The 121,941-nt window shown below is 41.9% G+C and overlaps 1 protein-coding gene and 1 long non-coding RNA gene across 3 annotated transcripts; one reads left to right on the forward strand and one right to left on the reverse strand.

The window, feature by feature from the left end:
- Positions 1-19,084: 19,084 nt before the first annotated feature.
- On the reverse strand, positions 19,085-97,782 carry LOC126210028 (zinc finger protein ZFP2-like). Its single transcript, XM_049939131.1, has 6 exons — positions 97,671-97,782; positions 92,959-93,030; positions 75,930-75,998; positions 75,058-75,116; positions 36,774-37,418; positions 19,085-19,871 (listed from the first exon to the last, which is right to left on the reverse strand). Exons 1-6 carry the CDS (start codon positions 97,722-97,724, stop codon positions 19,085-19,087), a joined length of 1,686 nt encoding a protein of 561 aa, XP_049795088.1. The 5' UTR covers positions 97,725-97,782.
- A 2,352-nt stretch (positions 97,783-100,134) lies between these two features.
- On the forward strand, positions 100,135-105,401 carry LOC126210557 (uncharacterized). 2 transcript variants are annotated; one of them, XR_007540699.1, is made up of 7 exons: positions 100,135-101,632; positions 102,545-102,661; positions 102,834-102,904; positions 103,026-103,107; positions 103,203-103,325; positions 103,422-103,586; positions 104,944-105,401. It is a non-coding gene; the product is annotated as an uncharacterized LOC126210557 (long non-coding RNA). The 2 variants fall into 2 exon arrangements; XR_007540698.1 differs by having other exon boundaries at positions 103,422-105,401.
- Positions 105,402-121,941: the final 16,540 nt, after the last annotated feature.

Consider the following 121,941-nt stretch of genomic DNA (forward strand, 5'->3'; position numbering starts at 1 on the left):
TACAACACGGTAGAGACTGTGTAAACTTTCCACCCTTGGAAAACAGATTTGTCCTTGAGCATGTTGATGCTACAGGAAAGAACATTAAAGTAGACTCAAGTCAAGGTGCTTAACACAAGTAAGGTTAATGAAAGTGAAGTGTGTAATAGGTGAAGCAACAATATTACATCAACTGTCAATAGAAGTGAAGTGAATAATGGGTGCAGTAACAATATTACATCAACTGTCAATAGAAGTAATGAAACCAAAACCCCAAGAAAGCGAGTTGCAACTGCAGACCTAGGCCTGTAAAAATACATTTATATGCAGACAGTCAAGGAAGGAAATTAAAGGATATAGTTGAGAACACTTTAAGCCACCATATCTCAGCCACAATAAAACCTAGTGCAAAATTTAAAGATGTTGTAGCAGGTTCTTCACCAGCAGAAGCTATGGAATTGGCAGTTTTTCTGGCTGGATCAAATGATGTAGCGAGAAATGAAGGAAAAGACTTCTTGTTATCATTAAAGAAGAAACTGCAGGAACTACAAAATACCATTTTGGCATGATCTTCCATACTGGTCTTGTGTGAATGCTGAACTGAGAGGAGTAAATGAAGAAATGAAGAAAATTTGTAAATACTTTAAAAATGTCTGTTTTGTAAACATAACTAACTTAGGTACAAGATTCCACACTACCCATGGTCTCCATCTGAATCAACTCGGAAAGAAGTATGTGAATAATTAAATCATAAAAGTAGCCATTGAGTTTGGCATTGCAAAAATCGATAGCTCGTGAGTCAATACCACTTAGATTAAGGGAAAACTTTTTTTTTTTTTTAAAGGTAGCAAAGAAGGGCCGAGACTAACAGATTTGCCCAGATTCACACTGGATGACCAGATTAAAGATGAGAATAATATAATAAATGTCGGTAACACTAGAGAGAAATATAGGAGTAATGACGATTGCCCCCATAAAAAAAATTATTCACCAACTTTGTCTTTCAAGATAGGTTATCTCAATATTGAAAGTGGAAAACACGTAATTTTAAACGAATTTCCAAATGAGAACTTATTTGATGCATTATGCTTTAGTGAGCACTGGTGTAAAGGAAATGAAATATCTTTTCATGTACTAGATGATTTCCACTTAGCAAACAGCTATAGCAGAGAGCAGGATATTCTTGCGGGTGTATCAATTTACATTAAGAAAGGATTAATTAATTGTAGTAATGAACTAGATCTAGGATTTCTGTGCAGTGAGATACATTTTGAAGCCACAGGTGTATATCTGGGTCATTTAAAAATTCTTATTGTATCTCTTTATAGATCACCAGATGGAAGTCCACTAATATTTTTAGAAAAACTTGAGACTTTAATGAATTTCTTTCTTAGTCCTCAGTGGAAGAAATATAGTATAGTGATTGGGGTGACATCAATGCCACATTTGATGTAAACAAAGACGTGCACACCATAAATGGATTTAAAAACCTGTTACGACAATTCAACTTCATTTTCACGAACTGCAAACCAACAAGACAGTCTACTTGTCTCGACAACATACTTACAAATGTCAATAGACAGTTACTGTCTTCGGATGTAGCTGTCTTTGATTTCTCGGACAATGACTCAGTTTGTGTAAAAATAGGTACAGATAGGCCTAATATGGACTATAATGAGTTTAAAGAGCCTAAAATAGTCATCACAAGACCAATAATGCAAGAAAAATTGTCTAATTTCATGGTCTCACTCGGTAATTATGATTGGTCATATATGTTTAACAATAATGCTCAGGGCTCTGCCAATACATTACATCCCACACTAAAGACCGCACAGGCGCTGCACCAAACGAACTTTAAAATAAATGACCAATGGAAAGAGTAATGGGAGAGTGGAATAGCAGTAAACTGCCACAATATGCCATGCATCTTTAGTAAATCAAAAGGATTTGATTGCCCTTGCCCCCGCAAAGTTTGGTCAACTCTTAATCGCATCAGAATCAACTGTGGGAGATGCGCCGACTCCTTACACAGATGGGGTAAACTTCCTTTGGCCACTTGCGACTGTGGCGCTGAGAGGCAGATGGTAAAACACATCGTGCAGGAATGCCCACTAAGGGCATATGAGGGTGACCCCACAGGATTTGCTAATGGCGACCCAAGAGGTAATCGACTATATATTGTCTAAGCTGGACGTTTGTTTGTGATTGCTCTTCTGTGAGTGTAAATTTACAATTGGTGGTGTCCTTATATACAAATTGTTATTTATTGTTCTGTTTATACATATATGATTTTTTTTAAATTGTGTTGTTTCTGTAATTTTTACTGTGATGTTATGAGCCATACGCTAAATAAATAAATAAATAAATATTATTGTTATACATTGTTTAACTATGGTATCTACAAAGTCACAGAGAAAGCATCGTGGTTTTGGGAGGGAAAAGCCACATTTGTTATGACCTGCACAGCAGACAGAAGCAAGAAGCAAACCTTAAGGAAATCGCAAGCAAGTAAGTTTCATTCAGTGTGTCTCAACTTCTTTCTGTATATGTTAGATTAATTTTAATTCTTTTGTGTTACTGAGAAGACTTTATTATTGCCTTTGTTTTGTTGAGTATGGGATAAAATTAGTACTTTATGCATTCACATGTATGTAAACTACTGGTTCTTTTAAATTAGCAAAATATTAAATATGACAGGGGTGTCAACTTTTGGTTTCATATTACAACTTGAGTTTTAGACTGTATCTGAAAGTAACTTTAATGCTGTTCATAATGATATCAGTTTTATTAAGCTATGTCACTTAGAACCCATAATTGACATAGGGTGTCAGCTTTAGGTATTCGAGTGTCTAATTTAGGAGTGTTATCTGATAATTTTAAATCTTTTATTTTCTAGTATCAGCATTCTAAATAATTGTTATTTTTAACTGTTTTTCCAGAAACATGGGTCCAAATAAGTATCAACAATACTCACAAGAGTCTTTGATAGAGGCCATTGATGCAGTGAACCATGGAATGAGCTATTCCAACGATGAACTACATGTCATGTCACTCGTGAATTAAATGAGGTAGTCCTTTGTTGCACTTTTTTCTGACAGTATAGATCTGTGTTTACCAAAACAAGTGGCTTCCATCTTCCATAATTCAAGAAGCATGGCGTCCGGTACAGTTGTTTATAGTGAGAAAGTGAACAAAAGTTATAGTTGTGTGGTGAAAAACGGAACATACGTAAATTATAACAGTGAAATAGTGGAGCTAAATTACGCATTTACAAAATGAAAATGCCGAACTGAAAAAGGCGCGTAATAACCCGATCGCCAAAGCAAGTAAAACACTGAACTGGGAGCACAGGACTAGCATGATCACGGAAGAAAGAAGCGAAAAGGTGATAAATACAACGAATGGAATGAACCGCGGCAATAAAAGCAGTTTCAGTGTCCTACCTACAATAAACGAGTGCTCTGAAGTGGATATAGGCCTAAAGGCAGAAACAACAAGGCAACATATGTTTACTAGGCCAAAAAGGGTTGGTCGTGTGAAACCCAGTGACTGTAGAATTCCTGCGGTAACAAAAAACCGTTTTCATGCACTAGATTCAGACATAAATGTGGAATCCACGGAAAACTGTGACGACAACAACATGCCGAATCTATATAGTGACAAGCACATGAGCAGAAACTTCCGCAATAAACGTGAAGACAAACTCAAAGTGAAAATATTCTCTGACAGCCATGGACGTGAGATCGCAAAAATACTACGTTACAGTCATTGTATACAAGCAACTAGTATTGTCAAACCAGGTGCACCCATCCAAGAACTCATTAGAAACATAGAAACTGGAAATGATCGTCATATTGTCATCATAGCTGGAGCCAATAATGTATATAAAAACGACCTCCATAGTGCAACACGAAACCTTAAGGCAATACTAAATTCAACAGAAGACAAATCAGTTTTTGTAGTCGGAATTCCACATAGGCATGACCTTTCGGAATGGTCATGTGTGAACGTGGAAATCATAAAAGCAAACAGGCAATACTCAAAGATTTGCAGGGCCTACCAAAACGCATATTTTATAAGTATGGACTCCTTGCAAAGAGACTGTTACACGAGACATGGCATGCACCTTAATAACAGAGGCAAGAAGATTCTGTGCCAAAACATCAGCATGATACTGAAAGCATCTGACAACCAAGAAGTAATTGCTGCTCTTCCAGTTCCTTGCTTGACGCAAGCAGAGCCTGAAGAAATGGTTACTTCTATAGCAGCAATAGAGGTGGAAGCAGCAATTGTACCTACACACATAACAAACGCTGCAGCAGCAGTACCTACCACACTTCATCTACAGGATTCAACAGCAGCAGAAGAAGAAGAAGCAACCACCTTATCTCCTCAGTCACCAGATGCCACAACAGTGCCTCCACACACCATAACAGCAGTTCCATCAATTCCTGTAGTAGCAGCCTCATCTACAATATCATCACAAGGAGGGAAGAGTAGGCATACAACAGTAGATGTTCTACCACTCGAAGTGAACAATTTTTTAGTAAAAGGCAACAAGAGGCAGAAATCCAAAAGATAAGCCCTGAAAAAGGTTTGAAAACCAATCACCATAGTGTTCAGTGTGTAAGCAATAAGAGCATGGATCTTAAAATATGTTACCTTGCCAAATTTGACAATTTTAGTATAGTAAATAGCTACTGTAGGAAAGAGCACATTAGAGGTGGTGTGGCAATTTATTCCAACCAGTCACTCAATTGTACAATAACCAAACTAGACCTAAATTCCTTGTGTGATGAACAGCACTTTGAAGTTACAGGTATAATCATTAATAGTCATAAGCTAATAGTAGTATCCATGTACAGATCACCAAAGGGAAGCATTAACATAGTTTTAGAAAAAATGGACATGCTATTGAGTGAATTAAGTAATATTAAATGGCTACACTATGATATTGCAATAGGAGGTGATTTGAATGCTGATTTTGATGTTACTAAATGTAAGGGTAGTGTTGCAGATCTGGAAAACTTACTAAGACAATACAATTTACATCATGTTAATAACAGGACCACAAGAAACAAAGCATGTTTAGATAACATCTTTGTAAACTTCAAGACCACTGAAAACACATGCAAAGTTGTAGTGTTCCCATTCTCTGACCATGACTCCGTATCTCTAAATTATGCAACTAAAATTCCCTTCAATAGGAGCAATGCAAACAGACCTGTCCCAACAGTTGGGATTACCAGACCCGTAACTGAGGATAAAATTAACACATTTCGTAATTCCCTTGCTGACAGGGACTGGTTTGGCCATTGTAGTGTCGATGGACATTACACATCAAGTAATGACCTGCCAGCCAAAATAATATTTGATAGATTTTTTAATGCATTCTTGACCCTATTTAACCACAGTATTCCCATAAAGAAAATCAAAATAATGGACAGCAGCCACAAATCCAGATCTCAAAACAGACAAAATATATGGTACACTAAACAGCTGACAGATCTAAAAAAACAAGTTTTGTTAATGTACAACATATACAATAGTATGAAGTCTGGCTGTGCCAAATCATCCTATGTGGAATGCAGAAATGAATACAAAAAAGCCATCCTGCAAGCCAAAAAACCTACAATGCCAACAGCATACATAATTCCACCAATAAAATGCAAAACCGCTTGGAAAGTAATTAACAGTGCTGCCACAGATACTAAAAAAGACAAAATTAATATCCCACCACAAACACTCAATGAGTTTTTTATTAATTCAGTGAAAGAAATAGGAGACACAATTATCAAACCAGACATTAGTCCATCAGAGTTACTCTCCCAAAATTGGGGTAGACAGTCACTAAATACAAGCATGCTAACCTTCACCGAAGTATCGCCTAGATATCTACAAGGGGTCATAAAACTACTGAAATCATCTGATAGCTTAGATATATATGACATATCATGCAACCTGCTAAAAAAAAGTGTGTAATTGCATTCTGTACCCTTTAACCCATTGCATAAACAAGTGCTTACTTGAGGGATATTTTCCTGACGAGTTAAAACTGTCTAGGATCGTCCCAGTATACAAAAAGGGAGATAAAGACTCTCCATCTAGTTACAGGCCTATTTCAATAGTACCCGCGTTCTCCAAGGTAATAGAATGCATCATGTACCAACAATTATCATCTCACTTTGAGAATCTAAGAATAATTAATGCTACACAATACGGGTTTAGGAAGAATCTGTCGACCATTGATGCAATCGACACGGTAGTCAGTTACATCCTCAAAGTTTTTGAGAACAAAGGCTTTGCTCAGGTCTCATTCTGTGACCTAAGCAAGGCCTTCGACTGTGTTGAGCACACGCCACTACTAGAGAAACTAGAATTCTACGGCATCAAAGGAAACAGTCTCAGACTATTAAAAGCTTATCTCAACAACCGTAAACAGGCAGTTTGTGTTGGTAAGGAAATGTCAAACATAGAAAATGTTAAAGTAGATGTGCCTCAGGGATCTGTACTGGGGCCCTTCATGTTTCTGATAATGATCAATGACCTCCCCTCATTTATTAGATCCACCACTGTATTGTATGCAGATGATACGACCTTTCTTCATAGCAGTAACAATCTTAATGATCTTAAAACCTGTGCTGAAAATACACTCACTCATGCAGCATATTGGTTCAGAGCAAATGGTTTCCTGCTAAATGAAAATAAAACTCAGCAGATAATCTTCACTCTAAGAGACAAGCCACTATCTGATGAGCCTAGTTCTGTTAAATTCCTGGGAGTTTATTTAGACGAAAAGTTATTCTGGGGCCAACATGTAAACTATATTAGTAGTAAGCTATCTAGAGTAATTTATTTATTAAGACACCTCAGAAATTGTGTACCTGAAACATACATCAGATCACCTTATTTTGCATTTTTCCAAAGTATAATATCCCATGGCATTATCTTGTGGGGTAACTGTAGTCATATACATGACATCCTATTATTGCAGAAGAAAGCCATTAGGATAATTACAAATTCTTCACATAAGGCTCACTGCAAACCCTTATTTACTAAACAAAAAATTATGACAGTAACAAACCTCTATATATACAATGTCTTAATCTTTATGAAGGAGAACCTACAAGGTGTGAAACGTAGAGAAAATGTACATTGTTACAACACAAGATGCATCAAACACATATACACGCCTTACCACAGACTATCAAAATCAATAAATAGCTATGAAGTCACAGGGCACAAACTATTTAATAAGCTGCCACATGCTATACAGGATCTTCCTGAACATACATTCAAAGAAAGACTGCATGAATGGTTTATTGCCCACCCGTTCTATGATATCAATGAATTCTTCAACTGTAAATAAAATGCAGCAATCCAACAGATGACCCACTGTACATTTATTGTAATATAAGCCAAAATATTTCAGTAGTCAATACCTTATCACACTGTATTATAAACTGTAACTTCATTTGACGTTGTCAATTGCTGTAATGGCATAAAGATAATAAAATCTTTATTATTATTATTCTGCTTCGAAACAATTTGGGATTCCAAGGATAACTTTGATGGGGAAACATAAGGGGCAGGCCCCATTACAAATGAAAATGGGAGTTTGTACAGATTTTCAGCAGATCAGGAAAATTTGCTAGCTGAATGGGTAATAATGATGGGGGAAAGAGGGTTCCCAGTTTCAAAACAGACATTATTGTATTCTACTAGAAAGTTGGCTGAAGAATTAAAGCTTAAAGTAAAAGAGTCTTGTCACAGTAAGAAATGGTACAATGGTTTTATGCAAAGACATCACAATTTAAGCTCAAGAATTTGCCAAAATTTAACAACAAACCGAAGAAATGTCACTCAAGATAACATTAAATTTTGGATTATTTTGAGGAGAGGGGGCTAATTTCAGTGTTTGAGGACCCAAGTAGAATTTTTAATGGAGACAAAACTTCCTTCTTCCTCAATCTAAAGGGTGGAAAGGTTCTGGCTGAATGAGGATCGAAGACAGTGTATCAAGGGGCTGGAAATGATGAAAAGGAGAACATCACAACACTCATTATGGGAAATTCTGTTGCGGAACTTGTTCCACCAATGATTGTATTTAGGTAAATAGTTTTACCTGGTGATTAAATTTTGTATCTGTATTCTCTAGCAAGCCTAGTGTACATTCTGAACATTTTCTTTCAGGTACACCAAAATACCAGCAGCTGTAGCAGCATTCAGAAAGTGGGTGAATGAACCACAAAAACTTCTGTGAGTATATTGCCAAAATTTTCTACCCATGGTTGGTAAAGAAAGGATTTCAGTTCCCAATTGTTTTGTTTCTGGATGGTCATACATCACACATGTCAATGCCCCTGAGTCAGTTTTGTTCAGAGAAGGGCATTGAAATAGTGGCCCTATATCCAAATGTAGCACATTTTGCAACTTATGGATGTTGCTGTGTTCCGTACTAAAAAATGTCTTGGAAGCAAAAAGTGCAAGAATGGCGCATGGAGCACAGACACTTAAATAAACAAAACTTTGCACACGTGCTCAGTTAAGTTCTAGATGGTATAATGCCCGAGATCCTTCGGAATGGATTCCGTAAAGTTCCAGAATTAAATGTAACTGAGCCACAAGTGGCAACAACAACAACAGCAATACCAGAGTCCCAGTTGAAAAAGCACATATACGAACTTTTGTGGAAAATAAGGGAGACTGGGCAGGTTGTGCTGAAGATTTGTCTGTTTACAACATTTGGAAGAAAGTAAGTCAACAAGCTATACATGATCTGTCTCAGCAAGCAACCTCACCAGCACCATAATCTGCACCACAGGATGTCTTGCTGGGCTTGCCTCAGGTTTCATCACCAAAACAATCTTCTCAACTTCAAGAAGTGGGAAACACAACACAGTCAGTGACACTTATAGAACTTAACACTCCACAAAAAGCCATAATGACAACACACGAGCCAAAACCATCCATTAGTGCAGGATTTGTACCAACACCCTTTAAAAGAACTTTGTTTTGGCCTAGTCATACTGCTTCGACTAGAGTAAGGAGAAAGAGAGAAAAAATGCCAGCTATTGTCACATCTCCTCAAATCATAGATTACTTCCCAAAAAAAAAAAAAAAAAGAAAAGGAGGAAATGAGAAAAGAAACTAGAAATGGAGAAACAAGAAAGGGAGAAGGCTAGAGAGGACAAGAAAATTATTCAGCAAAAGAAGAGGGAAGAAAAACTAGCCAAGAAAGGGAAAAAAAAAGTGGGTGTGTCCGATTCAGATACTTCATATGAGAGTGAAGTTCCATTAATGGACAGTGACTCAGAATTATATGAACAAGATTCTGACGAAATGTCATTAGAAAGTACCAGTGAAAAGAACGTGAAACAAGGGGATTTTATCATTGCAAAATTTGTTGGAGGAAAACAAAAACTTCAATCTTCAGTTACCTCTGTGTTGTTAAAGAGGTGTCAAAAGAGCTGATAAAAGTTATGGGACTGAAAAGTATTGATATAAGTAAGAGTTTGTAGCACATGAAAGTGATATTTCCTTAATCTCACACAATCGAATAATTGATGTTGTAGAGATGCCTGAACTGACTGCAACGGGGGGGAAGGATCAAATATGTTTTCAAAAAGTCGCTTAATGTAAAAGAACAGTAGGTCGTAGATTGGTTTCTGACATTCTTTTGTAAACATTAATTTTCAGCAGTAAGCTCCTCTCTGAATTTTCAGTTGCTTTTACTTGTCTGTTTAAAGATAATCAATAATTTGGTAAGGAATGTTAATTTTTAAGGACTATAGTTACATGTATTTCAGGAGATTTACACCTACTTTAATGTTTGCAGTTAAACTTAAATAATAATAAAAAAAGTGCTACAAAGCCATTGAAACCAACTGTTTTGCCTTCACTGACGATCTCGCCTGTTAAGCTTACACACAAAAAGACACAATAAAACAAATAGAATTACTTAAAGAAACTGCTGAAAAAGCAGGCTTGCAAATTTCATTTGAAAAGACAGAAATCATTACAAATATCAAAAATCCATCAAAGAAAATAACTACGAAATACGGGAAAATACAGGTATCTAAACATTTTAAATATCTTGGTGAACTAATTCAGCCTGTGGCAAAAGGTCATCCAGCCTGCAGGGCTAGAATACAAAAACTAGAGACAGCAACTCACTACTGCAGACAAATGTATTCAAAAAAATGTATATCCAAAAACATTAGACTCAGACACTACCAGACTGTCATTAGACTGCAGATACTATATGCATCAGAAACACTGGCAAATTTTACATACGCAGAACAGATAGAAAATCGTGAAAGAAGAATTGTGAGGACAATTCTTGGACACAGGAAAATAACAGATGATCAAGGCAAGCCTGTATACAGACTAAAAAGCAACAAAGAAGTGTATACGAAGTGCAGCAAAATTACAGACGAAATTAGAAAAAGAAGATGCTCCTTTTATGCTCACATCATGAGGATGAACCCGAATAGGCTTACAAAACAAATATTTTCGTACATCGCAAATCTAAAAAATAAAAATGTATGGTTTATCAACACAGAAAGAGATCTAAAAGAAATGGACATAGATCAGGAAACAATATTTAACAGAAACCTTTTTAGAAAAAAACTGAATTCATTCACGGGTTTCGGTGTGAAAATTAAGAAGACTTGTGGAACTAAATGGTCTGAAGAAAGAAAAGCCACCTTCAGCGCAAGAATGAAAGAAGTGTGGACTGAGAGAAAGAAGACTTCCCAGAAGCGCAAGAAATAACTGTTTTCACGGTCTTTAACGGCCAAATTTGTATAATAATAATAATAAAAAAAATATTTGGTGTGACTAGCATTGCAGTTTTCTTTCCATCCTTGTCTAATTTTTGGGGATATGGGAATTATGTCAACTATAGGTGCCAAAATTGTCAACTTTAGGAGCACGGCCACTATAGAGAGTCTATTTTAGGTGCAGTTCAAGGGTCCACATTCCACTTTTTTTTTATAAAAACATACAATTTCATTTTTACAAGACATGATATTTTAGGTGAAAGCTGAGACTCTGAAGTTCCAGAAAATAATTTTAGAACCCATAATTATTTAATAGCATGGCCGTAATATTAAAAAGTAGGAAAAAATTCTCTTAATGTGTCGACTATAGGTGCTCTTACCTAACTGGATGTTATGAAAGTAAATACTGAATATGCTCTAACGAAAGACACCACTACAAAATATATAGTTGCCAATGCACTAAAGAATGAAACCAAATTCATGTGTAACATCCCATGGTCTATTGACTTTCACACCCTCAATTCCTTAAAACAGAAATTACAACACCAAGCTATTATTGCCACAAAATCTGATAAAGGCAACAGTATTGTGCTTTTGAACAGATGTGATTATGTGGATAAATTTAATGATTTCCTGAATACCACAGGCTTCCAAGTCCTTCCTAAAGACACTACTAAATTGTTCAAAGAGGATGTTAAATATGCAAACAATTCATGCAAAAGCACATTCACTGAGTTTGAAGCAAAACTGTGAACTAATATGAACACAGTGCCTCCTAGAATGTATGGGCTTCCTAAACTGCATAAACAAGGTGTTCCTATTCGTCCAGTTGTATCATCATTCACTGCTCCATCTTACAAACTAGCTAGTAAACTGGATGTCCTAATTAATAGCAAGACTAAATTCAAACCAAAGCATGCTATTTCAAACTCCGTGGACCTAGTCAATAAGTCAAAAGGTATATCTGTCTCATACAGTGATAAATTAGTATCCTTTGATGTCAGCAGTTGTGTTTTCTAACATACCAGTGGTAGAATGCATTGATATTCTGACAGAGCTGATGCACAAGTCTAATGTCAATCTTGTGGAATTGAATGACTTGAGACTGACCACGCAGACATGCCTGGCACAGAACTATTTCCAGTTCCAAGGGCTGTGTGTGGAGTGCATAATATAAAAACGTTAAGTTTCTTTTAACAGACAGACATTGCTTCATTAAGTTGGTTACACAGTATTCACTATGAAGTTTCTAAATTTAGCCTTTCTGTTTGTTTTCTTGGCCAACTGTGAACAAAGGAGAAAAAATTTGCAGGTCACTTTAGTGCGGAACATGAAACCACCTAAAAGCGGCTCATGAAGCCACCTAAAAGTGGCTACGAAGCTAAAAAAACGGCTTACTACTTAACAGAAGCTATGAAACTTACCATGCCTTACATTAAGGCACTAGTAGCGCCTTCCAAAAAATTACCCAGTCTGCCACAACATGAAGGAGATCCTGGCCAGTTAGAGGGGCATGACAGTAACAAATCTAAAATGCAAGAAAACACGTTCTCCATGCCAGTTTCTGAGATTTTGTGACCCTTCTCAGCTGATTCTTCTCAAGAGTTAAAGTTAGTGTCAAGGTTGACATTTTCAGAACTGAAGCAGTGATTGGTAGGTGTCATCATTTGCTATTCTCCAGTTTGTAGATGTGCCCACCGGCCAACTACAAGAAGTACAGGACCCAAATAGGTACTATGAAATAGTGGAAGAGACGTTTAATATATTAATCTTGGTAAAAATTAAAACATACCACAACATTTATTTTAAAGAATTTGTATTAAAAAAAATTATAACCTAAGTGTGATTAAAATTCAATCCACTGGATCGACGCATTGTCTCATACACATATTTTGTCTGTGCTTTGCAGGAGTAATCAACTGCACTAATTTCAAATAACTGCTTTTGGGTGATAAAAATGCTTGCATTTGAAATTTGGAGTTCTTTTGCTGCAACGATAATCGTCAGTTAAAATTTCTTCCCAATACATGGATAAGCCAAAAAACTACTTCATATTGTTTCTTCTATGATGATAATAACAATATAGTAAAATAATTTCATCACAGATATTGTAGTGTAACATGGCATTTCATTAGGAAATACCATGGTACATTCTCAGCTCTTCGAGAAATGGGAGATATTCATGTGAACAGAGAGCGAAAAACTGTCGTTTTAACTGAGCTAGAGTGGAGCAAAACAGGGTCGCTAAGCTTCTGTTTATGCAGAGCCAAGAATCTATGCAGCAGTTGCGCCTCCCTTGGGCAAGAGAGGTGAATGGACGTCATCACTTACTGTGGTGGACGTGTTATTCCATGCAGCCTCTGATGTAAGGTGTTACAGTGGCCTGCCAAGAAATAACCAGAGAGCCTGTGTTACCAATGAACTTTGTGTAAAGTATTGAACTAACTCTCTCATATACGGATCTGAGAAGAGCAGCAGCCTGGTGCTCATGGTAAAGTAGATTGTATTAATGGTTAATTTGACAATATATGGTTGAAATGATGGTACTCTGGTTACGAATGCTTTGCACCGAGGGGAAAAATAAGTTCGTTTTCAGCTAATTCACAAAATCTTTGGGGTAGAGGACCTGAGCACGGTGAAGAACATAATCAGTTGGGACTGAAAAGCAAGACCTGCTGTACACGATAAATTTATAAGCGACTGTAGTATCCAGAACATATTAGCAAACAAGTTGAATCTACAAAACACTCTTGCTATTGCGGTAGGACGTTTGTAACTGGCCAGTTTGACACCTCCCTACGAGCAATAGGCACATGACCATATCAGCACTCTAAACTTTGTCCACAGTTGTTACACAGCAATTATGATATGCCATGAACACTGCTGCATTCAGCAATTCGGGTATCTATACGTGATCAAGTTTGCGAGCTCCCTAAAGCAGGATCACACACATCACCACATTTATGCTGCAATCTGTGCACTGCAAGCCACAAATGCACCTCTAAGGGCCTCCTAAGATTACGTGGCACCAATAAGTTTCTTTGAATTCAGAATAAAAGTGACAACATGTCTACCAGAGGACCACTTGCGTGTCGTCGTCATCAACTGATGCCCACATCCTGCGATCCAGCTCCTATTTATCATATATGCTATCTAAGCCATACTTTTTTCTGGTTTTAGGGATAAAAAAAAAACACCTGCAGCTTAGAATCAAGTGCAAAGTAAACAGACGTTCTGAGAAATGGCGTTAGGAGCTGCCACAGCTAACTTTTGTCGCCTAATATAAGCAGTGCTACACAGGCACGTTTTGCACGTGCAAAAGTAAGTACTGGTGTCAAAACTTCTGCAGTAGCATAAAAAAAGGGGGAGGTGGGAGCGGTAGAAGATGAGCCCACTTTTTTAAAGTTTAGATCACTAAATGCATCATCCAACAAAGGAAACAAAAATTCAGTACTGCTCATCTTTGAATGTAACAGCCTTTCAAATATTCGTAGCAAAAAATAAATAAATAAATTTTCTATATATAAATACCCACAAGGCATAAAGCTTTAGGATTCTTGAACGAGTTGGTAAGCTGCAGCTTATTCAGATTCGATATATTGCTTCACTGAATTTTGTGAAGTGCAGGTGTTAGTGAACCACAATGAAGTGCTTTCATTATATTGCCAAATTCAAGAAAGAAGTTATGTCTCTCACGGGAAAAAGTTCTATTAGTGCTGCATGTCTGCGATACGGGATTGACGAGAGCAACAACAGACGATGGTGATCGCAAAGAGGGAAATTATTTGACTGTTTCAGTAGCAGGAAAGCTTTTAGTGGGCCAAAATGTGGCCAATACCATGCTCTTGAAGTAATTTTAAATGAGTTTGTTAAGGAGCAGCTGAAATTCTAAAAATTAAGGCACATGAAATTTCTCGGGTGCAAAAAAGTCAGAACTTTTGAGACTAACTGCAACTAGTTTAGTCTTTTTTATGAAGACCTGGGGTTTAAGGACAAGCTTAAATGCATGTATATGGACTGGCTTTCAAACAATGACAGACAACTGACACCAGCAGGATGTGTAAAACATAAAAGTTTGTGGCAAGTGTGCCAATGGAAACAGATGATGCACAGAAGTCTGTTCCAAATCAGATTGTGCAACAGGCACAAAAAAAAATGTTTGATAATGAACTAGATGGTGCTGAGGATGGTATGCAGAACTGAGCAACAAGGAATCAAGTGATTGTGGTTCATAATTATCTAATTGATATTTTAAACATTTCATACAATTTGTATCAAAAGCTAATAGTTTTTTTTATATTCTTGCTTTTAATTTTCTAAGTTATTTTCATTCCTATTTTGTTAGTCACACATTTGAAGTTTGCACTAAAAGTCTACTACCAAAAGCTGACTGGCAAGCCTTTGTTTACCATTTATGTCAATATGGCTGACTATACATCTTGGATGTTTTCCCACATGAACTGTGAATCATGCACTGTCTTCACCTTAAGAATAATACAAATGTAGACATTACACCATGTTATTTTTCCATGTTAACTGATACCTCATTCCAATCCTGACTGCCTAACAAACTCTAGTGAGACAACAGCAACTGCAAAACAATATACATATCGTGTAATTTTTATATTTGTATTATTCTTATGCTGAACAGTGATACAGTCAGAAAGTAAGCACAGCAACTGACTTCTAGTATTGATTATTAAATCTTCTGCGAGTGCAGACAAGTTACATCGTTTTAAATATTTGACAGAGTAACTTGATCTACAAAACAATCTTGCTTAAGCTTGACTGCTAAGCTTATGATGCGAATCCAACTACTGTAGCTGTATCATCAGCCATTAAACCTAATTCATATCTCAAGTCAGAGTGAACCAACTTTGTTTCGATTTTGAAGTTTGAAGTGCGGCCTACACCTTTTCCCCCTTGAAATGAGTCTCATTTTCCATGTGCGGCTTACATTCATTACCTCCTCCCCATCAACCCTCTAATTCTGAGTGTCACTGTTTTGAGTGCACCTCAGATTTGGGTAAATATGGTATATGATGGCATTGCAACAGACTTTGCGAGGTTTACTGTACCATCCAAATTTTCACCGAAAGTTCACAGATGACTACAAATGGACTTGGTTTTGAGTACTGTACTTGTTTTCCATGCAGTGTAGTGTAGTATAATGAACTGAGCTTAATACATGAGCCATGCACCACAACTCTACGGACTCATGTGGTATACTTCAAGAAGACAAAGAGTGTAAAAGTTCACAAGTCACAGCTGATAAATACTTTTGTAAAGAGTAATTAATACAGAACCAAATTACTGGAGATACTTGCATGCAAAGCCTAAACTTAGCTTAAACTGCTGGAGCACCAGGTTGTTTCACCCTTCCAATGACTCAGTATCCACAGATGTGACAGTTATCCAAGAGCAATTTTAACCATGAAATGCCTAAAATCTGCTAGTAGAAATACAGTATGTTCCAGACTGGCCACTTTGACAGTAATGCTATATAAACACGAAGCAGATAGATACCGTCACATGCTTTCATTAAGACTGAAGCATACAGTCAGTGAAGCTTCATCTTGAGCATGTGATATTCAAACGAATAACTGTCTCTCCTGGAATGAGATATGCTGCAAATCAATATTCTAATATTATCCCTACAAATAATGGTGTAACCATTATGGCAAACAATTTATAAAGAGCAGCTTTCAGTTTCAGTTACGTCAGCATCAGCGAGTGAAATAAGGCACACACTGTCAGTGGAAGAGTTGAGCCACAGTAGGAGAGCAACCTTCAAGCATAGTTGGCCGTCATCTGCACTGAATCACCTAACTGTATTCAATGTATTTGAGGTATTCGATAAAAAGGAAAGTTACAGTGGAAAACTGTTTCCAAAATTCAGTTTCCATCTTCCAGAAGTTGTGTCACATGTAAACGTAGCAAATGGTAGCTCCAAGTGTAAACCAGATACCTTGAATTATATGGAAGAATCCCAGAATGAGATTTTCACTCTGCAGCAGAGTGTGCACTGATATGAAACTTCCTGGCAGATTAAAATTGTGTGCCGGACCGAGACCCGAATTCGGGACCATTGCCTTTCAGGGGCGAGTGCTCTACCGACTGAGCTACCCAAGCACAACTCACGCCCTGTCCTCACAGCTTTACTTCTGCCAGTACCTCGTCTCCTATCTTCCAAACTTTACAGAAGCTCTCCTCCAAGATCGAGTCTCAGTCTGGAACACAGTTTTAATCTGCCAGGAAGTTTTATATGGAAGAAGTTTAAATATTCTGCAGGAAGGATAATCTACCAGAGTTTCAACGAATGCAGAAAAATATGCATTGCATTCATGTTGGGCTTACACTAAACATGTTGTACCCAGCCATGTCGAGAGGCGAGTGTTCCATAAACCCTACGTGGCTCATCTCTCTACACAGGTACATTTCCTGCACAAAAATTATGGTCACTTTTTCTGGTTGCCTGATCTTAGCAGAACAAAATTAAATCAGTATGGTTAAAACAAACAAAAGAGAGAGAAACAAAGTAGTGGTCACGACAGGTACGTTACCCTCACTGGTGTTTTGTTACAAGACATTCCCGGACCACCCGTCGAATGCAGTGACCGATGCACTCCTCGTTTCCGCTCCCAGTCCTGACGTCGTTGCTGTCGACACCGCTGCAAAATGCACCAGCGGATGCACTCCCCGCTCCTGCTCCCCGTCCTTACGTCACTGCTGCTGTGAACACTGCTGTCGAATACGGTGACTGATGCACTCCCTACGGCTCCCACTGCCGATACTGCTGGTGCCACTGCTGTCGACACCGCTTGTCCTCGGCAGTTCGGTGGTACGGACAGAATGGAGAATAACTCGTTACTCTTCTTTGTGGAGAAAGCAACCAGAAGCCTGTCCCTGCAGCTGATGCTGCTCGGGGCTACCGCCTCGTGTTCAGCATTTGCTCTACTGTTGCTCGTATTGCCGACTTCTGAGATCACTCGCAGACTGACCTGTCTGGACCAGGTCAGTAACAATTCCCTTTTTTGCTATTACGAATGCAGCTGCAGTATTAAAAACACTCCATTAGCTGCCAAGTCAGGTATGTCGCCTTCCCAATGTACCTCAACATTTAACATAATCACATATGTTTGCCACTGAGAGCATAGTGAACTTCTCATTACTCCATTTATGAGTAATATGTCTCCTAAGTTGCTGACACCATGCACGTGATCATTTTAAGCATCTATAAAACACAAACGCTACTGTCTCAGTCTCACTGGGCTGTGATGACAGTGGAACTTTCATCTCTGACCACCCTTTCTTTTCAATAGAAGTGACTGATAATGTCTCCCTTTTGCTGGAAGCAAAATATTTATTGCCACAAATTTATGCAATACACTAAAGCCCTTCAAGTACACTGTGCAAGAAAAATGATCACTGGTTCAGATAATGCACTGCTTTCTCTTGTGTTTCCTCTATGGCACAGCCACAGTCTAGTTTCCATTGCATATTGCTCTGCCTTACAAAACTGTCCGACACTGTATCTCAAAAACGGCAGGTCGCATCTGTATTTAGTCACTGCCAGACCGCTGTCATCCGAACACTGAACGTGGCGGCACAGAGGTGTAAGATGCTGCACTCACTTTGAGGAGGACAGCAGTTCAAGTCCCCGTGTCCCATCCACATTTAGTTTTCTTGTAATTTTCCTAAACCACTCAAAGTAAAGAGTGAGCTAGTTCCTTTGAAAAGGACACAGCCAATTCCTTTACCATTCTTCTCTAGCGCGAGATTGCTGGTGAGAGGGTATTAAACCCGAATCTTTCTGCTTTCCAAACCCGTGATTTATTTTCTTCATTCCAGCCTCTCCAACTGTGTATCTATAAGCTGATGCCATATAACGCTAGTGGTCTAGTTGAGGTGAACCGACATTTGAGAGAAAGGTATCCATTCTGAATTTCTGCTGGCAGTAGACACATGCCCTTTGTAAAAGCAAATGCACTGGCGATTGCTTAATCAAAGGACACTGCACTAATTTCGATTGTCATCACATATATATCCTCACTAATGACTTTGTCGGTGACAGAACATTAAATCCGGACCTTCTTTCCTTACCGAGCCATCTCTTAGCATATTCAGCTCAGCATCTCCAAATGTCTGTGTGTGTATATATAAGCTGGTGCTGATGATATACTGGTGGTCTGGTGGAGATGCCCTTGAGTTTGAGAAAAACCTATCCTTTCTCAAAACTGCTGGCAGCACAAATAAGCCTTTTGCAAAAGCAATTGCATAATTAGAGGATACTACATTAACACAAATGATTATTCTAAATCTCAAGTACAGTCACCATTGCGTTCGTGCATGAGGCGGTGCTTCCTGAAGTTACTGGCAGCAGCGAAGGTCTTCGAGCAGATTCCACAGACGAGTGGGCGGTCCCCAGTGTGGGAGCGCCGGTGCTCCGCCAAGCTGCCAGCCTGCTTGTACGCATTACCGCAGTCCGGGCACACGAACGGCCTCGCCCCCGAGTGGACGCGCTCGTGTTGGCGGAGTCCCCCGGACGTGGCGAAGGCGGCACCGCACGAGGAGCACGAGTAAGGCCGCTCTCCGGTGTGCGAGCGCTGGTGGGCGCGCAGGTAGCTGGCGGAGGAGTACGACGCGGGACAGCGGTCGCAGGCGTAGGGCCGCAGGTGCTCGTGCACGGCGCGGGTGTGGGAGCGCAGATTGCTTATCTGGGAAAACCGGCGGCCGCAGCCGGGCTGCGGACAAGCGTGGGGCCGCTCGCCGGCGTGCACGGCACGCGTGTGCGACAGCAGGTTGTGCGCCGTGTTGAAGGCCCGCCCGCAGCCCGGGTGCGTGCAGGCGTGCGGTCGCTCGCCCGTGTGCGTACGCCGGTGCACCGTCAGGTTGCTGGCAGTGGTGAAGGCGGCCGGGCATTCGCTGCACGCGTACGGCCGATCGCCCGTATGCTGCCGCCGGTGGATGGCCAGTGTACCCACAGTTCCGAACGCCGCTCCGCACTCCTCACAGGCGAACGGCCGCTCTCCCGTGTGCGTACGCAGGTGTGCTCTCAGATGTGCCGACTGCCGGAACAGCTTCTCACACAGGCCGCACACGTATGGCCTGCAATGTGCCTGCACTTTAGTTTCTGCACTTAGCATTATGAACTGCATTAACTGGTCTTACCAGAGAAGCCAGAAATTTAATATTTTTACTGAAATGACTGATCATTATTTTCACTCAGTTAATTGGTTTTTATTTTTTTTCTCATTTCTAATCCATTGCTGTATAATTTTAATCATTGTTATATTCATTTTTAGGTTTTGCTTCTTTTTATTCGTTTTTCATTGAAAATCTTCTCGCATATGATTAAATCATTTTTATTTATACACTAAAATATTTACAAGTTTGAAAAAAATCTATTGCTCAAAACACAAATGACTTAATAATCTACTTATGAGGGTGGTTTGATAAGTCTGGTTAATTTCCATGAAAAAAAGGAACATTACTGTTGCACCTTCATGACTGCTAAGCTTGATTATTCCAAGGATCACAAAGAATTTCAACAATGTACAGTCTACAGTTCATTGTTGACAGTCAACTGAATTGGTTAGTGTGTCGACTGTGACTGAAAATGGAGAAAACCAAATTTTGTGCTGTTATTAACCATTTTCATTTGAAGGGTTGGACTGCCACACAAATCAAAACAGAATTGTATGAAGCTCATGCAGACTTTGCACCATCACTGAAGACCACATACTTTTAGAATAATGCATTTGAACATGATCAGACAAGCACCGAAGATTCAAAATGACTGGTAATGTTCAATAACAATCTGCAAGACTTTGTGACTCGAGGAAATCTGGATCCATTATTACACATCACATTCAAAGTGGCAGTAAAATCAATGGAAAAAGGCTGAAGAAAGTGCACCAAAGTAGGCGAAGATTTTTTTTTTTTTTGGGGGGGGGGGGGGGATTCCCATGAAATAATCCACATAGATTACTTGGAGAAAGGCAGAGACATAAACTGGATCCTATTATGCTTCAAGGTCGGATCATCTGAAACCTGTGTTGGCTGAAAAAAAGAACAAGAATGGCATACAAAAAGTGTTCTTTCACCAGGATAATGCTCCTCCATGCATAAATAACAACAATAACGAAAGTGCACAAATTTGGCTTTGGACTGGTTCCTCATCCACCCTATTAACCAGACTTAGCCCCAAGTGACATCTTCCTGGTCTCTAACTTGTTGGAAAGAAATTTTCATCAAATGAGGACTGATAGTTACAATCAACGAGTATTTTGCGCAGTTTGACAGAACCTATTTTTCCGACAGCATGAAAAACTTGGAGGATCACTGGGCAAACTGTGCATCACTCAAAGTTGTTGTTGTTGTGGTCTTCAGTCCTGAGACTGGTTTGATGCAGCTCTCCATGCTACTCTATCCTGTGCAAACTGCTTCATTTCCCAGTACCTACTGCAACCTACATCCTTCTGAATCTGCTTAGTGTATTCATTTCTTGGTCTCCCTCTACGATTTTTACCCTCCACGCTGCCCTCCAATACTAAACTGGTGATCCCTTGATGCCTCAGAACATGTCCTACCAACCGATCCCTTCTTCTAGTCAAGTTGTGCCACAAACTTCTCTTCTCCCCAATCATATCCAATACTTCCTCATTAGTTATGTGATCTACCCATCTAATCTTCAGCATTCTTCTGTAGCACCACATTTCGAAAGCTTCTATTCTCTTCTTGTCCAAACTATTTATCGTCCATGTTTCACTTCCATACATGGCTACACTCCATACAAATACTTTCAGAAACGACTTCCTGACACTTAAACCTATACTTGATGTTAACAAATTTCTCTTCTTCAGAAACACTTTCCTTGCCATTGCCAGTCTACATTTTATATTCTCTCTACTTTGACCATCATCAGTTATTTTGCTCCCTAAATAGCAAAACTCCTTTACTACTTTAAGTGTCTCATTTCCTAATCTAATTCCCTCAGCATCACCAGACTTAATTCGACTACATTCCATTATCCTTGTTTTGCTTTTGTTGATGTTCATCTTATATCCTCCTTTCAAGACACTATCCATTCCGTTCAACTGCTCTTCCAAGTCCTTTGGTGTCTCTGACAGAATTACAATGTCATTGGCGAGCTTCAAAGTTTTTATTTCTTCTCCCTGGATTTTAATACCTACTCCAAATTTTTCTTTTGCTTCCTTTACTGCTTGCTCAATATGCAGATTGAACAACATCGGGGAGAGGTTACAACCCTGTCTCACTCCCTTCCCAACCACTGCTTCCCTTTGATGTCCCTCAACTCTTATAACTGCCATCTGGTTTCTGTACAAATTGCAAATAGCTTTTCGCTCCCTGTATTTTACCCCTGCCACCTTCAGAATTTGAAAGAGAGTACTCCAGTCAACATTGTCAAAAGCTTCCTCTAAGTCTACAAATGTTAGGAATGTAGGTTTGCCTTTCCTTAATCTAGCTTCTAAGATAAGTCGTAGGGTCAGTATTGCCTCACGTGTTTCAATATTTCTACGGAATCCAAACTGATCTTCCCCGAGGTTGGCTTCTACTAGTTTTTCCATTCGTCTGTAAAGAATTCGTGTTAGTATTTTGCAGCTGTGACTTATTAAACTGATAGTTCGGTAATTTTCACATCTGTCAACAACTGCTTTCTTTGGGATTGGAATTATTATATTCCTATTGAAGTCTGAGGGTATTTCGCCTGTCTCATACATCTTGCTCACCAGATGGTAGAGTTTTGTCATGACTGGCTCTCCCAAGGCCGTCAGTAGTTCTAATGGAATGTTGTCTACTCCCGGGGCCTTTTTTCGACTCAGGTCTTTCAGTGCTCCGTCAAACTCTTCACGCAGTAACACATCTCCCATTTCATCTTCATCTACATCCTCTTCCATTTCCATAATATTGTCCTCAAGAACATTGCCCTTGTATAGACCCTCTATATACTCCTTCCACCTTTCTGCTTTCCCTTCTTTGCTTAGAACTGGGTTGCCATCTGAGCTCTTGATATTCATACAAGTTGTTCTCTTATCTCCAAAGGTCTCTTTAATTTTCCTGTAGCCAGTATCTATATTACCCCTAGTGAGATAAGCCTCTACATCCTTGTATTTGTCCTCTAGCCATCCCTGCTTAGCCATTTTGCACTTCCTGTCAATCTCATTTTTTAGACGTTTGTATTCCTTTTTGCCTGGTTCATTTATTGCATTTTTTTATTTTTTCCTCTCATCAATTAAATTCAATATTTCTTCTGTTACCCAAGGATTTCTACTAGCCCTTGTCTTTTTACCTACTTGCTCCTCTGCTGCCTTCACCACTTCATCCGTCAAAGCTACCCATTCTTCTTCTACTGTATTTCTTTCCCCCATTCTTGTCAATTGCTCCCTTATGCTCTCCCTGAAACTCTGTACAGCCTCTGGTTTAGTCAGTTTATCCAGGTCCCATCTCCTTAAATTCCCACCTTTTTCCAGTTTCTTCAGTTTTAATCCACAGTTCATAACCAATAGATTGTGGTCAGAGTCCACATCTGCCCCTGGAAATGTCTTACAATTTAAAACCTGGTTCCTAAATCTCTGTCTTACCATTATATAATCTATCTGAAACCTTTTAGTATCTCCAGGGTTCTTCCATGTGTACAACCTTCTTTCATGATTCTTGAACCAAGTGTTAGCTATGATTAAGTTATGCTCTGTGCAAAATTCTACCAGGCGGCTTCCTCTTTCATTTCTTACCCCCAATCCATATTCACCTACTACGTTTCCTTCTCTCCCTTTTCCTACTGACGAATTCCAGTCACCCATGACTATTAAATTTTCATCTCCCTTCACTATCTGAATAATTTCTTTTATTTCATCATACATTTCTTCAATTTCTTCATCATCTGCAGAGCTAGCTGGCATATAAACTTGTACTACTGTGGTAGGCGTGGGCTTCATATCTATCTTGGCCACAATAATGCATTCACTATGCTGTTTGTAGTAGCTTACCCGCATTCCTAATTTGCTATTCATTATTAAATCTACTCCTGCATTACCCCTATTTGATTTTGTGTTTATAACCCTGTAGTCACCTGACCAGAAGTCTTGTTCCTCCTGCCACCGAACTTCACTAATTCCCACTATATCTAATTTTAACCTATCCATTTCCCTTTTTAAATTTTCTAACCTACCTGCCCGATTAAGGGATCTGACATTCCACGCTCCGATCCGTAGAACACCAGTTTTCTTTCTCCTGATAACGACATCCTCTCAAGTAGTATTTAACCATACAGTAAAGCTGCATGCCCTCAGGAACAATTACGGCCATAGTTTCTCCTTGCTTTCAGCCGTTCGCAGTACCAGCACAGCAAGGCCGTTTTGGTTAGTATTACAAGGCCAGATCAGTCAATGATCCACACTGTTGCCCCTGCAACTACTGGAAAGGCTGCTGCCCGTCTTCAGGAACCACACGTTTGTCTGGCCTCTCAACAGATACCCCTCGGTTGTGGTTGCAGCAGCTACAGTACGGCTATCTGTATCGCTGAGGCATGCAAGCCTCCCCACCAACAGCAAGATCCATGGTTCAAAGGAGACTATTAAATGCGAACATTTTAAGTTAGGCTTTACCATGACCATTATTGACATTAAATGAAACAACAAGTTTACTGTTACCGTTACTGTCTATTTATCTCCATGACGCATTTCAAAGATTTATACTTCCATCATCAGGTGGATTTACATTTGTTAGCATGATGTATGATGTGTGTGTGTGTGTGTGTGTTACAATTTTTGAGGACCTTATGGTGCTGTCTAGTGGAAGAAAACAAACACTATTTCAGAACACAGTTTTGGGTTTCTTTTGACAAAAAACTAAATGTATATCTAGTGGTAAAAATAAAATAAGTAAAATATAGTATCTCCAACGGTCACAGGTTCCTTTCACTGCCGTAACACATCACATGTATACTGTCATATTTTGTAAACAAATATGATGTTGGGAAACTATTAGGTGCAAGAATCATAAGGCAGAAGAGAAACATTATCACAAAGTACACATAATATACACCATAACAACATTATTACAGGATAAATTTAAAGGATTTTGGAGGTTTTTTTATACATGTGTTGGAATAAATATTTTAGGTCGTATATAAATCTGATTTTGTCAAGTTTATATAGCTTAAAGTTCATATTCGTTTATATAATGAGGTGACATGTTGCAACCTTTAAGTACAATAATTATGTTGTTTACAGTATTAACATTGTACACAAATAACAATTTTGGTTGGGGTTCACAGATAGAAATGAAAGGCTGGGTGCAGAGCGAGGGCAAGAGAAAGAGAAAGTGAGAGGGAGAGAGATGGTGTAATGAGTGATTGGAAGGGAGCAAACTTTCCAAAGCAGGGGTTCTTAGGATACATCTGTTACTTGTAAAGTTTGGGGTAATACATTGGTTAATGCTTTAAAATATGCAGATGGATGTACAGTTTGTGCCATTAGTTGATGTACATATAGTTTCAAGCTGACAGGGGGGACAAGCTGTTGGTGTGATGGTATATTTGTTCATGAGATCTATCCCCTGTACATTTGGGGAATGTCATTGTAACATAATTAAATACTTATGGAAAATACTAAGGCGCACGTGTGTGCCGTGTGTGTGTAGTGTGTGTGTGTGTGTGAATTGCAGATTTACTAACGAAGGCAGTTGCTGAAAACAGAGATGATACTATTGTAAATAGTCATTTTTGTTATTTAAGATAATTATCTACACTTTTACCATAACATTTGTTACACTGTGCACACTATCTTCTGTTCTCGCACATGTCATTATTATAATGTAGTGGTAATGCTGTGACAGTTTGATCTTATTTCGGCCATTGTTCTTCCTTCTGCTGCAGATATAGTATGACAGCTCCATTAGAAGTGTGCACCAAAGAGGAAGAACAATGGACAGTGATCCAACTCCTCTGGTCGGAGGGTGTCAAAGGGGGTAGACATTCATCACAGACTATCATTGCAATATGAGAGAAGTGCACTATCACGTAAAGCTGGGCTTTTGTGGATTGAGAAATTTAAAAGTGGTCGAACAAGTGTAACGCATGAAGAGGAAGTGGGATGGTCATCAACCTCCACTACAGATCACAACATTCAGCAAGCTCGAGAGATGGTTCTGGTGAATCACTGTCAATGAGGTAGCATCTGCTTTGAATATCAGCCACGGCTCCGCCCATCACATCATCCTCGACGACCTCAGTTTCCGTAAGATCTGTGCATGGTGGGTACCAAGAAAGCTTACGACAACCATAAGCTCACCCGTGTTAGGGTCTGTCAACACTTGCTCACTTGCTTCAACAACAAAGATGATGCATTTTTGAGCAGAATTGTCACCAGATATGAAACACGGGTGCATCACTACGAGCCCGAGTCAAAACGCCAGAGTATGCAGTGGAAACACCCTGGATCGCTGATGAGGAAAAAATTCAAGATGGGGTCATCTACAGGAAAGGTTATGTTAACCATTTTTTGGGACTCACAGGGGTCCATACTGGCAGAGTTCATGGAAAAGGGGACGACTATCAACAGTGCAGGATATAGTGAACTGCTGGAAAAGAAGTTGAAGCCAGCAATTTGCACCAAATCCCAAGGTTTGCTGTCGAAGAAGGTGGTGGTGTTGCATGACAAAGTACAGTCACACATGCTGCATCACACTATTGAAACCATCAACAAGATGAAATTCAAGGTATTGGAACACCCTCCCTACAGCCCAGACCTTGCTCCAAGTGACTTTCACTTGTTTGGACCAAAGATGGTACGCGTGGTCGCAGATTTGGCTCAGATATGGACAAGCAAAATGTGGTGCCAAATTTGATTCACAGCCAACCAAAAACCTTTTATTTGGAAGGAATACGTAAGCTCATTGACTGTTGCTAGAAGTAAAATGACAGAATAGCAGCCTGACACAAAATTAATGAAATTATTGAGAAGGAAATTGCAAAACCATTCCCGGCATACCAAGAAAGAGAAGAAGCCCTTACACGTACCATTAAGACTAAACTAAATGTGAATAATGCAATAATTGTAAGAGCTGATAAGGGTAATACAACTGTCGTAATTAACAGAGAACCATACATAGAAAAAACTATAGATCTTTTCCAAACCAACAACATAACAGAAATACATAAAGATCCAACAGACATAATACACAAAGAGGTTGAACACATTTCAAACATCATCAGCTTCCTACTCACCATCCAAGAAACAAGAAATATTGTAATAATGAGCCCACAAGCACATTGCCTTAGATCACAACTAAAGACACACAAAAATGGGACCCCCATCAGGCCTATAGTGAACTGTAGGAACAGCCCAACATTCAAACTCAACAAAATGCTCTTCAAAATTCTCGAAGAAGCATACACATTCAATAACGAGAGAACACTTGAAAACACAGCAGAATTTACACATGTCAAAAACATGGAAGTTCCTGATTGAGCCACACTTGCCTCATTTGATATACAAAATCTTTATTCCTCTGAGCCAATAGATCAAACGCTACAGATCATTAATGCCAACCTACAAAAGCACAAAAAAAATCCCTTCAACTCACATTACTAAACTAATGGACCTGCTCAAATTCACACTTTCACACAACTATTTTAAATTTAACAATAAAATCTACAAACAGATGGCTTGGCAATAGGCTCAAAACTTTCCGGTTTGTTAGGTGAAATATTTATAAGTAACTCCAATCAGCACCTCCCCAAAAATATCATCTACTAATACAGATATGTAGATGATATCATTTTAACCAATGGCACAAAAGCTGACATCAATGAGTTGAACCAGTTATTCAATTCTTCAACTTTTGCAGTCCTGCTCCCTCAGTTGAACAGAAACCAAAACACTGCATTAAAACAAGCGTTCAGTTCATAGTGCTGTGGAATGTGGGAAAAAAATTGCAAATTGGCATTCATAAGAAGAAGAACAACACCAAAAATGCAACAGGAGCGTAATATGTAAGAAATTGTCCACACAACCTGCCACTGATGATGCCTTGCAGAAAATAAAGGCGAAACGCGTATGGCACTAAAATTGTGTTTTATTCAGTTGCTGTCAGACGGTCCATAAGTAAAAATTACCAATATACAGTTATTCAATCATTAGAATAAAGAATAACAGACATCTGTTTGAAATCTATTGGAAGCCCACCACAACACACTACAATCCACAGCTCCTCTTGTCACCCTATATCCCCAAAAAATAGTAGCATTCCAGTACATGATCAATAGAGCAATCCAAAACACCACTCTCTGAAGACAAATATGAACAAGAAATTGAAATAACAAAACAGACAGCTATTTGCAAATTGTTACAACAGCTCCATAGTTGACACTGTGAAACACTCAATAGCGGCAAAGCAATCATCTCACAAAAAAAGAAAAAGAAAACAATATCTTCCACACAGTCCCCTTTCTAGGTAACATTTCATATCAGATTGCAAGTGTCTTGAAACAAAAAGACGTAAACATATCCTTTAGCACAGAAAACAAGATTAGACAGAAGTTACCCCACAATATCAGCACGTGAAACCCACTTCATCACACATGTGTGTACAAAATTGAACATAGACCATATAGGCAGATCGTTTGAGATCACATTCAAAGAAGACGTGGCAGCATTAAAAAACAAAAGATACCATATATCATCAGCAGTGGCCACCCACCTGCATGACAATTTGGTAATGGGGAGGAGTATGTGTGTTTGTGTGTGGGTGGCGGGGAGGTTAAGAATGGAGGAGACGCCAAGACTCAAATACAGTAAACACATTCCAAGGGATGCAGGTTGCAAATATGATCAGGTCCAGGACACCAGGACAGACTAGAATGGAGAGTTGCAACAAACCAGTCTTTGGACAGATGACCACAGCCAGCAACCATACAAACATTTCAAACAAATTGTTCTCACACAACGACAAAAAAGCATAAATGGTGATCTCAACAAAGGAAGCTGTCATAAACAAATGGAAATTGAAGCAAAAAGGACAAAAATATACAGCGATGAAAAGGAAGAAATTAAACTGAAGTAAATATATAAAAATAATTAAACAATGAAAACTGCAGGATGGAATATTAACAATATTACAAAAAGGATAGGTTGTTACTCACTGTAAAGACACACACAGTTGCACAGGTAGGCACAATGAATAGACTGTTATGCATTCAGCATTTCACCAAAGCCTTCTTCAGAAAAGAAAACACACACACACAAAAGCAAGCACACCTCGCGCACACGACCGCCAATTTGTGCAAAGATTTCAAATGAACAAAATGACAGCATATAAAAAACCTGATGTGATGATTAAAATGATGCAGCAAATGATCACATATTTTTAAAAAATGTTTTTAAACCAATTAATTTAATAAAAATAATTATTTCAGCTGTAAAAACAAATCTATATTATACCCAGTGGTATTCAAATCCACAACCTTCAACATACGAGCCAGTTAACCACAAGGTTATGGTCTCTTTTTGTTACCAAAGCTATTTTCAAGGTTCTAATGCGTTATTAAAAATTCTGAAATTTTTTTATGTCCAATATACACAAGTAAGGGACCGCCAGTGTGAATTGCTGCAGCATGTGAAACCACTAATCCTAACCTACACCACTGTATGCTTGGGTTCAAACAGCCAATCACACCCCTGGGGACCTCTGCTTGTAAATACAGCATCTTACAAACAACTGGTCCTTTTTGATTTCTTTTCCTTCTTATAGGATTTGGAAATCAGTGCCTTGACATCAATTTCACTAAAGCAATATACAAAATTATCAAAGACTCTTACAGAAATCTTTGCTTGTTTCCAAGCACTGTTTAGTACACAAAATTGTAAACTGTTAACACAGCTGCCAGTAGGCAAGTCCTCAGCAATTTTAATATAAATTCCACATTTACTAACAAATGGAAATTTTAACAAAGAAATATTGAATCATGTTTGCAGTAAAGGTAATATTCTTCCTTATTTTTAATTAGTAATTGCATGGAAATCTAAGTATTCACAATAATTATATATTTCAGAAATTTGGTACAAAAATGCAAAAGTCAAATAGAAAATAGAATACTTAGTTCTAGAGATTGAACACTATTATTGACGTATTTAACTTTTTTCCTTTAACAATAAGTTAAAAAATAGAAAGACGGCCCCTCTGATAACCTTTGCTGTTGAGCACACATAAACTCCAAAAACACACATAGAAAGACAGTATTTATATAAAAAAAAATATCATTCAATATTTGTTAATTAATATTCCTGTTAGACAACAAATACAAAAATTAAATAAAAGTAAACAAAAAGTTGCTACTGACAAGAAGTGAACCAGTGACTTCACAAACACAAGACTCTTACATTACGCACTCAGCTACTGGTGTATATGTTAACATAACAGAAATATTTTGTAGTTAACAGCACTTTTTTGGGCTTGAGAATTGCTTGATACTGCTCTAGAAAACTGATGTCTGGCCACTGGTGTTTAAAGAATGAAGAAAATCGCAAATGGCCTGCCCATAAGGCCCTTGTGAGTTTTTTGTTTACAGGTGGCTCATCTTTACTCACTGAAAGTGAAACCCCGTAAAAAATTCTCCAATGAGTCATTAAGACCCTCAACAGTTTACAATATTGCTTTTCTCCTTTGGATAGGTACCACACACTTACAAAATTTCTGAAATGGCAATATTTCTGCTATTGTGATATTGGAATTGTTTGTTATTCACTACTCATAAATACTGGCCATCATGACATTTAGAAGTGGTATCTGACATGCACAAGGATAGGCCTCCAAGCTGTCCAGTCACCAAAATATGACATGCAAACAAGACTTGTGACACGTAGTCACAAGTACAATTGGTATAAAAACAGTTTAAAAGCAGTAGTTTAGAACACTGCCCAGTGAGAATCAACTGTAATGAAATGATCTGTCATAACACTGGCACTTGTTTAACAGATAATAAAATAAGCTACAGCATGCACACTGAGGTGTTACTCTTGCTCTTTGTGTTAACAAAACAGATAAGAATATTTCTTCAATGTGCACTTAATTACCAATTTTATTAGGTGCTACGGCAGCTTTTTTTATTACAGCTGTCTAGCACTGGGCAGGGTTCTTATTTCTGCTATTACTTTTTAAACTGCATACACCAATTGTACAGTTTATCAGTATTTATGAAGGGAGTTAAATGTACTGCAATGAACTTCTCATTAAAGTCTGATCTCATCTGCCCCAGTTTTATCAATACAGCTCACATATTTTCATGCTACATCAAAAATTCACTAGCAGCATAACAATGAAAAAATTACAGAGCAATGTACATTATTCAAAGCCACACAAGGACTTAGGCAACTGAATTGAACTACAGCTATTTTTTTTAATACTGTTGTTCATACTATACACATGCTCGAATGATTGTTTTTAGTACATCAGGAGAATGGGGAAAAGAAAGGTGAGCCTAAAGAAAGTGAACAGATGAAATACGAACATATCCTCAAAATCTGCCGAGTAACAAGGTGATATTTTCACAGAAATATGAACATGAAATTTTTATTTCAATCATGAAAATTCTTTGTTTGTATAGAAAAAGGAAGGAGGACCAGAGTTCAATGACCTGTAATGAAGAATTCAACAGAAACACAAGACAAGTTGCACATACTGGAAAAGGAAAACAGACTTGTTCTTTAAAAAAAAAAAAAAAAAAAAAATCGCACCGGCATTTGCCCAAAGCTATTTAAAGAAACCATGGAAAATCTAAATCTGGATGTATCTGAAATGACGTGCTAAAGAATGTGAGTCTAGCGTCCTAGGTCTATGACACCGAGCTATCTATGTCAGAATGGTTAGTTGACAGTTCCTCATAGACAGGAACTTAAAAACTTACAGCTAGAATACTGTTTAAGTATCAAGAGGCAGCAGTTTGGGACACTTACAGCACCAACAGTCAGTTAAAACTGAGTTATACTAACCTTTTTTTCCCTCTATATATGAAAGGCTTTATGGAGAGAGTGTTGGTCTTACACTGTAGGCATCATTTAAGAAGGGTTTCTTTTCTTTAATTCCACCCCTACAGGATGAGACTGTTTTGAATATATGTCACTATTAAGCCAATACTAAAGCCAGACCTACAAAAATTGGTATTTGATTTCTCAGTCAGAAATAAAGAAATTCCTGAATGAGATTTTCACTCTGCAGCAGAGTGCGTGCTGATATGAAACTTCTTGGCAGATTAAAACTGTGTGGCAGACTGAGACTCAAACTCGGGACCTTTGCCTTTCGTAGGCAAGTGCTCTACCATCTGAGCTACCCAAGCACGACTCACGCCCCGTCCTCACAGCTTTACTTCTGCCAGTATCTCGTCTCCTACCTTCCAAACTTTACAGAAGCTCACAGGAGAGCTTCTGTAAAGTTTGAAAGGTAGGAGACGAGGTACTGGCAGAAGTAAAGCTGTGAGGACGGGGCGTGAGTCGTGCTTGGGTAGCTCAGATGGTAGAGCACTTCCCCGCGAAAGGCAAAGGTCCCGAGTTCGAGTCTCGATCCACAACACAGTTGTAATCTGCTAGAAAGTTTCAAAGAAATTCCTGTTTCAGCATTTTTAGAAGCCTAACCCTATGGGAGTGAAATAGTGGACGAAAGCTTTTCTGAAAATAAATCATTATTAAAGAACTACTAAAGTACTACTAAAGCTACATCTATGAAATTTTGTATTTGATGTCTCGGTTACCAATAAAAAAAAAGTATGTTTCAGTGTTTTTGAAAATTCAGCTGCCTAATGAAATGAAATAGGGGATGAAAAATTGTATGAAATTATTTCATTACAAAAATATTTTCAAAGCTAAACCTAAGAAAACTAAACCTAAGAAAATGTGCATTTTGGCTTTTCTGTTAGAAATTTTAAAAAAAGTACAAGTTAATTTCTTTTTTTTCCTTCTTTTTTTCCAAATTCATCCTCTTAGAAGGCGCAAACATTTAAGAAAATATTTTGTTATCTTAAAAAAATGTTTAAAGCTAAATGTATGAAAATTGGTATTTCATTTCTCAGTTAGATATAAAGAAAGGTGTTAGGGGATGAAATATTTTCACAAGTCTACAAAAGGCATAATTATCAAAAACCTTGGAGTCCAGCTACCAGAACTGGTTTACGGTCAGAAGTCCATCCAGAGAAGACCCTGCTTCTATAGCCTCAATAAGCATGACAAGTGTAGAATGTGTTACAATTTGTGAACAACATAAAAATTTAATTCAAGAAAAAACAAACAAATCTGTGTAGACCACACGGGCTACACAAGAGAAGCAGCAGGTGCTATGCTAGTTATCAATAAATACATAATATTTTTGTTACATTTCTTCATAATGTATTATACTGCATTAAAAATTACTTTGTGACTCACAGTCTGCAATGGAGGAAGGAGTGCTGCCAGTGCGCAGTCAGCCACACTTCACAAAGTGCTGTACACGCCTACAAAACAGGCAATCCAGCCAGCACATGGCACTCGAGAAAGAATTGCGACTGACTAGTGGCTGGCCTTTATCACTCGAATCGTTGGAACGTCAGTCACAAAGTAATATTAATTGGCGTATAATGATTTATAAAAAAGTGATAATCCAGTTTCTTATGGATAACAAAATATCTCCCCTCACACTGTAACTTCCATTATGAAATGTTTGTATCTCAAAGGAAATAAGTAAATAGGGAATTAAAAAATAAGAAGCCTTCATCTGCCAACTTATTATCACAGTCACAGTTACTAGAAAGAAAATTAGCAATTTTGATATTGTTGTCTGTAATCTGGAATTAAAATTGGAGCATCTGAACAACAACTAAATTTGAAGAAAACAAAAAATTTAAAAGGAATGAAAATAAATGGTGATGGAAAAAACACTGAGGAAATCAGTAAAATACATACTTTAGGATCTGTGACGACAGAAAGCAGTTCCTGCACTGAGGGAATAAGAAGAAGGGTGCAATTTGGAAAATCAGTTACAATTACATTTGGCAAATCACTAAAAGAAAGAAAACACTCTACTAACAAAAATAAAAATGGATGGAACTTTGGTCTTTGCCATACTTTTGTCCAGTTATGAGTGGTGGACAATGAAAACTCTAGATTACAAGAAAACGTATTTTTTGATATGCGGGTTTGAGGGAGGATCCTGAGGAGTTGTTGAACCAAAAGTAACAAATAAAAGTGATCCAAAAAATTAAACAAACTGTCTTTGGACACCAAAATACTGCAGATTAAATTAAGATACTGATTGATTTCATGTACCCGAACATGCTCCAGCAATAGCTTATGCCACAATTACAACACGATAATGGAGGCGTCATTTTGCAACCACACTTTCCCCCAGGTGTGCACAATTACCTCAATGGCCAACTGCCTCAGCATCGGATTGGATGTGCTTCGCGTTGTGACTCTCCTCTTCTTCAGTGGCTCCCACGGTCACCTGACAACTCTGTGTGATTGATTCTTATGGAGTTACATCAAAGATCACACATTCCTGCCTCCAAGGCCAATTAATTTGGAAAAGTTGCAAGACTAATTAACGGGGCTTCAATATCAAGCGTTACATCCGGAGATGTGAATGGAAAGAGTCTAAGTATCATATTAGACTTGGACTATCATATAGACTTGGACAGGATTTGTGATTTGTGTAAAGCATTGCAGAGCGATATCAAGTGGGACAGGCATGTAATGGCAGTTGTGGGGAAGGCGGATAGTCGTCTTCGGTTCATTGGTAGAATTTTGGAAAGATGTAGTTCATCTGTAAAGGAGACCACTTATAAAACACTAATACGACCTATTCTTGAGTACTGCTCGAGCGTTTGGGATCCCTATCAGCTCGGATTGAGGGAGGACATAGAAGCAACTCAGAGGCAGGCTGCTAGATTTGTTACTGGTAGGTTTGATCATCATGCGATTACGGAAATGCTTCAGGAACTCGGGTGGGAGTCTCTGGAGGAAAGGAGACGTTCTTTTCGCGAATCGCTACTGAGGAAATTTAGAGAACCAGCATTTGAGGCTGACTGCAGTACAATTTTACTGCCGCCAACTTATATTTCACGGAAAGACCACAAAGATAAGAGGGATTAGGACTCGTACAGAGGCATATAGGCAGTCATTTTTCCCTCGTACTGTTTGGGAGCGCAACAGGGAGAGAAGATGCTAGTTGTGGTGCGGGGCACCCTCCGCCATGCACCGTATGGTGGATTGCGGAGTACGTATGTAGATGTAGCTGTAGATGTAGTGTTTACTGCTTCATAAATATTAAGCTCCCACAATATCAGTTTAAAACTTGGAGATAACGTGTCTATTTTCTAAATGTCTCATAGTTTTTGCACAGTCATCTCCTGAAACTCGGAGATCCTTATGAACAATCCTATAGATTTAAGCATATGTAATCATATTCAGAGTTGGCACAAGTTTCCCCAAGTGAAATTTGCTGATATTTCCCTGATTTCCAGACAAGTTTTAGCATTTTTCCCTGACAAATTTTGAGATCTCAAGGGTCAGTAAAGATATAAGTTGACAAAAAATGTAAGGACTTCTGTATTTCTCTCGCATGTGAGCAAAAATCTTAACAACTAACATCAACATCTTTTGTAATGAACTGTTTTCCGATGGAGAAAGCAAGCCAAATGGTATGTGTGTTTCATTAAGACCACTGTTATTATTGTACTTCAATAAAACGAAACACATCTGGTCACAAAAATATGCATTTCCTTGGACTCGCAAACCAGATTTAAAACACGTTCTCTGATTTCAGAAATAACCTCAGAAAAAGTAGGCCTCTTGAAACAAGTGTATAAGGCAGGGGAAAGTTGTGTAAACTAAAACTATAAGTGATTGCCAATAAAATGTTGGTTCTACTATGTTCAGTTATTACCCCCTGTGTTATGTCTATTATTTTACAGGTATTGTGTGAATTTTCTTTTGAGAAGTATACGAGTATATAGCATACAAACTGCCAGTGACTGTCACAATTTTCTTCTTTTTATTGTCCATACTTTCTAATATATAAGCTACTCTCAAAGTGACAAAATGTACTACAATAAATAAAAGTCTATAAAATGCCACACTGTACAATGTGGTGAGCCTGCAGGCAGATTGGTGAGACTACATCCGACGAGCATGGCCTGCACGTTAGTGGGAAACGATGAGCTTCAGAATGGCACGTCCGATCCATTAAGAGATACCCGCAGACACGGTCTGCAGTTTTGGCCCGTCGCAGGAATCCACTCGTATGGCCAGCTATTCACGTGTCACAGACAGGATGTTGATCAAGTGAGATTGCCGTGATCAATCCGTGCAACAGATAACTTGTGCAAATACTCTGAGAATCAATACTAAATAGGATGGGTAACAATTCACCGTAAAGATGACCGCTGAGCTGCAGGCAGGCATGTAGAAAAGACAATCACACTCTCACAACTCAATTTTCGGCCACAGCCTTGGCCAGAAAATGAGAGCACACACACATTCGCACACTCACTCAGACACAACTTATGCACTCATGACTGCTATCTCCAGCCGCTGCACCAACAATCTCTGAGAATCAGATCCAAATGAACCACTCCTGAATCAAATTGAAATGAATCACTCCTCATGCCTCTCATCACCAGCTACTAGGCTAGCAGCAAGAAGCGGTGGCAACACTGACTGCAAGCTGAGGGGAGTGGTACAAAGGGGAGAAGCCAGAAGAATGAGGGAGTAGGGAAGCAGGGCATGTTCTCAGCTGTGTCCAGCCAGCAACGACGCACGACATCTCAGTAAACAAACCATTTCATCTACTTCTACTTCATCTACTGAGACGAAAACGAGATTTTTCCAGGTTTTTTTTTTTTTACAAATTTCCTTGATATTTCCCTGATTTCCATACACAAATACATAAAAAAAATTATGTACGGTCTCACCAATGTATGGATCCATAGAAAATACACAAATACATAAAAAATTTAAAAAGTACCTTTCATCCGTGTGTGTGGCTTCGTGTGCCTTGAGAGAGCTGGGGTCCAGGAACGCTTTACCACAGGTAGAGCAGGAGAAGGGCTTGACACCACTATGGACACGCAGGTGGCGCAGTAGGTGGCTGCGACGACCGTACCGCGCCGGGCACTGGTCACAAGCGAACTTCCCCGGTTCGGACACATCCCTGGCCCTGCCACCAGGCAGCTGCCGGTTGTGCGGACACTCCTGCGAGCGCGGGTGCCGGCGCGCCAGCTCCGCAGTCGCCAGCACTTCCCCACAGGCGGCACACGCGTTGGGCGGCAGCGCAGTGCCCTCCCTGGCGACCACGTCAGCTGCCTTGCAGGTGTGGCCTACCATCGCCTTCCTCGAGGGGAACCCTTTCCGGCACGTGTCGCACGTCACCATCTGCTCCTCGCTTTCTGCATCCTCGGAGCCTTCCTCTTCCAGGTCTGAATTTCCCTCTTCCTCAACTGCGACCGTACGGAGCACAGCACGGTCCTCACGTTCTCCTTTCGCAAAAGGAGAATCTTCATTTGGTACTTTGTATCCCGTATTTACTGTCCTCGAAAAGCCAACATCATTTGGTGACAGCTCAACGTGCTGGGCTCTCGAATTGGATACATCTTCAAATGTCAACTTCACACTGAATAATGAGAAAAACACAGTGTGTTATAAATTCTAGTTGAAATTGACACCAGAAAATAATAATAATAATAATAATCTCTCATTTAAAATTACACTTTTCCACACTATAATTTGGTACAACCTCAAGTTGCAGCAAAATGAACCCCTAAAAATAGATGTTTGATGGTCTTTCAGTTTTCCCCAAAATCTGATGTTTGTTTTGTTTTAGGGTGCAAAAACAACTAGGATCATACGTGCGCATGTCAAAACTGTAGAACACGAAGACAAAGAGAGTAGTTAAAAACGACTACACATTAACCCCAAACTACTGACAAGAACACAGCTAAAACGGGGACCTAGAGAAAGGTCTATAAAATACACCACAGGGAAATGGAGGTCCCGAACTAGAAAATTATACGGCCTTCGCCATATTGCTACGATGGATAAATGGTAAAACGCAGTCGACAGCCCAAGTATTGTTTGCTAGAATGGCGGATAACTCGAGCAACAAGTGCAAACGAGAATGTAAGGTGTTAAAAAAAGGGCATTCTGTCAGGAAATGGCGGACTGTCAAAAGTAGAGCGTAATGAGTACGAAGTGGTGGGGGAGCACCGCTTAACAAATGGCAATGGCTAAAAGACAGTGCCTGATGCGCAACCTAGCTAAAATGATCTCCTCGCGGCAAGAGGACCGAGAGGAGGTCATCCGAGCCGCTGGGAGAGGCTTAAGAACCCGGAGTTTGATCCTCTAAAGGGAGGACGAGTGGTGATACCGAAGGGACACCACTTGCTGACAGACGGCAACACAGAGTTTGTCGGAGAGAATAGAAGAACTCGCGGGCTGAGGTACGAGGACTGCAGCCTCGGCAACAGTGGCAGCTGCTTCATTTCCTGTCAGAACCGTGTGACCAGGAACCCACATAAATATCACAGTGGCCCCATCAAGAGTGAGAAAGTGACAGTTTTCCTGGACCCGCTGCACTAAGGGATGGGCAGTGTACAATACACAGAGGCTTTGAAGGACACTGAGAGAGTTGGAGCAGATGATGCAATTGAAAAGCCTGTGTCTCGAGATCATCTGCGTGGCCTGATACAGGGTGAAAAACTCTGCTGTAAATACTGAGCAGTGTTCCAGAAGCCGAAACTGAAAAACACCTGTGCCAATGATGAAGGCACACCCAACACCACGGTCACTCTGAGAGCCACCAGTGTATACAAAGGTGCTATTGCAAAATTCCGTGCTAAGGTCATTAAACTGAAGGCGATAGAGTGAGGCTGCAGTAGTGTCCTTAGGAAGTGAATCGAGGCCGTCGCACAAAGTCGAGGCACTGAAGCTTCACGCCCACTGGGACAGTGGCAGGTAGTGTGAAGTTAAGTTGCCAGAGCGAGAGCCAAGAGCAAACTCCACGAGGTAACAGACAAGAGGGACGCACCTCATAGTGACGATCAAAGGAGTAACCGAAGGAGGTGGCATAGGATGGGTGGCCACGCAAGATAGACAAACAGCACGCACATCTGCCGAGGAGAAAGTCACGGCGGTAGGACAGTGGTAATTCGGCAGCTTCTGCATACTTTCTCAAGCGGGCTAGTGTAAAAAACACCCATTGTCTAGTTACGAATGGGCAAGGGACCAGTACAAATGGTGGAGGGCGGTACGATCTGCTCCCCAGGAAGTACCACTGAGGACACGTAGGACACTAACGGACCTTAGGCAGTGGGCTGCCAGGTGGGAGGACCGAGAAAGTTTCCTATCAAGCATGAGCCCCAGGAATTTTGTAGCTTAAACAAATGGAAGAGCAAAAGGCCCAAAATGTAAAGACAGTGGAAGAAAACAATTGCGCCACCAGAAATTCATACCGAGGGTTTTGTCAGTGAAAAAACAAAAGCCACTGTCAATGCTCCAGAGTAAAGGCGATCGATACATCACTGAAGATGCTGCTCGATGAGACAGGTTCGTGGAGAACTGCATTCATTAGACAGCAAAATTGTCACCGAAAAGGGAGCTGGAGATGCCCGGCAGGAGACATGTCTTTATAGAGTTAATGGCAACAGCAAAGAGTTCGACGTTCAGGACGGAACCCTGCGGCACGCAATTTTCCTGGGTAAAGGTGTCCAACAAGACAGAACCCACACATACCGTGAAAACCCGGTCTTTTACAAATTCCTGAAGAAAAGGAAACGGGGCATGTAGCCACAGAAGCCCTACGTGTAGAGTGTGCGGAGGATACCGGTCCTCCAGCAGGTGCCAGAGGCTTTCTCCAGATCGAAAAACACGGCCACAGTCTGGGATTTCTGCAGAAAGCCATCTCAGGATCAGGATGAAGTGAGAGCACGATCTAGCTCCCTCATAGTAAAAGCGATATTGTAGCACTCACAATTCTGAGAGGAGAAGTGTATCGCCCGAGCCGCCTCCACTCGTTTCCAACGGAGAAGGGCAGGGTGACAGTGGGAGGAGCTCGAAATCTTCGCAAAATGGCAGCCCGTGACGTTGCAGATAGCAGTAGGGTGCACTACGACATCACCAGGTACAGTCGGGCAGAAATTGGGGAACAGATCTCGGTTCAGAGAGAAGCCGGAGGTTGGCCCACATGACGAAAGAGGGAGTGAAACTGTTAAAAGAACTACTGAACGAAAGCCAGCTAGCTTTTCTGCTATCCCAAAGAATGCAACGACACAGTGCACACATCTGTTTACAATGAATGCAGTTTGCCATCATAAGATGATGGATAAAAATGCGGTGAGCACGTCTCCGCACACAAATTGCGTCGTGGCACGCCTCGGTCCACCAAGAGACCGGGACACGGCGTGGTAAAGAGGCAGTGCGAGGAATTGAACGTTCTGTGGTGGTAAGGATAATGTTTGTAAGATATTCCACCTGGTCGTCACAACTAGGGAAATGTTGTTCATCGAAGGTCACCGGGGAGGAGTAAAGCCTCCAGTCGGCCTTAGTAAACTGCCATTTGGGTGTGCATGTAGGTGGGGTAGGAGTCAGCAAATGGATAGCACATGGGAAATGGTCGCTCGAGTATGTGTCAAAGAGAATGGACCACTCTAGACTATGGGCAGGCTGGCCAGTGCAGAATGGTAGGTCCAAATGGGAATAGGTGTGTGAGAGGTCTGAAAGGAACATGGCTGCTCTTGTGTTAAGGCAGAGGAGGTTAACTTGATTGAGAAGGTCAGCCAAGAGGCCACCTCTCGGACAGGTTCTGGGACAACCCCAAAGGGGACGGTGCACATTTATTTTTTATTTTATTTTATTTATTTTATTTATTGATTTATTTAACCTGGCAAGATTAGGGCCATCAGGCCCTCTCTTACATCTAACCAGGCATTCTACTTATTTTACATTCATATGTTTTAGTAGGCATGTTAAACTACATCTAGTACAAAAAGTGAAATAATCAATTTGAAGGGTACACCTGGAAAAATACATACATATAGAGTTTATATTCTTAGATCACAAGTACTGTTATAATTAGACATTATTGAACAGACAGATTTGAGGTAGGAGTGCTGGCAGCAGGGAGTATGAGGGAGACTCATGGTGAAGGGAGGAGAAGAATAAAGAGACATGATGAAACATAATTAAGGAAATATAAAGGAAAAGAATATTGCGTGGCTAATAGATATAGATGAAAAGGAAGGCATCTCGGGAGCAAGATAGGAGACGCTAGCTTTGCTATTTGACAGATGAAGGGATTGCCCTTGTACATTAATTTTGTGGAGAACTTTATGAGGATGATAGTAGGAAATGCTTCAACTTCTTCTTAAAAGCAGCAGGATATTGAATTTTGCGCAAGGTAAGGGGCAGTTTGTTCCAGAGGCGGACAGCGGCAACTGAGAAGGAGTTTGCAAAAGTTTTTGTTTTGTGAGTGGGCACAGTTAGGATACCAAATAAGAGTGACCTCGTATTTCGATTATGATGACATGACAGGTTTTTAATCTCTGAAGCAAGGTACTGGGGTGCTTGCGCGACGAGGAGTCGGTGGAGTAGACATAGAGTGTGGTAGTCACGCAATTTGTCCGGCCGCAGCCACCCTAGCTCGGAGTATGAAGCACTAACATGATCGTATCGGCGAATGTTGCAGGTGTAACGCACACAGGCATTCATGGTTAGCTCTAGCCGTCTTTTGTTTTCACTACTCATGCCTTGTTGAATCACATCACAATAGTGGAGGTTCGGTAGAACGAGTGCTTGCACGAGCTGGCGTTTCAAGTCCTGTGGAAATATGTTCCGAAACTTTTTGAGAGCATAGAGACAAGCAGACGTCTTTCGGCACACTGCGACTGTATTCTCCGCCCAGTTGAGATGCTCATCCAAAGTTACACCCAAATTCTTCACTGTTTTCTGATATGGTATTGGAGTACCGTCGAGCAGAATAGGAGGTAGCCGTTCGCGGAAATCTGAACTTATTAATTTCTGATGGGCTATTAAGATTACTTGCGTCTTTTTTGCATTTAATTTAAGCCCCAGGTTTTTCGCCCATGTCACTACTGAAGACAGGTCATCATTCATCTGAGCGATTGCAGTGTTTACATCTTCAGGTCTGACGCTTAGGTAGAGCTGGAGGTCGTCGGCATAGAAATGATATTTACAGGAGGACAGAACCGACGAAATATCGTTGACATATAAAGAAAACAAAAGTGGTCCTAAGACTGATCCTTGTGGCACTCCCGAGGAAACATGTTTCCAGGAAGATTTTTCATTTACGCAGACAACACATTGCTGTCTGTCTTTTAAGTAGCTTTCAAACCATCTCATTGCACTATCAGAGAAATTAAGCTGTTGCATTTTTCTGAGCAATATGTCAAAGTTAACAGTGTCAAAAGCTTTGCTGAAGTCCAGTAGCGTCAATATTGTTGCCTTTCGATTGTCGATGGCATATTTCAGGTCATCAGTTACTTTAATTAGAGCAGTGTTTGTGCTGTGATGTTTACGGAAACCGGATTGAAATTTGTCATATAGGCCGAATTCATGCAAGTGTTCAGTGATTTGGTCATGAACAATATATTCAAGTGCTTTGGAAACAGCAGGCAGTATGCTAATTGGTCGGTAATCACTAGGCAGTTGCGGGTTTTCGATCTTAGGGATGGGTCGAATTAGGCTTCTTTTCCATGCAGTGGGATATATTCCGTTTACGAGGGAAAAATTAAATATGTCAGTTAAGACAGGCACTAAGATATCGGCAACATTCTTAATCATGGTTATACCGATACTGTCGTTGCCTATTGCATCAGAAGAGATTCTCATTATTGCTTTTCTTGCCGTATTTGTTGTTACGTGTTTTAGATGGAAGGTATCGTTGTTAGTTATCCTGTTTGGGGATTCTTGTGGACGGTAATTATCAGCCGTGCTGGTATTCAGAGGTGCAGAGAAGAATTCATTTAATTCGTTAGCTGACACATGAAAAGTAGTTTCCGATTTTGCCTTTCCGACCCCCAAGCTACGGAGATTCTTCCATAGAGTCGTGGGCGTCAGATCGCTGCATACAAGGGAGCGAGCGTGCCTGATTTTAGCATTGCGAATGTATTGTTTCACTCTGTTCCGTAGCTTTCTATATTCTTCGAAACGCTCGGGTTTCGGATCTGCCTTGAAACGCCTGTGGGCAGCATCCCTATTAGTCATCATTTGACGTAATTCAGCTGTCAGCCATGGAGCAGGAGATTTTCTTACACGGATTGTGCGCACAGGTGCATGTTTGTCATAGAGGGCAGTGAGTTTATCACCAAGTTCATTAAGTTTGCCGTCGATTGTGGGTTTTCTGATTATTTGATGCCATGAGATTTCTGAGCAATCGGCTGTTAGAGCGTCAAGGTCAATACGTTTCATGTTCCTACAAGTTATGTAACGCGATTTGATCCTTGGGGGCTGCACAGAGTAGGCCAGGAATATTACATCATGTGCTGAGAGGCCAGGGGCCGATGTTTGACCAACATCTCTTACTTTGTCAGTCTGTTTCGTTGCGATTACGTCTATAAGAGTATGACTGTGCGCCGTATGGTGTGTAGGTTGTAATGGAAGAATGTTCATGCTATTGCAACTAAACAGTCTTCTTAGGTTTATTGCGGAGGGAGTGTCTCTTAGCAGGTCTATGTTCAAGTCACCCATTACGATTACATGTTCGTATTGATACTGAAGTGAATGTAATTCCGACTGGAAGGAACTCATTGAGCTTATTTTTGGCGGCTTGTACACGACGCCAGTCAAGAATTTCCGACTGTGTATATTTATTTCAATGAACATGAATTCAGCCTCTTTTTCCTCAACAGGATTTGACGTACATAAGACTTTCGCTTTGAGATCTGCTCGTATATATGCGCCGACCCCGCCACCTCGCTTTTTTGATCTGTCTGCCCTAAGAAATGTGTACCCTGGGAGATGAATAGATGCAGAGGATATGTGTGGTTTCAACCACGTTTCGGATAAGAGGATTACGTGGTAGTTTAGTTGGTTGAAGAGGAGGCTAAGTTCTTCGTAATGTGCAGGTAAAGACTGGATGTTGCAGTGAGCTGCTAAAAGCTCTGATGCGTTCCGCTGAGCAGCCTGGAGTAGGGTGGCAGACTGGTTTGTCCCTTTGTTAGGCACTACCTGCCGCGAGGGGCACTGGCCGCTGCTTCCGCCAAGTGACATAACACAGGGGTGTCCGAGATTTTGCGCGCCCTGTGTGTGACACCGCGAGTGCCGAAAGAAAGGCGACTGCTAGAGATTTCCTGAGGTTGCGGGAGTATAGAAAATGGATTAGTGGTATTCGGTGCTAGGAGAATACCCAAAATAGTGACGGCTGTGTGTCACAGTGTATCCTCTGTCGCAAGAGGAGAAATGTAATTAGCGTATTTATGTCACCAAGCAGTAGAGAGGGGTTAGGTAGCTGCCTAATAAGCTGGGAGAAATCTGCCCTGGTGACATCGAATGACTGAGGAATGTAAACAGTACAAAGAGAAAAGTTCATGTGAGGAAGGAAAAGGTGAACTGCAACAGCTTGAAGACGGGTAGTCAGGGAGATGTGTTGACTATGAATGACATCCCTTATGAGCAGCATGGCTGCCTATGGAATGCCGAACCTGGGGGGAGGGGGAGGGGGGGGGGGAGGTTACAATGGACCAGGAACAAATGCAAGGGCTCAAGCAGTTGTGAGGATGGAATTTAGTCTCCTGGAGGCAGAGAACAACCTGACACTGGGATTCTAAGAGTAGCCGTAAATCCTCTTTGTTGATCGAAGGCCACGAATGTTCCATTGAAGAAGAGCCATAACAAGGAAAGGGGAGGAGGGATAAAATGAAGGGGAGTCACCTCGGCGGCTGCCAAGTGCCAACTTTGAAGACTCACTGCTACAGGGCACAAGGGCTAGAGGATCCTGCTCCAGGAGATCTACAGAGGCGTTGGCACTCTCTCTCTGTTGATCTGCGGAGTCCAGGGCACAAAAACAGTTGGTGCTGCGCACCAGCAACATTGAGGTCGGCCGGGCGAGAGTACCGCATGGCGACACTGTCAAAGAGGATCTCCCAGTCAGCGAAGGAGTAGACCATTTGCCTTTGACTTCTTGGAGCCTTCCCAGTTGGCAGAGGAAGACTCAGTTGTTTGTTAGCTGGAGAGGCGTAAGAAGTCTTCGTGCGAGTATTCCTTCTGTCCTTTGTTTCAGACCGTCAAGCAGCCTAGTGTAAATATACCATGGGAAGAAGTCAGTATTCAATGGACCTCAACATGAGCAGGATGATCATGGAGGAGCGAAACTGCAAGCAGTTGTGCTTCAGGACCAGTAGTCAACTCCAAATGCAAAGTGCCATTGTGTAATCGAGCAGGATTTCACAGGGCCAGAAATTGCATCAACACCTTTCTGAACAATAAACGAATTTATCATAGCGAGGGACTGACCGTCTTCAGTACATGAAACCACACGGAATCATGGTGCAGCTGGGAGGGTCTTTCAATTGTTTGCTTCATTCCGTTTCATAGACACTGACTATGAAGATGACTGGCTCATTACGAGAATCTCACACGACTGCCACCGTCTCCAATCGCGCGCTCCTTCCAACTGCGCACCTGCCTTAGATGATTGTTCACACCACAGGTCACACCTGACCTGACAGAGGGACCAACTGGCAATTTGGGAAGGTAGCTGCTCAGGCAATCACACCTCCTTGGGCACGGCCGTATCAGGGGTTATGTGCGAACCCTACCTGTTGACCTGAGGCTGGGAATTATGTGCTACCCAGTCACTTGTTACATGGCAGACAAATGGGCCAGCCTTCAGGTGCACACAGAGAGGAAGGAAGAAGAGAAAGAGGAGCCTCAAACGCCGAAGCGGAGGAAGGACAGGAGAAGCGGAGGAAGGACAGGACAAGGAGAACAAAGAAAGAAAAAAAAACAAAAAACAGTGGTGAGACTTCTTACGTCACCTACAGAAAATGTAGAACATTCCCAAAAACACCCCAAACATGTTCCCCAAGGGAGAGGAAAAGAATAGCAAGAGGACAGACAAGCAGCACAGAACGGAAAAGATGCTGTAAAGGCTGGGGCCCCGTGGAAGCCAAGCAAGAACCCGCCAAAGAACAGTGTGAAGGGGGGTGAAAATCTTACGTTCAGTACCCAATTGTTCAACCCAGTTCCACGTGCCACTACATAAGTACTGAATTCATGGATCAAGGTCTAAGGGGAATACAGAGCTTATAGTAACCCATCACGAGGAACAGAACAGATGCTACGTGAGTGCCTTCCACAACTGCCTGTGGAGAGAGACTTCTGAATTTCACTCTCTTGTATTTAGGTTTAAGCTATCTATAACTCCTATCTTGTACACTGGCCTTTCGTCTTTTGCATTCCAATATATTGTCTGCCTGTCTCTCTTTTAATTTTTGTCTGAACTTGGTCTACTATTCAGCCTTGGCCCTTCAGATACTATTGTTCCTTTCCAATATTTTCTCACTTTTGGCCATCCACCCTTGCTGCCTATGACTGATATATAGCATAAGTATGTCCGTCCTGGAGGGTGCCAATGTAAACCTCAGACTGGAATAAAGGCAAGAATTTTTTTCTAATTTGCAACTTGCATTCATCCCCAACTGTCTAACTCTTCCATTTTCCCTGCATGCCAGTCACCATCCTGAACAATAATAATAATTTTTTTGGCCAAATCTCTGCAATGGGTTACACATACGTCTTATCCTCATTCTGAACTCAGTATCTCACTTATTACAAAGAGATGCTGACTCAGTTGTTTAAGGCAGGCATAAGAGAAGATGAGATGCACAAAATGGAAATCAAACATCTTTACCATGGTCGCAATGTTAGTAGACAGTGAGTGGAGTAAGTGCAGTGACTCAGATTGATAAATGAATGCCTTGTAGTACTAGTTTCTTACATTATTAAATAATATCTTTATAAAGTAATATTGTACACTATATAAAACAAATGAAGTTAAAAAGACTGATCTTGTAATTGATAGGATCTGACCATACTGGTTTACATTTTCTACGTTTCCCTTAAATTGTTTCAGGCAAATTCCAGGGTGATTCCTACCAGAAGGCCACAGTCAACTACTTGTCTCTCCCCTGTGAAACGAGACCTGTGAAGGCCCTTGTCAACTATCAAACTTTTCTATCGAATTTGCTCTTATCGAGCCACAGATTTGTCAAAGGATCCTGTACATGTATCAACACAGTTTGTCTGTTTAACCGCACTTTTGAAGCAATGCTGTTCAGGTATGCTGTATTTTGACACTACCGGGAATTGCTAGAAATGCAGATAAAGTCTCTCTAACAGCTGCTCTGACAGCATTTTTAAAGAAGAAGAAGAACAACAACAACAACAACAACAACAACTTTGAAAAATAAGTATGCGAAGATTTATTCTTCTCTACTCGCTTATCAAATGACAGCTCATTAAAATACTGCAACATGGGAACATTATCCTTGGAAGAACCTGATAACTTCATTTTTTTTTTTTTTTTTTCATTTTGTTGGACTCCTACGTGTATGTTATGCATATCTCTTTCTGTGTAACGTATAGCTGCGCAAAATGTGACACCACTACCATTTTGGTAACTGCGAGTGATATTTTGTTTCTAGCTTTGATCATAGTTTCTATAGTTGTGGGAACCCACAATACAGTGAGACAAATTGTAATAAAAATATTTTTGATTAAACATATGTAGCAAAACATCAACATAAACAATGTCTGCCATCTTGTCAAATTTTTCGTCAACAAAAATTTCTTGCAAACATGTCAAACATGCTCTATGTTTGACAAACACACTAAGCACCACCATACAGTCAAATATTTGGCAAACACGGTAAAATTTGACAAACTTTTTAATTGTTTACAGGGACCTTAATTCGTCATCATCATCTTGGACAGTTTCCAGCCACTGGCTGGGTCTGTGGGGAACACAAGCCTCTCCATCGTGTTCTGTCTTTCCACCATTCCCCCCTCTTCCACCTTCGTCCAGTTCTCTCCTCTTCTCGTCACACATTCCTTCACTCCCTTCACCCATCTATCTCTTGGTCTTCCTCTGGGCCTCTTCCCCTCCAGTTGCAGATCAAACATCCTCTTTGGAATTCTTCCCTCATCCATTCTCTTCATGTGTCCATACCACTGCAGTCTTGATTTTTCTATCCTGTCCTGTACTGGTTCCTCCTTTAGTCTTTCCCTCACATACACATTTCGCAATCTGGCTCGTCTTGTTACACTCAACCTGCTCCTCTGGAACTTCATTTCACTAGCCTGTATTCTACTTTTGTCGCTTTTGTGCATTACCCATGTCTCACTTCCATATGTCAATATGGGGACAAAGTAGGTTCGGTATATAATTCCCTTGGATTTCTGTGGCACCTCCTTGCTCCAAATAAGCCCCCTAATGCATTTGTAGAACTGCCCTGCTTTTCTGCACCTTTCATTTATTTCCATTGCGTTTCCCCCCTTACTTTCAATCATGCTTCCCAGGTACTTAAAGTTCTCTACCACTTGTAGTTTTTCCCCTCCACAAGTTATATCCACATTTGGCCTATTCTTCTTCCTTGTTGTGACAATTATTTCACTTTTCTTTGCAGAGAAATGCATTCCATATTGTGCTGCCGTTGCCTCCCATACATCTAACTGCTCTTGCACCTCCTTCTCGCAATTTCCCCATAACATCAGGTCATCGGCAAAAAGCACTGCTTTCATTTTATGATCTCCAATTGCATCTGATACTTGCTGTAGGATTTCATCCATAACAATAATAAACAATAAAGGCGAAAGTGCACTTCCCTGTCGCAGCCCATTTTCCAGCTTGAACCATGCAGTACGTTCCCTCCCCACTTTCACACTACTCTCACTTCCCTCATACATTTTTCTGACTTTTCGTGTTATATCTTCATCTATTCCTTTTGCGTTCAGCACATCCCAGAGCTTGTCCCTACAGATACTGTCATACGCCTTCTCAATATCTAAAAAGGCCATGATTAAGTCCTTCCCGTACTCATAATGCCTTTCCTACAGTTGCCTCACCGCAAATATGAGGTCCGTTGTCGATCTTCCCGGTCTGAAACCGTACTGCTCCTCTTGCAGCCTTAATTATGTTTTGTATATAGACTCACTTTTTCCTCTTTGTTCTTTAACAGTGATACTTGTAGTAAAGCAACAATGCACACTCTACCTAACAGGAAATGCCCTTCAGGGTGTGCCGATAGACTGGACAAGTTGTGAGGGTGGTCAAATACTCTTTTTAGGCAATTTATTTGGCCATTGCTTAATTATTAGCTTTGTGCATTTCTTTTTACATCCACACTGTTTTTCTCTCTAATACTTCTAGTTTGTCTACTTTGTATTTCAGTGTTTGCACTTGCTTGCATATAGGCATTGTTTCAATGCAAGGGTGGGCTCAGCAAGCGGGGGGAGGGGGAGGGGGGGGGAGGGGTGGCCGTGACATATAATGGACACTGACTAGTAGCAGGTGTGCCCAGGGACACTTTTACTGTACTCTTATTTCACCATTCACTGCTACGCTCTTCACAACTGAAAATTCCAGACAACTCTTCTAGGTACCACATGTTTCCTGCAGTGTCGTACCTTCAGTTCATTATTAAAGTATTTACATGCATGTGAACATTATCTGTCTAACAGTAAAATAATATGAATGAGTCTCATACAAACTATGCTCTCTTGGTTTTGCAGTGTATACAGTATGTACCTATTACAAAATGGTAGCACTAGTGTATTCAGTGATTAATAAACACACTTCTCCAATGGCTTTGTTTCGTAAGAAATTGTGCTCGATTTCTTCCACTTCTACCCCCCTCCCTCCCCCCAAGACACTAATACGAGCTGCCACTCACTCCCTCCACAGCATCTCCTTTCTCATCTGTCGCAGCACAGATCCTGGACATACTTTTGTTTGTGTCTTTTCTCCAATCCTAGCATTGTACAAAGAGAATACAAATACAGACCTTCACAATGATTCCAGCAGTTATGAGACAGATACAATCTTGGTGCAACTTCTGTTATGTGGTAACAACATGATACCTTATGCTTCCAGAGTACTCTCCAAGTCCAAGATTAATACTCTACAACTAAGAAAGTGCGCCTCGAAGTTGTCTGACCCATCAACAACTCCCGGTCATATTTCTCTGCCAAACCATTTGCCGTTGTGATGGACTACCATTCACTGTGTTGACTGACTATCCTAAAGTATCCATCGGGTCCTCTGGGAAAATGGGCACCGAGGCCCCACGAGTACAATGTCCCAAAAGCAGACGCAAACACGAGGATGCCGACTGCCTTTCGAGGAATTCCTTGGCGAAAATTAACTTGGAGAAGGGGAATAAAAGGGGAGATGGAAGTCACTGCGGAGAGAAGCAAAGCACAAGCCAACTGCTAAACCCACCTGAGGATGGGCACTGGGAGAAAGACAGCCCAAGGTGTGAAAATAATAGAATAGAAGAGATGAACAGAGAAAGACCGGATAATGATGGCATAGGAAACCGTGAGTTGGGACCACTAAATTGAAATGATTGTTTTTTTTTTTTTTTTTTTTTTTTTTTTAGGGCACAAAAAACAACTGGGGTCATACGCACCCAAGTCGAAACTAGCGAACACAAACACAGAGACGAGGGAAACGACTATATGTCAGTCCCAATGGACAGAATAGTAGACAGCTAAACAAGGCACGTGGAAAAAGGGCTAAAAAAAACACCATACATAAAGGGACCCACAGAAACACGACACTGGCTCCACCAAGAATGAGGAAGTGACAGTTTTCCTGGACCCGCTGCACTAAGGGATGAGCAGTGGGCAGTGCACAGAGACTTTAGAGGGTGCTGAGTGAGCCTGAGCACAGGACACAATTGGGAAGGCTGGGTCGCCAGATGTACTCCGTGGCCTGATACGAGGCGAAAAGCTCGGCTGTAAATACTGAGGAGTGTGCTGGAAACCGATATCAAAAGACACGGATGCCAATGACGATGCCACACCGGACCCCACGGTCAGTCGAGAGCCATCAGTGTATACAAAGATATTATCGCTAAGTTCCATACGAAGGTCGTGAAACTGAAGGCGATAGACCGAGGCTCGAGTAGTGGCCTTAGGAAGCAAATGAAGGCCAAGGTTAACATGCGCTGCTTCACAAAGCCAAGGTGGTGAAGGGCATACAGCCACTGGGACAGTTGCAGGTAGCGTGAAGTTAAGCCGCTGTAGCAAGTGGTGAAAGCGGACTCCAGGAGGTAACAGAGAAGAGGGACGAGCCCCATACTAACGATCTGAGGAATCGTCGAAGGAGGAGGCATAGGACGAGTGGCCACGCATGACAAACGGCATTCGTACGTGCTGAGGAGGAAGTCTTGGTGGTAGGACAGTGGTAGTTCAGCAGCTTCAGTATACAGACTCTCAACCAGGCTGGTGTTAAAGGCGCCTGAGGCCAAACGGATGCCACGATGACTGATAGTGTTGAAAAGGAAGGGTGTGCAGATGCCTAAACAAAGCATCCGTAGTCGAGTTTTGAACGGACGAGGGACAAGTACAAACGGAGGAGGGTGGTTCCATCAGCATCCCAAGAAGTACCACTGAAGACACGTAGGACACTGAGGGATTGCGTACAGCGGGCTTCCAGGTAAGAGACGTGGGAGGACCGAGAGAGTTGCCTATTGAGCGTGAGCCCCAGGAATTTCATAGTGTCAATGAATGGAAGGGCAACAGGCCCAAGATGTAGAGCTGGTGGTAGAAACCATTTGTGCTGCCAGAAATTCATACAGACGGTTTTGTCAGTTGAAAAGCGAACGCCACTGGCCGTGCTCCAGGACTGAAGACGATCGAGACAGCACTGAAGACACCGCTCAGTGAGACAGGTCTGTGGAGAACTGCAATAGACGGCAAAATCATCAACAAAAAGAGAGCCGGAGACGCCCGGCGGGAGACAGGCCATTATAAGGTTAATGGCGGTAGCAAAGAGAATGATGCTCAGGACAGAACCCTGAGGCACACCATTTTCCTGAATAAAGGTGTCCGACAAGGCAGAACCCACACGCACCTTGAAAACTCGGTCTTGTAAAAATGCCCAAAGAAAACAGGGCAGGTGGCCACGGAAGCCCCACGTGTAAAGAGTACGGAGGATACCAAATCTCCAGCAGGTGTCGTAGGCCTTCTCCAAATCGAAAAACACGGCCACTGTCTGGGATTTCCACAGAAAACCATTCACGGCACGGGTGGAAAAAGTAACGAGATGGTCGACTGCAGAACGACACACTCGAAATCCACACTGTGCATTCCTGAGTAAATGGTGAGACTCGAGCCACCACACCAGCCGGGCACGAATCATACGTTCCATCACCTTGCAAATGCAGCTGGTAAGAGAGATGGGACGGTAGCTAGAAGGAACGTTTTTGTCCTTATCGGGCTCAGGTATGGGTATGTCGGTGGCTTCACGCCAGTGTCCAGGAAATGTGCCCTCAGCCCAGATGCGGTTGTATGTGTTAAGCAGAAAGTGCTTGCCTGCAAGAGAGAGGTGCTGCAACATCTGAATGTGAATGCGGTTGTATGTGTTAAGCAGAAAGTGCTTGCCTGCAAGAGAGAGGTGCTGCAACATCTGAATGTGAATAGGTTCAGGCCCTGGGGCACAGGACAGGGATGAACTAAGAGCACGATCTAGCTCCATCATAGTGAAGGCGGCATTGCAGCACTCACGATTCATAGAAGAGAAGGGTATTGCCCGAGCCTTGTCCGCTCATTTCCGATGGATGAAGGCAGGGTGACAGTGGGAAGAGCTGAAAACTTCGGCAAAATGGTGGCCCAAGGTGTTGGAGATAGCACCAGGATCCACGATGACATCGGCACCTACTGTCACGCCAGAAATGGGGCAATGGATCTCGGTTCCAGAGAGCCGTCGGATGTTGGCCCACACGATAGAGGAAGGTGTGTAACTGTTAAAAGAACTAGTGAATGAAATCCGACTAGCTCTTTTGCTATTCCGAAGAACTTTATGACCCTTTGCACTCATCTTTTTATAACGAATGCAGTTTTCCAGTGCAGAGTGGCGGTTAAAAACGCAGAGAGCACGTCACTGTGCACAAATTGCAATGCCTCAGTCCACCAAGGGACTGGCACATGGTGTAGTAAAGTGCCAGGAATGGAATGTTCTACAGCAGTAAGCATAACGTTGGTGAGATAGTCCACCTGGTCATCACAACTGAGGAAATCTCGTTCTGCGAAGGTCACCAGAGAGGAGTAAAGCTGCCAGTCAGCCTTAGTAAGCTGCAATTTGGGCACGCATGTTGATGGGGTAGGAGTCACCAGACGGACAGCACACAGGAAATGGTCACTCGAGTAGGTTTAAGAAAAAACGGACCACTGAAGACGACGGGCAAGCGGGGCAGTGCAAAAGGATAGGTCCAAAAGTGAATAGGTGTGCGTGGAGTCAGAAAGAATTGGGTGCTCCAGTACTGAGGGAGAAGAGGTTGAGTTGGTTAAGAAGGTCAGCCAAGACGGCACCTTTCTGGCAGGTCCCGGGAGAACCCCACAGGGGATGATGCGCATTAAAGTCACCGAGTAGCATAAATGGGGGAGGTAGCTGCCCAATTAGCTGAAGGAAGTCTGTCTCGGTGACATCGAAGGACGGAGGTACACAAATGGTACAGAGGGAGAAAGTCAGGTGGGGAAGGGCAAAGTGAATAGCAACAGCTTGAAGACGAATTGTCAGGGAGATGGGTTGACTATGAAGGTCATCCTGTATGAGCAGCATAATGCCCCCACGAGATGGGATGCCGACCTCAGGGGGAAGGTCAAAATGAATTGGTAAGTAATGTGAAAGCTCAAAGATGTCTCGAGGGTGCAATTTCATTTCACGAAGGCTGAGTACAAGGGGATGCTGCGATGCTAGAAGCAGGCATAAATCCTCTCTGTGGGATCAAAGGCCGCAAACGTTCCATTGGAGGAAGGTTGTGAGGAGGAAGAGATGTAGGGGTGTCAACTCGATGGCTGCCAAGGAACAGCCGGTGGAGAGTCGCCACTACAGGGCACAGAAGCAGGAGGATCCTGCTCCGTGGGGTCCACAGAAGCATCGGCACAGTTGTGCGGTAGGTCTGTGGAGTCCGACACTGAAAAACGGTTGGTGGTGCACACCTGCAAAACAGAGGCCGGCCGGGCTAAGTGACCACGTGGTGACACCTACCGCGCAGGATCTTTGAGTCGGGGAAGGAGAAGACCGTTCATCTTTAGCGGACTTCTTCGAGCCCTTCCGGTTAGAGGAAGACTCGGGTGTCGTTAGGCGGGAGAGACAGAGGAAGTCTTCTCGGAAGTACTCGTCCTGTCATTTCCTGCCTGTTGATTGTGTAGAGGGTAGCTTCACCCCTTTAGGCAAGAGTCGGACAGTTTGTCGCACAGCGGGACAGGGGGACAGCGATGCTACCTCGACAGTGGGCGACTTCACAATCTCAGAGCCAAATTTGAGGTCGCACATCTGCGTGGCCACGTCTTTCGTGGAGCGATGGGTAACAAGAACTGAACTATAAGTGCCAGACGGGAGAACACAGGGTTTGTGACTAGCCAGTAGCTTGTGAGCTATTGGGTAAGGCACTTTTTCCTTTACCTGCATCTCTCGAACATCCCGCTCATCTAGATACACGGGACAATCCCAGGAGGAGGCGGCACGGCCGCCACTGCAGTCGATACAGCAGGGAGAAGGAAGCGGTCATTCACCCTCGTGTGCGTCGCTGCCACAGGTTACGCATGTGGTTGGGTGTCAACAAGACATTCTAGTGCGACTGAACCGATGACACTGGTAGCAGTACATCGGATTTGGAATGTACGTCCGGACTGTGACAATTTCATAGCCTGCGTTAATCTCGGATGGGAGCACCACCCTATCAAAGGTGAGGAAACGAGTGCGGGTGGGCACCGAGGAAGAAGCCACCTTTTTCATTACTCGATGGACAGCAATGACACCCTGATCGGAGAGGTAAGATTGTATTTCAGCCTCGGTTAGACTGTAAAGCGGCCGTGAAAATTACACCGCGGGAAGAATTCAAAGTTCTACGTGCCTCGACACGAACGAGGTAGCCGTGGAGAAGTGAGGCAGCAAGTAGTTGTCGGGTTTTAAAATCAGAAGCTGTCTCCAAAACCAAAGTGCCATTCTGTAAACGAGAGCAGGATTTCACAGGGCCAGCAATGGCACCAACACCTTTCTGAAAAATAAACAGATTGACCGTGGCAAAGGACTGATCATCTTCATTATGTGATACCACGAGGAAACGCAGTGCAGTGGGAAGGGTCTTCGAATCAGTAGCCCCATTACATTTACGTTTCGTCGACATCGATAGAGAGGACGACTGACTCGTCCTCGTCGTGAGGAAATCCCCCACGATTGCCAGCGTCTGAGGGTGTGCTCCTTCGAGTAGGGGCCCCCTTCACCAGGGGGCGCACGCCTTAGGTGACGGTTCACACCTCAGATCATACCACCCAGACACCTGACAGGGGGGACCGATGGGCAATTTGGGAAGGTAGCAGCTCAGGTAATCACCCCTCCCTGGACCTGGCCCGTACCAGGTGGTACGTGCAAACCCTACCTGTCGACACGAGGCTGGGAATTACGCGTTACTTGGTCACCTTTTTACGTGTCAGACACGTGGGCCGGCCATCAGGAGCCCACAGGGAGGAAGAAGAAATAAAAAGAGGATCCTCAAACGCCGAAGCAGAGGAACGAGAGGAGAAGGGAAACAAAGAAGGAAAAAGGGAGCCAAAAGGAAAGTGTAGACTGTTCGCAGGTCAGCGACAGAATGCAGAATATTCCCAATAATACTCCAGACGTGTTCCCCAAGGGAAAAAGAATAGCAAGAAGACAGACATACAGCACGGAAGGGAAAAAGTGCTACAAAGGCTGGGGCCTCCTGGTAGCCAATAGCCAAGCACAAACCCGCCAAAAGGTGGCGAGCCCCCGGGAGGGGGGGGTAAATTGAAATGGGAGAGATCCCAGCGTCAAGTAGGAGGTCATCGACAGGGCGACAGGGCTAGTTTGAAAGGTGCCAGTGGCTAAACAGATACCACGATAGTGAACTAGGTACAAGAGGAGCAGCATGGAAGGGGCAGCTGACCCATAAACTTTACAATCATAGTCCAGATGAGACAGAAATAATGCCCCTGTGCAAAGAATCTGCCCTGATACCACCCACTCCAATCAAGGGCTCTCTTCATGAGCGCTACCAAGGAAGCACCGTCTGGCACAGTGGCTGTTGCCGATGTTCCAGTGCTTCACAGTGGTAAGCAACCTCTCCTGTGTCACATATGACCGCGCTTCCACGCATAAAGGTGGATAGATAGAAAAGTGCGGAGGGGGGAGATCTGGTCATGTGTGGCAGCAGAGAGCAGGCAAACAAAGTCCGCATTGCCAATTGTGTTGCTGCAGACAACAACCAGGTTCATTTGCCTTCAGTAAATCGTATTTTATGTTAAAATGTATGAGAGAATAATACATTTTAAAATCGATTTCAATCAGTCGTCTACAGGAGAGAAATCTTGCTTCACGTCTTGAGGTTGTGTCTACTGAAATCGCCCATGTGACGTCGGAACAGCGGATGTAGCTAAGTGAAGGCTTCAAGTACAATTTTTCTCAAAACGACAACTATCTAGCGACAAAATCATCAAAAATGGTTGCGATAATTGCCATTTATTGCAATTTGGGCTACATTATAAGTAAAAGTGGAATACACAACAAACGAAGTTCAAACTCAAACCGAAATCATTATATTTGTTTGATAACTGCTTCTACTCCATCTACTTTTTTTAAATATATATAACGCATGTATGTAGATGCATTTCAGTGCAATTCAGTGTAACTCACTATGCATAAAAAAGAATTACTGGAGGCACAGACTAGTGCAAAAGACTATCATAAAAATCATCAGTATGTTCTCACATTTTTTGGTGTCGACAGGCATTATGATTTTAAACTAATTCTTACGACGTTATGGTGGGAGAATGCATTCATGATCCACTAAACAAGCAAACAATTAACTGTCTTCTGTGAATAACTCTACCAAATGCTGACCAATAATGTTGAAAACCATTGATATCTCCAAAGGTAACTGTCCCTTTCATTTGAAGACATTTTCCAATTCGTGCCTTGAGAATGACTGGGATTTGCTTGTGCAAATATTGCAATTTTTGACAAATTTATTCGGCTGCATTCTCGTGAGTAATTAGAGCACACACCACACTGGGAAAAGCTTAACTTCTCATTGGCCAATGTGTTGAACATTATAGTCTGTGTCATAGGCTACATATTTCTAATAATAAAAGCTAGGAAATCCTTATGTTCTTTGTAAGCATTTTGATATGTTGACAAAAATATTTTTAAACCATGAGTCTTTAAAACCAAGAAAAGTTATTACTTTACTCCTCTTAAAAGTCTACATCATATCATCATGTGGGTCATTCCATGTCAATTCAACCAATTTGAGAAAATGTTGGAGCTGATAGTCTCACATTTGGCTGAAATTTAGCACACCAATGCCACCAAGTGTGGAACACTCGTGTACAAAGTATTAGTTCCCCCTGCCAATTAGTTGCAGAATTATGGCTTGTGAAAGAAGGTGGTGTGACAGAAATTGCAACCCACATCTGGCAATCTATCTTCAGACCCAACTTCAGGTCTTAATAACTTTGGAACTATTTCGCACAGTCCAGTGAAATTTTTACAACCCAGTACCAGCCACTTAAAGAACACACTCTATGAATCAAAACACCAACAACATATTTCTGAGGGAAAATAAAAAATTCCAAAATTTGATTAAAAAATGTAATATGTTAAAAGGTACATATTGTAGGTGCCCTCTATACCAAATATAATTCACTCAAAAAGGGTGTAAATTTTTTGTGGTAAGCTTAATGTAGCCTAAACACACACAGAACTCATCTTGCCCACATCAGTCACACAAACAGAGTTACATGCACACAAAAATAGAAAAATTGGAAAAATTACCTGAAAAACGTGGATTTTATAAGTGTGGTAGCACAAAAGGGACAAGTGATATCCAAGCCAAATATCAAACACTGCATAAGTAGACCATAATATAATATGTGGCAAAATTTCAACTTGTTATTGAAAGGTATTTGTGTACAATAAAAGTTGACAGAGATGTATTTGGTTACGTTTCTTTTAACACGATTTAGCAAGTAATAGTAATGATGCAGACAGCTTGTTTCAGATAACGCTGCAGCAATTACTGGGAACCATTAGGCAACAGGAAGTTAAACAATGTTGGTTTTCAGGGACAGAATGAGTCATTGTTAGGCAGGAACAATAAAGGAAACGAGCAACAATTACAGGTTACTCATGTTTTTAAGATTCTAGTTCAGACTGGTCAGTACTGTTGTGAAAAGTCAGTATGGAGGCAGAAGAGTGTACTAGTGGTGGTTTTGTTAAAACAAGTTGCAGTATTGGAAGAGCACAAGCATCTGAATGTCATAAAACAACATATGGAACAAAATGTGGCATTCACTTTGTACTGTATGATCTGGATGAATTGGACCAAGATTTGTTGCTATGGTGAAGCGGGATACACCCTGTGGGCACAAGAAGTACAGTTCCAGGAAACTTTTGTGTTTGTTATCATCATATGAAACTGTTTATGGATAAGTATTCTTTCCTACAACGAAGTTGTTTTGATCCATTTCAGATTCATAAGAAGACAGTTTTTTTTTTTTAGGGCGCAAAACTGCTATGGTCATTAGCGCCCGGTCCGTGACTGAGGAAATAATAAAAACTGAAAATGGAAAACAGCAAAAATGGGAACGAAACTCAAAAAATTGGAGACACTAAAAGCAGAAACAAGGCTTAAAAGTCCACTACAGAGAGGGGTTGGTGGTCCCCGAAAAAACTTCAAATGACTGACGTCATTTCACTGTCACTAATAAACTGGAGAACGCGGTCGGCCGAGCACGTGTCATCTGCTAAAATCGACGATAGATCAGGCGATAGCTGTAGACGGGAGCGTAACGGATTAAAATAGGGGCATTCAATTAAAAGGTGTCTTACCGTCCACAGCTGAGAGCAGTGGGGACAGAGTGGGGGAGGATCGCCGCTTAAAAGATGTCGATGGCTAAAAAGACAGTGCCCTATCCGGAGTCTAGCTAAAATTACCTCCTCCCGACGACGCGTTCGGGAGGAAGAGGTCCAAGCGCAAGGAAAGGCTTTCACTTCCCGCAATTTATTTCGGGGAAGTGTTGACCAATGCGCATGCCATAAATGAGCAACTTTGCGACATAAACCGCTCTGTAGATTGGTGAAGGGAAGCGACTGAATAGCTGGCCGAGGAAGAGAGACTGCAGCCTTGGCCGCTATATCGGCCGCCTCATTCCCACAGATACCAGCGTGTCCCGGGAACCAGAGGAACGCCACCGAGGCGCCCCCCAGGTGGAGCGAGCGCAGACAGTCCTGAATCCGGTGGACCAGAGGGTGCACAGGGTAAAGAGCTTGGAGACTGAGGAGAGAGCTGAGAGAATCTGAGCAGATTACGTACTGTATCCGCTGATGGCGGCGGATGTAGTGGACAGCCTGGGGAACAGCGAAAAGCTCCGCACTATAAACCGAACACTGGTCGGGAAGCCGAAAGTGATTTGGGGCGTCGCCAACAATATAGGCACTCCATACACCCAACGATGTTTTCGAGCCGTCGGTGTAAATAAAGGTGGCGTCCGTCATTTGTGCACATAGAGCAGCAAATGCCCGACGATAAACAAGTGAAGGTGTACCATCCTTGGGAAATTGACAAAGATCACGGAGCAGACAGATCCGGGGACGGAGCCAAGGCGGTGCTGTACCCCAAGTTGTCAAGAAGGTTTTAGGAAAGCAGAAGGAAAGAGAATGGAACAGTTGACGGAAGCGGACTCCCGGGGGTAGTAGGGAGGAGGAGCGGCCTGCATACCCTACATCAAAGGAGGCGTCGAAAAAAGGGTCATGGGCTGGATTAGCAGGCATGGAAGACAGATGGCTAGCATAACGGCTCAGAAGGACTGCTCGCCGATTGGACAGCGGAGGTTCAGCAGTCTCAACATAAAGGCTTTCCACAGGGCAAGTGTAAAAAGCTCCAGACACTAAACGTAATCCACGGTGGTGGATAGAGTCGAGACGCCGAAGAATAGACGGCCGAGCAGAGGAGTAGACTATGCTTCCATAGTCCAATTTCGAGCGCACTAAGGCGCGATAGAGGCGGAGAAGGACCACTCGGTCCGCTCCCCAGGAGGTACCATTCAGGACACGGAGGGTGTTGAGCGTTCGCAGACAGCGAGCCGAAAGATAGGAAACGTGGGAGGACCAGCACAGTTTTCTGTCAAACATAAGACCCAAGAATTTAGTGACGTCTGAAAACGGAAGGTTGACAGGACCTAGATGTAAGGAGGGCGGAAGAAACTCCTTACGTCGCCAAAAATTAATACAAACGGTCTTACTGGGAGAAAAACGGAAGCCGGTTTCGATGCTCCAAGAGTGGAGGCGATCGAGACATCCTTGAAGACGTCGTTCAAGAAGGCTTGTCCGTTGAGAGCTGTAGTAGATCGCAAAATCGTCCACAAAGAGGGAGCCAGAGACATCAGGAAGGAGACAATCCATAATTGGATTGATGGCAATGGCAAACAGTACAACACTCAGCACGGAGCCCTGGGGTACCCCGTTTTCTTGAGAGAAAATACGGGAGAGAAAAGTGTTCACCCGCACCCTAAATGTGCGCTCTGCCATAAATTCGCGAAGAAAAAGGGGCAGCCGGCCTCGAAAGCCCCAAGAGAACAGTGTGCGGAGGATGCCTGTCCTCCAACAGGTATCGTATGCTCTCTCCAGATCAAAAAATATTGCTACCGTTTGGCGTTTCCGGAGAAAATTGTTCATGATATAAGTGGAGAGAGCAACAAGATGGTCAACTGCAGAACGATGCTTTCGGAATCCGCATTGGGCAGGTGTTAAAAGACTGCGGGATTCCAGCCACCAAGCTAAACGGTAATTCACCATACGCTCCAAAACCTTACAGACACTACTCGTGAGAGAAATGGGGCGATAGCTAGAGGGGAGATGTTTGTCCTTTCCAGGTTTCGGAATGGGAACGACGATAGCTTCCCGCCATCGTCTGGGAAAAGTACTGTCGGTCCAAATTCGATTATAAAGGCGAAGGAGGTAACGCAGACTATGGGTTGATAAATGCAGCAACATTTGGACATGGATACCATCCGATCCTGGGGCGGAGGAGCGAGAAGAAGAGAGGGCATGTTGGAGTTCCCGCATGAAGAAAACAGTATTGTAGCTTTCGTGATTTTGAGAGGAGAAAGCAAGATGTCGCACTTCCGCTGCACGTTTCTTCGGGAGAAACGCTGGCGGGTAATTTGAAGAGCTCGAAATCTCAGCAAAGTGCTGACCCAATGAGTTAGAAATTGCGACGGGGTCCACTAAGGTATCATGCGCGACAGTGAGCCCAGAGACCGGGGAGAAACTAGGCGCGCCTGAGAACCGTCGAAGCCGACTCCAAACTTCCGAGGAGGGAGTGAAGGTGTTAAAGGAGCTAATAAAGAAGTTCCAGCTTGCCTTCTTGCTATCGCGGATGACGCGACGGCATCGCGCACGGAGCTGCTTATAGCGGATACAGTTTGCCAAAGTAGGATGGTGACGGAAAATGCGAAGAGCACGTCGCCGCTCACGTATTGCGTCACGGCATGCCTCGTTCCACCAAGGAACTGGGGGGCGCCGGGGCAATTCGGAGGTGCGTGGTATTGAACGTTCCGCAGCTGTAAGAATAACGTCGGTAATATGTGTGACCTCATCGTCAACGCTGGGAAAGCGACGGTCATCGAATGTCGCTAGAGACGAAAAAAGTGTCCAATCAGCTTGGGCAAACTTCCAGCGTCGCGGGCGCATATATGGCAGTTGAGGCTGCAGCCTAAGGACACATGGAAAGTGGTCACTCGAGTGTGTATCATCAAGGGCGAACCATTCGAAGCGCCGAGCTAGCGGAACAGTACCGATCGCAAGGTCCAAATGAGATAAATTTGTCGTGGAGGCAGACAAAAATGTGGGGTCCCCAGTGTTGAGGCAAACTAGATCCGCTTGGTGGAAGACGTCTAGCAATAGGGAGCCACGTGGACAAGGATGTGGAGATCCCCAAAGCGGGTGGTGGGCATTGAAGTCCCCAACCAGCAAATAGGGGGGTGGAAGCTGACCAAGAAGATGAAGGAGATCAGCTCGTGCCATTGGTGTGGACGATGGAATGTATACAGTACAAAGAGAGAAAGTGTATCCATAAAGGGAAAGACGGACGGCGACAGCTTGGAAGGAAGTGTTTAAATGGATTGGGTGATAATGGAGAGTTTCATGGAGAAGAATCATGAGTCCTCCATGTGCTGGAGTGCCTTCAACAGAGGGGAGATCATATCGGACGGACTGAAAATGAGGCAGAACAAAGCGGTCATTAGGACGCAGCTTTGTTTCCTGAAGACAGAAGATGACCGGCGAGTAGGATTGTAAGAGGATCGACAATTCATCCCGATTGGCTCGAATACCGCGGATATTCCAGTGGATAATGGACATAGTGTGAACAGAAAATGGAGGATTGTGACCAAGGGTGCTGTCAACTCAACGACTGCTCAGAGCTTGCGACCGACAGCATGGAATGGCATTCAGCCGAAGGCAGAAGATCCTGATCCATAGGTTGGTCAGGAGCAGCTCCTGCCACCAGCGATCGGCCGGTTGACCGGCCACCAGCAGTGCGCCTCGCCGACACAGAAGACGGCCGAGGGTGATTTCCGCCAGGTGGCGCTGTAGATGGGACACGCCTTGGCGGAGAAGGAGAGGAACTGGGTTTCTTTGTAGCCTTCTTGGAAGTATGAGGTTTAGATGAAGGAGGAACCGATGGTGGTGAAGTTGCCGTACGTAAAAACTCTTCACGAGTATGCTCTTTCTTCGAAGACTTGGTGTCTGACTTTTGGGCTCGAGATTTAGCAGAACCCGACGAAGGGTGAGCCATAGAGTGGGCAGGCGAAAGTGGTGAGGTTGAACGGGCGATCTTTGCGCTGGCCGATCGGACGACCGTGGCACTAAAGGTGAGGTCGCAAGTCTGCGTGGCCGCCTCCTTTGTTGGCCGAGGAGAAGCAAGGACAGTGCTGTATTTGCCTGTCTGAGGCACGGTGGGCTGTCGACTGGCGAATAATTTTCGAGCAGCAAAGGTCGACACCGTTTCCTTCACTCTTATTTCCTGGATGAGCTTTTCGTCCTTAAAAACTGGGCAATCTCTAGAGGAAGCAGCGTGGTCACCCATACAGTTGATGCAGCGAGGGGATGGAGGTGGACAAACACCCTCGTGGGCATCCTTGCCACACGTAACACATTTGGCCGGATTGGAACAGGAATGGCTGGTGTGATTGAACCGCTGACATCGATAGCAACGCGTTGGGTTTGGGACGTAAGGGCGAACGGAAATTATCTCATAGCCTGCTTTGATTTTCGATGGGAGTTGAACTCTGTCAAATGTCAAGAAGACAGTGCGGGTTGGAATGATGTTCGTGTCAACCCTTTTCATAACTCTATGAACAGCCGTTATGCCCTGGTCAGACAGGTAGTGCTGAATTTCTTCGTCAGACAATCCATCGAGGGAGCGTGTATAAACGACTCCACGCGAGGAATTTAAGGTACGGTGCGGTTCCACCCGGACAGGGAAGGTGTGGAGCAGAGAAGTACGCAGCAATTTTTGTGCCTGGAGGGCACTGTGTGTTTCTAGCAACAGGGTGCCATTCCGTAATCTGGAACAAGACTTTACAGGACCTGCAATTGCGTCGACACCTTTCTGAATAATGAAAGGGTTGACCGTGGAGAAGTCGTGACCTTCATCAGACCGAGAAACAACAAGGAACTGTGGCAACGATGGAAGAACTGCCTGTGGCTGAGACTCAGTGAACTTACGTTTGTGAGCAGACATAGTGGAAGGTGAGGAAACCATTGCGGAAGAATCCCCCATGATTACCGGCGTCTCCGATGGCGCGCTCCTCCCTTGTGGGGGCCCTCACTGAGGGCACTCCCGCCTTAGGTGACTGTTCACACCTCAGGTCACACCTCCCGACAAACGGACGGAGGGACCAATCGGCACTTTCGGAAGGTATCAGCTCGGGTAATCACCCCTCCCTGGGCCTGGCCATTACCAGGGGGTACGTACGTGTCCTACCTGTCTACCCGGGGCGGGGAATTACGCGTTACCCCGTCACCGGCTACGCATGGAAGTGCATGGGTCGGCCTTCAGACACGCACAGGGAGGAAGAAAGAGAAAGGGAAAGGAAAGAAGAGGGGGTCTCAAACGCCGCAGCGGAGAAAAGGGCAAAGAGAAGAGGGAAGGAAAAGAGAAGGACAGAAGAAGGACAAGGACTTGCAAGCGTAGAAAGCAAGGAATTTGTAACAGTTTCGAGCGTCCGTCTCCGGACGTAGGCACAAACCATACTCCCAGAGGGGGAGAAAGGGAAGGAAAGAGCCAGAGGTGGGGGGGGGGGGGGGGGGGCGAAGATGGGGGACGGGGAAGGATGCGGAAAGGGAAGGTATGCAGCCCGGAAAGGAAGGAGGGCCACATGGGCCACATTAGCTCGGGGTCCCGTGCTCGCTACGCACGTGTCCACAAAAGAGTTGTGGACCCCCTGGGGGGAAGAAGACAGTGAAGTGTAGCCTCAGAGATATTTATATAAAATCAGTATTGAAAGTGAATCAGTGCATGGGACTTAACATGAAACCAGGACAAAAGTTATGGTCCAGGTGTGTTACACTGCTAAAAAATGAAGAATATTCTGATAATTTACATGACAGTGACAAAGAGTATCAGCCACCTACAACCACAGCGGATGAGCAATTAAATACTTCAGTGACTGCTATTGGTTTGTCTCCAATGAAGACACACAAAGTTGGGAAAAGAGAGAGGCCCAGCTATGGTAGAAGAAAACTACAAGAAGCTCAAATGGAATTAAAACACAAAATAGCTGACACACTAATGGTGGAAGAGGAAGAGCTATCTGCTCCAAAGGAACAGAAATCATGCCAGAAATGCTCTGATTTGGACAAAATTGGGCACGATTTGAAAGAAAAATGTGCCATATCCACACGCCAGAAAAAATTAGTTATTCTTACTCTTGCACCTTCCAGCTGGTCTATTGACTACACTGCAAAGGAATTCAATGTTGCTACATATATGGTAAAGCAAGCTAGGAAAATAAAAGCAACCCAAGGAGTGCTTCCACAACTTCAGCAGGCTCAGGGTAAGAAATTGAGTTGCTAGTGTCGGAGTTTTATGAAAATAATGACTACAGCCAAATAATGCCTGGAAAAAAAAGACTGAGTAACGGTGAAAAAGGGAAATGTACGTGTACAGATGCAAAAAAGACTGTTGCTATGCAACATATCATAACTATATGTAGAATTCAACGAAAAGTATCCCAATACCAAAGTAGGTTTATCGTCTTTTTTCAGTCTTCGGCCAAAATGGGTTGTGCCTGTAAGTGCAAGGGGCACACGCAATGTTTGTGTACGTGAGACCCATCAAAATGCTAAGCTGATGTTTCCTGCTATAAAGGATTCTGGTCTGGATTACAAAGGTGCAATGAAGCTGCTAGTGTGAGACATCAGTTCCTACCAGTGCATGATACACAGGTGTGAAAAGTGTCCTGGTAAGGCAAATCTTGCAGAACACATGAATAACGAACTGTATGGTGAACTCCTTATGGATGATGATTGTAAACTTGTTTCTTATAAACAATGGACACACATGGATCACACAAGTCTTTAAACAAAGCAAAGTACAGTGGAATATTTTGTTGAAATGTGTTGTCAAAAAACAGACAAACTGACCACACACGGCTTCACAGCAACAGCACAATCAGCTTATCTCCAGTTTTGTAAGGATAATTTGAAACAAGATGAAATTATAGTAATACAGTAGACTGTCGATTATCTGAAGTAATTAGGGGACATGGGTGTTCAGAAAACTGGTTCGTTCGGATAATCGAACTGTACATGTTTATTTGCCAAAAAGAAGTACTGTACAGTAAATTTATTCATAAAAACAGGCATCTCTTTTAGTATTACAAAGTAACATACAAAGGCAACTTCAGAAGGAATATATAGTATGTGGCACAGTTTATTAAAAATATATATATATATATATATATATGTTTATATTTTTTTTTATACGCATTTTGCATGAACAATATACACAGTATACAAAATTAACGTTTAAAAAAATCCTTTATTTTGATCTGTCTAAGCAAGCTTTCACGCAGCAGCACACAAGTGGTCGTAACAGAGAACAGAAGGTGACTGTTTGCACCGGGAGAAGCTCTTCTTGGGGGCGCGCAATCCTTCAAACTGCGCGGAGCGGCACGCCTCAACTCCAAGCTGGCTCAGCTGTAGCTGTGAACAGCTTTGATATTGCCGCTACTTCTACTGCCAGTGCCAAGACGACAGAAGTGTGCCGATTGTTGAAACACAGCGACTGGTGGCTTGGCCGGTCAGCAGCGCCTTGTGAAGGCCCCATTAGAAGCAATGTTCCGCCAGCGGTGGCCCAGTGCAGCGACTACTGTGGGAAACTTGGTTTGGGAGTGAGGGGGATGATGGACGGTAGGGTGGGAGAGTAACAGGTGCAAGACGAGCGATTACACAGTTCGGTTAGGCGGTCGTTCGGTTGAGCGACGTTCGGATAATCGACGCTCTACTGTACTAGACTCTAGTACCTTCCGCCGCGGAAGTCGAACACATGCCAGAAGAAATGGACGTGGTCAGCCCGTAGAGGGCTCCGCCTCCGCGGCGGCTATTCCGCGCAGCGGCTCTCGCGCAGCGGCTCTCGCGCAGCGAGGGCGCCACCACTACGCAACGTGCAGACAGCGGCCAATAGCCGCTCCCTCCAGTTTCGTATATAGGGACCCGCTATGCCCTAGTCCAGTGAGTCTGGTACTCGCTCTGGATTGTGTTTCTATCTCGGCGGTACTGCGTTCTGGTCGTTGCTCGTTGCTCGTTGCTCGTTGTTGACATTTGCCTGGCTCTGGTTCCAAGTGGATTTACTGTTGGTGTTTGGTGTTGTGGTTTCCATGAGCCTCCATTGTTTATCTCTTCCTTGTTGTGTCGGTCATAGTCGGTCGTGGTCGGTTATCGTTGGTCTGTCGTCCTACTCGTCCTTGTGTTTACCCAGTGGTGCGTGCTCCACAGCCGGCGGCTTCCCCGCCTGGCGGCTCCAATCCGCAGCCCAAGGCGTTCCCGCGGTTGGTTTTGGTTACTACATAGACTTTTCTGAAAATTATGCATTTATAGTTCAAGATGCCATCCAAGGATATCATTGGGATTACAGTCAAGCAACTCTCCAGCCATTTGCGATTTACTATAGAGGTAAATCAGGTGATGTGTCTGTCATGAACCTGTGCGTTTGTAGTGACTGTTTAATTCATGATGCCATTGCAGTTCACGCCCACATTCGCACTGTCATGGCATATGTGAAAAAAAAGCTGCCTCACATACGTTTTGCGAAACACTTCAGTGATGGGGCAGCTAGTCAGTACAAAAACTGTAAATCTCAAAAATTTATGCTTGCATTACCATGATTTTCAGATTCACGCAGAATGGAATTTTTTCGCAACAAGTCATGGTAAAAATGTATGTGATGGTATTGGTGCTACCATTAAGCGCATGGCATCACGAGCTAGTCTGCAGAACCCTACAGAAGGTCACATTCTAACACCTCTTCAATTATCTCTGGCATACAATCATCCTATGTTTCAAAAGGTGTGGTGAAATCAGTCGAAGAGTTGCTAAAAAGCAGACTAGAACACGTTATAACACAAGGAACCATCATCACTACTCTCCAGCAGACTCTGACAATGTGCAGATGAGCAGATTGGTTATAACTGCTTATAGGTTCATGCACAACATGTGTCTTCACAGTGTGTCTGACTCAGGATTCAGAAGCAAAAGCAGCAACGTACAACCAGGTTGCTATGTTATTGCTGTGTCTGGTGACAAATGGTACTTAGGATGTGTTGCAGAGTGCTGTGAAGCAGAAGGTGATGTATTTGTGAACTTCATGGCACCAGCAGGACCAGCAAGATCATTTCATTGGCCACGCTGTAAGAGGTCCGAGCAGATGTAATTTCAATGTACTGCTCATGCGCTGCCTGCGATATGCAAGATATAAGAGAATCTCTGACCAGAGAGCAGTGTCGACTGCAGTAGGAACTGTGTAACTGTAGCAGTAAGTTGTTGCTAGTCGGCAGTCTGCTCTGGTCTGGTCTGGTGTATCGTGTTGGCTGTCCTGGTCGTGTTGCAGCAATGCCGGAGCCTGAGTATTACTGTATAAGGTAAAAAGCAGCCTCGCGCATATGTAGTAATGTTATCTCAAGTCCCATGTAAATGTTTTAAAAAAAGTCTCATAATAATAATCTTCCTCATAAAAAGTAACTTTTAACAACCATTCATTTCAATTTAAAGAATTTACTAATTTCTCCCATCCATGATCATCCCGATTGTTGCAAAAGAAAAAATCAGTTGCTTCCTTTCATAAATGACAAATCTATCGGCCAGCATTGCACAGGGCTGTGCCAGAAAAATTTATTGTAAGAGCAGATATATATGCGTTATCCGGCTACTTCATTGAGGTAAGAATTTTTCTCTTTTTTTATTCAGAATGATCTTTCAGGGCCATGATGCAGCACTGCTGACGTCCAAAATTTACCAGGTTAAATTCACAGTCAATTATTGAAAAATTATAAGTGAGCGACAATTTAATTGAGAGGCTAGTTACATTGTATTATTACGAGGTTACTGAATTTATTTTTTCTTGGGACATTACACTGAATGTCAACGACATAATTATATTTTTTACTATTGAGAGGTTTAGCAATTATACTGTTTTGAGGTTACATTAAATGAGAAAGAATTTTGTAGGGAGGTTACAAAATGGGAAAGATTTTTGTGGGGAGGTTACAACGCTTGGCAGGCAGGTGTTGGATTACTTTTGAACATATTCTTATGACAGTGCTAGTTCCTACCACAGTGTCAGGAAGACAGTACAATTTGCCACTCAATGTACAGAGTACAGTAGCTAAAGTGTGAGAGAACTTCTGTTCGAAGTACAATCGACTGGTTTTTAGCAGTTAAGGTGCAGTAAACATTAATTATAGGTTGTGTTAATCTGTCTATATGTTGTTGCTTAGTGATTAAACAGTTGTGGGAGAGGATAAGAAGAGGCAAAACATTTTACGATATGTTTTTACAAAATTGTGTTGTGGAACAATGGCCCCAATCACCAAATACATCTGTCAACTTCCAATGTACACAAATGTCTTACAATAACATGCTGACATTTTGAGATATATATCATTATGGTCTACTTATGCAGTGTGTGAAATTTGGCTTGGATACCACTTGTCCCTTTTGTGCTACCACACTTGGAAAATCCATGTTTTTCAGGTAATTTTACAAATTTTTGTATTTTCATGTGCATGTAACTCAGTTTTTGTGACTGATATGGACATGATCAGTTCTGTGTGTGTTTAGGCCACATTAAGCTTACCAAAAAAAATTTATACCCTTTTTGAGTGAATTATATTTGGTATAGAGGGCACCTACAATATGTACCTTTTAACATATTACATTTTTTAATCACATTTTGGAATTTTTTATTTTCTCTCAGAAATATGTTGTTGGTGTTTTGATTCATAGAGTGTGTTCTTTAAGTGGATGGTAATGGGTTGTAAAAATTTCACTGGATTGTGTGGAATAGTTCCAAAGTTATTAAGACCTGAAGTTGGGTCTGAAGATAGATTGCCAGATGCGGGTTGCAATTTCCGGGTCACACCACCTTCTTTCACAAGTCATAATTCTGGAACTAATTGGCAGGGGAAACTAATACTTTGTACACGAGTGTTCCACACATGATAGAATTAGTGTACTTAATTTCAGTTAAATCTGAGACTATGAGCTGGAGCCCCTGGTTGAACTGACATGGAATGACCCATGTGCTATCTGAGTCCGTGTCCGAAACATCTAATTGTAAATTTAGGAAGATATGTTCAAGGCTGTTATCCACCTTCGACTCCCTGTCAAAGTGTTATTTCTGAAACTTTGCAGCATGCCACACAACTTGAAGCCACACTGAAGGAGATGCTGTCTATTGCTTCAAGCACAAGTATTTCAGTGTCTGTTATCTTGAATGTATTGTTTTTTTCCCCCCAACATAGATTGTAACCTGTGCGCAAATAAATTCTATCAGGTTATACTCACAGTGATATGAGGGTCAACACATAACTGTGGACCACATTCATTTAACCAGCTTCAGGGGTTCACCACGAGTCTGCTTATATTGTCCGGAATATTTTTCAGCCAGAGCACAATATCTCCTTTCCTGGTGCTCGTACCTGGCCTTTTCTCTGTAACAGCTGAATGACAACTTACATGGTAACTACAATGGCTGGCTCCAAAGCAAGGTATTGCAAGAATTGTTCAGTGAACTACTACTTAAAAGTGACAGCGTTCATTTCCAAATGGTAGTCACTACTGTCTTTCTTACAGCTAAATACAAGTTTTCTCTCAGGAACGAAATCAGAAGAAGAGCCAGCATGCAGAATAAGTATCTGAGAAGCTTTTCCTATAGGAACTTTAAAACTGCCAATACCATAACTCATTTACCAGGAGGTATTTACTGTATGATTCTGATTCACCCACATTCATCAAGGTAACACACTGCAGAACTACCTCCTCCTCTTGTATCATGCATTTATAAGGCATGTGGTTCATGCTGCTTCTGTGTCACTTCTTTCAATTAAAAACTCTCTTCTTAACATTTTTGAAACCAATATATTTTAATACTCTTTACACTGATGAAGCACTACCTTTGAAGCCAATGCACTCATGCATAATTGTAACAAATTTTTGTGATATCAGGTATTCCCTTCTTATAAACATTTAAAACACGGAGCGCTTTAAAATATCGTTGCCAAAACCATCTATTTGTGTTACAGGTATCTTGCAATATCAATGCTTTCCAGGTAACACGAACACAAATTTTCCTGTGGTTTCTACAGCTATGACACTTTTGTTTACTATTCTCTGTACAGTTATCTTGCCAACACATGCTTCTGCAGTTCGTTCTTGAGACTTCAAAATGTCCAAAACAGAAGTCTCACTTTCAGATTCACATTTGAAAAAGTTACAAATGCGGGAAATAAACTTCCATGTCTGCTTGTGAAGCATATACATCTGCATCTACATGATTACCTGCAATTCACAATTAAGTGCCAGGCAGAGGAGTCATGTAACCACCCTCAAGCTATTTCTCTACTGTCCCACTCTCTCACTGTGCACAGTAAACATGGACACTTTAGTCTTTCCGTGTGAGCTTTTATTTCTTTTGTTTTATTATGATGATCATTCCTCCACATGTGGGTGGCCGCCACTCTGTAGAGAAAGTTGGCGTCTGAAATTTCAAGAGAAGATCCTGCCACAATGAAAAATGCCTTTGTTTTGATGACTGCCACCACAGTTCGCAGTAATACAAAACGAGCTACCCTTCTTTGAATTTTTTTTGATCAATCCTATTTGCTGTGGATCCCACACCAGACAACAGTACTCCAGCAGAGGGCAGAAAAGCATGGTGTAAGTAGTCTCTTCTGTAGACCTGTTGCATTTTCTAAGTGTTCTACCAATTAATTGTAGTCTTTGCGTTGCTTTCCACACTACATTATCCGTGCGATTGTTGAAATTCATGTTATTCATAATTGTAATCCTTAAGTATTCAGTTAAATTTACAGCCTTTATATTTGTGTTTTATCCTGTAAACCACAATTTAACGGATTCCTTTTAGTACTCGTGTGGATTTTTCATTATTTAGAATCAATTGCCACTTTTCTCACCATACAGATAGATGGTCTAAATTGTTTTGTAATTTGTTTCAATCATCTGATGACTTTATAAGAGGGCTGCTCAGATTGTCTCCTAAATCATTTATTAGCTCAGGAACAGCAGGAGGCCTACAAACCTTCCTTGCAAAAGCCAAGTATCACTGCTGTTTTATTCCACGATTTTCCATCAATTACTATAAACTGTGACCTTGGACAAGAAATCATGAACCCAGTCACACAACTAAAATGATACACCATAGCTGTGCAATTTAATTAAAGTTGTTTGTCTGATACTTCAAATGTATTGCCATCATCCGACATTCGTTTTACAGATACACATTCACAGCTATACTGCTACAAGAAAGTAAAATTGACATCTGAATGAATAATTCAGTCGCTCCGTGAATGAAACTGCACTGTTGCAAAATAAGGAAACAGCGCAGCAGGCGGGAGAGAGATTCACGCAGTCCAGTTTGTATCTCACGGCTAGCCCTGGGAGAGAGAATGAATTTTATTGGCCGGTAGCAGTTAATGGTTGGGGATGCCCAGAACAGCTGAAAATAGGACCACCGTCCTACATGAGGTGAACTTTAGGCATACATGGGGAGGCAACAGCTGAGGTATCAGAAGTGTGATACCTATGTTATTACGGGGTTCATTCAGGTGGGGACATAACAGCCCTACCACAGCGACTGGCTACACAGGCTGGTGAGCTAGCGGGGCGGGAGAAGGCTACGACAGGGAAGAAAGAGAGGAAGGAGAGGCGGAGAGGAATCCACGATGTAGATGCTACGGAGGAAGTTGTTCTCCAAGTGGCCCACACTACGGAAAGGAAAGTTAGAAATGGGAGTCAAACCCCAAAGAGGGATCAAAATTGCCAAAAAGGAAGCATGGCAGATAAAAGGCAAGGTGAACAAAACCACAAGCAATACAGGAAATCAGGTGGATAGCCAGGCCGACATAAGACCACCGAGAGAGGGGAAGGAGGGGGCAGCAGGGAAGGAGCCACGGCAGGGAGGGGGAGGCACAGGGAAGGAATTGTAGCGCGGGAAGGAAGAATGGGCTGCAATAGCTCGAGGTCCAGTGTGCGTCATGTGTGAACTCACAAAAGAATCCTGAGGCCCCTGGGGATAACTGCAGTGAAACTTCGTGGCAGATAAAAAACTGTGTGCCCGACCGAGACTCGAACTCGGGACCTTTGCCTTTCGCGGGCAAGTGCTCTACCATCTGAGCTACCAAAGCACGACTCACGCCCGGTCCTCACGGCTTTACTTCTGCCAGTATCTCGTCTCCTACCTTCCAAACTTTACAGAAGCTCTCCTGCAAACCTTGCAGAACTAGCACTCCTGAAAGAAAGGATACTGTGAGGCTGTGAGGGCCAGGCGTGAGTCATGCTTCGGTAGCTCAGATGGTAGAGCACTTGCCCGTGAAAGGCGAAGGTCCCGAGTTCGAGTCTCGGTTGGGCACACAGTTTTAATCTGCCAAGAAGTTTCATATCAGCGCACACTCCGCTGCAGAGTGAAAATCTCATTCTGATAACTACAGTGTTTCGTGTTAAGTTGTAATTTGAATTACTAGATGAAGATTGCCACTGAATAATGTGAGAAGAGGAATAGCATTCTCGTTCACAAAGTAGCTGGTTTTCTACTAATATACAGAATGATTAAGCTGAGCTGTTAACCTCAACGTACAGTCCATATATTGGCATCAACCTCGCTTTACAAATTAAACCATAGTAATATCTGCTATTAATATCATAATCCTGAAAGAGAGAAATTCAATGGCATTTTACTCTTTAAAATCCAATCACCACTTTCAGAGTAATTAAAATACTAGCTAGAACTTAGGCACGGTCTGGTTTCAATTCGTGATTTCATATCCAAAATACGTCTTAATCAAATTCGTAGGGAAAAAGGTGTCAAACCGCAGCAAAAGCGGTATGAAAGGGGCACAGAGGAAACGTAACTTTCATTCTGTCCATGTTTTCATTTGTGCCAAATACCAGTTAGCTGAAAAAATAAATGTCTTTCACAAATCAAGATAAACTAAATATGCTACTTCTCTATGTAGAATACAAGGAACATGAAGAGAACTGATGACATATGCATGAAGGTATTTCTACAGACGTTGTCCAACAAGAAAGATAATTCAGTAAATAAGCAAAACAATTTTAATGGAAGGCCACCAGAATACAACACACAGGGTAGGGCGCAGTATTGCAATGAGCAGAGTAAACGAAACAGATGTTCTGGCAATTAATACTCATCCACAGGTTAGCTCCAGAGAATTTAGGAATGCCTCTGGAATAAATCAACCCAGAGTTGTACACATTTTGCACACAAATAGCACCTGCCCATACTGTGTCACTCACTTCACCTGCAGATTAACCAGCAAGATTTCAGAAGATGTTGTGCCACACAGTTCTGATCCGACATTAGGGAAATAGATTTTTTCTTGAAAGAATTCTCTTTGCTCATAAAGCAACCATTACAAATCTTGTTGCTGAATGTAATAAACACACTTTATTTGGCCACTGAGAATGTTGAACATCAGAGGTAGTCGAGTGTGAATGTCTGATGTAGGATTATTAGACTATGTGATTGGTCCTCAATTCACTGAACAAACCTGGAGACCATGTGATTGGTCATTACTTCACTGAACAAACCTGGGAACTACACAATTGGTCCTTAATTCATAAAAGAAATACACAATTTTTTACTTAAGTGCTACTTGCTCTCCTAGAGGAAGTACCACTTCAGAGATGTATACAACGAGTGCCCAACTCCCGACTCGCTTGTGGCTAAGAAAGCAGTCACGCAGCTCTTTCCTGTCACTGGACAAGAAGTGGAAGCATTATCCACTGGCCTGCAAGTCTGCCTGATATGACATCAATGGACTTATTTCTCCAGGGTAAACTCAAAGACGACGACTATATAATCATTCCGATGAGTTAAGAGGATTTAAAACACCACGCTGTAGCACCAAGTGCAATGATATCAAAGAAGTCCTGTTGTAAATTTTCTCAGAGTAGTGTGGTAGTCAGCCTTTATGAATCTATGAAACTATTTTCCTCTTCTTAGTTAAAACTTGATTGATGGGGATGCTTCTTTGTCAGTGTTTTTTGGATGACCACGGTCAGACAAATTATTTATTATTATGACGCTCATCCTCTAACATTCTCACTCACCTAGCAGTAACTACTCTCCTGTCTAAAACAGGGTCACTGTTATTACTAACTCTTGTGTCCTATCTAAACAAAATTAACTGTAGTTCAACTATTAGGATGATAAATGTTACAATTACGAACTTACTCCTTCACTTCCTCAACGAAGCTCTTCTGCTGCAGACCTGAATCCTCTGTTTCCGCAAACTAAAACAAAAGAGAATGGTCTAGTTGAGAAACAACAGAACATTACAAAATAATAAAACAAAAGTCACAAAATTATGTTGTACTCATCCTATAGCACCACATTCAAGAATGAAAGTGCTTATTCATTTGAGCTCTTCATAGACGTTTATCCGCAAATTCTAAAGACGAAGTGCTCGTCCAGACTAATGGTGTTACAACTGACTTCAATGTTGTCATCCTCCATAATCACCATTTTAAATGCAGGATTCTCCTGCTTCCTCAAAACTGTTCGAATTTCAAAAGTTCCAAAACCATTCAGTAGTGTAGCATAAAATAAAAATATTTATACACGCCTTTGAAGAAATTGTGTCTTCTTCGGTAATGTGAATTACTCCAAAAGGCTGTGGATGTAAACTGTGTAAATTGTATTTACGTTTTTGGTGTATAGAAAGAGAAATAACAAGCCATCACTTTCTTTACAATTTTCATATATGTGGACAAAACAGGCTGCTCATTATAATTGCAGTGATGGCCAGAGGAACCTATAGTGAAGTTCAGTAAATGCACACATTTATGCAAACAACTTCATGTACTTTCTGAGTCATCAGTAGTAAAAAAATAACAATGCCATAAAATGTCACGTATTTTTTGTTCATTTAAAATCCCTGTGCCATCTGTTGAGCACTGCACATATGTTTAAAAATAAAAATCTGTAAATTACCATTTGGTGCCTAATGCTTACCATTACAGAAAGCTTTGTTCAGAGAGAGAGAGAGTCTGGTTTTAATAAATAAGAACACCTTTACAATAATTTAGCCAAAATTAAATACTTACCTGTACATCTTCAGTGTCTAGACTGAGAGGATCCTGAGCACTGCTCGATTCCTCGGCCGTGCAATCTTCCTGAAACAGCGAGGCACAGGTGTAGGCAGCATACGGAAGTGTTTGATGCTTAGGTAAAACATACATTCCAGCTCTTTATTTGTAATTCCTCATTTAGATTACACCATGTCACACACAATCTGTGACATAACCATTCTCAGTCCAAAGCCATCATAGGATTCTGTCAAACGACATGAAAAAATGCTAATGAGACGAGACTGTAACAGCACACCATTCTGGAGGGGCTCTGTTTTGTTTTAGGGCGCGAAAACAACTAGGGTTGAATGTGCCCGTGTCAAAACTGTAGAACACGAAGACAAAGAGAGGAGTAAAAACAACTGCACACCAATCCCAATCGATGGAGGTTCCGACTAAAAATTAAATGACCTTCACCAAATTGCTACGACGGTTAAAGAGTAAAACGCATTCGACACCCAGAGCGTCCTTCGATAAAATGGCCTGTAACTCAGATGGCAAAGACAAATGGGGAAGTAAGCAGTTAAAAAAGGGGCATTCCGCCAGGAAATGGCGGACAGACAAAAGTTGGGCGCAATGTGTACAAAGTGGTGGGAGAGCATCACTTAAATGGTAACGGCTAAAGACACAGTGCCCAATATGCAACCCAGTTAAAATGATCTCCTCGCACTGAGAAGACCGAGAGGAGGTTGTCCGAGCCACTGGGAGAGGCTTAATAACCCAGAGCTGGTTCTCGTGAAGGGAGGACCCGTGGTAATGCCAAAATGACACTACCTGCTGACACAGATATTATTGGAGGGAACAGAAGAACTAGCGGGCTGAGGTACGAGGACAGCAGCCTCGGCAGCAGCAACAGCGGCTTCATTTCCTGTCAGACCGATGTGACCGGGAACCCACACAAATACCACAGAAGCTCCATCGAGAGTGAGGAAGTGACAGCTTTTCTGGACCAGTTGCACTAAGTGACGGACGGTGTGCGGCACACGGAGGCTTCGACATCTGAGCAGATGACGCAAATGAAAAGGCCGTGTTGCCGGATGTGCTGCATAGCATTACACGAGGCGAAGGGCTCTGCTGTAAATACTGAGCAGTGTTCCGGAAGCAGATATCGAAAAATGTCAGAGCCGATGACGAAGGCACATCCGACACCGCGGTCACTCCGAGAGCCGTCAGTGTACACAAAGGTACTATTGTAAAATTCCATGCTAATGCCACGAAGCTGAATGCGATAGAGTGAGGCTGGAGTAGTGTCCTCAGGATGCGAATTAAGGTCAAAGTGAACACAGGCCGCTGCGTGAAGCTGAGGTAGTGAAGGGTCCACACCCACCAGGAAAGTTGGTTTGTTTTGGTTTTGGTTTTATTTTGTTTGTTTTGGTTTTAGGGCACAAAACTGCTATGGTCATTAGCGCCCGGCCCGTGACTTAGGAAACAGTAAAAAACCGAAATTGAAAACCAGCAGCAATGGGAACAAAGTCATAAAATTGGAGAAACTAAAAGCAGAAGGAAGGCTTAAAAATCCACTACAGAAAGGGGTTGGTTGTCCCCAAAAAAAGCTTCAAATGACTGACGTCATTTCACTGTCACTAATAAACTGGAGAACGCGGTCGGCTGAGCGCGTGTCATCTGCTAAAATCGACGATAGATCAGGCAATAGCTGTAGACGGGAGCGTAACGGATTAAAATAGGGGCATTCAATTAAAAGGTGTCTTACCGTCCACAGCTGAGAGCAGTGGGGACAGAGTGGGGGAGGATTGCCGCTTAAAAGATGTCGATGGCTAAAAAGACAGTGCCCTATCCGGAGTCTAGTTAAAATTACCTCCTCCCGACGACGCGTTCGGGAGGAAGAGGTCCAAGCGCAAGGAAGGGCTTTCACTTCCCGCAATTTATTTCGGGGAAGTGTTGACCAATGCGCATGCCATAAATGAGCAACTTTGCGACATAAACCGCTCCGTAGATCGGCGAAGGGAAGCGACTGAATAGCTGGCCGAGGAAGAGAGACTGCAGCCTTGGCCGCTATATCGGCCGCCTCATTCCCACAGATACCAGCGTGTCCCGGGAACCAGAGGAACGCCACCGAGACGCCCCCCAGGTGGAGCAAGCGCAGACAGTCCTGAATCCGGTGGACCAGAGGGTGCACAGGGTAAAGAGCTTGGAGACTGAGGAGAGAGCTGAGAGAATCCGAGCAGATTACGTACTGTATCCGCTGATGGCGGCGGATGTAGTGGACAGCCTGGAGAACAGCGTAAAGCTCCGCAGTATAAACCGAACACTGGTCGGGAAGCCGAAACTGATTTGGGGTGTCGCCAACAATATAGGCACTCCCTACACCTAACGATGTTTTCGAGCCGTCGGTGTAAATAAATGTGGCGTCCGTCATTTGTGCACATAGAGCAGCAAATGCCCGACGATAAACAAGTGTAGGGGTACCATCCTTGGGAAATCGACAAAGGTCACAGAGCAGGCAGATCCGGGGACGGAGCCAAGGCGGTGCTGTACCCCAAGTTGTCAAGAAGGTTTTAGGAAAGCGGAAGGAAAGAGAATGGAGCAGTTGACGAAAGCGGACTCCCGGGGGTAGTAGGGAGGAGGAGCGGCCTGCATACCCTACATCAAAGGAGGCGTCGAAAAAAAGGTCATGGGCTGGATTAGCAGGCATGGAAGACAGATGGCTAGCATAACGACTCAGAAGGACTGCTCGCCGATTGGACAGCGGAGGTTCAGCAGTCTCAGCATAAAGGCTTTCCACAGGGCTAGTGTAAAAAGCTCCAGACACTAAACGTAATCCACGGTGGTGGATAGAGTCGAGACGCCGAAGAATAGACGGCCGAGCAGAGGAGTAGACGATGCTTCCATAATACAATTTCGAGCGCACTAAGGGGCGATAGAGGCGGAGAAGGACCACTCGGTCCGCTCCCCAGGAGGTACCATTCAGGACACGGAGGGTGTTAAGGGATCGCAGACAGCGAGCCGAAAGATAAGAAACGTGGGAGGACCAGCACAGTTTTCTGTCAAACATAAGACCCAAGAATTTAGCGACGTTTGAAAACTGAAGGTTGACAGGACCTAGATGTAAGGAGGGCGGAAGAAACTCCTTACGTCGCCAAAAATTAACACAAACGGTCTTACTGGGAGAGAAACGGAAGCCGGTTTCGATGCTCCAAGAGTGGAGGCGATCGAGACATCCTTGAAGACATCGTTCAAGAAGGCTGGTCCGTTGAGAGCTGTAGTAGATCGCAAAATCGTCCACAAACAGGGAGCCCGAGACATCAGGAAGGAGACAATCCATAATTGGATTGATGGCAATGGCAAACAGTACAACACTCAGCACGGAGCCCTGGGGTACCCCGTTTTCTTGGGAGAAAGTACGGGAGAGAGTAGTGTTCACCCGCACCCTAAATGTGCGCTCTGCCATAAATTCGCGAAGAAAAAGGGGTAGCCGACCTCGAAAGCCCCAAGAGAACAGTGTGCGGAGGATGCCTGTCCTCCAACAGGTATCGTATGCTCTCTCCAGATCAAAAAATATTGCTACTGTTTGGCGTTTCCGGAGAAAATTGTTCATGATATAAGTGGAGAGAGCAACAAGATGGTCAACTGCAGAACGATGCTTTCGGAATCCGCATTGGGCAGGTGTTAAAAGACTGCGGGATTCCAGCCACCACGCTAAACGGTAATGCACCATACGCTCCAAAACCTTACAGACACTACTCGTGAGAGAAATGGGGCGATAGCTAGATGAGAGATGTTTGTCCTTTCCAGGTTTCGGAACAGGAACGACGATAGCTTCCCACCATCGTCTGGGAAAAGTACTGTCGGTCCAAATTCGATTATAAAGGCGAAGGAGGTAACGCAGACTATGGGTTGATAAATGCAGCAACATTTGGACGTGGATACCATCCAGTCCTGGGACGGAGGAGCGAGAACAAGAGAGGGCATGTTGGAGTTCCCGCATGGAGAAAACAGTATTGTAGCTTTCACGATTTTGAGAGGAGAAAGAAAGAGGTCGCACTTCCGCTGCACGTTTCTTCGGGAGAAATGCTGGTGGGTAATTGGAAGAGCTCGAAATCTCCGCAAAGTGCTGACCCAACGAGTTAGAAATTGCGACGGGGTCCACGAATGTATCATGCGTGACAGTGAGCCCAGAGACCGGGGAGAAACTAGGCGCGCCTGAGAACCGTCGAAGCCGACTCCAAACTTCCGAGGAGGGAGTGAAGGTGTTAAATGAGCTAATAAAGAATTTCCAGCTTGCCTTCTTGGTATCGCGGATGACACGATGGCATCGCGCACGGAACTGCTTATAGCGGATACAGTTGGTCAAAGTAGGATGGTGGCGGAAAACGCGGAGAGCACGCCGCCGCTCACGTATTGCATCACGGCATGCCTCGTTCCACCAAGGAACTGGGGGGGCGCCGGGGCAATTCGGAGGTGCGTGGTATTGAATGTTCCGCAGCTGTAAGAATAACGTCGGTAATATGGGTGACCTCATCGTCGACGCTGGGAAAGTGACGGTCATCGAATGTCGCTAGAGACGAAAAAAGTGTCCAATCAGCTTGGGCAAACTTCCAGCATCGCGGGCGCATGTATGGCAGTTGAGGCTGCAGTCTAAGGACACATGGAAAGTGGTCACTCGAGTGTGTATCATCAAGGGCGAACCATTTGAAGCGCCGAGCTAGCGGAACAGTACCGACCGCAAGGTCCAAATGAGATAAATTTGTCATGGAGGTAGATAAAAATGTAGGGACCCCAGTGTTGAGGCAAACTAGATCCGCTTGGTGGAAGGCGTCTAGCAATAGTGAGCCACGTGGACAAGGATGTGGAGATCCCCAAAGCAGGTGGTGGGCATTGAAGTCCCCAACCAGCAAATAGGGGGGTGGAAGCTGACCAAGAAGATGAAGGAGATCAGCTCGTGCCATTGGTGTGGACGATGGAATGTATACAGTACAAAGAGAGAACGTGTATCCGGAAAGGGAAAGACGGATGGCGACAGCTTGCAAGGAAGTGTTTAAATGGATTGGGTAATAATGGAGAGTTTCATGGAGAAGAATCATGAATCCTCCATGTGCTGGAGTGCCTTCAACAGAGGGGAGATCATATCAGACAGACTGAAAATGAGGGAGAACAAAGTGGTCATTAGGACGCAGCTTTGTTTCCTGAAGACAGAAGATGACCGGCGAGTAGGATTGTAAGAGGATCGACAATTCATCCCGATTGGCTCGAATACCGCGGATATTCCAGTGGATAATGGACATAGGGTGAACAGAAAATGGAGGAATGTGACCAAGGGTGCAGTCAACTCAACGACTGCTCAGAGCTTGCGACCGACAGCATGAAATGGCATTCAGCCGAAGGCAGAAGATCCTGATCCATAGGTTGGTCAGGAGCAGCTCCTGCCACCAGCGATCGGCCGGTTGACCGGCCACCAGCAGTGCGCCTCGGCGACACAGAAGACGGCCGAGGGCGATTCCCATTTTCTGTTCACCCTATGTCCATTATCCACTGGAATATCCGCGGTATTCGAGCCAATCAGGATGAATTGTCGATCCTCTTACAATCCTACTCACCGGTCATCTTCTGTCTTCAGGAAACAAAGCTGCGTCCCCATGACCGCCTTGGCGGAGAAGGAGAGAAACTGGGTTTCTTTGTAGCCTTCTTGGAAGTATGATGTTTAGATGAAGGAGGAACCGATGGTTGGGAAGTTGCGGTACGTAAAAACTCTTCACGAGTATGCTCTTTTTTCGAAGTCTTGGTGTCTGACTTTTGGGCTCGAGATTTAGCTGAACCCGACGAAGGGTGAGCCAGAGAGTGGGCAGGCGAAAGTGGTGAGGTTGAACGGGCGATCTTTGCGCTGGCCGATCTGACGACCGTGGCACTAAAGGTGAGGTCGCAAGTTTGCGTGGCCGCCTCCTTTGTTGGCCGAGGAGAAGCAAGGACAGTGCTGTATTTTCCTGTCTGAGGCACGGTGGGCTGTCGACTGGCGAATAATTTTCAAGCAGCAAAGGTCGACACCGTTTCCTTCACTATTATTTCCTGGATGAGCTTTTCGTCCTTAAAAACGGGGCAATCTTGAGAGGAAGCAGCGTGGTCACCCATACAGTTGATGCAGCGAGGGGATGGAGGTGGACAAGCACCCTCATGGGCATCCTTGCCACACGTAACACATTTGGCCGGATTGGAACAGGACTGGCTGGTGTGATTGAACCGCTGACATCGATAGCAACGCGTTGGGTTTGGGACGTAAGGGCGAACGGAAATTATCTCATAGCCTGCTTTGATTTTCGATGGGAGTTGAACTTTGTCAAAAGTCAAGAAGACAGTGCGGGTTGGAATGATGTTCGTGTCAACCCTTTTCATAACTCTATGAACAGCCGTTACGCCCTGGTCAGACAGGTAGTGCTGAATTTCTTCGTCAGACAATCCATCGAGGGAGCATGTATAAACGACTCCACACGAGGAATTTAAGGTACGGTGCGGTACCACCCGGACAGGGAAGGTGTGGAGCAGAGAAGTACGTAGCAATTTTTGTGCCTGGAGGGCACTGATTGTTTCTAACAACAGGGTGCCATTCCGTAATCTGGAACAAGACTTTACAGGGCCTGCAATTGCGTAGACACCTTTCTGATAATGAAAGGGTTGACCGTGGAGAAGTCGTGACCTTCGTCAGACCGAGAAACAACAAGGAACTGTGGCAACGATGGAAGAACTGTCTGTGGCTGAGACTCAGTGAACTTACGTTTGTGAGCAGACATCGTGGAAGGTGAGGGAACCATTGCAGAAGAGTCCCCCATGATTACCGGCGTCTCCGATGGCGCGCTCCTCCCTTGTGGGGGCCCTCACTGAGGGCACTCCCGCCTTAGGTGACTGTTCACACCTCAGGTCACACCTCCCGACAAACGGACGGAGGGACCAATCGGCACTTTCGGAAGGTATCAGCTCGGGTAATCACCCCTCCCTGGGCCTGGCCGTTACCAGGGGGTACGTACGTGTCCTACCTGTCTACCCGGGGCGGGGAATTACGCGTTACCCCGTCACCGGCTACGCATGGAAGTGCGTGGGTCGGCCGTCAGACACGCACAGGGAGGAAAAAAGAGAAAGGGAAAGGAAAGAGGAGGGGTCTCAAACGCCGCAGCGGAGAAAAGGGCAAAGAGAAGAGGGAAGGAAAAGAGAAGGACAGAGGAAGGACGAAGACTTGCAAGTGTTGAAAGCAAGGAATTTGTAATAGTTTCGAGCGTCCGTCTCCGGACGTAGGAACAAACCATACTCCCAGAGGGGGAGAAAGGGAAGGAAAGAACCAGTGGCGACGGGGGGGGGGGGGGGGGGGGCGAAGATGAGGGACGGGGAAGGATGTGGAAAGGGAAGGTATGCAGCCCGGAAAGGAAGGAGGGCCACATTAGCTCGGGGTCCCGTGCTCGCTACGCACGTGTCCACAAAAGAGTTGTGGACCCCCTGGGGGGCACCAGGAAAGTGGCAGGTAGTGAGAAGTTGAGTTGTCAGAGCAAGACCCAAAAGTGAACTCCACAAGGTAACACCAAAGAGGGACGTGCTCCATACTGGTCGTCAAAGGAGTATTGAAGGAGGAGGCATAGGATGGGTAGCCAAGCACGGCAGACATACGGCACGCGTATCTGCCGAGGAGAAGGTCACGGCAGGAGGATAGTGGTAGTTTGGCAGCTTCTTCGTACAGACTCACAACCGGGCTAGTGTGAAAGGCGCCAGTGGCCAAACGGATACCACAATGGTGGATAGTATTGAGACGGCGTAAAAAGGATGGACGTGCAGATGCGTGAACGAACGGACAGTGGACCAGTACAAATGGAGAAGGGTGATACAATCTGCTTCCCAGGAAGTACCACTGAGGACACGTAGGACACTGACAGGCCGCATACAGTGAGCTGCCAGGTAAGACATTCGGGAGGACCGAGAGTTTCGCGTTGAGCACGAGCCCCAGGAATTTCGTAGTTTCGACAAATGGAAGAGTAACAGGTCCAAGATGTAAAGACGGTGGAAGAAACCAATTGCACTGCCAGAATTTCATACAAACAGTTTTGTCAGTGTCAAAATGAAAGCCGTTGTTGATGCTCCACGAGTAAAGATGATCGAGACATTGGTGAAGACACCGCTCAATCGAACAAGTCTCTGGAGAACTGCAATAAGTGGCAAAATCGTCGATGAAAATGGAACCGGAGGTGCCCGGCGGGAGACAGGCCATTATAGGGTTAATAGCAAAGAGGATGACACTCAAAATGGAACCCTGAGGCACACAATTTTCCTGGATAAATGTGTCCGACATGGCAGAACCCATATGCACTGTGAAAACTTGGTCTTCTAAAAATTTCTGAAGGAAATAGGGCAGGCAGCCACGGAAGCCCCAGGTTTACAGAGGATACCAGTCCTCCAGCAGGTGTCATAGGCTTTCTCCAAATTAAAAAAAAAAACATGGCCACAGTCTGGAATTTCCACAGAAAACCATTCATGACATGAGTGGAAAAACTGATGAGATGGTCAATTGCAGAATGCCGTGCTCGAAATCCACACTGTGCAGTAATTAGTAAATTGCAAGTCTCGAGCCACTGTACCAGCCGGGCATGAAATATACATCCCATCATCTTGTAAACACAGCTGGTGAGAGAAATGGGGCAGTAGCTAGAAGGAAGGTGTTTGTCCATACCGGGTGTATGGTATGGGTATGACAAAGACTTCACACCAGCGTCTGGAAAATACATCTTCTGCCCAGATACAGTTCTACGTATCAAGCAGAAAATGCTTTCCCTCAAGTGAAAGGTGCTGCGACACCTGAATGTGAACAGCTTCTAGACCTGGAGAGGAGGATTGGCATGAAGTGAGCATGATCTAGCTCCCTCACAGTGAGGGGGACATTGTAGCACTCACAATTTGGAGAAGAGAAGGGTATCACTCGAGCCTCTTCCGCTCATTTCCAATGGAGGAAGGCACAGTGATAGTGAGAGGAGCTAGAAATCTCCACAAAATGGCAGCCTAAGGCATTGGAGATAGCAATAGGGTCCACGATAACACCGTCTGTTAGTGTCAGGCTGGAAACTGGAGAACGGATCTCGGTCCCAGAGAGCCGTCGGAGGTTGGCCCACACAGCAGAAGAGAGACTGGAACTGTTAAAAGATCTACTGAATGAAATCCAGCTAGCTTTCTTGCTATCCCGAAGAATGTGACGACACTGTGCACACATCTGTTTATAATGAATGCAGTTTGCCACCGTAGGATGGCAGTTAAAAACGCGGAAGACAGGTCTTCACGCACAAATTGCTTTGCAGCACACCTCAGTCCACCAAAGGACTGGGACCCAACATGGTAAAGAGGAAGTATGAGGAACAGCACATTCTGCGGTGGTAAGGATAATGTTTGTAAGATATTCCACCTGGTCATAACAACAGGAGAAATATTGTTCGTCGAAGGTCGCTAGGAACGACAGAAGCCTCCAGTTGGCCTTGGTAATCTGCCATTTGGGTGTGGTAGGGGTGGGGTAGGAGTTGGCAAATGTATAGCACACGGGAAATGGTCACTTGAGTATATGTTAGACAGAACGGATTACTCGAGACAATGGGTAAGCTGGGCAGTACAGAAGGGTAGGTCCAAATGGGAACAGGTGTAAGTGGAGTCTGAAAGGATTATGGGTGCTCCTGAGTTAACGCAGAAGAGATTAAGTTGATTAAGGAGGTCAGCAAAAAGGGCGCCTCTTTGGCAGGTTCTGGGAGAACCCCAAAATGGATGGTGCACATTAAAGTCACCAAGCAGCAGAAAGGGGGTGAGGTAGCTGCCTAATAAGCAACAGGAAGTCCGTCCTGGTGACATCATACATCGGAGGGATGTAAACGGTACAAAGGGAAAAGTTTATGTGAGGAAGGAAAAGGCAAACTGCAACAGCTTGAAAGCAGTCAGGGAGCAGGGAGATGGGCTAACTATGAACAGCACCCCATGTGAGCAGCATAACTCCCCCCCCCCTCCCTCAGAGATGAAATGCCGACCTTGGGGGGGAAGGTCTTAACGGACCGGGAAAAAATAGCTCAAAGCGGTCATGAGGTTGCAATTTCATTTCCTGAAGGCAGGGAACAGGTGGACGCTGCGTACATCCTCTTTCTTGGATCGAAGACCACGAATGTACCACTGGAGAAGAGTCATGACAAGGAAAGGAAAAGGAGTGTCAGACAGCCTAGTGAAAATAACACCATGGGAAGAATTCAGTGTTCAATAGGCCTCAACATGAACAGGACAGCCATGTAGGAGTGAAGCTGCAAGCAGCAGCTGTGATAGAGGATCAGTAGTAGTCTCATAAAAGCAAAGTGCCACTGCGTAAACAAGATCAAGATTTCACAGGGCAGGCAAATGCACCATCAACACCTTTCTGAATAATAAACGTCTTTTCCGTAGTGAAGTATGTGAAACCACAAGGAACCTTAGTACAGCTGGGAGGGTCTTTGAATCATTTGCCTCATTCCGTTTACATTTCGTAGACATTGACTATGAAGATAATTGGCTCATTGCGAGAAAATCCCACACAACTGCCAGCGTCTCTGGTGGCGCGCTCCTTCCAACTGGGGGCCCCCTACAGAAGGGGGCGCAACTGCCTTAGGCGATTGTTCCCACCTCAGGTCACACCCCCCAAACACTTGACAGAGAGACCAATCAGCAATTTGGGAAGGTAGCAGCTCAGGCAATCACCCCTCCCTGGGCCTGGCCTGTACCACGGGGTACGTGCAAACCCTACCTGTCGACCTGTTACACGTGGGCTGGACTTCCTGAGCACTCAGGGAGGAAGAAAAAGAGGAACCTCAAATGCCGATGCAGAGGAAGGATAGGAGCAGGTGAACGAAGAAAGAGAAAAGGAACAGTGGAGAGTATTCTGATATTGACTAATGAAAATGCAGAATACATTTTCAAAAACAGACCAGACATGTTTCCAAGGGAAGGGAAAATGAACAGCAAGAGGACAGACATGCAGCATGGAAAAGCAAAGATACTGCAAAGGCTGGGGCCCCATGGCAGCCAGGCATGAACCTGCCACACAGTGTCAAGCCCCATGTAGGAAGGGGGGGGATTCTGGATTGGTGTTCTGTTACTACTACAAATATCTATGTCACTTACGTATGCATAGATAACATAAACAAGGCTTACTCCACGAATTACCTAAAATGTTACTATTACCCACCTAATAGTGTGTCAGTCAATCTCTAAAATGGAATATAACAGCAATTCTGTGTGGTGTGCATCTGACAAGCCCTCGGTTGTTCCTGGAGGTACGTGGTACCGTATGTCTATGCAACAGGTAATACAATTTCTGTATATTATCTGCCACTGGTTTGCAGGCACGGAGTTGACACTCTACAGTATCTCAGACGTGTTCCGCCGCATTCATATAAGGCGCTCTAGTGGCCGAGACACCAGTTCTCTATCGTGCTCCTCAAACCACTACAGTACAATTCCTGCCTTGTGCCACAGACAGTCATCCCGATGGGAGATGCCTCGCTATGAGGGTTGACATCTAGCATGCAGTGATGCAGCTGAACCAGAATAATGTTGACACAGCCCACAACTGTCACGGTGCCTTCAATTACTACCAAAGTCCCACGGACACCGAGGTGGAAGTTCCTCATAGCGTAATACTGCCTCCTATCTGCCCCCTCCCACTGACCTGCATCCGTGGCATGCTTTACATTTTGAGCAATGGTTTATTTGGATGACATATCTGGACACAACCATCAATCTGGTGTAACAAACAATACAATTCATCTGACCAGTTGCCACATTTACATTGATCCATGGTCCAATCTCTATGGTCTGAAGCCCAATAAAATCTTAACTGGTGACATTGTCAGGACAACATGGGGACACACAAACACTGTCAGCTTCGGGATCCCAAACTCGTCAATGTGGAGTGAACAGTGTGCTCTGAGACACTTGAGCCTCCACCAGCATCTATAATACTACACAGCTATCATGGAACTCGATAACAGTTGCAAATTGCCTATATAATGGCTCTGGGGTCAACAAAAATTCTAATATTTCTCATAATTACTGACCAAAATGAAAATTTAAAATTTTGTCATAATCTATTCATTATAAGTTTAACAGCCAATGCCTTGTGCACTCATAACACTGGTTCTCGTCAGTTAAGCGCTGCTGAGCTGGGCTAGCACTCGGATGGGTGACCGCTGCGCTGTTGGCAAGCGGGTGCACTCGGGCCTTGTGAGGCGAACTGAGGAGCTACTCGATTGAGAAGCAGCAGCTCTGGTCTCGTAAACTGACATACGGCCGGGGGAGCGGTGTAATGACCACATTGTGTGAGTGTTTGTTGAGGTAGCATAGCTGCAGTGCACAAATACCTGGAATTTATTAATCCAGTATTTGAGAATGACAACACTTAGCAGATTCCAACAAACATTACACACAATTTCAAATCTTTATGAAATTCTCCTCTCCTGACAGCCCCACAAAATGATCAAGGGAAATGGTTTATCGCCTACTATATTTCTGCTGTTCATGCAAACACTATATTTTATCTGTTACTACTTTTCTATCAACCCCGTTCACAACACATTTTGCAGACAGTATCCACTTATAGCACTGAATGTACCTTCAAACTTATATCACTATGTGACACACAGTTCAGGAGACATGTCATAAATGTTGAGATGCCTGAAAACTTGCTTTTTCTTAAAATGGAACACGAATTACCTGTACTGCATTCATCCATAATTTCTTAATGTGACCACTTGGTGACTTCTGACAAACTTTAGACATAATTTTGAACATTTTCTACTACACATTTGATGTCAAATATTCAACACATTACAAATGAGACCAAGTAATCACACTTTGAAACTGTTTCTAACACAGGAGTTCAATTCTTTGTGAAACCGCAGGTTTAGTGGTTGTACTCTGCTGTCAGATCACCAGCTAGCGTGCTTAACACACCAGAACAGCCTCTGGCCTTCACATTCTGTGATGAGTCATGAAAATCCAACATCTTGTTACCTACTCACGATTTCACCACTGTTGAAGCACTTCACATAGAAGCACATAGCAGTAGCATGCGAAAACTTGCCAGCTTCACCCACAATCCCACCAGGCAGCATTTAATTTCACAATGGGCGGAGGTTGTAACATTTTGGCTCATCAGTAATTATCTGCAGTGTTGTGCAAGTATTATCACAATGGTAACTGGGGTCCCTCCCCCATGAACCTTGCCAATGGTGGAGAGGCTTGCACACCTCAAGCTGTACTGTAGGTGCAATGGCAACAGAGGGGTATCTGTTGACAGGCGACACAAATGAGTGGTTCCTGAAGAGGGGCAGCAGCATTCTCAGTAATTGCAGAGGCGACAGTCTGGATGATTGATCTGGTCTTGCGAAATCAACCAAAACAGTCTTGCTGTGCTGCCACTGCAAATAGCTAAAAGCAAGGGGGAAGTACAGTCATAATTTTTCCCAAGGGCATGCAGCTCTACCGTACGGTTGAATGATGACTGCGTCCTCTTGGGTAAAATACTCCAGAGGTAAAATAGTCTACCATTCAGATCTTCGGATGGGGACTAATCGGGAGGATATCATTATCAGAAGAAGATACTTTAATTGGGCATGTAGGTTACAAAATTTAAAGAGGGGAAATGACAGATTAAAGTTGGATATAGCGGGAATTAGTGAAGTGTGATGGCAGGAGGAACAGAACTTCCACTTAGGTGAATACAGGATTATAAATACAAAAACAAATAGGAGTAATGCAGGAGTTGGTTTAATAATGAATATGAAAATAGGAATATGGACAAGCTACTACAAACAGCATAGTGAATGCATTATTGCAGCCAAGATAGGCACAAAGCCAACATCCACAACAATAGTACAAGTTTATATGCCAACTAGTTCCCTAGACGAAGAAATTGAAGAACTGTATGGTCAGAAAAAGAAATCATTCACACGGTTAACGAAGATGAAAATTTAATAGTCAGGGGGGACAGGAATTCAATAGCAGGAAAAGGAAGAGAAGGAAAAATGGTAGGTGAATAGGGACTGGAGGGAAAGGAATGAAAGAGGAAGCTGCCTGGTAGAATTTTGCACAGAGAATAATTCAATCATCATGAACACTTTGTTTAAGAATCACAAAGAAGGTTGTACACGTGGAAGAGATCTGAAGACACCAGCAGGTATCAGATTGATTATATAATGGTATCGCAGAAATTTTGGAACCAGATTTTAAATTTTACGACATTTCCAGGAGCAGATATGGACTCTGACCACAATTTATTGGTAATGAACTGTAGATTAAAACTGAAGAGAGAGGAAATAAGGAGATGGGACCTGGATAAAGTGAAAGAAAAAGAAGTGGTTGAGAATTTCAGATGGAGCATCAGGGAACGACTGACAAGAACAGGGGAAAGAAATACAGTACAAGGGGAATGGATAGCTTTGCCAGATGAAATACTGAAGGCAGCAGAGGATCAAGTAGGCAAAGAGATGAGGGCTAGTAGAAATCCTTCGTTGACACAAGATTTATTGAATTTAATTGATGAAAAGACAAAATAGAAAATGTGGTAAATGAAGAAGGAGAAAGGGAATAGAAACATCTAAAAAATGTAACTGACAGAAAGTGGAAAATGGCTACGCAGGGGTGGCTAGAGGACAAATGTAAGGACTTAAAAGCGTGTATAACTAGAGAAAGGTAGATGCTCCCTACAGGAAAATTAAAGAGACCTTCTGAGAAAAGAGAACCACCTGTATGAATATCAAGAGCTCAGATGGAGAACCAGTCGTATGCAAAGATGGGAAAGCTGAAAGGTGGAAGAAGCATACAGAGGATCTATACAAGGGAGATGTACTTGAAGGCAATACTATAGAAATGGAAGAAAATGCAGACAAATATGAGATGGGAGATACGATACTGTGTGATGGGTTTGACAGAGTACTGAAAGACCTGAGTCGAAACAAGGCCCCAGGAGTAGACAACATTCCATTAGAACTACTGATAGCCTTGGGAGAGCCAGTCCTGACAAAACTCTACCATCTGCTGAGCAAGATGAATGAGACAGGTGAATTAACTTCAGAATTCAAGAAGAATATTCTAATTCCAATTCCAAAGAAAGCAGTTGCTGACAGGTGTGAATACTACCGAACTACCAGTTTAATAAGTCATGGTTGCAAAATACTGACACAGATTCTTTACAGAAGAATGGACAAACTAGTAGAAGCTGACCTCGAGGAAGATCAGTTTGGATTCCAGAGAAATATAGGAACACGTGACGCAATACTGACCCGACGACTTCTCATAGAAGATAAGATAAGCAAAGGCAAACCTGTCTTTATAGCATTTGCACCTACGAGTTGGCCACCTACCGGAACTTCCTGAAGCTACAGGGGCTGAAGTGAGAATATTCCATGATGTTCCACAACAAATTCCACATTTTTTCAACCAAAATTCACCAAGAAAAAAAAGTGTTGCATTAATTATAGAGTGCTCATCGTATATTTGTAGAGTGTGTGTGTGTGTGTGTGTGTGTGTGTGTGTGTGTGTGTGTGTGTGTGTGTGTGTGTGTGTGCAGGATACAGTGGCGAATATGCAGTGACTAATTTTCATTAAAAGCGCTGGGCAAGTTCATTTGTTTGTTTGAAAGGGGAGGCCAACATGCTTTTGCCACCTTCCTGCCAGTTGGCAATGACAGAATCAAGGTGGATACCATGCAATCCTTCTCAAAAAATTTTACATAAACTATTCAATAATAAAAAATAAATAAATAAACACATTTTTGCTTTACTTATAGCTTTATATGTCAAGATGATCATGATGTGTCCATTACTTCATTAATGGTCAGAGTTATTGTGATATTTTCTGTGAGAAATTTGGAAAAGTTGGAGGTGTCTGTCTGCCACCAATTTCGAGAAAATTGATATGATATAGCACACTCATTTACGTTCGCACCATGTAAGAGATAAAGCCAACACAAAATATCCACAACGTTCCTCACATTTCATAAATGGTTTCAGACATCGAAATGAGAATTTGATAAATGATAGCATGCAAACAGAAGAGTATTTTGCCATATCATTATTATACAAAATTTAATTATCTACCATATTATTCCACCAACTATAGACTTTTTTGATGAAAAAATTAATTTTTAAGGGCCAATGATTGCTGGTGAAACAAGAAATGCTATGGGTTCTGGAACAACATAAGTGAAAGCATTACTCTATTTCTCTCCCCCCCCCCCCCCCCCCCCCACTGGAGATGTGCTTTTTCATAAGTTACTGATCTTACTTTTTCTCAGTTATTCACATAATAAATTTAATAAACCACTGTTTCAGAATTCTGTCACAATTGTGTCTGTACAACATGTCACTGAGGTGAGACTGTGTAAACCCTGCTGTGTTTTGGAAAAAGAAGCAAATTCTAACATGGCAACCAGAAAAATGTGTAGGTTTTACTCAAGATTCACCACTAGTGATGCTTCTCTGAAAGTTAAAAATGCTTACCAAGCCAGGCAAAAATAAATTTCTGCACTTTCAGCAGAATTCTTTTTAGATACTAACCAAACCAGAAGTGACAGTTCGTTTTGAGTGATCAGCAGGCAAATGTGGTGTAGATGGGCCCCACTTAATAATTACAAAAAATGTGAACGTAAGCTTCAGTTTAGAACAGCACATCCCCTACAACACCTGCCCACGATCCCCCACCAATACCACTCTCCCCACGTGTGCCCTGCCCTCTGCGTATCTACCGGCCACGGTATTTTATGCGGACTCTAGTTATTGTATGCGAAGTGCTTTGTTGTCTGAGGTTTCAGTGCAACCAAAGTGCAAATGGTTAAGCTATTCTGAAAAAAAGTTACATCACTGTGTCATCCATTCTTTGATAACACAACAAATTGTTGAGGTCTCGGGCTTTGATTGTCTAACAGTAGCTACTAACATCACACACAGGTTGTTTTTTTCAACTCTGAGTGGTAAATCATTTTTGGAAAATGTGTGGTAGTACATCATGATCACAAACTTACCAGTTCTGGCTTCACAAAAATATACTCTTCTTGTGTCTGTTCATTATCATTCTCATGTTCTTGTTGGGAAATCTGAAACAGTAATGGATAATTTTAAAGACTTTTGTTTAGATAGGTGTGATTATATAATTCCACTTACAAAAAGTTAGATAGACCCTATGTTCTTTAAATATATATATATATATCAATATCACAGACAACAAAGTTTCACAATATGGAATAGATGATTCAGTTAATGCTGCTAAGTGACTCTTTTCAGAAAATTTAAAAATGCAGTGGAACAAGTGAAAATAAAAAATAATGTTCTTATTAATTTCCTAAACACAATATAATTAAAAAAGTACGCAGAGTGCAAAGTTTCATTTTTAAGCATTTGCCGTAAAGCATACTTCAATACACAAATGAAGTGTAGTATCTGCTTGTCTCAGGGATGACTGCTGACATACTAACTACTGTGTTCATCGGTCAACAACAACTACTTTATTTCTTTACTACTACTACTACTACTACACATACTATTTTTAACTGAAGTTAAATATGTGGTGAAACGGCAGCCACAAACTCATTTTGCCAATGACAAAGAGTCATAGTTAGGATAAACGTGTCACTGACATGGGAATGCTGTTTTCCTTGTGAATAGCTGCAGTCCTACACAACAAGTCTATTATACAATTTAATGCGTCATGTGAAAACTGTAAATCATGCTTTCACTCTTGTGACCGCAGAGATGAAGGCAATGCAATGTTCTGTGAAATTCCACAAAAACATAGACTATGGAAAAGATACAAGAATTATGGAAGAGAACAATCAAACTAAGCACAGTGAAGATGTGGGTGAAAGGTAACAAAAAAGTGAAAATGGAGCAGTTTTATAAATGTATCTGTTTCACTTAATTCCTCTTATGTGAAAAGACAAATTTAACTACTACATGCTACAGGAATATGCCTAATCATTGTAATTAAAAACATGGAGCTGGTTGATTCGAAAACATTAAGGAATCATCAATTTTATGTTGGAGGGAAGTGGGCAAAAGATGTAAAGGGAGACCGAGAGACAAATACAGTAAGCAGGTTTAAATGGATGTAGAGCTGATCAGGCCTTCACAAGTCTGATTAGCATGAAGAGCTTCACGAAACTAGTCTTTGGACTGAAGATGACGAAAAAACACTGCTGCTGCTGTTGTTCCCCTCCATCTGAAGACTTTCCCAGGAAAGCCTCTTCGTCTCTGAGTAACTACTGCAACCTACATCCATTTGAGCCTGCTTACTGTATCCTTACTTAGGTCTCCCTCTACAATTTTAACCCCAGCCCTTCCCCATACTTCACTCCATTGCCACATTTGTAATTCTTCTATAGCCCCACATTTCAAAAGCTATTATCTTCTTGTCTGAACTGCTTATCACCAAAGTTTCTCTACCATACAAAGCTGCACTCCACATAAATACCTTCAAAATGGCTTCCCGGCAGATTTATATTCAAAGTTAACAAGTTACTCTTTTCCACAAATGCTTTTCTTGCTATCGATAGTCTGCAGTTCATATCCTCTCTACTTCATCCTCCATCAGTGTTTTGTTGGCCGGATAGAAAAACTCATCTACTAGTTTTCATGTCCCATATGCTGATCTGGTGACAGAATAACAAAGTTGCTGGCAAACCTCAAAGTTTTTGTTTTTCTACCTGAACTTAAATTCCAAATAAAAAATTTCTCCTTGGTTTCCTTCACAGTTTGCTCAGTGTACAGATTGAATAACATTGGGGATAGGCTACAACCCTGTCTTACTCTCTTATCAAGTATGGCTTCCTTTCATGCCCTTTGACTCATATCTGCACCTGGCTTCTATACAAATTGCAAATAACCTTTTGCTATCCGTTTTTATCCTTGTTACCTTCAAAATTTAAGAGGACGTAACCCAGTCAAAATTGTCAAAAGCTTTCTCTAAATCTACAAATGCTATAAATGTGGGTTTACCTTTCTTCAAATACCTTCTATGATAGGTCATAGGGTCAGTATTGCTTCCCGTGTTCTTACATTTCTCCAGAACTGATCTTATCCAAAGCTAGCATCTAACAGTTTTTCCATTCTTCTGCAAATGTTTTGAATCAGTATTTTAAACATGTTTATAAAAATGATACTACATTAATATTCACAACTGTCAGCATCTACTTCTTTGAAACTGTATCTATTACACTGTTCTTGAGGTATGAGGGTATTTGCTCTATCACACATATATTGCACACCTGATGGAATAGTTTTGCCCTGGTTAGCTATCCAAAGGATCTCAAAAATTCTGAGGAATTGTTATCAACTACAGGGGCTCATGTTCCTACTGAAGACTGTGTTCTGTCAATTTCTTCTTCTTCTTCTTCTTTCATCGTCGTAATCGTGATCTAGGAAACAACTATTAATGTAACGTAACACTCATGAAATCACGTATTGTTTAAAACATAGGTGGTTTTGCTGGACAGTTTATGACCTGAAAAGCTCAGCTAGGGTATGAAACTAGACATCCCCCCCCCCTCCCTTTTTTTCCTCCAAATCTTGACTCAAGTGACAGCCTGATCCGTAGTGTAACAACAGAGCAAGATTTGGTTGAAAGGTGATAACTCGGTTGGGAGCCGGCAAAGTCAAAAAATTTGAATGTCAGATAAAAGTTGTGGTAACAGACTGACCTGTAGTGTAGCTATATGTTTACATTCACACCACATTGAAACATGCTTTGCCTTATTTAATGTACTTTTCTGTCATCTATATTAAAACTGCGACAGAAATACAGAAAACATATATTAGATCTGGACAAGTTTTCAATGAGAATTTCAAAGAATGTTCTTGAAACTAAGAGTTCTGATGATGTGTGCACCAGCACTTTCAGCAGAATCTAGGTTCAGTGTGCCAAATCACAAATTTGATTGAGTCGACTGATAACTTTACCTAGGCAACAAGACACAAGCCAGCAACAGATCTAGTAGACACATGTTGGATGTCAGATTGGGGACAAGAAATGTTATACATGACCTGAGTAAAATGTCTTCAGTTTAGTGGCCACGTGAGAAGTAATTAGACAATTATTCATTTATAGGCATGCTTTGGAACAAGTGTTAAATACATGAAAGAAGCTATATTATGGGAGGTAAAATACACACACAAGCATGCAAACATCATAATCACCTGCACACAATAAGATTAGAACAATGGATTTGGGGGGAGGAGGAGTTAGTGCATGGGTCAAATTAAAATCCCTCTTCCCACACAATTTGCTGAAGATCTTTGACACCATACCATATTTTTGTCTTACTGTAGCAAAGATAACAGTCAGGGTCAGTCAATAGGATTTAATCACAATATAAAGTGATTTGCCGATTTTGTAATACTAAAATCAGTATGAAAAACCCTCTGAATTGTTCGGACCCATGTCAGAGGTTGATATAAGTCAATGGCAATTCCCCACATGCGATAAAGAAACAACTAAATACAGACAGGAGCTCTGGCATTGCAGTTAAGGAAATCACATTTACTTTAACATTTCTACAGATATGACAAAGCTGACATGTATTCCACCACTTGCAAGAAACTTTAAATTTCATGATGCTCCATTTGTTATTGGATGATGAGGAAAACCATTTATTGGTATCTATCAGCAATAAATCAACACTTTGTGGTGAAAATGAGCAACAATCTACACAGTCTGGGTTGAACACTGACATTTACAAACATTATAATACAAAGTAAAATACACAGACATGTACTTGGGTGATTCTTGGAAGTGTGACTTAGACACCACACAACTTCATAAACCATCCAGGAAAAAAAAGAAAAAAAAACAGAAAGAGAGGACTATTTCTTCTATATCTTAACTCTTTCCCCATTCTTGATGGTTCTCATTCATGACGTGAACTATTTATAATGCCATAAAGGAAAGAAATCATAAAATTATGATACAAGATGATTTCTTAAAGAGAATATTGTAGCTAACTAGCTACGTAATCATCATCATATTTAGGTACAAAATGAGCTAGGGAACATGCGAATAAGTTTAAAACCTTCAGCAAGTTTGCACATTGCGGGCTCCTTCAGTGAATACATATACTTTACTGCTTCTGTATAGCCACTGTGGCATTGAGTTGTCCACTTAGTCAACGGGATAGGCTTATCACGTTTTCAATATGACCATATCTAATCTAGTTGCAGCAATATTACTCGTGTTTCACGTCCAATATGTTAACACGACATTTTAAATGAGAAAAAACCAATTTTCAGTTAAATAAGGGAGGTAAGGTAGACACTGACTAGCCTACCTGCATACAGCACTAAATTTACTGTTCGATACTGCTGATCTCGCTAAATACCGAAAATGGATTAAAGCTTTCAATAATATCTTCATAAATGGCATCTCACAACCGAAGAATAAAGAGTCAAGGCTTGTCCCAACTATGACTAAATTTACTATTATCCCTGAGATCAGTTATGAACCTTCATTGTAAGACTGGTTGATGGACACAAAAGAACTGGCAGCACTTTTATGGTATAAGTTGTCAAACAATCTGTTTAAATCATTTCCGTAAATAGCTATCCAACACAACAGCTAACCGTGCCACGTGAAATAACTTTGTTTCAGTATAATTGTGAAAATGTATTTACTTCTCCTGGGGGACATCTGAAACTTTCTATAGTATTTTCGTAATAATGAATATTACAAGAGCAGTTAATAATTTACCTTTGCTATACTGTAATCCAACGTACTTTCTTTCTTGATATGAGTCACATCCATCTGCAACCGAACACTGAAAAATATTCTCACATCCAAAAAGCAGGCGTGCACCCACTCAAGCTTTTCAGCAGATAACGTAAACAAACATTCACACTAGAGGTGGCAAAAAATAACGTAACTGATAGAAATAACCGGTTACTGAGAAGTAACGGTTACTGCGATAACCGTTCCTCTGATTCTGGCAGTTATTTCAATAACTGTTTAGTGTCAACAGTGCCTCGCGCCATCTGTTGACCGAAGATCGTACTGCGCATTTGGAAGGCGTTCTATCTTCTTCTTCATGTGCCGTCTCCTCTAAGAAGGTTGGCTGTCATCATGGCAATTTCTGATCTTGATTTGGCCGATCTAAGGAGTTCTGACGTTGAACAGTTGTACCAATTTTTTAGATTGTCAATCCAGGATGTCCGTCTTCTACCCCTCGTTCTCTTCCCACAAATTTTCCCTTCTAGTATTATTCGCAATATTTTGTAATTTACTCCCCTAATAACATTGCCTAAATATTGTAGCTTTCTTACTTTAATAGTTTTAATTAATTCTTTTTCCTTTCCCATTCTTCTTAGGACATCTTGATTAGTAATCCTCGACACCCAACTAATTCTAAGTATTCTTCTATATGCCCACAGTTCAAAAGCTTCTAAACTGTTCATGTCCTTTTTCAATGTCCACGCTTCCATTCCGTATAATAATTTTGAGAATACATAGCATCTTAGCAACCTCATTTTTGTGTTTAAACAAATGTCTCTCGAACAGAATGCATTTTTCATCTTATTAAAGATACTTCTGGCCTGTCCTATTCTCGATTTAATTTCTTCTGAGCTTTCAATCTCCTCATTTACAATTGTTCCGAGATATTTAAATTTACGTACTTGATCGACTCTTTCCCTATTGCTTGTAAGATTTTCTTGTTGGTGTGTTTTAGATATCACCATGAACTTAGTCTTGCTTACGTTAAGAGTCAAGCCAAATTCTTCACTTTTTTCTGCGACTTTGTCAAGAAGTAATTGTAGATCTTTGAGGTTTCCAGCTAGTAGTACAGTGTCATCAGCAAACCTAACATTGTTAATGTTTAGCCCATTCACTTTAATGCCAGCTATTTCATCTGATAGAGCTGCCTGGATTATGTCTTCTGAATACATATTAAACAATAAGGGTGAGAGAACGCAACCTTGTCTCACACCCCTCTTTATTTCTATATCATTCGATAATTCATTTTCTACCTTCACGGTTGCGGTTTGGTTGTAGTAGAGGTTGTATATAATGCGGATGTCTTTCTTATCAAGTGTTTTCTTTTCTAACAATTCTATGAGATGATCATGACGAACTTTGTCAAATGCTTTATTATAATCCAGAAAGCACACATATAGTGGCTGGTTAACCTCCATACATCGTTGCGCTAATATGTTAAAAGCAAACAATGCTTCTCTTGTACCGAGGGAACTTCTAAAACCGAATTGTGTTTCACTTATACCTTCTACTTTTTTGTATATTCGTTGGTGTATAACTTTTAGAAATATCTTTAAGGTGTGACTCATTAAGCTTATTGTACGGTGATCATTACAAGTTTTGGCATTAGCCTTTTTGGGTAATGTAACAAAGGTAGATGTCAACCAATCCCTAGGAATAATTCCCGAATTATAAATATCATTAAACAATTGTACAAATATATCTAATGGTCTATTCCTATGAGTTTCAGGATGTCATTTGGTATCTTATCCGGTCCAGGGGCTTTTCCTGTCTTCGATTTGTTGATAACATGTAATATTTCTTCTTTCGATATGCTTGGTCCTCGTTCTCCAATCATGTTATCATAAAATTTTTGATCTTTTCTTGTGTCTTCAAATAGTTCTTTGACATATTCTGTCCACCTGTCCAGTTTACCTTTAACATCAGGAATTATTTTGTCATTTTTATCTAACAATAAACTTGTACTTTTCTTTTTATTAAGTCCAGCTAAATCTTTAACTTTTTTGTGTAAGTTGAAACTATCATGTCTTGTATCATAACTCTCAATTTCAGAGCATTGTTCCTTGTACCATTCTTGTTTTGCTCGCCGTGTTTCTTTTCGTATTTCTGCATGTAATCTTTTATACTCACTTTCATCTCTATTTTTAAGTATTCTTCTTTGTTCCATCAATTGTAATATCTTCTCTGTCATCCACTTCTTTTTCATGTTGTCGTGTTTGGTCACCATTATGTTTTTACATGCATTATTCAATGTGTCTTTTATAAGTTCCCATTTGCCATCAATATCTTCTGTTTGATTATTCTTTATCCTAACTAATTCCTTATTAATCTCTTCAGAAGTCTTTTGTTTAGTCAAGGGGTCTCTTAGAATAGTTGTATTTATATAGTCCTTCTTTTGTTTCTTTTGTATGGCTTTCAGTTTCACATGGAACTTTGCTACTAAAAGGTTATGATCAGAAAATATATCAGCTCCCGGATATGTTTTCACACCATGAATAGAATTTTTGTACCTCTTGTTTATAAGTATGAAATCAATTTGATTTCTGCAAACTTCTTCATTACAGTCTCTTGGTGATGTCCAAGTATAAAGTCTTCGTTTAGGGAGTTTAAAAAATGTGTTTGTAATAGACAGATTGTTTTCATGGCAAAATTGTGACAGCAAATCTCCTCTTTCATTTCTTGTTCCTAAACCAAAAGGTCCAATAAGATCACCTTCACTTCCTTCACCTATTTTGGCATTAAAATCTCCCATGATGATAATAATGTCTCTGCTTTTTGAGGTTCCTATTGCTTGTGTTAATTCTTCATAAAATTTTCCTATTCTTGTTCTTTGTCGGCTGTTGGAGCATAGATTTGGATTAAATTAATATTTGTTTGTTTCGTTTGTAAATGTAGACTGATTACTCTATCTGAGATTGGTAAAATGCTTTTGACAGATTTACTAGCATACTCATCTAAAATTATTCCTACCCCATTCCTGTGCTGGCTATCAGAATTTCCCGAGTAATATACTTTCATGTTGTCAATGGTCATTTCTCCTGAGTCAGGCCATCTTGTTTCACTTACACCCAAAACCCACGTTCTATAGACCGTGGGAATAACTGTGAGACTGCGCGCCATCTGTTGATAAGAACTTTGTACTATTTCTTGGGCCTTCGTTACTTTTAGCATAAACAATTAAATAAAGTTAATGTCCGAGTCGTGGCTGATAGGAGCTGCAGTACAGGCATTAACAAGTACAGTCGATCCCTTGAGCCACCGCCTTGCGTGTTAATTTAGCTTGGACGCGTAGTACAAGGAAAGTTACTAAGGAATTCGAGCGACTATGGAAATAACTGTCAGAGACCGGTATTCTCCTCTGGCAGTTATCGTTATTGGCTCGTAGTTCTAGTTCTCTGGCAGTTATCGGGCTACCACCACAGGTAACATGGAAGCTGGTAACGGAATAACTGTGTGTCTAGACGTTCCTGACTCGGTGACTCCAGTTAAAGGTCGTAGTTCCAGGTGATATTTCCAGAGAGGATAGAAACTGGAGCGAACAAATATTTTCGTACTGCTACGGAAACGACGGTGGGCCATCGGGGAGAGGGGATGGCAAATAACGGGAATCTATCGTCTCATTTCTCTGCAATTCTTGGTGTTCCGGAACAGGTGTCACTATTTTTCCAGCCTTTGGTTGCGTTAGAGGGTATTGACTTTCGTTCCGCGTTCTTGTTTTTCTTTGTGTTGTTGATATTACTACCAATAGTTGCCAACATGAAGAGGTCGAGGACAAGCGAAATGTGGTCATATTTCGAAACTCTTGATCGAGAGTTTGCAAAATGTACTTTGTGCGGTAAGAAATTATCGTACAAATCGACGACGACGAATTTAAAAAAAACATCTTCAGAAATCACATTTAATTGTGAATTTCTCTTCACAAAGACCTTCGGAGCTAGATTTGGGTGAGTAATGAAAAAAATATATTTATTGCAATTACTGTTATTTCAGTGCATGCATAATCATTTATTTTTTATTTTATTAATTTTTTAAAAATAAGAGCATACTATACAGTGTGGTGCTTTGTGCATTTTTACACGCAAGTTTTCATTTGTCGTGACTACTTAAGCTGTCGATACCACCGCACCTGTTTGCCTTGACATTAAATTATGTTGCATATGGTGCCAGAATACTTAATTATTTAATTGGAAGTTATTGTTGCAGGTGTAATAACGATAGTGCTAATAAAATGCCACTGTGTGATATATGAACTGTCGTCTAGCAATTATTAGTAACTAATCGGATAGCAGATTGTATCAGTGCTCATTCCTGTGTATCATTTGTTTTTAACCCTGACGATGCCGGGAGGGGGGGGGGGAATTAGATACTGTTTCATATTTTAAAATTTTGAAAAGGATAATTGTTTTTAATGGAGTCTTCAACTGAATTCCATAAATGTTTTAAATTTTGTGGTTAAACTTAACCCAAAAATTTGACACGTTAATAGTACATGTGACTTTCCACAATGACAGTCATATTGAATATTTTGAAGTTCAGGGCCCTACTTATACATCACTATTTGTTTAAAATATATGTCAACAACAATTAAGATATTTTTTTAGGGTGGAAATACAGTACCCTCCCTTCCCCACAATACACATTATTGAAAATGTGTTGGTGTTGCTAGGATTAAAGAAGAAACTTGAAGCTATAGTCATTACTAAAACTGAGTCAATTGTCAACTAGTTTGAAGTAAATATTCAAGCTGCAAGTACCATGTAGAATACTGTACGCAAACATTGTAATATATATCACCAAAAATAATATGGCATCATTTCTATTGTGCTTATGCTGATATGAAACCTATTTTTCTGTAGGTGAAACCCTTCCTGTAGATGTGATCCTTGGCACCAGTAGTGTGGAAGAGGAGCGAGAGGCACACCAACACCAGCAGATGAGTCTCCGTTTAATACTTGGGATATTATAACAGTAAGGTAATTCTAGTTTGGGTACATTTTTGGCAGATTTGAACTCCCCCTTAAAATGGAGATATAACTGTAGGGCATAGCATATATTTGTTATGCTACATTAAAAGAGTACTAGTGGTTTTGTGTTGAAGTGTTTAATGTATATTGTCGGTCAGTAAGTCAGAGCACTTTGTTCCAGTTATAGCTCCAGAAGTCAGTCACCAGCAGCAGATGTCACACAGTTATAAAATGGGAAACTTGAAGAATAAGGTACTAGTGGTTTGGATACATGTGTGGGAAATTTCACCTTTCACTTAAAATGAAGGTACAGTTACAGTCCTTAAGAGTATACTGGCAAATGGTAAATCAAAGCTCTTTGTTTCTGTTACAGCTCCAGAAGTCAGCAGCAGCAGCAGCAGCAGCAGCAGCAGACGTCACACAGCCATAATGGGAGAAGCTTGAAGAATAATGTGGTAGTGGTTTGGATACATATGACATATTTCACCTTCAGTTTAAAATTGAAGTTTGTTTATATTGGCAGGTGGTAACTCGGAGCTCTTTGTTCCAGTTATGGCTCCGATAGTCTTCCAGCAGCAGCAAATGTTACACAGTCCTATAGAGGCAAACTTGAAGTATAAAGTAATAGTGTTTTGCATACAATGGCAAACTCGACCTTTCGCTTAAAATGGAGGTACATTTGCACTGAGTTTAATGTTATGACACGTGAATGGATTACCAGTGATGTATATGTAAATACTGGAATTTGTAACTTAGAACTTAATTTCAGTATCGGCTTTGAAATTTGGTCACTGGATACAACTATATTATCTTTCATGTTGATAGCAGCAATCATCAGATTGCAATCCAGTTAAGTACCTGTGAGGCATGAGATGTCAAAAATACTTGTGGGTTATTGGTAGCCTGTGTCAAGGCATGTGGCACCTCAAAGTTTGTAAGTACAGTAGCATTTTGTTTTCTACTTTACTTAAAAATTGGTAGCTGTAGCACCCATTCTGACATTCAATTATTTTGAATTTCAAGTTTCTTAGAATGATACTGACATCAGTTTGTTAACACTAATCCGTATATTATTGTTAATATATGCTGCTATTTTCCTCAGATGTTAACTGAAATTGTTTTATTGTTATGATAACAACACTTCAGCCTTTGCAAACTTGCAGTACAGGTTACCTGCTGAGAAATATTTACTGGAAGAAATGGTTTCTTGAATAGGACCGAAAGGAAAACCACTGAAAATGCCAAACGTGAATTGGTGAAACATCTTGTGCTCAGTACTAAATTTCATTTGCAAAACACGGAAGTTTTCCTATCTTTGTGGTGGAACACAACAAATTCTCATAATTTTGCTAGTTTGTATTCTAGAAAGGGTGCCAGAAATGGAAGAGTATAATTTTTATTAAATCGGGCATTAAATGTAAGTAGGTTGGAGTACAGAAAGGGTGCAACTGGCCTTCCCCACTGTAGCCTGATGTGCTCCAACATGCATTTGTACTGATGTGCAGGTGGTTATAACACTAGTATCAAACTGCATGGTACCCACTTACTAATGTGACCTACCCTTGCATGATCTTCTGCAGACAGCAAGAAATGCGCTACTGCTCTTACTACCTGTCCAACAGTTGTGGAGGATTTTTTCCCCTTGGTGCTTGACATGACATGTTTTGCCCTCTGCCCTTAAAATCTCAATTCTTGTTACATTTTCTATCTCCTGATGGACCTGTATTGATTAAAAAACTAATCACTGCAGAGGTGATTGTAGAACTTTTGCTAGTGGCAGTGTGGAGGGGCTCCACTCTTTAAAAAATAAAATTACATTGTGGGACATGGAATTATTATTAGATGCTTTCATGGACATTTTGTTTACTGAAAAAGTCAGTCATTATCTGAGGTATTTAAATGTTAACTTCAAATCTAAAACTGCATCAAAAGATAAATTTCAGTAAGTCTTTAACAAGTTTCAGTATCTTGTTTCACATGCTGGACCCTCCAACTATAAAAAACAGTGTTTTGCAGAGAACAGCTATTCAGATGTTAACATCCCAGAATTTGTGTAGAAGATATCCCTTACATTGTTAGTTTCATTGTGGTCACACTCTACAGTGTAGTGTTATCAGCATACATATAGAAGTTTGAAGAACATATTAAATTAATTGCTAGACATGCCTTAAGTGAATATGTTTACTACTAATGTGAGTCAACTAAGTAGTTGCTGCAAGTTTTTATGTTATTTCTAAAGTGTCTTTAGACAAGGATATTTCTGCTGTTTGTTTCCTGTTCTTCTGTTTCAGATAACTACTCATATATGCAGCAACTGCTGAAGCAGCCTCTGGCAGTTTATTGAAGTTCCGTGAACAAAGTGTTGTGTGGTCTGTTTGTGTAAAATGTTAAAGTGTAATTGTGTATATATTTAATCATTATTTTTGTTAGTTGTAAGATCTATTTTCATGTAAATCAGAACATTGTATAATAGGTAACAACCAAATGAGGCAGTGTAGCTATTAACAGCACTGACCTCATATTCGGGAGGATGGGGTTCGCTCTGTCTGGCCATCCTGATTCGGGTTTTCCTGGATCGCTAAGGCAAATGCCGGGATGGTTCCTTCATCAAGGCCACGGCTGACCACCTGTCCCGCCCTTAAAGAGATCCTTTAAACATTGTGTGTATACCCATATTTTGAATTATTGATGTTTGTTGTATTATGTTGAGATATTCTTGGATGAAATAAAAAAAGTTTATACATTTGTATTTGTGGTCACATGTTAAATTACTGAGAAAATTGCAGAGTGATTATGGCACCGAATTTCCATTCAGGTGCATTGGGATCCTTCGCCTGTTTGAACATCCTGATTTATATTTTATTTGGGTTCCCTAAATTCCTTTAGGCAAATACTTTTGTTGGTTCCACTGAATAGGCCATGGCAGATTACCTGCCATGTCCAATCTGAGTTTCTGCTCAGTCTCTTGACATGTTAACTATTTATTCATTCTCTTTATAATGCTGCAATGTTTTAAGTGTTCCATATCATTGTGAAAAAGTCAGAATAAAATTGATCATTTCACATGTACATACATTTGTGTTGGTTACCATTTTTTATTTTAACTTATCTTCCTTTTGTTCCCTGTACTCTTAAGTAATTTGTTAAAAACCCATGAGGTCAAAGACGAGCACTTACTACCATTTTAGGATATATTTTATGTACAAATAAGGTAATCTCTCATGTGGCATGGTAATGTCTTTGTTGAGGTGATATTACTGTCTCATGAACATAGGTGTCTTACATAGAACATACAGAAATTAAATAGCTGTGCAGTAATCTTGTAAGAATATATTTTAATTTTGGGGCAGGATAGGAAACGCATCTCAAGTGATAAATGTACCATCTCCTACCTTCTCAAGAAATGTCAAAATTTGTGGCACTGCTGTGAGCACAAACACTTGCTGTCTCATACATAGTATGGAAAGCTATGAAGTGTAGTAGTGTGTATGCAACATGTTAATACTTTCTAGGGATTTTAAACTTACTGAAATGCCTTGAGTATTGGCGGTGATCTAAAAATGGAACATATTTGAGTGTCTTCACCAAGTATACCCCATCACTAATGCTTGGTAGCATCATGATGAAAAAGTGCCAGTGCTGTATCAGGTCAACTTGAATACAAAGAAACTTATGTAATTTGGTGAGACTTAGCTTTGTGGCATTAGCGAGAGAAAAATGAGTTTTCTCAATTTGTACACATCCATTGCAAATATGCTTTTTTTCATTTAATTAGTTTTTGGCCATTGACTTTGAAACATTTTATACATAGTTTGGAGCATATCACTTTTATGCGGGAACAGTGTACACTTCAAACATAGGTATTGCAATTGAAGCATTTCACGGAGGTATATTTGGCATGAATACAATATGCTTACAACAATAATCACGTCAGATACATATTTACTTACATTTGGGCCTATTAGCACTTGTGCATACTACATGAACGTTTTTGAATAAAATATGCTTTTTTGTTTTCAAAGAGCTCAAGTCAGTTCATTTTCTATTATGTTAAGCAACACTGAAAAACTCTGTTAGGTGCACTCATTGCTACGTTGAGGTTGTTATATGCAAGACTTAGCCCTTCATTTTGAGTGCTCATCTTGTCTTGTTCATGAATTAGTCTTACCTATTCAGACAGTTAACTGTCATGATATTAAACTGCAAAAAGATCAAAGCAGGCAGCTGGCATTGACAGATGAAGTGTTTCGAAAGGATTCGTGTTATTGCCTCATGTGAGACAGAAAAAAAGCAAAACGTGGAATCCACAGGTAAAGAATTCCCCAGGAAAGGAAATTTTGTATTTCCTATAGATGAATATCTTAACAGGGACTGGTAGAGTAACTTAAGTAAAAAGTATTATTTCAGTTTTGACAGCACTTTACTGCAACAGACAAGATCAGATTTCTGAAAACTTACTGCAAATTTGTATTACCTACACAATACCATTAATTCATACTCTCACAATCTGGATATACAAAGAAGAATTGTATAAAACAAGTGAAAAGGTATTGTAATGACATCTGAGACATTAAGCCTTATGAGTTGTTAATCAATCATTCAGCACTGGAATTCTGTATACAATAATGCCAAACATGACAGATACACAACAAACTGAAGGCTTGGACATATGCATTAGTCATTCTCCCACCACAAAATCAAAACCCTCACTGTAGATTAGATTAACTTGTTTTTGTCCCAGAGACCCAAAAATGAGATGATTCTCATGGATGTGCAACATGTCAAAGTATAACATAAAGCATTTGAATATAATACTTACCACCATTATCATCTGTCACGAGATTGTCAAAATATGTGAATATATTGCAGTAAACTGGAGCTGCTAATATGTACAGTATTAATATACTGCCAGAACAAAACATAGTTATGCACTTTTAATAAATTTATCACACACAGAATACCTGATCTTGACTGTTGTGACCAAGTGCTGTCAAAACTGAAATATGCTGGTAGCAGAATTTTTACTTAAGCTGGTCTAACAGTCCCTGTTAAGATATTCATCTATAAAGTAGAAGTTGCCTATCAAAAAGTCTTTCAAACTCTCAGTAAACCGTGATTTATCTGAAACAAAGTTTTTAATGGTTGCTGGCAGTTTATTGAAAATGTGTGTTCTTGAATGTTGAACCCATTTCTGGTCCAAGGTAAGTGATTTTAGATCTTTATGTAGATAGCTGTTCTTATTCCTAGTATTGATACTATGTATTGTGCTATTGGTTGGAAATACTTGCAACAAATTTCATTAAAGAATAAATATACTATAAAGCAGTGGTTAGAATATGAAGTTCCTTGAACAGGTTTCTACATGGTGTTCTTGAATTTATACCACAAACGATTTTTATTAGGCCTACATGCTTTTACATGCTAAATACTTTTGCTCCGTTGATGAGTTACCCCAGAACATGATCCCTTATGACATAACAGAATAAAAGTATGTAAACTTTTTTACATTTGTGTCTCTTACACCTGACACCATTCTCACTGCAAATACAGATTTGTTTAGGAGCTTTAGCAATTCTGTGATAAGCCCTCCAACTGAATTTATCATCGAGTTATAATCCCAGAAATTTAACACTGTCAATCTTTTCGATCTGCATGTCTTTATATGTTATGGGATTACTGAACCTTACGTCACGGGTCAAAGCAGACGGGTGGAATCGGACGCTTCCATTCACCCTATGTTATATACATGCTGCAGCTGGAGAAATCGAGCAGTTTTCCAACTAGCGTACTCACACTTTCAACCATATGACTATCTTGTAAAGGAGTAAACGAATCTTTCACATTACGTATACTTTTGTGTTTTATTACAAGGCAGTACACATATTCTATTAACTAAACAACACAAGAAATTAAGCTCCGAATTTAATCTAAAGTATTCAGTTTACATATTTCTTCAAACTTAAAAACGCACGTTGTTAACATTTTACTTAAACAGCGCTGTGGCGAAGTTCCGCGTACTTTCTGTTGCAGCTGCGAGGATAATATTTCTAATAGCGACCGATAACCTACATACATATAATCTGGAACACTAATAATCGTTCTAACATCAACTAAAATGTACCCGGAGTTAATAAGCTGAGGTTATGACACGATTCATACGACATTCCTGCTATTTCACACTACTCGCAGTTATACTGATAACTAAACTGATGGATTCCAACTATGTCGTTATTTAACTGTCGGAGTTATCGGTATTCGCTAGCGAAAAATAACTTGGCAGTTATTAATAACCGTTAACGATAACGGTTATCAAAGAATAACTGGAACTGTGATAACGGTTACTCCAGAATAACCGTTTGGCCCACCTCTAGTGCACCAGATACCCGCTCCGCGCTCCAGACGGACAAGGATTTTATCGCTTTGCTTGGGCCACAAAAATGACAAAAGACGATCTACGTGGTTGTTACCAATATGTACGATAATCTACATTCATACTATTTCCACGACAGATTGATAAAAATGTGCAAGACTTCTAGACGATCAAATTGTTGAAGAAATGATTCAAACTAGTTCCGGTAATTTGTCTTCGAGCTCATAACATTACCAGGGCCTCTATTGCGGATTGCAACTGTAGGTTGGTGACACTGTTCCTGTCTTACTTTTGCCGGCAGCTTGCGGAAAGCTGAGAATATGCGTATTGCGTGGCCGGGTGGCAGGTCTCGCCGGAAAACAACAGAGTTCTATAAGTCTTTGTGGGATACAATCGGTAATGAACTAATTCAGGATCGTGTGACTAGGGCCTCCCGTCGGGTAGACCTTTCGCCAGATGCAAGTCTTTCGACTTGAAGCCACTTAGGCGACTTTCGCGTCGATGGGGATGAAATAATGATGATTAAGGCCCGTCCACACGCAACGATCTGTCTGCGCAAATGTCTGCGCACATGTGATGTGCGCAGACAGATCGTTGCGTGTGGACAGAACATTTGCACCAACCTGAGGTGTGTGCAAACCTGAAAGTTGGAGTTGGAGGTTTGAGCGAAACCTCTCAAATCTGTGGGTTCAAACCACATCCCCGCAGACAAGTTGGAGCGTGTGGACAGGAGATCGCCGCAAATCTGGCGCGAAACAGCTGTTTGCTCAGTCTAGTGTTTGTATTTGTGCGCACAGAGCATTAAAATGGCTGATACTCGTCAGTGTTCTCGAGAGTTTGTAAGTGAATTCATTGAAATATACAGAAACCACCCATGTTTGTGGAAGATTAAAAGTAAAGAATATAGTGACCGAGACAAAAAGACAGCAGCATACAATGCTCTAATTGAAAAATTGCGGGCAGTTGACGCCTCGGCAATCAGAGAAACGGTAATAAAAAAATAATTTCGTTGCGAATTGGCGAAATTATTTGCGGATGGATGTCGAAACTTATAATTATCTCTTAAAGCTTGTAACCCCTCATATTATGAGAAAAAAATACTTGTATGAGAAGGGCAATTTCTCCTCATGAACGGCTGGCGGTAACATTAAGATTCCTAGCAACAGGAAGGAGCTACAAGGATTTGGAATTTTCATCTGCAATATCGAAACAAGCATTGAGTGAAATAATACCCAACAGATGTGAAGTTATTTACGCTTTCCTGAAGGATGAGTTCATGAAGGCCAGTCAAGTAAATTAAGTCTGTCAGCGAATTGTTTACCGAAAAGAATTATCCAAAGTTCAGAAATCGAGAAGATCTGGTTTAGGAGTAGATCAAGTATACCAGCCAACATTATGGTATTTTGATCTGCTTGTCTTTCTTAGTGATCAAGAAACGCCAAGGCCAAGCAGGAGTACAATTGAAGATGAAATTGGAGTTTCAATGTGCGAGGAAATGGAACACGAGGTAATGTAAAACAAAACTGGTTCGCCCTGCAACTCTCGCAGTAAATTTACGTGAGAAAATTGCTTTCGCTTTAGCAGCCACTGTCTACACCATTTTGACCGCTTTCTCTGTTTCCTGCGGTTGGTCTGAATGTTTTTTGCAACACAAGTTGCGAACACAGACCACAACAGAGCTTCCTCCATTGCTATATTTCAAAATAACCGAATTAAATTTTGACGTTTACGGGGAGCGTAGTCGCTTGCCACTGATATTTCATTTCTACACCGACAGATGGCGGGCGAGTAGTAGATTGGGGTTTGTGTCGTGTGAACACATCACATTTGCAGCGATCTTTTGCATGTACAGACATCTGCGCCGATGTCTGCGCAGACAGATCGTTGCGTCTGGACCGGGCTTTAGGACAACAGATCACCCAGTCCCTGAATGGAGAAAATCTCCGACCCAGCCAGGAATCGAACCCGGGCCCTGAGGATTGACATTCTGTCGCGCTGAGTACTCAGCTAACTAAAATGCGTAATAACTGACGTCAAGCAAATCACTGCCTCCGCAGTTCATCGAAGGAATGACTGTATTGATACGGTATCGTACAAATCTCAGCGGAAGACGATTAAAGATTTCAGGCCGATTACTCTCCCTGACTCTGTAAAATTCTGACAAGGATTGTCAACAGCAGGACGAAATCATTGCCAAAGAAGGTAGTAGGTCCGTATCTGGCAAGCGCGGCCCAGGGATGGTCGCCCATGAAAGAGTGAGACTTATTTATTTATTTACTTCTGGCTCCGAGCTCTGCAAGTGCAAAACCGCGCTAGTATTCTCATATTTCGAAAAAGGCTTCAATAGTTCCTTTTCAATACAGTGAAATTGATGGGATTCGAGAACCAATTCACAATCTAAAGCCTAGTTTACAAGACGACACTAGGTTGCAGGCACCTGCGCTATAGGCCACAGCGCATGCGCGCCGCTCTTTTGAGCAACTCGTCGGTGAAACTAAACAGTTTCGGCGTGTTCCAACTTTGGTGACACTAGTTGTATGAGTTTTGAGGTTGTGTGTGTAGACAAACTGAAATATGAAGTGGGGAACGGAGAATCATGTTCTCTTTTTGGATTTCTATGCTTTGTAGGCATAGAGGTGATGCTGGTTACAAAAATAAGCAACATATTGCTGCTCCTGAAAACTTCATGTGCGATCAGAACATAGATTAGGGTGACCAACTTTCCCGTATTTCCTGGATCTCCCGTATTTAGAGACATTTTTTCATAGTTTCCCGGCTCCCTTATTTTCAGGCTCAGTGGCCGTTTATCTCCCGTTTTTAACTTTATTTTTCTTATCACTTACCGATATGTAAAAATATTTTTCAATCAATTAAATTTTGCACGCACTGTCAGATTTCGTTCGAAGACAGCATAGACAACTGATTCTATATCGACCTTCGACCATAGATGTCGACATTATGTCTATCAGATATCTTTGGAATGATCGACCGACGCTTGGCGGTTAGATGTGACTGTTTCTGTGCCAGTGCTTACTGTGAATCGTCGTTAACTTGTTCAAGATTTTATGATGGGCAGCGAAGACGAAGCTAAAACGCCACAAGAAAGAAAACAAAGTATATGTATACATATCTTACGAAATGGGAAGCTTTATATTCTTGGATAGGATCAGCACGGTCAAATGCTTATCAAGCAAATTACTCAATTTGCAAACGGGAGTTTAGCATGGCGCATGGCGGCACGAACGATTGTCTATATATATAATTTTCTGAGTTAACATCTTGTATTTGCTTGTAGGTCACAAAAGCAAGGCAAATGATGTAACTGCTTCATCCAAAATAACTACGTTCTTCATCCCTCCTCACCTGAGCGAAAGCTTAACAAAAACCATTGCTGGTGAACTTTCATTACTCCACCACACAGTGCAACACAATCTAACCTATAGGAGCTTGGAATGCGCCACAAAACTTTCGAAAAACCTGTTCAGTGAATCTGATGTGTGAAAGAAAATATCTTGCAGGCGAACTGAAGCTGAAATGATGATAATGAACGTATTGGCCCCAAGAAGTGTGAACGATTTTCTGGAAGTTTTAAATGTCCCCAAGACGTGTTTCCTGTTCTCTTCTTTAGCAACAGATGCCTCCAATTGTCAAACGATATTTTGACCCCTTTAGCGGAATTCAAAACAAATTGCTGGATTTTGTAGGACAGGCAGATGAAAGTGCAAATGATGTCCATAGGTTGTTAAAAAACTCACTGAAATCGAATAATTTGAATATCAGTAATACATCGTCATACTGTGCTGATGGTGCCAATATAAAATATGGCAAGCATAATTCAGTCATGAAACTATTAACTAACGCAAATGAAAAAATCCTTAAAGCAAATTGTTTTGACCATGTACTTCATAATGCAATGAAATGTGCTTGCAACTGTTTACAGTATGTAGATGTTGAAGTGTTGGTGTTAAAAATATATAGTCACTTTTCCTGTTCTGCCAAACGAAGGCAAATGTTAAAATCATTTTTTGAATTTGTTGATGTGGAATGGGCTGAAATCTTGCGACATGTGAATACTAGATTGTTATCTATCACTCCTGCTGTAGAAAAGCTTTTAAAAAATAGGGAGCCTAAGCTATTTTAAAAGCATAGAGGAATCAGACTGTCCTAAAGTTCTGAAAAAGTATTTTTTCAATGAAAATACTGAAGTAGAAACAATTTTTCAAGCTTATATTACTTTTTTTGAATATTGGAAACATGTACATTCAAAAAGCAAAGTATTTGGAGAATTCCGACCTTAGTATTATGGAATCTCATGAAGCTGTAAACTTACTAATTAGTAAAATTAGACAGACAAAGAAAGATAGGTTTTTTGGTAGTGGTACTCATAAATTATTAGCCTCTGTTCTTGATTTAAATTTGAAATCTAGTAGTGAGAACAACTTCATTGAATTCTATAATTGTTTATATTCTTACTCAGGTACTAAATTTGATAATAGTTTAAAGATTTTAATCCCAGTATGTCTAAAAAGGGAATTGACATTCAATGACATGCATGAGTTTGTAGAATATCTTAAGCTGGATTGTATTATTGAAGATGAATTATATGAAGAGTTTTGTAGTTCTAATGATGCAATTAGATGTGCTGTCTCTTTAGATGGCAATGTTAGCCAGAAATGGATACAGGTTTTTACAACTTTGAAATCAAATAATGTTAATTTTGAATACTTGGGTAAGATTGATTGTTTTGTTATGAGTATACCAGGAAGTAATGCTCACACTGAGAGAGTATTTTCTCTTATGAATAATAAGTAGACTGATGTAAGGAACAGAAGTAGCACAAACTTAATCAAATCTGAACTACAAGTTGCCATGAATTTTCCTTATTCATGTAGTGAATTCTTTGAATTTGCTAAAAATGATGTAAAACTACTGACTGAGGCAAAATATGTAGAAGTAATTGTGATGTGTAAATAAATAGTCTACTTTTACAAATACTGCTTCGATTTTTGGTGAAATTTTGCCATGCTATTAATCACCCTTATTTTTTGTCAAGGATATAAGAATCTCCCTTATTTTCGTTTAGAAAAGTTGGTCACCCTAGCATAGATAGTTTGAAAATATCTGGGCTGCAGGGCAAAATTTATTGAATTAGGAGCACATATACGAGGTGCATTCAAGTTCTAAGGCCTCCGATGTTTTTTCTCCGGAATGGAAAGAGATAGAAACATGCGCATTGTTTTGAAATGAGGCCGCGTTCATTGTCAATACATCCCAGAGATGGCAGCACCGTACGGCAGATGGAATTTTACCGCCAGCGGCGAGAATGAGAACTGTTTTAAATACTTAAAATGGCGACGTTTTCCTTACTTGAACAGCGTGCAATCATTCGTTTTCTGAATTTGCATGGTGTGAAACCAATTGAAATTCATCGACAGTTGAAGGAGACATGTGGTGATGGAATTTTGGATGTGTCGAAAGTGCGTTCGTGGGTGCGACAGTTTAATGAAGGCAGAACATCGTGTGACAACAAACCGAAACAACCTCGGGCTCGCACAAGCCAGTCTGACGACATGATCGAGAAAGTGGAGAGAATTGTTTTGGGGGATCGCCGAATGACTGTTGAACAGATCGCCTCCAGAGTTGGCATTTCTGTGGGTTCTGTGCACACAATCCTGCATGACGACCTGAAAATGTGAAAAGTGTCATCCAGGTGGGTGCCACGAATGCTGACGGACGACCACAGGGCTGCCCGTGTGGCATGTTGCCAAGCAATGTTGACGCGTAACGACAGCATGAATGGGACTTTCTTTTCGTCGGTTGTGACAATGGATGAGACGTGGATGCCACTTTTCAATCCAGAAACAAAGCGCCAGTCAGCTCAATGGATGCACACAGATTCACCGCCACCAAAAAAATTTCGGGCAGCCGCCAGTGCTGAAAAAATGATGGTGTCCATGTTCTGGGACAGCGAGGGCGTAATCCTTACACATTGCGTTCCAAAGGGCACTACGGTAACAGGTGCATCCTACGAAAATGTTTTGAAGAACAAATTCCTTCCTGCCCTGCAACAAAAACGTCCGGGAAGGGCTGCGCGTGTGCTGTTTCACCAAGACAACGCACCTGCACATCGAGCTAACGTTACGCAACAGTTTCTTCGTGATAACAACTTTGAAGTGATTCCTCATGCTCCCTACTCACCTGACCTGGCTCCTAGTGACTTTCGGCTTTTTCCAACAACGAAAGACACTCTCCGTGGCAGCACATTCACCAGCCGTGATGCTATTGCCTCAGCGATTTTCCAGTGGTCAAAATAGACTCCTAAAGAAGCCTTCGCCGCTGCCATGGAATCATGGCGTCAGCGTTGTGAAAAATGTGTACGTCTGCAGGGCGATTACGTCGAGAAGTAACGCCAGTTTCATCGATTTCGGGTGAGTAGTTAATTAGAAAAAAGATCGGAGGACTTAGAACTTGAATGCACCTCGTACAACTGAATTAAGAAAAATACAAGCAAATGTAATTCTAGCTGTAGAAATACTCTTGTCTACAAGACTCAAATCTCAGGAATATTGTTGACAGGAGGGAAGTCTATGCAAATCAAGAAACTACGTTCTTTATTCAATATTCATCTATTTAAAACATCGCAGCAGTGCTCCCCATTCACAAATGTTTGAATTTTGAAATATTGCCACTGTACAGGTCTATCTTCAAGAGAGTAGTTTGCAAACCATTCTCTTCTTAATGCAGCCTGCTTCAAATAATTACTGTTGTTAATGATCATTGTTGTTAATGAAAAAGCGTCATCACCAACTGAAACCGCATCTTATAGCATGCTGAGTGCATGCAGTGTGCTTCATACATTACAACACCTCAATTACTTATCACATAATTAACTCCATTTAGAAGATACTTTAACAGTTCTGGTGAGATTCTAAGATAATTAAAATAACTCCTTGGGTCTTCCATTACAAATTATTTCAGCAAGGATGCTGAGCAACTGAGATAACGTCTTTTCTTCATCCAGTCACGAATCCAAACACATTTCTTATTTTTTTCTTATGCAGCGATTCCACGTGAAAAACTCCATCACAACTCGTGTGACATACAGCTGCCAAAACTTCCATTTCAGACACGACTCAGGAATCCAAAAAACGACGAAACTGAAGTATACAGGGTGAGTCACCTAACGTTACCGCTGGATATATTTCGTAAACCACATCAAATACTGACGAACCGATTCCAGAGACCGAACGTGAGGAGAGGGGCTAGTGTAATTGTTTAATACAAACCATACAAAAATGCACGGAAGTATGTTTTTTATCACAAACCTACGTTTTTTTTTAAAATGGAACCACGTTAGTTTAAACAAATACGTAATTAGTGCCGTTTGTTGCATTGTAAAATGTTAATTACATCCGGAGATATTGTAACCTAAAGTTGACGCTTGAAACCTCCGACGTTCAGTTGCGTGTTGTAACAAACACGGGCCACGGTCGGCGAACAGCATCTGCAGGGACATGTTTACGATGACGACCGTGTTTACGAGTGTGGCTGTAGTGCACTGTTGTGGTTTGGTCTAGCTGTCGCAGTGTCCGCATGTAGCGCTTGCTGTTACTGTTATTCTGCATTCGTCTCCGCACGCAGACCAATTGTAGTACACCGTGTTACCAGACGTCTGTGATAGTGTAGTGTTGTAGGAACTGTGACCATGGTGTATTCGAACTCTGAAAAAGCGGAGATGATACTCATCTGTGGCGAGTGTCAACGAAATGCAGCTGAAGCCTGCAGGGTGTATGCAGAACGGTACCCGGACAGAGAGCATCCAACGTGCCGCACATTGCAACTCTATGCAACAGGTATGGTCGTAGCACGCAAACGGGTCCGTAACAGGCCCGTCACAGGAGAATCGGGTGCAGGTGGTGTGTTAGCTGCTGTTGCCATGAACCCACACATGAGTACACGGGACATTGTGTGTCAGTGAAAAAGACCAATAAAAAGGTGTTAGCATGTAGACGTAATGTGCTGTTCCAGTCTCTTCTGTACCTAAGGTCCATCACCGTTCCCTTTGGATCCCTACGTAATTCGGTGCTCTCCGATACACACGATCGAATAGCGGAGGAGTGGTACTCAAGCGTCAGCCCGTTCTCCTGATCTTACACCTCTGGACTTCTTTCTGTGGGGTACGTTAAAGGAGAATGTGTACCGTGATGTGCCTACAACCCCAGAGGATATGAAACAACGTATTGTGGCAGCCTGCGGCGACATTACACCAGATGTACTGCGGCGTGTACGACATTCATTACGCCAGAGATTGCAATTGTGTGCAGCAAATGATGGCCACCACATTGAACATCTATTGGCCTGACATGTTGGGACACACTCTATTCCACTCCGTAATTGAAAACGGAAACCACGTGTGTACGTGTACCTCACCCCTCATGGTAATGTACATGTGTGTCAGTGAAAAAGACCAATAAAAAGGTGTTAGCATGTGGACGTAATGTGCTGTTCCAGTCTCTTCTGTACCTAAGGTCCATCACCGTTCCCTTTGGATCCCTACGTAATTCGGTGCTCTCCGACACACACGATCGAATAGCGGAGGAGTGGTACTCAAGCGTTAACTTTAGGTTACAATATCTCTGGATGTAATTAACATTTTACAATGCAACAAACGGCACTGATTATGTATTTGTTTATATGTTCAGATGTGCTAACAAAACTAACGGGGTTCCATTTAAAAAAAAACGTAGGTTTGTGTTAAAAAACATACTTCCGTGCATTTTTTTGTGGTTTGTATTAACCAATTACACTAGCCCCTCTCCTCACGTTCGGTCTGTGGAATCGATTCGTCAGTATTTGATGTGGTTTACGAAATATATCCAGCGGTAATGTTAGGTGACTCAACCTGTATACTGGTTTCGCCATGTCTACAGTCAAATATGAAACCATTTGCGTGCAACTCATTCCACCCAACAAGTGGCGCAACCCAATGTCGTAGTGTAAACTAGGCTTAATACAAGCTTGTGGAACTTACACGTGTACTAAATCCTGTTAAACAGTCTGTCCGGTAAGGATGTCCCTTGCCTGTGACAAGTTTGTTACTGGATTCGAGAAGCTTAGGGCCATATGTACAATCTCGGGATGAATACAGTGATACCTAACTGAGGAATAAGCTAACCACGGGATGACTTAGAGTGCGTGTCATACAATACCATTTTATTCCCTCTTTAGTTATTCCTGGAATATCGCTTCCGTCTATTTAATTTGGCAACTACTGAAGAGCACGCTGGGTACTCGTATTTTGGCATACATCATTTCATATTTACACAGCCGTCTTCTGCAGAAATAGCATGTGTAACATGAGCGATAAATATTGCAGATCGCAGAACTATTCATTTCAGGATACTTCGAGGCTGGCTGATATTGTAGTTTAAGTAGTGTGTAAAGCCTACGAACCGATGACCTCTGCAGTTTGGTCCCTTAAGAACTCACACACATTTGAACATTTTTAAAATCTGTCAGTTTTGTTTTCAGAATAAAAATACCTGTTCTCAAATGTAAGAAAAATATCAGAATTGCAGATGGTGCTCCTTCAAATGTAAATGACAAGAACCAGAGAAGAAAGGAAGAACTTTAACGATTTAAAAAAAGACCATCAAGCTCAAAATTATGATCAAAAAAGGAAAATTACAGCAAATGATTTCAGAATGAAAATATATTAATCCATCTCTACATTTACATCTATATGGGTACTCTGCAAATCAAATTTAAGTGTTTGACAGAGGGTTCATCGAACCACCCTCACAATAATTCTCCATTATTCCAATCTCGCACAATGCACGGAAAAAAAATTAATGTGTATAGTTTTCTGTGTAAACTCAGGTTTCCCTCATTTTATTACTATGATGTTTCTGGCTATGTAGGTTGGAGTCAACAAAATGTTTTCGCATTCGAAGGAGAAAGTAGGTGATTGAAATATCGTGGGAAGATCCCGCTGTAAGGAGAAACGCCTTTGTGTTAATGATGTCCACCCCAAATCCTGTATCACGTCCGTGACACATTCCTATTTCTCGATAGTACAAAACGTGGTGTCCTTTTTTGAACTTTCTCGATCTACTCTGTTAATACTACCTGGAAAGGATCCCACATCATGCAGCAGTACTCCAACAGAGAACGGACAAATGAAGTGTAGATAGTCTCTTTAGTGGATCTAATGTATCTTCTGAGTGTTCTGCCGATGAAACACAGTCTTTGATTCGCCTGCCCCACAACATATTCTTTGTGTTCTTTCCAATTTAAGTTGTTTGCTTGTTGTAATTGCTTGGTATTTAATTGAATTTATGGCCTTTGGATTTGATTGATTTATCGTGTAACTGAAGTCAAATGGACTCCTTTTAGCACTCATGTGGATGACACTTTTCATTATTTAGGGTCAACTGCCAATTTTTGCACCATACAGAAGTGAGATAACGCTATCAAGATAAAATTGCAGAAAACCTCACAGTATTGGAGAACCCTATCAACGTGGAAGACACATGGTTGGTGTTGAGGAATGCAGTGTTACAGAGTGCAAGAGGAGAACTTGCTTGCCATCCAAAATCAGAAGTAAACCTTGGTTCAGTGGAGAATGTCGAGAATCTGTTGGTATGAGATCAGCGAAGAGGATACAGTGGTTAGAAGAAGCAAGGGCAGACTACTGTGAAGCGAGGCGTAATATGCACAAACTCATGAGAAAGTCATCACGCTCGTTTTTCCAGGCCTCAACTCAAGATTTGCCATAAGTGTCTACCAACGGTGTACATTGGTTTTAACAAATGAGACGTGTGAAATGGACCTATTTAAAAAAAAACATTTTGAGAACCTTTTGAATCACGACGTTCCACTGACAGTCACAACTCAGAGCCCTTTTTGGTAGAGTAGAAGTCCCTGAACCATCATAGGAAGAAATCAGTGTTGCCCTAAAACTACCCAAGAACAACAAGGCCCCAGGAGGTTGTGGTATCACAGCTGAGATGCTTCACTTGAGAGGACAACCACTGACAGATGCATTGGAACGATTAATAACCACCATATGGGCAGCAGAAATAATTCCTGAAGAATGGAAGGGGGCAATTATAAGTCCCATCTTCAAGAAGCGAGATGCTACCCAAATATCCAACTACCAAGGAATTTCACTTCATGAAATTGGATACGAAGTCTTTACAACTCCGCTGCTAAACCAAATGAAACCCTGGCGGAAGGACCTGTAGGCACATATCAATGTGGGTTCGTCCCCAGACGGTCTACCACATATTTACTCTGAAGCAACTGATAGAAAAATTCTATGCGTTCTGTCGGGAACTACACCTCATCTTCATCGATTTTCGGCAGCACTGACTGCGTCTCATTATGGGAAACGTTAGAGGAACTTGGCATCCCATCGAAATACATCCGTGTGATTGCAGCTTGCTACTCCCAGTCAACTTCTAAAGTTCGGTTTGGCAACCAACTATCACCACCTTTCACTTTCCAAAACGAATTGAGACAAGCCGATCCATTGGCGCCAATATTATTCAACTTGGTCTTGGAAAAAGTAAGCCATGACACTTGACGAACCAGAGAAATGGAGATGATGGGAAGAGACATAATTCTGGCATTTCCTGACGATGTTGTGATCCTTGGCTACAGTCAAGAGCAAATGTGTGCTGATACTCCCCGACTCCTCCAAAACGCAAAGGAAATTGGGATGGAGGTGAACGAGACAAAACTAAATATCTTGGAGTATCATGTCATCGATTTCTCCCTCCTTCCATTGTTGTAGATGGGCATACCTTCGAACGAGTTGAAGAGTTCAAGTACCTGGGCTCAATATTAACCAACAAAAGTGAAGTGACGAAAGAAGTACATCAACCCATAACAAGTGCTAATCACGTGTTCTTTAGTCTGAACAATCTTTTTAAGTCTCGTCTGATATCTCAGAAGAACAAAGACCATCTGTACACGATGCTGGTAAGTCCAGTACTTTTATATGGTTGTGAAACTTGGGCGAAGATGCAGTTAAAGATGATGATATGTCGCTGGTAGTCCGACGAGAGATGTTTAATCATCTGAGTGTGGATGTGATCTGGCCCAGGAGCTGTGTCAGGGGAGTGTAGAAGGGTACAGAGGAGATCCCACTCAGTAAATGGAGCATTATATGGTTCACTGTGGCATGTAGTGAACTAGAGGAGTTTCCCTTCAATTCACCATTTTAGGGCACAAAAGGCAGGGAGGTAATTCTCCAGTGCAGAGGCCTGAGCATAGTGCTCAACAAAGTGCTAGGCAATTGCGATTGCATCGGTAGATAACGCTCCATTGATGGAAATGCCAGGGACACCTGTTGGGGTCTGGTACCTGGAGACGCATCTGATACTTGTCCAGACTTGCGAAGATGACGTATGTGAGCCAATGGTTGAGGTGTACCTCTTGCAACACTCCTGTTTCCAACTTTTTATGAGCTGGCTAATACGGGATGGAGCCATTTAAATGCTATTAGGTGCTGCAGTGATGGTTGGCGCTTATGTCGCTACAGATTCCACCTATGCTCTTTAATGGCTTTGGCGATTTCTGGCAACCACCGAGGCACTGTCTCTCGCCAGGGGAACCCTGAGGAATGAGGGATCGCGTTTTCCACAGCAGAAATGATCGTTTCTGTTACCTTAGACCACCACGCCGATATTACCATGTAGGGGAGATCCAACGGTGATGGCAGACGTGCAAGCTCATCTGGGTAGGCGTCTGGAGGAATGATGCTGGGAGAGTGACAGGAAGAGGGGCAAGTGGTCACTATCATGCAAGTTGCCGTGGATTCTCCACTGGACAGATGGAAGAAGTCCTGGGCTGCAAAGTGATAAATCAAAGACTGACTAAGTACCTTGAGCCCACTCAAATGTGTGGGGACCCC

The sequence above is a fragment of the Schistocerca nitens genome, chromosome 10, assembly GCF_023898315.1.
Source record: "Schistocerca nitens isolate TAMUIC-IGC-003100 chromosome 10, iqSchNite1.1, whole genome shotgun sequence".
Classification (NCBI taxonomy): Eukaryota; Metazoa; Arthropoda; class Insecta; order Orthoptera; family Acrididae; genus Schistocerca; species Schistocerca nitens.

Excerpts from the sequence above, each read along its gene's own strand:
- LOC126210028 (XM_049939131.1), bottom strand. The coding sequence starts at position 97,724 with ATGGATGTGACTCATATCAAGAAAGAAAGTACGTTGGATTACAGTATA. Across the intron at positions 75,117-75,929 it reads TAGACACTGAAGATGTACAG|TTTGCGGAAACAGAGGATTC; the intron begins GTAAGTATTTAA and ends CTTTTGTTTTAG. Across the intron at positions 37,419-75,057 it reads TTCGTTGAGGAAGTGAAGGA|TGTGAAGTTGACATTTGAAG; the intron begins GTAAGTTCGTAA and ends CTCATTATTCAG.